General features: G+C 43.2%; 5 protein-coding genes and 1 long non-coding RNA gene across 20 annotated transcripts; 3 read left to right on the top strand and 3 right to left on the bottom strand.

Moving 5' to 3' along the window:
* The first annotated feature begins 27,405 nt into the window (after nt 1-27,405).
* On the top strand, nt 27,406-38,932 carry SPP1 (secreted phosphoprotein 1). The gene is made up of 7 exons (XM_035113201.3): nt 27,406-27,515; nt 31,420-31,493; nt 31,603-31,647; nt 32,383-32,508; nt 33,916-33,960; nt 35,156-35,422; nt 37,770-38,932. The coding sequence occupies exons 2-7, from the start codon at nt 31,437-31,439 to the stop codon at nt 38,304-38,306; spliced, it is 1,077 nt and encodes a 358-aa protein (XP_034969092.3). The 5' UTR covers nt 27,406-27,515; nt 31,420-31,436; the 3' UTR covers nt 38,307-38,932.
* LOC132592619 (uncharacterized) lies at nt 35,478-41,209 on the bottom strand. Its single transcript, XR_009558114.2, has 4 exons — nt 40,979-41,209; nt 40,320-40,400; nt 39,657-39,705; nt 35,478-35,632 (listed from the first exon to the last, which is right to left on the bottom strand). It is a non-coding gene; the product is annotated as an uncharacterized LOC132592619 (long non-coding RNA).
* A 2,360-nt stretch (nt 41,210-43,569) lies between these two features.
* On the top strand, nt 43,570-61,944 carry LOC132592677 (uncharacterized). 9 transcript variants are annotated; one of them, XM_088660535.1, is made up of 23 exons: nt 43,591-43,905; nt 44,717-44,797; nt 44,920-44,970; nt 46,403-46,447; nt 46,709-46,753; nt 48,672-48,716; nt 48,841-48,873; nt 48,984-49,034; nt 49,141-49,185; nt 50,647-50,712; nt 51,342-51,395; nt 52,698-52,742; nt 53,379-53,423; nt 54,390-54,440; nt 55,831-55,884; nt 56,372-56,410; nt 56,713-56,742; nt 57,487-57,543; nt 58,533-58,571; nt 59,125-59,181; nt 59,500-59,538; nt 60,746-60,820; nt 61,437-61,944. In XM_088660535.1, exons 1-23 carry the CDS (start codon nt 43,819-43,821, stop codon nt 61,506-61,508), a joined length of 1,206 nt encoding a protein of 401 aa, XP_088516661.1. In that variant the 5' UTR covers nt 43,591-43,818; the 3' UTR covers nt 61,509-61,944. The 9 variants fall into 9 exon arrangements, with proteins under 9 accessions (XP_088516664.1, XP_088516669.1, XP_088516661.1 ...); XM_088660534.1 differs by having other exon boundaries at nt 48,981-49,034; XM_088660538.1 differs by lacking the exon at nt 48,984-49,034 and having other exon boundaries at nt 43,570-43,905.
* Nucleotides 61,938-91,952, top strand: PKD2 (polycystin 2, transient receptor potential cation channel). Of its 6 annotated transcripts, none has more exons than XM_035112038.3 (16): nt 61,938-64,802; nt 67,142-67,252; nt 68,810-68,943; nt 69,591-69,841; nt 70,302-70,526; nt 72,286-72,514; nt 73,384-73,554; nt 74,475-74,656; nt 75,161-75,281; nt 76,848-76,946; nt 77,654-77,775; nt 78,356-78,473; nt 78,947-79,107; nt 80,873-81,020; nt 81,248-81,455; nt 91,828-91,952. In XM_035112038.3, exons 1-16 carry the CDS (start codon nt 64,262-64,264, stop codon nt 91,935-91,937), a joined length of 2,931 nt encoding a protein of 976 aa, XP_034967929.3. In that variant the 5' UTR covers nt 61,938-64,261; the 3' UTR covers nt 91,938-91,952. The 6 variants fall into 6 exon arrangements, with proteins under 6 accessions (XP_034967929.3, XP_060134419.2, XP_088516656.1 ...); XM_060278436.2 differs by having other exon boundaries at nt 78,944-79,107; XM_088660530.1 differs by lacking the exon at nt 91,828-91,952 and adding an exon at nt 88,001-88,071 and having other exon boundaries at nt 78,944-79,107.
* Nucleotides 83,838-108,491, bottom strand: LOC118083541 (broad substrate specificity ATP-binding cassette transporter ABCG2-like). Of its 2 annotated transcripts, XM_060278438.2 has the most exons (16): nt 108,227-108,491; nt 106,122-106,335; nt 104,967-105,026; nt 103,958-104,072; nt 102,739-102,891; nt 101,292-101,449; nt 100,626-100,777; nt 100,107-100,211; nt 99,087-99,334; nt 92,972-93,054; nt 92,205-92,294; nt 90,857-90,981; nt 89,428-89,582; nt 88,510-88,599; nt 86,663-86,757; nt 83,838-85,140 (listed from the first exon to the last, which is right to left on the bottom strand). In XM_060278438.2, the coding sequence occupies exons 1-16, from the start codon at nt 108,228-108,230 to the stop codon at nt 84,993-84,995; spliced, it is 1,995 nt and encodes a 664-aa protein (XP_060134421.1). In that variant the 5' UTR covers nt 108,231-108,491; the 3' UTR covers nt 83,838-84,992. The 2 variants fall into 2 exon arrangements, with proteins under 2 accessions (XP_060134421.1, XP_088516659.1); XM_088660533.1 differs by lacking the exon at nt 102,739-102,891 and having other exon boundaries at nt 108,227-108,489.
* A 2,306-nt stretch (nt 108,492-110,797) lies between these two features.
* ABCG2 (ATP binding cassette subfamily G member 2 (JR blood group)) lies at nt 110,798-134,260 on the bottom strand. Its single transcript, XM_060278439.2, has 15 exons — nt 133,955-134,260; nt 131,877-131,936; nt 130,136-130,250; nt 129,753-129,905; nt 128,936-129,093; nt 125,899-126,050; nt 125,480-125,584; nt 123,758-123,999; nt 119,667-119,749; nt 118,106-118,195; nt 117,065-117,189; nt 115,982-116,136; nt 114,905-114,994; nt 113,479-113,579; nt 110,798-112,225 (listed from the first exon to the last, which is right to left on the bottom strand). The coding sequence occupies exons 1-15, from the start codon at nt 134,134-134,136 to the stop codon at nt 112,078-112,080; spliced, it is 1,959 nt and encodes a 652-aa protein (XP_060134422.2). The 5' UTR covers nt 134,137-134,260; the 3' UTR covers nt 110,798-112,077.
* Between the last annotated feature and the right edge of the window lie 8,590 nt (nt 134,261-142,850).

The following is a 142,850-nucleotide window of genomic DNA, read 5'->3' as shown; positions in this document are numbered from 1 at the left end:
AGACACATAGTCCATTCAATCCTGCATTTAACATAATCAACGTGCCATTTGGGCATCAGTGAGGTGAAGGACTGCCCCAGAGTAAGCAGTGGCACCTTAAACAGTGGAGTGAAGCTGCCTTCTAAAATGGCATAATATTAGTGCCAGGTATATACCATATTTTTCCGCCTATAAGACGATCCCATGTATAAGACGACCGCTATTTGGGGGGACTCAAATTTAAGAAAATGGGGGGAGTTGTTGAGCTTTTTTTAGGGGGAATTACCCATGGTTGTTGAGCTTTTTTGGGGGGGTTGCCGAAATCATTCTCCCACACGCGTCGCTAAATCCACCTCACATCTGTCCCATCGCCTGCCCAACTGCCAGAGCGTCATCCAATCAACACCACCCATTGACGCAGCAACCAATAATGTGCACAATAGCCACTGACAGCCTCAGCAGCAACCAATCAAATGTCCACCCTATGTACTACCCATGTATAAGACGATCCCCACTTTTTAGCATGATTTTTAAAGGGAAAAAACCTCGTCTTATACACGGGAAAGTACAGTATATAAAAAAATTCTAAAGAGTCTCTGTGTGCAGTTAGTTGAGCATGTTATAACTATTAACAGGCCCTGGTGTTTCCTGAGCAGAACATCTTGCATGATGGACCTCTTTATTGATGTACTCTACTCTTAGCAATTTTAGACCCCAGACAGACTGTTTTTATTTTTCTTACTGCCCTGATGGGACATTAAAAACTATCACTGGAGGTGGAGGGAAGGGTGGAGGTTCTCCTTTACCGCACGGGCCCCATTCCAATAAAATATGATCTGTTGACTTGATTACTGGCAGAGGGTTCTGTACACATTTACCACTCCACTCCTCATCCAGCAGACAAGCTCACGTTGATTTGCCAACTTGTCTGTCCACGAAGTCGAGAGGCTGAGCTGTAAAGGACAAGCTGCATGTAGAGACACTTAGAAGAAGAAAAATCTGACCGTCCACATGTACAGGGAATGGACTGTTTACTTCTTATATGTTTATTCAGTAGTAAACCAATGTCATTCCAGTCCAGGCTGCAGCGGGTAGCAGGAGACTACTGGGATGGCAGTCATAACAGTCACTCCCTGCGTGGAGTCTTGACAGAAGTTCAAAGATGTTCCTTCAGTGTTGATCCCCCGACATAGGGCTCGATCCAGGTTTCAGAGGTCCCTCAAAATTATCTTCTGGTAGGTTCTGTCCTGTGTCAGGGACCCCTCGCCAATGTGGGCATGCCCAGGTACCCAGCAGAAGCAGACAGGAGGCTGAGTCCGAGAGCCGCCATTTTAATTCCCCACAATGGCCTGGAGCAACACTGCATCAGGGGCATCATGGGAAGTTCTAGAGCTATTCCCTCATGAGTAATCTTCTTTGGGTGGAAGGCAAGTGTCACATGCCAGAGGTGAATGGGGCCAGAAGAAATTTGGGAGAGCAAAAAGTTTTCTTTTTTACCTTTTGTACAGAAGTCTAAGGTCTACACACACACACACACACACACACACACACACACACACACACACACACACCTCTATCTCTCCATCTTTCATCAAGCAAGAGGTATTATCACAGCTCAAAGTACACATTTCACCCATGCAAAAGCACAATCTAGGTGGGGTGCAGGTTGGGGAGGGATGGGGCCTTGGGATGGGGCACAGCCTAGGGAGAATTCTGAGGGCCAGATAAAGGGGTGGAGGGCCACATTTGCGTTCAAGAGGACTTACTCGCAGGTAAAAGGAAACAGGATGACAGCCTTAACTGTGCCTTAAAATATTCTACATTACAGTGAAAGTAAGAACAAGGTAAATGGAATGAATCCAACCAGGCTTTTAGCCTGTAGTTTATTCTGTGAACCACCCTGAGATCTTATGATGCAGGGTGGTATATAAATCTAATAAATGAAACAATTATATCTGAGCTTTAACAAAACTGTCTTTTTTTTCTTTTCTTTTTTTAAGAGGCAACGTATCTTTAAGAACATCAACCAAGTCCTAGGAATTCATTGCAGGACAAAAACAATTTCATTTAACATCTCATTTAATCATTACAAAATCATCTTTAAAATTTGAATGGGAGTTTAATCAAGTGAAGGAATATATGTTGATTTGGGCCCAATATTTATTTAGTTGCTTATTAAATTTATATCCCACCCTTCCTTCCAAAGGGGCCCAAGGAAATTAAAATAGTGTATCTATAACATATGCTTGTATGGAAAGACCAAAAGAAAAATTGGAAATTGCTGTCCAATGTCCTAGGAGAAAATGGCAATGGAGTCCACAAAGAGGGTTGCAATGACGTCTCAAAAACTAACCAATTTATTATGGCACAGGCTTTCATGGACTACAAACTGCTTCATTAGATGCATGAAATGTTTGGTGCACACACACAGTGGGAATGGGAGGGTTTTAAACAGTAAGGGTAAATGCAAACTGGAATGAAGAATAGTACGCCATAGGCATCCTGGTTTAACAATGCCTGGATATCCGTGTTCTCAACACAATTGTATTTTATGAATAGTCGCTGGTATCAAAGTAATTAATGCAGTCTGTGCCCTCTTGAATTTAATTCCCTTTGGACTTTGCTGTTTATATAATTCCCCTATTCAACCATAACAGTATTAGTTATTTTTGGCATCGGGTGAAGAATTTTTTTTAGTTCGTTCAATGGCTGACTTAGCATTAGGGTCTCCTGTTGCAATGTTCTGTCGTTACTGTATTGACCTTTGTGGAAACTTTACCATTTCAGACATTTGTAAACCACTTTGGAAACTCCTATACCTCAAATCGCTTTGAGATAAATGACTGCAAAATATGTTTGAAAGTTATGGCTTCATATCATTACTATTGTTTAGGAGAAGATTTTTATCCTGCCTTTCCGTTATTAAAAAAATGCTCAAGGGAAATTATAATTGAACCAACATATTAATACCATAATAAACAATAAAACCTATCCATTCTTAAGGAAATCAGCCCTGAGTGCTCCCTGGAAGGACAGATCCTGAAGCTGAGGCTCCAATACTTTGGCCACCTCATGAGAAGAGAAGAATCCTTGGAAAAGACCCTGATGTTGGGAAAGATTGAGGGCACTAGGAGAAGGGGACGACAGAGGACGAGATGGTTGGACAGTGTTCTCGAAGCCACCAACATGAATTTGGAGGCAGTGGAAGACAGGAGTGCCTGGCGTGCTCTGGTCCATGGGGTCACGAAGAGTCGGACACGACTAAACAACAACAACAAACAATAAAACAAAGAAGAGACAGCAGAACGTTTAAAAATACATATGAATAGCCCTGTTGGAAGAGGCCAATGGACAATCTAGGCCAGCACTCTGTTCTCACCAAGGTAATCTAAATGTCACCTGCGAAGCTCACAAGCAGAACTTGTGTGCAAAAGCACTCTACCCACCTGCGATTCCCAATAACTGTTATTCAGAAGGATGTAGCCAGTGGAAGAAGAATATAGCCATTGTGACTAGTAGCCACTGACAGCCATTATCCTCTGTGAATAGGTCTAATCCCATTAATGCCATCCAAGTTGATACCCTTCGCTGCCTCCTATGGGAATGAATCCCACAGTTTAACTATATGGGCTGTGAAGAAGTACTTTATTTTAACTGTCCTGAGTCTTCATTCAGCTTCACCTGATGGCTATGAGTTCAAGCCTTATGAGACAGACACACACACACACACACACACAGAGAGAGAGAGAGAGAGATCCAGTTTCTTCACGACATGCATAATTCTAAATGCCTCTACCATACCCTCCAACATTTATCCAATGAAAACAGGGATGTCCTATGCTTTGGTTAAACCACAGAGCCTAGGGCTTGCTGATCAGAAGATTGTCGGTTCGAATCCCTGCAACAGGGTGAGCTCCCGTTGCTCAGTCCCAGCTCCTGCCAACCTAGCAGTTCGAAAGCACGTCAAAGTGCAAGTAGATAAATAGGTACCGCTACAGCGGGAAGGTAAACAGCATTTCCGTGTGCTGCTCTGGTTTGCCAGAAGCGGCTTTGTCATGCTGGCCACATGACCTGGAAGCTGTACGCCGACTCCCTTGGCCAATAACACGAGATGAGCGCCGCAACCCCAGAGTCGGTCACGACTGGATCTAATGGTCAGGGGTCCCTTTACCTATTCCATAATAATAATTTTTCTATTTATACCCCACACACACACACACACCTGACTGAGATGCTCCAGCCACTCTGGGTGGCTTCCAACATATATAAAAAGATATTAAAGTATTGAACTTTTTTAAAAACAAAACAAAAAACTTCCCTAGAGGGGGCTACATTTAGATGGCTCGTGGGTAAGATAACTCCATACTCTCCAATATTTCTCAGGTGAAAATAATGACATATTCAGGAAAAGTGGGACATTCCGGGATCAAATCAGAAACTGGGATGGCTTATGAAAATCTGGGACTGTCCTGGAAAATTGGGATACTTGGAAGGTCTGCTCCATCATGTTGGCTCTTGCTCACTTTTTGCCCCAAATGTTGTAATGTTTCTTCACAGGGGAATTGTTCCATCCCCTTGATCATTTGGTTGCCCTTTTCTGAAACTGATCTTAACACTGGCCAATTTCCAGTCCGTGGGTACGGAGGCCGATCTTAGAGAAAAGTTGTTAGAATATCAGCAGATCACATTTATCTTCTTTAATAACTTTTGGGAAGATGCCAACTGGACCTGGCCATTTGCCACTTTTTATTTTATCAATAAGGCCTAGAACTTCATCTCTTGTCACCACTATTCGCCTCAGCTCCTAAGGCTCCCTTCCTGCTAAAGTTAGTTTGGGCATAGGGATCGGCTAATGTCCGAGAGATTTTTTAGAAACTCAAGTTGTTGTGTCAAGCTTCAAGGGTTAAAGCTTGTTTGAAGTCTGCCTTTTTTTCCTGGTAACCTACCTTAAGAACATCAACCAGAGTTGATTTTAGAAAAGGAGCTCTATAAATCATTGTTCGGCTAATGCAATGTTATCTGAAATGCTCTATTCAAAAATGTAAGAGCTGTGCTGGATCAGACCAAAGACCTGCACAGCATCCTTTTCTCACAGTGGCCAACCAGATGCCCAGAGCAAGCCTGCCACTGAGTGCAACACCGCTTCCCTCACTTGTGATTCCCAGCAACTGGTACTGAATACCAGTGTGCTGCCTTCAACAGTGGAGGCAGATTATAGCCATCACCTCACCACCATCCCAGCCACAAAATACTCTGGTTTCTCTTCAGATCGTATAAATCTTTCGCCCTTTTACAAGAGTCCACAATGATTCCTTGCCTTCATCCATGACAATGGATATGGAATCACGGGTTGCAAATAGGCAATGTGGTCTGAGAGGAGACAGAGTAATGTTTAATGTCTGAGTAGCCACAATTTGTTCTCTTGGGGGGGGCTCTGTTTTTTAAAATACAATTTTAATACACTATTGATTATGGCAAGCTATGATTTGCCAGATGCAACTCAGCGGCTATCACTATGGAAAGCTTGCATAGTATCTTCAGTCACAAGACTTCTCTCAATCTCTCCTTTATTTCCATTAGCAATAAATTTACTTGTGACGTCCGCATAACGTCTAGCGTTTAACTGCAAGACTTTGGAACCTATGAGTCAAAGCCACTTACAAATTAAGCTAGTTACATGCTGCAGTTCACCAGCTGGAGTCTGGAAAAACACGATTTCTCTTATTAAGCTCTTTATTTGCTGCCTCCCAAAGTGAAACCATGCAAGAAACCACGAAACCCATGATTGCTCCAGTGCTTTCAGAGGAGCATAATAAAAAAGAGTCTTTAAAAAAAAATATCTCCAGGATTTCTGGAGAAAGAACATCATTGGTGTGGTGTACAGAGATGTTTTCTAGAAAATAATTTGCTGACAAACAAGTTGGATGTTTAGAAGGTTACAGTCTTCAAAGGTACATCGATTTACATACTTTAGGGCAAGGCAATATAATCTTCCCAATATGTGCAATTTATGGATACTCATTAAAAGTCACAGATCCAGGACAAAGAATTTCTGGACACCCTCAGATTCTCCAAGTTGTGGAAGACCTAAAAGCATTTATTTATTCATACCTGCCCTTCACAATAAGGTTCTAGTAGAATATCACGTGGTCGTTTTATCATGGAGTACTCCTGTGAATGAACATTAACTCTAAAATACAGTGGTACCTCTACTTACGAATTTAATGCGTTCCGAACACACATTCGTAAGTCGAAAAAAATTGTAAGTCGAATCCCATAGGAATGCATTGGGAGAAAAAATTCGTAAGTAGAAGCAACCCTATCTAAAAATTCGTAAGTAGAAAAAATCCTATCTAAACCGCATCCAAGATGGCGGACGGAGCTCTATTCATAAGTAGAAACATTCGTAAGTAGAGTTATTCGTAAGTAGAGGTACCACTGTATAGTAAAAGTTAATTGTAACTAGCAACTGCTTCAGGTATCCCATTAAACCATGGTTGTTAAGAAAGCTCTATTGGCTGAGGCTCAAATACCACACAAGACTAGATCCCAGGGACAGGCCATTTGGTCCTCAGTTCAAGCCCCAGCATCCAATTTGCATATCTTTTTGCACAATACTTTGATCCTCCATTCCCCCTTCCTGCAATTATGCAAGCTCGCTTTCATTCACCCAACTGCCTTGGTTTTGTCCTAGGGCTTTGTCAAAAAAGCTCAACAACTCTGACAAAAAAATAATAATCAACAAGCTTCACTTTTTAAAAATATGGCAACCCTATTTTCTCCCCGTTGCTTGAGCTGACCCAAATCCATAAGCAAAGCAGACTGGTGTGCAATGGTTTGAGGATAAAATGCTAGCAAGTTTTTGCTCTGCAGCAGATAGAAAAAAGATGGCAGGGTCTCCCCTTTCTCCTTAATCCAAGTCTTCTGCTTCCATTGTCTATTGAAGGAAAGTTTTGTGTTTTTCCTTTCAGTGAACCAGCCAGCACAGGGCTTGTGAAAATCTGCATGGCTCCACTGATATTGGCAGAATGAGGCTGCTTCATGCAAGAGGATGATCTCGCAGTCACTGGCATTTATGGGACTCAGAGATTGCTGAGATAAGGTTAATTAGAGCAAATTTGTTTAAGGTTCTGCTTGATCAGATTGGATTGTTCCAACCCAATTTGGGCTATATGTGGGAAGGACTATTTTTCCATTCTTCTTCCCCCTACACCTGGATCAATGAGAGATCTAAGAAAAGACAAACCAGCTGTATCCAGATCAAGTGAACAACTGATGCGCCAAAGGGGATCAGAGCTGAGAAAGAGGTATACTTTCTGCAAACTCAGATCAGAACACTGATACACGGCAATCCTGCAAAGATGTTAAATCCTTAACTTCTTAGATCAGTGAACAAAAAGTCTCCTTTGCAATCTAAAGCAAATAGGGTTCCCATTGTGAAGGTCTCTTTCGGTTTTGTTTTAAACAGATCCACATCGAGATTAGCTAGCAGAAAACATTTTAAATTCTGAAGAGCTAATCAGCCCCAACCACACTCTGTTTTCTCCATTCCTCTGGTCTCTGACCTTCCTCTCAGCTCTGCGGCATCTCTAGCTGTGTTTTGAATACAGGTGCAGTGAAGTAGGGCCCCAGGTGAGGGTGCAGGCCCTACTTTGCTGTTAGCCAGCTGTTAGTTGCCCACCATGGGTGCTGTCACTGATGGCACATTATGGCACCATCCGTCCCCCACAAAGGGTGTGGTCTAGGACAGTCACCCCTTTATGTAAAGGTAAAGGGACCCCTGACCATTAGGTCCAGTCATGACCGACTCTGGGGTTCCAGCGCTCATCTCACGTTATTGGCCGAGGGAGCCGGCATACAGCTTCCAGGTCATGTGGCCAGCATGACAAAGCCACTTCTGATGAACCAGAGCAGCACACGGAAATGCTGGAGCGGTACCTATTTATCTACTTGCACTTTGCCGTGCTTTCAAACTGCTAGGTTGGCAGGAGTTGGGACCGAGCAACAGGAGCTCACCCCATCGCGGGGATTCGAACCGCCAACCTTCTGATCGGCAAGCCCTTGTGAAAGGCTCTGTGGTTTAACCCACAGTGCCACCCGCGTCCTGTCACCCCCTTAGGAATACTTTAAATAGAGGGTATCTCCAAGTTTACATACCCTCCAAGTGTCCTGATTTTCCAGGGACAGTCCTGGAATTACAGAAGCCATCCTGGTTTCTGATTTGATCCTGGAATATCCCAGTTTTCCCTTTTCCTCCCTGCTGCATCTCAGAGAACAATTAAAAGTGATATGTGTATGTATATGTGCATTTGGCCAATGTGAGAACATGATGCCAGACTATATGAGCCTTTGACCTCATCCAGCAAAGCTCATAACTCCAAGCCTAGGAGTTAGAATTATTATTATTATTATTACCGTAATTCCACCAGTTATTTAACCCCTTGAGTTTTTAGGTGTTCGAACGCTTTTAGGTGCTCTTTCTGCATCCCATTTTAATTCTGCTTTAATCAGTTTTGCTGTTTTGTAGTATTTTCTGCATCTGACATAAGATGCAAGCTGTCTTGGGTGTCACTTTTGAGACAGAAATTATTGCATTGATATACTCAAGAAATAATATCGCATCCTTACAGTACCCATGCACCAGATAAATGTAGGCAAATAAATACAATAATGATAAACATCAAGGCCCTAACATGAGAATGTATATCCCAGATCTGGAAATCTGGAAAGACCCCAACCTCGCTCTAGTACAGGCATCCCCAAACTTCGGCCCTCCAGATGTTTTGGACTACAATTCCCATCTTCCCTGACCACTAGTCCTGTTAGCTAGGGATCATGGGAGTTGTAGGCCAAAGCATCTGGAGGGCCACAGTTTGGGGGTGCCTGCTCTAGTACTAAACACTTGAGAATCAGCTTGCATACACTGAATAAGCAAGGCTGGCAGATGTTATATAGGGTCATAGGGTTGTTAAGTAGGGTTGAATGAGGGGAGGCCATGTGTGCTGTCTTGTGCTCCTTGGAGGAAAACATGAGAAATCAATACAATAAATAAAAATTTAGCCATGTTTGGAGCAGCCTTCAAATAAAGAGGTCCAGTGTATGGTGGAATTGAGTTCATGATGATGGAGAAGGATTATGTTGACAGACCTCATCTTAAAGGTGCTTAAGTTGAAGGTGGTTTAGTAGTGGCGCATACAGAAAGACAAGCTGCAGACACAGGTGAGGAACATTTCACAATGTTGCACAGACGTCTGCTTGTTCTCTGTTTACATGTGGTTAGTCTGGGCCTTGAAAGCTTGGAGGTCATCCAGGTTGACCACCCAAGGCCTCTAGCCCATCCAGGGGTTCAGATTACAGCCCTGTCTGCTTCTCATCTCGCTTTCCACCCAGTTAATATGTTGCACCATCAGCTGGTCTCGAGTGTGGTTTAATAACCCACACCAGCATTGACTGAGACAGCAACTACCAGCTGAGACTTGTGGCACGCTTCCATTATAAGCTTGTGGACTTTATAAACCCTGATAGCACTTGCTAGTTTCTTGGCAGTCAATAAATCCACAAAGGAACCTCATGGCTTGCGAAGTACAGTGCTAAACCAGTTATTGACTCTGATGAAATTAATTAGTGTACAGTGGTACCTCGGTTTACAAACACAATTGGTTCCAGAAGTCTGTACTTAACCTGAAGCGTACTTTCCCATTGAAAGTAATGGAAAGTGGATTAATCAGTTCCAGACAGGTCCGCGGAGTACTTAAACTGAAAATACTCAAACCAAGGCGTACTTAAACCAAGGTATGATTGTAGTAAGGAAGAAAGAGAGATATAATAATAATAATAATAATAATAATAATAATAATAATAATACCTTTATTGTCACTACACCCCCTGTGTGCAGTGAAATTAAACAAGAGGCATTTTTAATTATGGGTGTGTTTAGGTCCTCAAAAGTGCTTTTGTGGTATAGATTAATTGCATTCTTCATTATCTCGCTGTTTTGCTATTTGTGGCCAATTGAAACAAGGTTGCATTCATTTTTTATTAGTTGCTGAGTGAAAATGTGCAACTTGTCCGCCAGCTACATTTTTGGCATTCACTGTTACACACAAAATATGCTACACAATTGCTATTAAATGTTACATTGGCTGTATCACCTTCTAGCTGCTGTGATGCCTTCAAGGCAGTCATTGTGACGGAATATACAGCAGCTGCCTAGCTGGCAAAATCTAGATCTTAACTATATGGAGTCAGGGAGGTGGGGAGAGAAATGTGATGGTGCCAAGAACTTGGGCTATATCAATCAAAACCTTGGCATTTGATTCAATAGCAGGGTATAGCAACTTGGAAGCCAGAATGCCTTGGACAATGGTTTTAGAAGAAATTATCACCATTGGATGCACTATCCTAGTGTTTTGATCCAAAAGGATGGCAAGGGACGTGTTTTCAAAAATGAAATCTGGGCTGTGGTTTGGGTGGAGGGTGGAGCTACCTCATTCCTCTTAGACCTAGAGGATTAAAAAACAACACAGACATTTGCGGTTTTTTATTAGACCAACTTGGAAGCATTCAAGTTACATGGAATCTTTTGATCTAATTCACACAATGGGTTTACATAAGAATCAGACCAAGCCCATCCAGCATCCTGTTTTCACAGTGGCCAACTTGATGCCCCTTGGGAAGTCTGCTAACACAACCCAAGGTCAACAGCCATCTCTTTCTGTTGTTCCCCAGCAACTCACATTCACAGAGGCACAGTATTCATAGAAGGTGAACTCTGTGGCAAATAGAAAATGTAGACCCACGCACTCCAGTTCCTGACCCCATGAATCCAGGAAGAGCCAATAATTAGGCTCGTTAGTTGTGTGGTTGTTGCATCGTTGGCCATTAAAACAAAGCTGTTTGGTCCACAAAGCTCTTTGCCACAAGATGTCAATTTGTCAGCGTGTTCACCTGTGATTCCTGCATTGCAGGAGGTTGCAATAGATGATCCTTGGAGTCCCTTCCAACTCCAGATTCTATTGTTCTAAGGCAGCTGCTGTATTTATTAGTCATTTGCATTAGATCATTGCTGGGCATTGCACACCTTCCTTTCTGTGCTGGACGAGGGCTCTGAGGCCTAAACACATATAGTCTAAGGTAGGTTTTAGTACATTAATCTGGAGCAGGGCCGTCTCAAGCACGTCGGGCGCCCTGGTGCTGTGGTGTGGAGATCGCCCCGCTCCATTTCTTGCCGTGGCTGGTGGGCGGGTGCAGCGTGCAGCATGGTTTCTGCGTGGCTCTGCCGTGCGGCGCCCCCCTACCAAGCCCTGGCGCCCCGCGACACCCAGACTACCCCTAGAGCCGGCCCTGATCTGGAGCCCAGCCTGAAAACTTACAACATTCCTGCCTCAAGAACCTGATACTGGGTATAGTCAGTGAATCCACATAAGTAGTCGGGACTTGCTTCCAGAATAATTACTCTTCTCTTCTCCTTTCCTTCAAAAACCCACCTTCTCTTAAAAGCCAACAGCTTAATTCCTCAAAACTCATCATGATCTGAAACAAATCTCAGGTACCTCTCACTTCATTGACTCACATTTGTGCCCTGGCTGTCCACACTATATTCAGACACAGTGAATTAACTGTGCATTTGCCCGCTTGCATACTCTCCCTTGCTATGGCATGGAGAAACTCTGTGGCAAGCCTGTGTTAAGAACTCTGTCAGGGCATGGTGTGCAACCCTGCTAACAAACCAGTTAAGTGTACTGTACTAACTGGCTTTTTGGTGACAAAAAGGGAGAGGGAAGGGAAGACAAAGGAGATGGGCAGCATTTGGACACAACGCTAAACCACTAAACGAGAATGAGCCTCAGCAAGTCTCAGTTGCATCCGTTCCCACCTTTGACAGTGGCACAGGCGAAAACCAAGCCTTTGGCTCATTATATCCAATACCCTTTGAAATGTGTTGTGGAGGGGGCGGGGTAATGGTTGGTTTTTGTTCTTGTTCTATTATGTATTTTGTGTTGTTGTTTTTTAATCTTGTATTTTTGTGTTGTGAACTGCCCTGAGATCTACAGATGGATACAAATTTAATAAATAAAATAATAATAGTAAACGGTGCTATTTTTCTGGAAAAAGAGGTGCTGGAACTCACCACAAACACCTCCCTTGTTCTCTTATATTGTGGTACCTTGGTTTTTGAACAGAATGCATCCCGGGAGTCCATTTGACTTCTGGAACCATTCGAAAACCAAAGCGCAGCTTCTGATTGGCTGCAGGATATCGTTTGAAAACTGGAACACTCACTTCCGGGTTTCAATCATTTGGGAGCTGATTTGTTTGGGAGCCAAGACATTCGGCTTCCAAGGTGCAACTGTAATGGCAATTGCACCCATCTGAGAGGTGCTGGAACTGAGTTCTGGTGAGTCCCAACTGAAAAAAAATCCTTGAATAATAATATTAAAGTGTTTCTGAATAAATGAAGTTATTGGTACAAGCATCACAAATTTTTTCATGATCATAATCTGAGTTGCCCAGTTCATGTCAAGCCAAAGATTGCAGCACAAAGTCTATGCATGTTGTGATGCCCTGTTTAATCTCCCTAAAATTACATTTATAGATTGTGGAAGAAACCAATTTCTTCCAGTGAACCAACTGTCATTAGAGGCTGTGGCACTCCTCCCCAGACCACGGACTTAAACAGGAAGTGAAAGAGACGTCTGCTGGGCTTTTCTGCACACCCCCTTCTTCATCTACTGCTACAAATCTAACTTTACAAATTATTTGAAATGCATAAACCATGGCTCAGAATAACCTCCTTTTTTTTTTTGCTTCCACTTACTCACAGAATTATAGCTCATAGCAGGAAGAAAGCGATGCTAATTACATTCCACCAAAGAGACATATTTCTTAACAACAATTTCCTAAGTCAGTTTACACAGAGAAAGAATAATCCCACAGTGTGCAAATGCAGTAACTTTGTTTTAGAAACCCGGCAGCATTCGATTTAGGGCACAACAGACATTTTCTGCATAATGGTAATGACCTGAGCACTCATTTGGGGAGGAGGAAAGGCACCCACAACAACATTGTGCACCTCCCAAATTTTCCCCTTTGTCAATGCACAGGTTCCCTTCCTGGAAAACAGCGTAAGAGGAGTCTGCTGAATCAGGGCATTGTTCCTCCTAGTTCAGCATCCAGTTCTCACAGTGGCCGACCAGATGCGGGTAAGAAACCCTTCAGCAGAACCTGAGCACAACAGCACTCTCCCCTCCTGTGGCTTCCAGAAACTGGTATTCAGAAACATTACCGCCTCGCCTACCATGGAGTTATAGCATAGCCATTGTGGGGCATGCCCTAGGTATCTCCCGCTTGGACTTCTGCCATGTGCTCTACATGGGGTTACCTTTCAAGGTGACCCAGAAACTACAACTAATCCACAATGTACCATAGCAGCTAGACTGCTGTCTGGGAGTGGCTGCCAAGACTACATAACACTGGTCCTGAAAGACCTTCATTAGCTCCCAGTATGTTTCCAAGTACAATTCAAAGTGTTGGTGCTGACCTTTAAAGCCCTAAACGGCCTTGGCCCAGTACAGTGGTACCTCGCTAGACGAATGCCTCACAAGACGAAAAACTCGCAAAACGAAAACGTTTTGTGATTTCAATGGAGACTTGCAAGACGAAGTTTCCTATGGCGCACTTTGCAAGACTAATTTTTTTCGTCTTGCGGGGCACTCTATGGGAAACCGCACTTCAATGCGTTCCTATGGGAGCCGCTTCGCAAAACGAATTTTTCGCTATACGAAGCGACTCACAGAACAAATTAAATTTGTCTAGCGAGGCACCACTGTATACCTGAAGGAGTGTCTCCACCCCCATCGTCCAGCCCAGACACTGAGGTCCAATTCCAAGGGCCTTCTGGCGGTTCCCTCGCTGCGAGAAGTGAGGTTACAGGGAACCAGGTAGAGGGCCTTCTCAGTAGTGGCTCCTGCCCTGTGGAACGCCCTCCCATCAGATGTCAAAGAAATAAACAACTATCTGACTTTTAGAAGACATCTGAAGGCAGCCCTGTTTAAGGAAGTTTTTAATGTTTGATGTCGTATTGTGTTTTAATTTGTTGGAAGCTGTTCAGAGTGGCTGGGGGAACTCAGTCAGATGGGGGGGGATGTAGATAATAAATTTTGAGGATGAGGCTAATGTGACTTTTCTTGGTTTCATAGCTCAGTGAGGGTTTGAACCTTGGTTTTCCCAATCCCAGTCCAACACTCAGAAATCTCCAGATTTTTATATATTCCAGTCCCATCAGCCTCATGATGGCCAATGACCAAGCAACATCTTGAGGGTAGCAGATTCCCCTTCCCTGCCTTAACTACTACACTGTAATCAATTGGAAAACAACCCTGATGTTTCCGTCATGATGATGAGTAGTCTATAAAGAAGAGGAGGAAGAGGAGGAGGAGGAGGAGGAGGAGGAGGAGGAGGAGGAGGAGGAGGAGGAGGAAGAGCCCACATCCAAAACTGTGTGAGGCTGCAACTGCTTCAAATGGCTCAATGTCTTGAGCCAACCCTCAAGTTTTATAACTTAAAAAGCCAAGTGTTTTGACTTCTGCCCGCTGATGATAGTTGAGAGCACAACCTTCCTAAGTGTGCACATGTGGGAAACCAAAGTCCAAGAACAATGAAGCCTTGTGTTACATCATACTTAGGTCTGGGGCTTCATTCTTCTTGTTTTTATTGCAACAATTTGCTGTCACAATGAGCACACACACACACACACCCTCCCCTCCCCAGAGCAAGAAGCCAACACAGACACATTGAATAAATAAAAAGAAGCTAACCATGTAATTGTATTCGAGACATGTAGGGTTTTCTAATTGCCATTGCTCTTACCGAAAGTCCTGCCTTTGAGGCAGGAGTGGGCAGGCAAGATTAGGGTGTGTTTACAAGGGCCTGCACGCAGACATACACACAGGAACCACAATTTGCATCTGGGAAGCGGTTCCATGCACTTTCTTATCATGGGGGCTAGGAAGCAGACGCTGAAAACAGAAACCGAGGCAAGCCATTGTCATGTGGCTCCTAATCAGTGCCTCGCCCACTGGTGGTTTCGCTTGTCTGCTCAGTTTGTGGGCCTCTTGGCTTGGCATAGGTAGAAATCGCTTAACCACAATTAGCAACAGGAAGAGACTGCAAGTTTGACTCTGAATTATCTGGTTTAAAAGGCTGCAGGTTTCAAAAGCAGAGTGTGTTCTGGAGAAAGGCATCCATTTCTATATTATTATTCTATATTGTTATTATTGTCGCTCTATGCTGCTGTGCACAGGCATCTTAAGTGAGACAGCCTATGAGCACACTTGTCTATGCACACTGTATAGGCTTTTACAGGAGCTGGAATCTTGGTTTTTAATCTGTGATATTTTAATGTATTTTGGTATTTGTTGGAAGCCGCCCAGAGTGGCGGGAGAAACCCAGCCAGATGGGTGGGGTATAAATAAATAAATAATAATAATGGGACCCAGGTGGCGCTGTGGTCTAAACCACAGGGCTTGCTGATCAGAAGGTTGGCGGTTCGAATCCCTGTGACGGGGTGAGCTCCCGTTGCTTGGTCCCAGCTCCTGCCAACCTAGCAGTTCGAAAGCATGTCAAAATGCAAGTAGATAAATAGGAACCGCTAGAGCGGGAAGGTAAACGGCGTTTCCATGTGCTGCTCTGGTTCGCCAGAAGCGGCTTTGTCATGCTGGCCACTTGACCTGGAAGCTGTACGCCAGCTCCCTCGGCCAATAATGCGAGATGAGCGCGCAACCCCAGAGTCGGTCACGACTGGACCTAATGGTCAGGGGTCCCTTTACCTTTAATAATAATAATAATTGGTTGTGCCGGTCAAGTCATGTTCGAGAGCTATGCCTGGGGCCCATCCCATACATCAGCTGGCATGGTGCAAAGTGAGGCATCACAGCTCCTTCCTCCTCAAGAAAATGCGTTACCAAAAAGAATAAAAATAAAATCAAAGCAAAGACATATTAGCAACTCTGGCAGAGCAAGGAAATTCTGGTGTGATGAAAGGTACAATCTGAGGTTGCTAGAGACAAGAAAAGCACCTCCTTCCAATATTGATAAATAATTACGAATGACCTCATAGCACAAGCATTGCTTGGAGAAATGTCTGTCACACGATGCAGCGTAAAGTGATACAGAACGAACATGCCAAGGGCACTTTCCAGACATAGCTGGGAGCATTTAGCCAAATGTTCCAGTGTAGCCCAGCCTCAGCCTAGGAAAAGACAACAAGCAAGGCTCACCTCAGTGTTGGAAAGCATGGACACCACCATGACGTGTTGTTGGGGTTTTATTTTCATTTTACTTTTTGAAGGGTGACAGAAGATTCTTTTTAAAAGTTTGTGAAAGTAATTGAGCAATGGGCAAAGCCTTGGGCATAAAATGGCAAGGGTGTCCGTAAAAAATACCTGCAGCAGATCCCATAAAAAGGAACCTGCAACTATAGCTAGAACTGGGCGCTGACACTGCTCGCAGGCCTGGCAACCAAAATGGCAACCCTGTACTTGGTCAAAAGGCCTGTAAATGGTCAAAAGGCCTGTAAATGGTCAAAGGCCTGGAAACGATGCCTTATGAGGAACGACTTAGGGAGCTGGGTATGTTTAGCCTGGAGAAGAGAAGGTTAAGGCAGGCATCCCCAAACTGCGGCCCTCCAGATGTTTTGGCCTACAACTCCCATGAACCCTAGCTAGCAGGACCAGGGGTCAGGGAAGATGGGAATTGTAGTCCAAAACATCTGGAGGGCCGAAGTTTGGGGATGCCTGGGTTAAGGGGTGATATGATAGCCATGTTCAAATATATGAAAGGATGTCATATGGAGGAGGGAGAAAGATTGTTTTCTGCTGCTCCAGAGAAGCGGACACGGAGCAATGGATTCAAACTTCAAGAAAGAAGATTCCATCTAAACATTAGGAAGAACTTCCTGACAGTAAGAGCTGTTCGACAGTGGAATTTGCTGCCAAGAAGTGTGGTGGAGTCTCCTTCTTTGGAGGTCTTTAAGCAGAGGCTTGACAGCCATATGTCAAGAATGATTTGATGGTGTTTCCTGCTTGGCAGGGGGTTGGACTGGATGGCCCTTGTGGTCTCTTCCAACTCTATGATTCTATGATTCTATGATTCTATGATTCTATGATTCTGCTTACGCTCTGCTCTTCCTGAGTGTGCACTTAAGGAAACCATGATGTGATGTCGCACCCTCCTCCCCAACAGCAACCAACAGTGTGGCAGAGAAATGCAGAACATGATGGCATTACTTTACATCTAATTCCAGCCTGCATCAATATCCAAAATATCACAAATACTAGTCTTTTATTTTGTTCCATTGTTATTTTTAAAAATATTTATAAACCAACGTTTTAATACATCCCAGCTGGGTGGCCAAAACAGTCTGCCGTGGTGTAAAAGCAGGTTCCTATATACAAACAGGAAAATGAAAGAGCCATTTTTGGTTGATGATTCATGACTGGTTAACAGCAGCAGCAAAAAGTCATGTGGCATTTTAGAGACTAATAGGGAAAAAATGTTGATTTGCTGCAACACAGCTTTCATGGACTAGAACCCATTCCCAGGAGAGCTACATTCTGTCTCCAGGCCCGAGATCTTCCACATGCTTTAAGGTGCTGTTTTTGTTGCAGCAGAGACCAACACAGCTTTCCGTTAGAAGGTTTCCTTCATTATGGTTTATTGAGAGATATGTAAGCATGGTTTTTGGGCTGCAATCCTAGACTTGCTTACCAAGGAGTAAGCTCCATTGAACTCGGTCAGGCTTGCTTTATAGGATTGCATTGAAAGTCCCCCAAAAATTAGCTGGGCCATGTCCAATGAATTGGATCAATGCATTATGAAAGCAGTCTCTTATTTGCTTGGACAATAAGAATTCCAGCTATGTAAAATAAATAAGGATGTCCTTTTTAAATTATTATTGTGAAATCTACTGAAATAATGTTTTCAATGCCCTGTAACCATAAGTTCCGGTGAATGTTTTAGACGCACTGTTTACCTTGTGGCCATGGGTCAGTAAGGCTGTCCCAATGAAATCATAGGTTTATTTCTGGGAGGTGTTCAGACTTCCTTTGTCTTGTGGTGAGATGCCACTGATGATGTTTCCACTCACAGATAAATTCCAAGAAGACACCCAGGAACGTATTTCCACTAGACTGCTGGAAAGACATCAGGAATGTTCTGTGTCTTCCTCCTCTTGCTGTGGTTATAATGGGTAGATGAAAACATGAAAAACAGTTGGGCAGGACAAGAAGCCTGAATTTCGCATGAGCCCCACAGCTCAGAAATATTTGCACAAGTGAATAAAATATTCTGACTTTGGGAGTCAACCTTAAATGGGCCAAGATTCACATGTCCTACTTTACAGTCCATTTGTACTTTTCCTGAGAGAGACCAAATGGGCAAATTCATCTATCCCTATAGGCAACACCGAGCCATGTGACAAGCATCTAGTTTTCTATGTGCAGAAAGGTGCTGTTTTTATTATACATATATGCACACTCATACCCACACTCTCCCACACATTCATGCATGCATGCATATATACATACATGTTGTTGTTGTTTAGTCGTTTAGTCGTGTCCGACTCTTTGTGACCCCATGGACCAGAGCATGCCAGGCCCTCCTGTCTTCCACTGCCTCCCGCAGTTTGGTCAAACTCATGTTCGTAGCTTCGAGAACACTGTCCAACCATCTTGTCCTCTGTCGTCCCCTTCTCCTTGTGCCCTCAATCTTTCCCAACATCAGGGTCTTTTCCAGGGAGTCTTCTCTTCTCATGAGGTGGCCAAAGTATTGGAGCCTCAGCTTCACGATCTGTCCTTCCAGTGAGCACTCAGGGCCGATTTCCTTAAGAATGGATAGGTTTGATCTTCTTGCAGTCCATGGGACTCTCAAGAGTCTCCTCCAGCACCATAATTAAAAAACATCTTATGGTCCAGCTCTCACTTCCATACATCACTACTGGGAAAACCATAGCTTTAACTATACGGACCTTTGTCGGCAAGGTGATGTCTCTGCTTTGTATGTATATCTCTACAAAAGCAGAGATATACATACATACATACATACATACATACATACAGGAGAGCTTTCAGTTCTGCAGCCTCCCACTTGAAGTCTTAATAAACAGAAGGAGTTTAACATGTCATGAACTATTTGTCAATACAGTTTTAAGCAGAGCCGGCCTAAGACATTTCGACACCTGAGGCAAGCCGCAAAATGGCACCCGCCTCCCTGCCAGGGTACAAGGGGTCAGGAAGACCTACATCAGGAACAAGTAGGGAGTAAATAGCTACATCTGGATCTGCTGCCCCTGTGGACCGGATGCCTGAGGCAGCTGCCTCACCTTGCCTTGCCTGTGGGCCGGCCCTGGCTTTAAGAACCAAGCAGTTTCTCAGTAGAGTGAAAGAACTGCCTGCCACAGACCCTTTCTTTCTCTAGAATGTAATTCTCACAACCTCCTATAGCTGCAATATGCCCCCGCCCCAGTTTGAGAAGCCTTTATCTTTAGAGATTGCACAACACATCATAAGATGTCCACCCGAAGGCCGTTTAAAACCACTTTCCACAATAACTGCTTCCATTGCGTATTGCTGTTGTTGCATTTTCCACGGAGAAATAAAGGTCACTTGTCTAAAATGGGCTAAACGGCACTCAGTCATCAGGCCGTACTAGGAACTTCCGTAATTCACAGACTTGTGTGTGCAATTATATATTGTGCTTTCCAGTGTACTCAGGACCTGAACACATCAGGGATGAGCCTATCTATCTCTATTGCTTCTCTATTCCTATCCACCAACTACCTCAAGCTGCCATATCAGGGTTTGGTTGGTGAGCGGAGGGGACAGCAAAGATATTTCGGGGGAGTGGGGCAGATTCACAGGCCCACCCACTGGATAGATCCAAGAATTAAATTGCTTTTAAAAAGTAATTTGTTTTTTAAGAAGAACTGGTTGTGATTTTTTCCCCCAGATACCTCACGACAACAATATCAACCTAGGTCTATCTATTTTGGTAGTCTCATGATTGTTGTCATCTTTCCTGCCTACTCCTGTCCTGATACCTGTTTTGCATGCAGAAAGTGTCAGGTTCAATCCCCAGCATCTCCAGGTAAGACTAGGATCATTCCCATAGCTGCCAAGTCTCCCGTGTTTCCCGGGAAATACCCATTTTCCCAGCTGTTCCTAGCTGAAAAAACGGATTTTTTTTTGTTTTTTCCCCGGTTTATTCTGGCGCGACGGCCATTTTGGAACTGGGCAGAGCATGCTCAGAAGCAACTTTTGATGCTGCTCTGCCCAGTTCCAAAATGGCTGCAGTGTGGCCATTTTGGAACTGGGCAAAGCAACATCAAAAGTCACTTCTGAGCATGCTCCGCCCAGTTCCAAAATGGCCACAGCGCTACTTCCGGTCTGCTATTTCCGGCCCGGTCCCTTATTTCTCTGACAGCAACTTGGCAGGTATGATCGTCCCCCATGTGAAAACCAGCTAGTCAATGTAAGCAACACTGAACTTGAAAAGTATTTTTTTCGGGCTCAAAAGCTGCTGCACCAGAGGGGCACTGGTGGAGGAGGGAATTAACCCTTTCTCCATGTGGTTTCCCTGAGTTAAATCTTCCACCCCCGCTACTAGAGCGGGGCGGAGGCACAAGTGGAAAGCCAAATTTTCCTTCTCCCAGTACCATGATGTCCCTGGCAGTGGCAAAGCTGCATACTCAAGCACCATGGGCAGAGAGCAGGTGTGGGTGTGGTTGACGTGCGTCCCAGGGGCATGGCACGCATCACGGGGGCATGGCACGTTGCCCGCAGGGGCATGGTGTGCATCCCAGGGGCGAGGCATTCCACCCACAGGGGCATGGTGTGTGTCCTGGGGGTGTGGCACCTGGCACAGTGGGGGGGGGGGTGCGCGGCACATGTCCAGGGCGGCTGTGGTGGTACCCTCCTCCCCGATGGTGCCAGGGGCAGTACGTTCCCCGCCCCCCGTTCCTCCGCCAGTGGGCCCTGGTTCAATCTGGGTTCCTTGCATCTGTTTTTCTTTTTTTTAAAAAAAATGATGTTGAGTGATCTCCCTCCGCACACAGGTGGGAAGGGGCATATCCGAACCTGAATTGGGGAGTTTCATCTGACTGCAAAATGAAAACAAGGGAATTCCAGAGAGCATCGGAACATAACATGACATATATCCTATTGTTGCCAATGCATCAACGTACTGCAGACGCCAAGTAGGTTGCGTACCACGCATTCAATGTAACCCTCAAAGGATTTTGCAGAGTTTTGTTTAGACTTCAAGAATCACTATTCCAAGCGCAGCTACTCCTCTAGAGAGTTGGACTGAGATAATAGGTGCTGTAGAGGAATAATCACATGCGGGAGAGAGCAGCCCCTGTTACCCTCCCTAAATGGCGCCCCAGACCTCTCCACGTCTCTTGGGTCTAGAAATCCAAAGCTTCCCTTTCCTCTCTGTAATGTGTGCCTTAAAGCTTAATTTCCTTCTCCGCATGTGGGGCCAGCCACAATTTGCCATTGCTCCTGCCAAACTTTCCGCCACGTGTTCAACCAATAATCTTCCTATATGTCTAACATCAAATTATATGCAGGATGTTCTTTCTCCATCTGTTGCCCATTATCGTCATAGTTAACATCTTGTAAACAACTTTTGCGCTGGTATTTTGAAGTTCAAGGAGTCCAGAAACACTCCTTTCTGGCAACATTGTCACTATCTATGCAGCGCCTGCTCTGTTTTTGGGGGACAGAGGGCGGCTGCAGGTGTGGAGGACTCCCTGGTCCTGAATGGGGTAACTCTGCCCCTGAAGGACCAGGTGTGCAGCCTGGGAGTCATTTTGGACTCACAGCTGTCCATGGAGGCGCAGGTCAATTCTGTGTCCAGAGCAGCTGTTTACCAGCTCCATCTGGTATGCAGGCTGAGACCCTACCTGCATGCGCACTGTCTCACCAGAGTGGTGCATGCTCTGGTTATCTCCCACTTGGGCTGCTGCAATGCGATCTACGTGGGGCATTCATTTGAGGAGGAGGAAAGACACCCACAACAACATTGTGTCCCACCTAGTCCAGCATCCAGTTCTCATAGTAGCCAACCAGATGCGGGTAAGAAACCCTTTGGCAAAACCTGAGCACAACATCACTCTCCCCTCCTGTGGCTTCCAGCAACTGTGTCAGGAGTCCAGGTTCCCAGCTTGATAACGCAGTAAGTGTAGGTAATTAAAAAGGAGGATTTATTGCAACAGCTAGCTCCGGATAGCTCTAATGCAGCTGTTGGCATTATCACTCAAGATGACCCTTCTGGAGACTCCTTCCGGGATCTAACAGAATATATTGAACCGTCTCCCCTTGAGTCTCTTGTTTTGCTTCCTATCTAGCAGCCCTCCCATTCGCCAACACTTCAGACTTATTGGATTAGCTCCAGCCTCTTCCTGCTCTGACAGACTGTCTCCGTGTCTGTTCATGCCTGTTTGAGCTTCCTGAGAGCTTTGGCTGTGTTCCAGCCCGCTCTCAGTTGTTCCCTTGGCAACTAGCATTCCAATCACCATTGACTGCTGTGTTCTATGCTCAGCATGTGTCAAATCTAAGTCTCTCTGATCTGCCGCAGGCTGCAAAGTTCCACTAGGAGCTGGCTCATTCCTGACAAATTGATATTCAGAAGCATTACCGCCTTGCCTACCATGGAGGTATAGCATAGCCATTGTGGTGTATGCTCTAGTTATCTCCCGCTTGGACTTCCGCAATGTGATCTACGTGGGGCTGCCTTTCAAGGTGACCCAGAAACTACAACTAATCCAGAATGTGGAAGCTAGACTGGTGACTGGGAGTGGCTGCCAAGACCTCATAACACTGGTCCTGAAAGACCTACACTGGCTCCCAGTACGTTTCCGGGCACAATTCAAAGTGTTGGTGCTGACCTTTAAAGCCCTAAACGGCCTCAGCCCAGTATACCTGAAGGAGCGTCTCCACCCCCATCCTTCAGCCTGGACACTGAGGTCCAGCTCAGAGGGTCTTCTGGCAGTTCCCTCACTGTGAGAAGTGAGGTTACAGGGAACCAGGCAGAGGGCTTTCTCAGTAGTGGCGCCTGCCCTGTGGAATGCCTTCCCATCAGATGTCAAGGAAATAAACAACTATCTGACTTTTAGAAGACATCTGAAGGCAACCCTGTTTAGGGAAGTTTTTAATGTTTGATATTTTATCACATTATTATTATTATTATTATTATTATTATTATTATTATTATTATTATTATGATGTTTGGAGCCACCCAGATAAGTTGTTGTTGTTGTTGTTGTTGTTGTTGTTGTTGTTGTTGTTGTTGTTGTTCTAGATTGTGGCACCATATTACAATTTCAATGAGGGTTATTTGGGGGGTGAATTAGAATTTCCATACAAAATTTTATGGGCTGGATCCAGATTTAGTCATGATTAAAGCCATGGTTTTGTTAATCCTATTTTGTAAAGTGGTTTGTTTGTTTGTTTTTTCTGCACTAGTATACCATAAATGTTTAAAGCTTTTTCCTGTGTTTTGTCTCTTTTGTCACACTATAGCATGACCAGAGCTGGCACACCCATGAGACAAGGTGAGTCAGCAACCTCAGGTGGCAGGATCCACAGGGGGCAGCAGATTGGGCATCCAAGAAATATATTACCTGCCACTGCTGCCGGGACCAATTATGTAGGTGACCAACTGAGGAACCAGGTTTGGGAGGGTTACGTACAACTATCATTTCAATTCTCCATTCAGTGGAGTTTATACACTTCTTCTTCACTTGTAAAGTTGACAGCATCAGCCTCCCTGATCAGCATTTTGTTGGTTGTTGTTATTTGCAGGAAATTTTACAATATTTTATAAAGCAGGGATGAATCATGCATTTGTAAATTGAGCATCATCATCATCAACTAGGCTGCATAGTACAAAAGCAATTTAAAAATGAGCCATCTAATCAAAAGTTGAACAAATGCAACTAAAGTCACTTCTCATTCAGATGCTAACAATGCATATTTAGCCCTTTTCCATTTTAAACCTTCACTAATACTCTAATACTAATTTTTCATTTCTATGTGAATTAGATCCGTTCTGCTTAACAGGCTTAGGGGTGGGGAGTGGCTTGGGAAGAGACCTGAGGGCCAGGGAGTAAGGCTTGGAGGGCCACATTTTGGCCCCCAAGCCTGAGGCTCCCCACCCTTGTCCACGGTGGACTGCATTATATGCCCCTGAAGAATTTCATCTTTAACATTTGCTGGTCGATAAAGAAATTTTAAACCTCATCTCAAGAAGGTAGTCAAAACCAAATGCTATAGCTGACAATTCTGACTCGGCAATTTGATAGACTGAGACTTGTTTCTGCAACAGGGATCCTTGGCTCTGCTTCTTTCCCAGCATGCCTTGCAGGCCTCGTTCTCTCTGTCCTGTTCTATGTGCAGTTACAGGAGACCAGAGAACGGTCTGTTCTCTTCTGTCCTCCTTAAAGTGAAAGTGAGAACATGTAATTCAATTGATAAACATGTTTCTTATTCCAGGCTTCTTATTATTATTATTATTATTATTATTATTATTATTATTAGATGGACCATTTGAGTGAGAGGATTTTAAAGGCTGCTTCTCTTTCTCATCCACCCACCCCCCTAAAAATAAAATCTCCATCACCTCCCCACTGCCAGCAAGATAGATTGCCAGCAATAGTGAAGATACATTTGGGTTCTTTTTTTGCTTTTCACGTAAACTTCTATTTACTCCACACAGCCTGCTTTGCTTTGGAAAGCTGTGACCACAGAGACCTTATTTACATGCTGGCTGCCAAGTGGCATTTGAAACCCAAGTTTTATTTTTCGTTTCGAACTGGACTTTGTTTTCGTTGCTTTCCTAGAAACTCAGTGACCACGTGTCTTTCGAATCCACCACCGACATCTTCTCACCCCTGATTTTGAAGAAACTGGTTCTTCTACCCAAACACATGTTCCCAAGCCCCGACCCCCCTTCTTATTTTATCTTGTTTATGTCTGCCTAAACAAGGTAACCTCAATAAGGGGGTGGGAGAACGGTTGCAAAAGCAGGGCTGTCAATAAGAGCCCTCTGGTGGCTAGCTAGTCACTCTGCAGCTTCAAAATAAGGTACCAGTGAAATAAATGTCAAGAGGTCATGAAGGATCTTCGGACTGCATGACACCTTAACCTAAAGCCTGTCGGTTGCATTGTAAATGGCACCGATGCACTTCAGTAGTTTGCCACCATTGTGCCTTATGCCATTACTTTTTCCTCACTCGTCACCAGAGGTGGGTGGACAAATTCAATTAAACGCAAAACAAAACGCAGTCACAGCATGAAATTCACACGTCTCTGAATTTTGCAATGCAGTTCGCCAGCCAAATAATGTGTACAGGAATGGAATAAACTGGGGTAAAGTGTATATAGGAATGCATTGATGCAAAAAAAAGCATGATATTCAAATATTTCGGTTTGCAAAAAAAAATGTGTTTATTGCAGAGGCTGCATGCAAAAATGTGTAAAATTCAATGTATTCACATTCTTCTTCTTCTTCTTCTTCTTCTTCTTCTTCTTCTTCTTCTTCTTCTTCTTCTTCTTCTTCTTCTTCTTCACATTTCATGTGTGTTGAGTGAAAATGGTCCCTAAAAATACTTGGGAGATTTTTTATATACAGTGGTACCTCTACTTACGAATTTAATGCGTTCCGAACGCACATTCGTAAGTTGAAAAAAATTGTAAGCCGAATCCCATAGGAATGCATTGGGAGAAAAAATTCGTAAGTCAAAACAACCCTATCTAAAAATTCCTAAGTAGAAAAAATCCTATCTAAACCGCATCCAAGATGGCGGACGGAGCTCCATTCGTAAGTAGAAGCATTCATAAGTAGAGTTATTCGTAAGTAGAGGTACCACTGTATATTTGGGAGTGGGGATTGGTTTTTGAGATCAAATAAGCCCACAATGTTATTGGTTACAGATGTGGAGTTTGGCCATAGGCGTTGTGGTAAGCAACAGCGCATGTCCGTCCCACCCATCCACTGGGAATGTTTCTAAGGGCGGAGACAGCAGGGGAGAGGGCACCCTATGACCTACGTCAAATTGGGACACCCCCAAAGCTGTGCGCGTTCGAGGAGTGGCATGGCCCTAGCCCCCGCCTGGGCATCAAATAGAAGCCACTCCTCCCAGAGCCTTTTAAGAGGATACCCTTACCTGTGGAAGAACAGGTGGAGGCTACAACCTCCCCTTCAACCTAGACTTACCCAATGCCTATCCGCCTTACAAAGTTGTGACAATTGCTATGAGGCAGGCAAAAACCTAAATGGTGGTACTAGTTAGCCAAGTGGGGGAAATTCCTGCCCTGCCCCTGAAAATTAGGCTATTGACATTGTCCATAGCAAGATTGTACCATCTGTGAAAAACCCTAATCTGAGGGAGGGGGGGTGGGAGAACCAGCACAGCGAGAGAAAGGCCGAAAGGCCCCCCCCAGGCCAAGCATTTAAACTTCTCCTGGATGTGGTGCCAAGGGCCGCAATTGGTCGGATGGTTCTGCGCCCAGTGGAAGTACTGTTGCCATTGGCCCATTTGGCAGTAGGAAGACAATCTGGCCTGTGATAGGCTGGTTTACCAGGGAAGCCCAGGGCCCTCCCACAAAGCTGCCCGTCTTATCTTGCCTTTTCCAAGCGATGGATCACTAGTAGTAACATAAAGTTATGGATCCCAAAGGAAGAACAGGAAGAATGAGGACCAGAAGGATCAAGAATTTGGTTCGGCCACCCTTATAAGCCAGTACTGGTGATAGAGGTCAGCCACATTGTAGGAGAGGGGGGCAAATACCTTATTGCAAAAGCTGGCGTTTTGCTTTCTTTCTTCCCCTTTCCAAGCTCCCTAAATATAAAATCTATAAGAATTTATTTCCGTACAGATTAATTCCGAGCTGCCTCGTCATTTATGTTTCAGAGATGCTATTTGCACCCCACTGTTCCCTGAGGTTTGTGTGCAGCTCATATTCCCCCCTACCCTCCGCTCTAATGATTTGTTATGAGATGAAGACGTTCCTTATCCATGAAAAGGGGAGGGGGAACCTACCTCCCGATTTTATTTCTCCTTCCGACAAGTGCCATGAAAAGTTCTTTGACCCTAAAGCCCTCTTGCTCAAGACTGAATGCTGGGCGTTGATCTGAAATGCCTGTTAATGGGATTGTACATAAGTAAGGCTTTAACCATAGAGTAGTTTCTTGTTTGCTTTGAAAGCCACAAACCCCAGAAGGAAATGTAGGAGCACGGTGGGAGGACAGTGACAAGAAACCTCATGACCTCATCCTTTCCGCCTCGTGGGGATTGGTCGGCTCGTGTCTGGAAGAAGAGTTTAAATTCCAGAGGTCTGCAGACGGAAAAGCAACAGAACAGGAGAAGGACGATCGCACACCACCCGAGTGAATGATCCGAGGATTGCCTTGAGCTTCTCCATACAAACCAGCAGACCTCTGCCTCAGACTACGCTTCGGATCCAGACAAACGCAAGGTACCTGAGCCTTTTCCCCTTTGCTTTCCCTATTTTATCCAGTCTTCTTATTTTTCCAGAAAGCTGAAAGCAGTCCAGCAGTACTAGATGGAGGCTTTGAATGTATAAACTCCTCCAGCTTCAGAGTATCGGGGCAGAGAAAGAAAGACTTTTAGTGCACAGCATTAAAAATAATTTCCAACGCCTCTTTTGCCTGCACTAGGGAGAATATTTAGGGATTCGGAGAGGAAGTGGTTTATGAGAGAGAGAGTACTGCCAAGCAGAACCTGCCACTTAAAAACATAGATTTGTCTTCCTCATTTGTACCGCTGCCAACCCCCAATGCCACACACTTTTGGCACAAGATGTAGTTTGCATTTCCAGCATCACTGATGCTAAATTTATAATATTTGAGGTCTAGGGGTTTACACGCAGATAGCCAGTGTGGGTCAAAGGTTAGAGTGCTGGACTAGGACTGTGCAGGATTCGAATCCTCACTCAACCATGAAGTTCAATGGGTGACTTAGGACCACTCACTGTTTGTTAGCCTAGCCTACCTCACAGGGTTGTGTTGCGAGAATAACATGGGGGAAGAGGAGGATGAAGATATAACAAATAAGCTTGTCAGAAATTCAAAATTCTGTGCTTTGGAAACTAGGGTTGCCAGCCAACTGCTTTATGTTGGGGTGGGGCGTTTTCTATGCCTTTAACAGCCACCTAATGCACAGAAATAGGAGCTGATTATTCAGCCTACCATGCAACTGTTAAAAAACAGAATAGCCCTGTCAAGGAAAAACAATTGGCAACCATAACTAACAATCTGTTTCCTTAGTCCCATAAATGCAAATGCAGGGAGTGATCACTTGGTAGTGGGGGAAATCACTCTGTACGTGCTCAGTTATTATTTCACATGTATTGGGATCAGAGGCCCGGTGGGTCTGGGCTTGACTTTAAACCTGTCCAAGGAGGTTCTTATAACTTCTTGTATCAAGTCACATGCAATTTCTAGTTAATTATCACTGTGCACCTAGCTAAAAGCCATTATATTACTCCTGCATTTAATCTCTGAAAAAGCACCCCTGCTTTGCTCTTCAAGGGTTTTGCTCAAATACATTTTGGTGCAATGTTCTCCCATCGATTTTTATCTCTTAGCAAAAGTGCTCATTAACCTTGTGAGAAGAAGGGTAATGTATAGTGAACTGTGCCAGCATTCCCATCAGCCTGGTTGCTAATACCTAGCCTTCCGTCGTGATTCATCAATTTCTGGTGTCCCCTGAGCCCTGATTCATCAGTTTTTTCCCCTGCAGTGCCACACTGAGCAATGCGATCCTTCCTGATTTGGAAATTTCAGCTTGTTCTTTCCAAATGCCTTTGAAGGAAGGATCAGTTACAAAACCAACTTATAATTAAAATTCTGCTTTAGGTTCCTATGCATATTAATGTGCAGCAAGGTCAGAGAAAGAGAGAAAATCTGTTGACTGATGAGTTGGGACATCCCATGGAAATTATCTCTTCTAGAATTTTCCTCTTATATTTTTATCCTCCAACAATACTCTGGCGCTCTGATGTTTGTGGAAATTCATAGAATTTGTGCATTAATCTGCATGGAGCGAAAATCAGTAAATTCAATTGGACTGTAATATTCTTGAGCAAGACAGAGGTTTTTTAAATAAAATAGTATATGTCCTTTTGCAGTCTGTAAGCTTTAAATCTCACAGAGTGCCTTGTGGGCTACTTTGGAATAAGTTAACTGAGAATTAGACTCGTAGACTCACACAACTGTAGAGTTGGAAGGGACCACAAGAATCATCTAGTCCAACCCCCTGCAATCTAGGAATATTTTGCCCAACATGGGGCTTGAACCCACAACTCTGAGATTAAGAGTCTCATACTCTACTGACTGAGCTATGCTGAGGATAGTAGATCCATAGAAGTGGAATTTACCAAGAGCCTACAGATTTAATCCCACATTTGACACCATCCAATAGCTTTATGCAATTCAAACTGCAGTGCTCCACAGTTGCAAGCGGTATTGAAAGGTTCTTGCAAAACGAACAGCTCTTGATGCCTCGGGCAAATGAGTCAAGCCACATGTAAAAGGCAGGGTAGCAGAAGATGTAGTAACAATGCAAATCTTTGTCAATATTGTGCTTGCTCTTGGTGCTTATTTCATTCATCGACTCCGACTGCAATACTAAGCACAGATACTAGGGAGTAAATTCCATTGAATTTGAGTTCTGAGTATATGAATATAGGACTGCCCTGTTGGTTATTATATTATTTGTGAGCACTGTCAGCTCCTTGGTAGAATCTCAAAGAGTTACCCTTTGGCAGGCAACTTGGCTAGATCTTGGAACCAGAAAGTGGGGGGTTTGTTCCATTTTCGCCAACAGTCAACTCTATGAAACATTCCAGCAGAATCTAGGAAGTAAATTTTGCAGTCTCCGGGGATATTCGGTTTTTGTTTTTTGTTTTGCAGGGAAGGCTTGGGAAAGATGGCCTTCCTAAGTAGTCCCTCTCCTCTGCATCACCGTTGCTGCTGCCCATTTGTTTAGTCCTTCCCCTTTGGACCCATTCCACATCACTGCCCAGAGGGACAGAGACAGGATGCTCCTTCACTTTGCTCTCATCTCACGGCTCTCACTTATAGACAGTATAAGTAAACTGGTAGCAACAGCACAAAGGAGTAGGACCAAGAGGCTCTATTGCACTCTTCTGCAACCTGGTGCCCTCCGGATGTTTTGGACTACAAATCCCATCATCCCAGGCCATTGGACATGCTGGCAGGGGCTGATGGGAAGTGTAGTCCAAAAGTTCTGGAGGTCCTCTGGTTAAGGAAAGGCTGCGCTGGGGGTTGCTGGAGGGGCCTCTGCTGGGACATGAGACTCAGAAGATGCCCAGTCATTTCAACTCCCAATGTTGACCTTGTTTGCAGCAATGGGCGTAGCCAGGATTTTTGTTAGGGGAGGCAGGACTTTTGGGGGGAGCGCAGAACCAACGTGATTGGTCCGTTAGTTAAGTATTTCTATTGTTTTACTTGATCTAGGGGGCTGGCCTTTCCCACGCCCATGTTTGCAGCACCACATATGCAGTAGATAGAGATTTTTCCCACTGCAGTCATGGCCTGGAATCAGACCATATCAAGGGCATCTTATCTGCAGAGGTCATATGTTCAGTTCTTTCATCTCTCAGCCCAAACAAAGTGCTGAATTGAGAAGTCAATCTAACTCCCTTTTATCTGATGTTATTAGACAGCCTAAGTTCTCTTCTGTTGCTCAGATTAGCTTTGTCAAGTGATAGCATAAATACAGGGAAACCAATGGGAACTGATTCTTATTTGATATGGTATTTTCCTGGAATAATATTTGGAGGGAAAATATTATATCAGGGTGCAAAACCTAGAAGAAACTTCTACAGACAGAATGCTAGCCTCTTTGCTTATGTGCAGTAGCTTTCTGTAGTACACACACTTTCCTGAGAAAAGGAAATGTGAAAAAGCTGAGTCACACATGCAAACTTACAGATGGGAGAGAAATTTAATTCAGTCCACATTTAAAAGTGGATCTACTTGATTCCCACTTTCCAAAACAATATGCAAAGTGAAACATGGAAATCCTCCAGATTTTGCAGTGCAGTTCTCTAGCCAAATAATATGTGTGCAAAAAATAATAATGCTTATAATTTCAATAAAGTTTGTAATATTTTTTTAAAAGATGCATATTAAAATAACATACAAATATATGAGTGGAAATAAAAATAACGGGGAAATGTGCTTTGTAAAAATGTGTATATTGGGCAGAATTGTATGTTAGGCAAACATTCTATCTCCCTCTTGAAGTCTGAGATGGTACTATCCAAGAGGACTACTATCTCTGTACATTTGGACTGGTCCTAAGAATGAAGTGTTTGTTTTGTTTTTGAACAGTCAACTGCAAATCCATCATGATGAAGATTGCTATGCTGTGCATGTGTCTCTTCGCCATCGCCTTGGCAGCTCCAGTAAGTACAATTCAAATACAACAACTACGCCATGAGTAGCACGTATTTCCATAATGCAGAATAAGTGAATCGATACTGACTCTCTATTCCCCCGCATTTCTTTTCAAAGTTTGGCAAACACCATGATGATTCAAAGAGTTTTGAAGATTATCATGTAAGTTCTCCCCCCCCCCTAATCCTTTTAGCAGTCCATTCATTTTACTTTTGGGTTTATTATATCACAGCTCGGGATTAATTCCACGATTCTGAGATCCACACACCTATTACATAAGGCTGGGCCAACATGGGGCTCTCTTTTTCATGAATTCATGTGCCCCCTTTGAGAAGACAAGCAAAAGCAATGACCTGCTTCCAAGTGGAGCGTCTTCCATCCCCTCAGTTGCAGTCCCACCCTCTCTTCCTGGGGAGTAAGCCCCACTGAACACAGCGAGAATTACTTCTGTTCTGAGTAAAGATGCAGAAGATTGAACAGTTAGTCACTTTTGTTGACTTTCCCGCATCTTCCTCAGGCTGTGTTCATACCATATATTTAAAGCGCCCCCAAAGGATCCTGGGAACTGTAGTTTGTTAAGGATGCTGAGCATTGTACCTTTGTGAGGGGAAACCACAGTTCGGGGAGAGGAAGTGCTTTCAATGTATGGTGGATACAAGAACTGCACACAGCCCTTGATATGGCCAATACTAATTTCAAGGTGGCACTAGCTGACTTATTTTCAACCATCCCTAACACTTCTGCAGTAGGATCTGAATTCTGCTAACTATTCCACCTTGTTCTCGCAGTTCTGGGGTGGGTATCCATTTACCAGGCCCTGGTTCCCCTTCTGCACTAGCCAAGCTCTGCAATGTTGCACGTTGAATGCCAACATTGGGTTTTTTTGTATTGTTGAAGGTTGCCAAGCATCATCATGAACACCACGGTCACGGGCATCACCACCATCACTCGCAGAGCCAGGAGCACAGCCCGGAGCATGTGAACAGCCACGAGTCTCAAGAGGATCGGGTGTCCTCCCAGCCGGTACGAAGCCTTTCTTCTCCATCAAGTTGAAGCTATCTCTAAAGAATCATAAAGAATCAAAATGTGGTTGTACCCAACTAAGTTGCACTCACATTGAAATCAATGGACCAAAATTTGGCCCGCCCATTAATTTCAATGGGTCCATTCTGAGTATGACCAACATTTGATACTGTACTGAGGGGGACGCGGGTGGCGCTGTGGTCTAAACCACAGAGCCTAGGGCTTGCCGATCAGAAGGTCGGCAGTTCTAATCCCCACGAAGGGTTGAGCTCCTGTTGTCCGGTCCCAGCTCCTGCCCACCTAGCAGTTCAAAAGCACGTCAAGTGCAAGTAGATAAATAGGTACCGCTCTGGCGGAAGATAAACGGGGTTTCCGTGCGCTGCTCTGGTTCTCTAGAAGCGGCTTAGTCGTGCTGGCCACATGACCCGGAAGCTGTCTGTGGACAAACACCGGCTCCCTCGGCTTATAGAGTGAGATGAGCGCACAACCCCAGAGTTGTCCGCAACTGGACCTAACGGTCAGGGGTACCTTTACCTTTATACTGTACCAAAATGCAAAGAGAGGATAGTGGGATTGAATCTAGAACCAGTACTCTTTTATCCATGTAGGTAGGCAACCGTTCAGATAATTTGCTCTTGTTCTTGGTCCAAGAAAATTTCAGCAGAGATAATTTTCCACATCTAGATAAAATCCCAATCTAGCTGCAATTCTGTGCATACTTACCTGGAAATAGGTTCAATTGAACTCAGTGGGACTTTATTCCAAGTAAAGATGCATAGGATCAATGTGGAAATCCCACTGGGCGTTAGTCACGACTAACTTTTAGCTTGCCTCGGACTCTGTATGGGTTCCTAGATTTAATTTTTGGTCACTTTTCTATTCATTTTGTGTTTCTGTCTTTTTTTTTTTACTTTCCAATTGAATCCAAACCCAAACACCTATCAATCACTTGACCAGATAAGGACATTCCTGCCGCCTCCATTCTCTTCTCAACAGAAGCCAACTAGATCGTTCTGGGAAGCCTCCAGGCACTGCTTAAAGGCAATAGCTCTCCCTCTGTGCTTGTCCCCTGGTATTCAGAGCATCACTGCCTCTAAATCCAGAGGTTCCAGTTAGCTGTCAAGGATAAGAGCCCTTTATAAACCTACCCTTTTGCATTTAACTAATCTTCTCCTAAAGCCGTCTGAGCCACTGGTCATCACTGCATTGTGTAGCAATTCCTATTAGTCAGTCATGCAGTGCGCAGAGACGTTTTGTCTGTCCTAAAACTACTCCTTTGACGTTTTCTGATTTTAAGACGTGACCTTTTCTGAAATGACTTTTTTTAAAAAAAATATCAGCGGGATCATGGTGTGTGTGGGTGTGGGTGTAAAACAAGCCTTCACAAAATAACTGTTTCATTTTCAGGCCTCTCCGTCTTCGGAAGAAAGCGATGAGATCACTGAGCAACAGGTAAGTTTCCCCCCAACCATGCACATCTTAAGTACGAAACCCCTGCGTCAGTGCTGCCACTAGAAGGATTGTACAACGGGGGTGGCGAACCTATGGTTCTCCCCAGCATTGTTGGTCTTCAACTCCCATCAAGCCCTAGCCAGCATGACCAATTATCCAACAAAAGTTTGGAAGGCTGCAGGCTCCCCAGCCCTGCCGTAGAATATTGTTTCATCCGTGTGCCTTTCACTTTCGACCGTAGAATATTTTTTCTTACATCCATGTGTCCTTCACTTCCATCCACCGGCTGATCACTGTTCCCCCACAATGCGGGAAGCATAGGAAGGGGTTTACATGGCCTGGGGCGGAAACCTGCATATTAGGAAACAGAGACTGAGTTTGCATTAGTGTTTTTGTTTTATTTTTAATTTTTCTTAAGGATTCTCTTGGTTTACAAAGGTAGTACAATAAAGGCATCTGCAGAGGACACTCAGCAGACAGGATGGGTGCCTAACTAATAGGGTGGGTCATAAAAAAAAAATTCAAAAATGTTTCCTCCCTTGATCTTATCTCAGGCGTATGGTATAAACATAGTCAAATTTCAAATTTGGGACAAATCGATTAATTATTTAGACCCTGCTCCTACAGATTGAAATTTTGCCTCACTACGAGTGATAAAAACATTGGGATTTGACTCATTTAATTCTCAGTATGTTAAATTGTGAACTAATAAACATAAATTTTAGGTTTTATATAGAGCAATAATAGTTGCATACTATTATTTTCTGCAATATTTATTCATTTAAGATAAAGCATGTTGATGATTTACATGAAAAACCATTGGTTTTGAAATAATTATTTGAAACAATTAAGCAAACGGTGTACTAAACAAGTGAACATAAACAATAAAACGCCACTCATATTATGTGTTGCGTCAAAACATCACATTATACTTAATTACTTGGTATAAATTGTACTAAATGCTTACATTTTGTGTAATTAATAAAATTATGCCTTATGCAATATATACATTGCACATGTAGTAACTAATTCTCCCCTCCACATACCACATACCTCCCAATATTTTCACCTCTTTCCCTCCCCCAAGGCTTGTGTTTGTGTTGTGCAGTCATCGGGCACACCCAGGCCTATAAACATGTTTTGAGTGTTACATCTCTGGATCCTGTAATACTGGGTTGCTTCTCTCTCCTTGCAGACCCTTCTGCAAGTGCCTCAAAGCGAGAGCAGGGAAGATGACGACGACCACCACAGTGATGTGGACCATGATGACCACGACGATTCTGATGAGTCAGATGAGTCGCACGAGAACGGCGTCACAGAGTACCCTACCGAGGCTCCTTTTTCCTTGCCTGTCACTCCTGAGGTCTTTACTGGCAGAGGAGATGTACCTTACGGAATGAAGGCAAAAGTTGACCTGTTACATTTTGAGGAATCCCTAAAGCCACACAAAAGACATGGAAAGGTAAATGCTACAGATGTACCTCCTTAGTTGACCTCTTTAGAAATATATAACCCACCTGCCGTTGTTACGGTTCACACATTTTTGCCAGCAGAATTCTTACTCTATAGCCGTTATGGTTTAATTCCCCTGGGGCAGCAATGCTATGGTACGTCTGTCTGGGTGTTCTTTTTTAGAACCCATAGCAACTCATTCTCCTTCCATTCATCTTCCCTAACCGCACAAGAGGAAGCAAATGTTCAGTTTTAAAAGTCCATCCGTCTCACAGAAGCTTCTGCAAGCCAGAGATATTCAAAACATTGCGTATTTGAAAAGCATCGCTTGTGGTTGCTGTGAAGGTGCCAGGTGAAACAGGAAGCAAGATGTTACAAAGAAGGCTTGGAAGGAAAAGTAGTAATGCTCTTTTAGGAAATTCCCTGCAATAAAATAAAAATCTGGTGGGTAGACTTCTCAAAACTCCTAGCAATCCCAGGAAAGAAAAGCAAAATCTCTGGGATTCCCAGTCTTAAAATTTAGTTAAACGAGACATGTTTTTTGTTTTTGGAAGCATGAAAACTCCAGAAGAAAAAGAAATTTTGCCAGGTTCCCCAATACAGAGTTCAATTAAAAATAAAACATAAGGTTGCTATAAAGTTTACTGACCTACCCAGCCCTGTTCTATGCTACTATAACTATCTGGGCATAATAAATTTAGGAGCTATAGTCTGGTGAAGGTAGTTTGGATTATTTATTGTGTTTGTTTGTTTGTTTGTTTGTTTGTTTATAAACACTGATTTTACTTTATAATGTAGTTTATTCTTTATTTGGAAGCCACCCTGGGTGCTCTGGGGTAGAAGTAACAAACTGAACTGCTAAGAATGTTCTGTTAGAGATTCCTCCTAGGGATGGGGAGCAATTCATTCAATCTGCTTTTCACAGCGGATTTTCTGGTGCAGTTTTGGCACACAAAATGTGTGCATACAATGTGTATTATAACCTAAAATCTACACACAGAAATGCATATATATTTCAAATGAGAGGACTGAAAAAACACATATTTTATCTTCTTAAAAGTGTGTGGGGAGGGTTATGCAAAAAGCGTGTACAAAAAGTGTGGACCTTTCATGCATTCTTTCAAAAAATGCAAACTGAACAGGACAGGCCTATGCCTGAGCACCAGAGGCATCAAATGTATACAGCCCCGTCCACAAAGAATCATGGAAACTTTAGTTTACCCCTCACAGAGCTACAGCTCCCAGCACCCTTAACAAACTGTAATTCCCAATATTATTTGCGACTCAGTCATGGAGGTGATCAAGATTTATGTTAGAGGACAAGGATCCAGAGATCACACTAAGGGTGGCCAAATTTTGCACGGCTGCCATAAAACTCAGGGAACAAGCTGTACAATTACAAAGACTAAGACCTCAGATGCAAACTCTAGATAATATTTTAGAGACGAAGACCTAAACCACATTTCCAATTGCTGCCATATTCGTATTGTTTATTGTTATATTTGATTGTTAATCCAAATTTAATTCTATCGTGTTTTATGCTCATTTGGTATGGCATGTAAAACTGGTCTGGGACCGTAATATATATAATTCTTTGCAGAGGGGTGGTTTAAAAGTGTGGTGAGTATGCATCCAGAAACAGGGTGAAATTAGGCTGCTCTGTCCATTTCTACAGCTTCCTGAAGAAAGAGGATGACTGCTAAACCTGTTTAAGGCTGCAATCCTATATATATATACACATACCTGAGAGTAAAGTCCCTGTGAATGCAATGGGGTTTACTTCCAAGTAGGCATAGCATGGGGACGTGGGTGGCGCTGTGGTCTAAACCACAGAGCCTAGGGCTTGCCAATCAGAAGGTTGGTGGTTTGAATCCCCGCGATGGGGTGAGCTCCCATTGCTCGGTCCCAACTCCTAGCAGTTCAAAAGCACGCCAAAGTGCAAGTAGATAAATAGGTACCACTCCGGTGGGAAGGTAAATGGCGTTTCCATGCGCTGCTCTGGTTCTCCAAAAGTGGCTTAGTCATGCTGGCCACATGACCCGGAAGCTGTCTGCGGACAAACACCGGCTCCCTCGGCCAGTAAAGTGAGATGAGCCCCGCAACCCCAGAGTTATCCGCGATTGGACCTAATGGTCAGGGGTACCTTTACCTTTACGGCATAGCATTGTAGCCAATGTTTGTCCTACTCAGGGTCGTCCCATTGAAATGAATAGACATAGCTAACTTGGGTTCTTTCAGTGGGTCTGCTATGAGAAAAACGTATTTGGAGATAACAATTGTTCTGTGAGTCAATAGTATAGCTCTCCCTCCTGTTTCTGGGTGGCCATTTATTGTCCTCCTTTTTGTGGATCTTACAGTTTGATTCTCACGATGTTTCGGGTGACGTGGACAGCACCCCAGACGTGGAGAGCCGTGAATCCCATTCCCCCAAGGGACATTCCCTCGAGAGCCACGACACAAGCCTTGAAAGTGATGACGCAAGTCACCTGAGAGACAGCCACGAGGTCCACGGTGAAAGCACGGAGAACGACAGCCGCCAGAAACTTGAGGGCGCCGAGGAACCCCATGACGACAGCTACCACGATGGCAGACACATATCCATGGAAAGCCATGACAGCAGAGAGTACAAGAAGGCCCACAGAGGGGCACTCCAACAGGTACATCATGACCATGATGCTGACAATGTCAGCAACCAAACTTTCGAAAGCGCTGAGGGTCACCACAGTGCTGAAAAACACCACAGTGCTGAGGACCACCACCACAGCACTCAGTATCACCACCACAGCGATGAAGATCACCACCACAGCGATGAAGATCACCACCTCAGTGCTGAAGATCGCCACCACAGCGCTGAAGATCGCCACAGCATTGAGGACAATGAGGTCACCCTCTAAGTGGATAAACAGGCAGGCTCCTGTCTCCACACCTTACCTAAGAGCACTCCCCAGATTTTTCGCATGTGCGGGTGCAGCTAGGATCGGAGCCCAAATTCATAACAGGTGGCTTTTCCTGGGATATATATTTTTCAAATTTGTTTTGCTGAGTGCGTGAAAGAGAGGAGTGTGAGAAAGGCAATGCAATTTCTACTTGAATGTTTGCTCCCAGTTCTATGCATATCACACGTTTGATTTCAGCAATCGTAGCAGTTATCGGCAGCAGTGTGTAAGCAGGCAAATGCAGAGCCTGATCCAGCACATGTTTACTTGGAAGTAAGCCCCACTGATTTTGGTGCATGCTTACTGCTAGGTAAACATGCTGAGGATGTCAACCTTAAATGTGCAGTACTAGCTGTCCTGTCCATTATAGAACTGTAAGCCCTTCTTGCTGCATATTTTCCTGCTCTGTCTCATAGGGGGTTGTGATGGAGGAGAGAGAGAGAGAGAAAGAGAGAGAGAGAGAGAAATCTAGCTTTACAATCGGAGTGAATGTTGCATCTCATGATACTGTAGTACCAAAGGATTTACTGTTGCAATGTATATTTTGTTGACAATTGTGAGTTAAATAAAAAGACAAAACCTTATATGAATAGGACTCAGCATGGTTCTTATCACAGGAATACCTTGGTTTTCGAACAGCTTAGTTCTCAGAAGTTTTGGCTCCCAAACGCCGCAAACCTGGAAGTGACTGTTCCGGTTTGCGGTTTGCAAACTATTTTTGGAAGCCGAACGTCCGACGGGGCTTCCGCAGCTTCTGATTGGCCGCGCTTTGGTTTCCAAACGTTTTGAAAGTCGGATGGACTTTCAACTTCCAAGGTACGACTGTATAGGAAGTTGCCTTCTGCCATTGGTTCATCTAGCTCAGTATTGTGTACAATGAGTGCAGAGGCTTTCCAGGATTTCAGACTGAGGTCTCTCCCAGCCCTACCAGGAGATGCCAAGGACTGAACTTGGGACCTTCTCCCAGCAAAGCTGAGGCTCTGTCACTGAGCTATATGCTAAGAGACCAGTGTGGTCTTCTCACCAGACCTCATGTGTTGGTTCCGTCTTTTAAAATTACTTGCAGAACTCTTCTGTGCTGCCAACATTAAGAATGCACAGAAACAAGGTATGATGGGAAAGTATGATGTGTAAATAGAAAGATGGCAAATGCATAAATTAAAGAGAAAAAACCTGTAACAGATCTTCAATCCCACACCGTAACATAAGCTGGGTCTACACTGACCTTTTTACCGTTATTAGAATGATATTAGATATATTGCTCTTAAACATCACAGGGCATACTGTTAAAATAAAAATGTTTCTTACCTGTTTCCACTGTAACAACACAGTTTCCCTGGTTGCTCTGCAGCGCCATCTGGTGTCACATTTTAATAACGTATTATTAACGAAACAGGCAAAACATACCAGTAGTATGTCCAAATACATTGTGATAACCCTTCCTTAACCCTTCCTTAATGTTATAAACCATGGATGTAGATCCACCCATAAGGTAAAGGTAAAGGGACCCCTGACCATTAGGTCCAGTCGTGACCGACTCTGGGGTTGTGCGCTCATCTCGCGTTATTGGCCGAGGGAGCCGGCGTATAGCTTCCAGTTCATGCGCCCAGCATGACAAAGCCGCTTCTGGCAAACCAGAGCAGCACATGGAAACGCCGTTTACCTTCCCGCTGTAGCGGTTCCTATTTATCTACTTGCATTTTGACGTGCTTTCAAACTGCTAGGTGGGCAGGAGCTGGGACTGAGAAACGGGAGCTCACCCCGTCACAGGGATTCGAACCACTGACCTTCTGATCAGCAAGCCCTAGGCTCAGTGGTTTAACCCACAGCGCCACCTGGGTCCCAGAGATCCACCCATAGTCTAGTTTTAAAGAAAACACATTTTGAAATCAACAATTAAATCTCCAAAGATGATTCACTACACTAATTTCTACTCTAATTGCCTCAGGCAAACAAACATTATTTCCATACTTTGGCTATGTCATTCATCCAAGGGGGCAAGGCGGCATACATGCATGGATTTCCATTCTGCCCATCTTCATAGCAACAACCCTGTAAGGAAGATAAGAATGAGCGGCAGACCTAAGTTCACCAAGTGAGCTTCTCAGCTGAGCTTGGAAATCAAGAGTCTAAAACAACAACAACGAGGGTCTAAAATGTTGTAGACGAATGGCTAACCTGGCTCAGATAGTTCATATTCAATTTATATACTTCTGATATGAACTAAGCATGGACTCTAGAATGCACATAGACACATGAAGCTCCTATAACTCTGTTGACCAACTCATTTGGGTATGAGGAAATTGGTTATGGATAAATCATTGGTTTAAAGTAGTGTTTGGCTGAAGTTCACACACATACTTTCACCAGGACATTCATGTACCAGTAGTTGTGAAAGGGAGGGGGGATTTGTCCAGTTTTCAAGTGGAAGGTGAATTCTTTTAACTTTTGAGATTGCGGACTTGCCATTATCACCACTGCATCAATACCCCGCCCTTTATCCAAAAAAGGCTTTCAGAGAAGCTTACAAAGATCAGTATTAAGACTGCCTTCAGGCTTGCATTCTAAAAAGGCACAAGGAAAAAGTTACAGTTCTAACAGCCAAGTTAAGAGCAGCAGCAGCAACTCACCAATGTCAGTGGTCATTCTGGGTGTCTTGCCCTGGATAAAGAGTGGTCCCCCACTTGAAACGTTCCACCCACCTCCAGAGCAGATCTCAGAACAGAAATCCACCTTCTCTCTCTCTCAAAATGTCTCTGCTGTTCAGCAGCCCTATGCCACCCCTGTAGCTCGTGAATTTACAAATTACAAAACAAAAATCGCTCAAATACTCCAGCTAACTGAACTAATTTCAAACCTGGGAATGCAGCAAGCCCCACCTAGTGGGGAAGGCCAGCAATGGGCTTGAAAGTTATATTCTGTGCTGTTGACTTCAAACTTGTATACAGGTGACGACTCCCCACTTACGCGGGGGTTATGTTCCGGGCATGAAATCGTGTAAAGGGGGGAGCAGCCTTTAAACACCCTCTCTGCTGCTTTCTCTTCAATCCATACCAAAAGTACTGCATCCAAAAATATCCACACCTATATATATATGGGGTGTGTTGCTCTGATTTTGTGGTAAAATACACCCTGGCCCGTTTTGCAAGTACAATCTGTACTCCTTAAGCTCAGCTGAGAGCTAAGCCGGTGGGAGAACAAGTCTGGCAAATCAGTCTCTATATTTAGATACATGTGAGGGAGAGACTTAATATAGATGTGAGAGCTTTTTAAAGATTCCTTTACTTCCCACTCCCTGCCACTGAGTTAAAAATTAAAGTGCATAAACCCAGATGTTCTTCTGATCAGTTTTGCACCTGCATCAGATGGGGAAATGAGAAGGGACTGTGGCTCAGTGGCCAACTTCAGATGGCTTTTCAGGGCTGCAGCAGTGGAGGAATTGTTTAAATTCACCCTCTCACCTCCTGTAGGCCTGATAATCATTACACACACTACCTGAACTGATGCTATATCTTTTTTATTTTTTTAAAACCCTGCATGTTAAGAACATTGGTCAGTGTAGTTCGGTATTGTCTATTCCGACTGGCAGAGAATATTCAGGATTTCAGATGAGGTCTGTCCCAGGTCCAGGACTACCTAAAGATGCTGGGGTTTGGACCTAGGACCTTCTGCATGCAAAGCAGATAATCTACGATGGAGCTATGGACCCTTGCCCTGAGCTAAATGGCCTTCCAAGTGTTAAAAACAAAGACACTTTTTGTTCCTTCAGCATCTCACCTAGTATGGCACTCAGTCATTATGCCTAAAGGTGACCCCTGACCATTAGGTCCAGTTGTGACCGACTCTGGGGTTGCGCACTCATCTCGCTCTATTGGCCGAGGGAGCTGGCGTACAGCTTCCAGGTCATGTGGCCAGCATGACAAAGCCGCTTCTGGCGAACCAGAGCAGCACACGGAAACGCCGTTTACCTTCCCGCTGTAACGGTACCTATTTATCAACTTGCACTTTGAGGTGCTTTCAAACTGCTAGGTTGGCAGGAGTTGGGACTGAGCAACGGGAGCTCACCCCGTCACGGGGATTCGAACCGCCAACCTTCTGATCGGCAAGCCCTAGGCTCTGTGGTTTAACCCACAGCGCCACCTGCATCTCATTCATTATGCCTAGATCTATATAATAACAGCAGGGGAGTGCCTGGCACTGTCCGGGAATTTGTAGAAACCAAAAAGCACCTTGTGACTTTTTACATGGATAGTGTAATATCTCAAGAGGCAGCCTCACCTATGCCAAAAAAATAGGCGAAGTCAGACCAAAGGCACATTTCAGTCTGCCATCTTGATTTAAAGTGGTGGTGGGTGTCCAAATATTTAAAACGACCACACACCCCAACTCAGGAACCCCCATGCTGAGTTTGGCCAGATGGGCAGATGGGCAGACGGACAAACCACTTTTCAAAATATATATTAGATGAGCCACTGTTCCATGTTATATGAGAGCTACAGAGACAACAGGATCAATTGAATCTTTCAGCCGTGGTGCTTACAAGCTGACCTTAAATCTATTGCCATCTCTCTGCCCCTCCTACCTTACAGGGTTGTTGTGAAGGTTTAAAAAATGAGGAAAGAGAAGAATATTGTATGCCACCATGAGATGCCCTGAAGAAGTGTGGGTTTTGTTTTGTTTTTTTTAAAAAATGTAATCAGTACACCATGAATACATTGCCCTGCAAGACGAATTTTTCGCATGACGAATGAGTCTTGCGATCTGAAGATGACTCGCAAGACAAATTCGTTTTGTGAAAAAATCATCTTGCGAATCACGGTTTCCCATAGGAAGGCATTGAAATTTAATTAATGCGTTCCTATGGGCAAAAAAAAAAATTTAAATGCATTTCTATGGGAAACCGCAATTCGCAAGATGAATTTTTCGCAAAACGAATTGACTCGCGGAACAAATTAAATTCGTCTTGCGAGGTACCACTGTACACTGTACAGCCCTCTTATTTCATCCTCCATACTGGATCCAAAATCCACCCTCCCTTTTCTGCACTGAAATCAAATACCAATGAATGATTACCTTGTCCTTTTAATGAACCACTCATGCACACAGAAAGAAGCACACTAAACATACCTTCATCCATGAGAAATCTAAGAGCAATTATCAGTTGATCTCTGAAGAGAGAACTGTTTTTCTTCTTCTACACAGTTTGCAAAAGACAACACGCCCCTCACAATCTCCTGCATGGGCTGAAGGAACCACTCTGTACCCCTTAAATCCTCCCACTTGAGACTAAAAAAGGAGCATTGAACAAAAACGTTTGATCATGATAAGGAACACTTCAACCAGTAGCTTTTGTCTGTTCTGAAAGTCAGTGAAAGGGGAGGGAGGAATGTGGTGATAAGAATGCTAATGGTCTCCCCCTTTCGACTTCATGGGTGCAAACTGGTGGGTTGGTTTCTTGGGAAGGGTTTAAATGCCAGGGGGCTGTAGGCATCCAGCAGAAGAAGAAGAAAGGAAGCGACTGACTAAGCCAAGATTGCTCCAAGCTCCACTCTCAGATGTAAGTAAATTTTGGAATGGCTGCTCTTAGACGAATCTGTCAATTTTGGTTTCTCTAAATTTCTCATTTCCCACATCCATTTATAGATATATATTTTCAAAAGTCCTCATGGGAATTCACCAGCATTTTAGAGTGAATGCCTTCTAATATACACATTTGTATGCCATTTCCCATACATTTTTGCACAGCAATTTTCTCTAACGCAATGCATTTTTGGAGGCCATTTTCACCAATATCTGCATTTTTTATATGCACACTTTGCCAGAGTATATGCATTTTTGTACACATTACTTGTTTGACGAACTGCATTACAAAATTCAGGAAAATGTGGATGAGTTTCAGCTCATGTATTGTTTTCGGAAATGCAAATGACGTAAGTTTTCCTTTAAATGCAAATTGAATTGAATTTCTCTGACATTCTTAGTCTACACATAGACAAGCATTTCTTTTGTCCTGCTGTTATTTCAGATCAATCAAGTTTTGTAGGTTGTTGAAGTGCTACATACCCACACATCACCTGCAGCAAAACTTATTTACCAGGGGCAATAAAGGAACAAATGTAAATGCTATAGTGGCCAATGCTGTCACACTAACATGCTTTCAAGGTACCACTCTTAGGATGCCACCTTGTGCCTCGTTGCTTCTGTCTATCCACTGTTCCCTTGCTGTTGATGATGGTTTGGCACTGATGAGCAGCGTGCAGTAGGAATATAGACCACAAAGTGAAAGAGTGTGATCTTGTTCTAGCAAGTTTGCAATCAGTTTTCAGCTTTTCTTCTTTTGTGCATGTAACTCGTCAACTGGCCATTAGAAAATCTTCTTCAGGGAAGCTTTCACAATGAAGACTGCTGTGATCTGCTGGTGCCTTTTCAGCATTGCCTTGGCTTTGCCAGTAAGTACATTTGCACGGGCAAAATAAAATAAAATAAGCCAATAATTGTAAATTTGTCTTGATGGCTTGGTAACAGGAGATCCGACCTCACCATCTCTTTTTCTACTTTCTCCCCTTCCAAGATTCACCATGAAAAACATGGCAAAGCTGAGAGGGACCAGGAGATAAAAACGGTACGCAACACATCCCCTCATTCAAACAGAAAACTTGCACAGGCCAGGTGTCTATATGATCACCCTAATCCAGTAGATCCAGTTTAGCAACACTAAGGCAATACGTCAATAACAATGTTAACATCTGATTAGCATTTTCAGAAGTTCAAACTGCTTCAAATACATTTCGTAGTTGTAATCCTTATAACAGCCCAATGGAGAAAAGCATTTTGTAGATGTGAGGGAACTGACGCTCACAGACAACAGCCTAAGGCAACATAGGGAGTAGTTGATGGAGATGTTGTTAAAACCAGGGACTTCCTGATTCCTACCTCGATCTCTTAGACACTATGATGCACCAGCACACTGTAGTTTTTACTGCTTCTAAAGGAGCCCCCTGGTTCTGGAACACCAGGAAGACTCACACCCCTCTGCTACTTCTTAGCAAACCTTTCGTTATGGCCTCCATCGTAAATAATCCACTGATCTACTGATCAGTCCATAAGAACTCAGTGGCATGTAGAGCCCATAAAGTGAAGAATACCACATGTGCAGAATGCTCAACAAATACTAGCCCCTGCCCCGTAAATCCATCCCTGTTGTGTGTCAGATGAATTGCACACATAGGCAAATAACAAACGGCACCCTGTGTAAAATTTAGCTTTGCCCCTTTGTTCTATGTGTGGAGACTGCGAAAAGCAGCCGTATTGCAGCTTAGGGAAAGGTGTTTCTTATTTCTTGTTGGGCACAAATTTCCACATTGTGTGAGTGGCAGTTCCTGTTCTGTTGGTTTTGTGAGCAGTTCCACAACCCAAGGAAAAGGTACTGGTAGAACAAAGTAATGCAGGCAGCACTCCCTCAATGGAAGCTGTCGTTTCTGTGAGGACATTGATCTATTCAAAAGGAACTCTGTAATTAAGAATATCCCATACCTGCTCCCGTTCCATGTTGAGAAGGTTTCATTTTTTATTACTGGTATTGATTTCATCACATAAAGATTATATTTTGGAAGTATTTTGGAGGTCAGTCTTCTCATTGAAAACCCAGAACTTCAGGTACTTAGGAAGCTGGTGCAAAACATGTCCTGTTGGACATGTTCGACTGATGGAAAACTGAACTCGTATGTATGTAAACTTCACCAAACAATCCACAGGTTTCAATTATGATCACTGATAACCTGAAGATTACTCACCTCAGGGTTAAAAACTATCTGACAGTCATGAGGCATATAGTAAGTGTCAAATGGAAGACTCATATTAGTACCTTTTCTGTGTTTTAAGGGTGTTGCGGTTAATTTTGATCACAAGGGGAAAGCAGCTGAAGCAAACAAAGTAAAAACTGAAAAGGCATGTAAAGCTTCCTTCGTGCTGAACAAATATGGGAACGACAACGTCATATTGTGAGATGTTTATTTATTTTTATTTGCACATTAATATTTGGTATTTGTTTTCAGGATCATCTGCCTCCAGCAGAAAGTGATACAACCAAGGAAGACAAGGTAAAAACCTAAAAGGACCCTGTTGCACACATTCCGGTCTCCTTAACAAAGGAGCTGCTTTAACGGGTTTTGTTCTACTAGATTCTAAACCTCACAAACACAGGATCACAGTTTTGGAAGGGATCCACAGGTATAATACAGACTGACACACACACACCATCCCCAAACACATTGAGTAGTTATGGGAAATACAATGTCATTTTGTGTGTGTGAGAGAGAGAGACAGACAGACAGACATTAATATTTGGTATTTGTTTTCAGGATCATCTGCCTCCAGCACAAAGCGATAAAACCAAGGAAGAAAAGGTAGGAAATCCTGTTGCACACACCCCAGTCTCCAAACAACAAGAGATTCCAGGGGAGGTTGCACATACTCAATGTTCAGTTTCCTTGGAGTGAAGGTCAATGCAGACTGTGGTGTCCTTAGGGTGTATGGTTTCATATTCACATATACACAACCTGAGTGTAAGATTCAGGGGTTCACAGCATTAACACCCCAACAGCTCTTCTTTCCCTGTTACGTTTTCGGAAAAGTCCCACGTCACCATTTTAGGTACAACACTTCTTCTTCTTCTTCTTCTTCTTCTTCTTCTTCTTCTTCTTCTTCTTCTTCTATCACTTGTTGCCGAGTAAGCTTGTCTTCCATAAAAATGGTTTTAAAAGTGAGTCCGTAAGTGTCTGTGGAGGCCAATTCTGGATCCACACGTCCTTCTACAGTGGGGGGGGGCATAGGTTTCTGGGTGGGAGCTGATCATAGTGAGGGTTTGCCAAGCGTGCCTTCCTCTTAGCATGTTTCTCCCTTTCGTCCTGAGTTTGAGCATCTTCAGAACCCATGACACCTTTGGGAAAGGCTGTTCTCCAACTGGAGCGCTCGCAGGCCAGTGTTTCCCAGGTCCAACACAGAGCAGACATGTCTCTGTCTCTCCAGCTTCCAGCATCAGCAAAAACTCTCTCACACAGCGCCACCCCTCCCCCCTGCCAGTGTATTGTTCTCCATCTTAAGATGGTGTGGCATCCAGTTAGGTGAAGTGTGAAAATGTCCACCCATTTATCTCTGTGGCAATGGAGCTCACTCTTTTAGATGCTGATGAGGGCACTTCACTGGCCTGCCAAAGCCAGTACCTTAACAAAGGAACTGCTTTAACAGGTTTTGTTCTACTAGATCAGTGATGGGCAACCTTTTGAGCTTGGTGTGTCAAAATTCGCCAAAAAACCAAGCATAATTCAGGTGGTGTGTCACTTCGAGAGAGAAAACCATAGTTTCACGATATTTATAGTTTTAATAACAAAAATGTATAATTGTAATATATAACTGTATTTCATAAACCAAAAACTAATTATTTAACCTAACCAAACCAAAAAACCCTTATTTATCACAAAGTGCCCAGAGTTGTTGAGCTTTTTTGGGGCGGGAGCTGCTGACCAAAGTTTTGCAGGTTTTTTTGGGGGGTGCAAAAGTTGCTTTGCTTTTTTGGGGGGGATGCCCCAAAGCTGCTGCGCTTTTGCGGGGGGAGAGAACAGAAATAAATGACGAACAATACATTCGCTGGAACTAACACAGAGCACCAACATAGACTGCCAAAGCATCAAAAAAAAAACCATCACAGAACGGGTTAAAAACGAACGCTGTTACACCCAATCATAGTCTGCCAAAGCGCCAGAAAAAAACAGCACAGAAAGGGTTAAAAAGCCAATCTCTGGCTGCCAGCAACAACAACAACAACAAAAAAAGGATCTGGGTTTTTACAGACAACAACAGCGCGAATGGGCCGATGGGACGCGTGCCAGCAGTGAGGGCTCTGCGTGTCAAGTCTGACACATGTGTCATAGGTTCGCCATCACTGTACTAGATTCTAAACCTCACAAACACAGGACCACAGTTTTAGAAGGGGCCTACAAGTATAAACGGCGTTTCCGTGTGCTGCTCTGGTTCACCAGAAGCGGCTTAGTCATGCTGGCCAGATGACCCGGAAGCTGTACGCTGGCTCCCTCGGCCAGTAAAGCGAGATGAGCATTGCAACCCGAGAGTCATCTGCGACTGGACCTAACGGCCAGGGGTCCCTTTACCTTTACAAGTATAATCCAAACTGCCACCCCCCCATCCCCAAACACATTGAGCAGTTATTGGAAATACAGTGCAGTGCCAGTCTCTCTCTCCCTCCCTCCTTCCCTCTCTCTCTTTCTCTCTCTCTCTGTCACATTAATATTTGGTATTTGTTTTCAGGACCATTTGCCTCCAGCAGAAAGCGATAAAAGCAAGGAAGTAAAGGTAGGAAATCCTTTTGCGCACACCCCAGTCTCCAAACACACTGAACAGTTATGGGAAAGATGACATCATAATTTGAGATTCAATTCCCGCCCCCACGCTACTTGTGTTTGGTATTTCTTTTCAGGAGCATTCTTCTGACAAAGCCAAGAACGAAAAGGTAAGCAACCAAAAAGAGTTATTATTTCACGACAGTTGGGAAGGAAGAAGTTAAAAAGAAGTTCACAATTGCAAAACTTGCCTTGGTCCCTTTCTCTGTGTTTTAAGCAGGCTGAGATTTTTAACGATTACTATGACATAAACACTCAAGCAGCAGAAGAGGTATGTAAAACTTCCTCCCCGCTGAACTGAGAAAGCGAAAGGCAGCATCATATAGAAAGGAAGAGTAATTGTTTTCCATGCACTAGCATTTGATATTTGTTTGCAGGGCGATATTTCTTCAGATGAAAGTGAAAACAGTGATAAACCAGAGGTAAAAAAAAAGACTTTGCACTACTGTAATCAGTTTGTAACTGTAATTTTTTTCCCCAAAAGGCTTTAGCTTGCCCAGTTATACTTCTCTGCCTCTGGATCCCTTGTTGCCAGGGCCGGCCCTACGGCCAGGCTGGGTGGCGCAGGGCACCACGGCACCGGCCCGCCAGGAGGGCGCCGCGAGCTGCGCCCGCCCGCTGGCCGGCCGGTCCACCGCTCCGCTGCGCAGCTGCGCCCACAGCAACCGTGCTGTGCCTGCCCGCCCACCGCGCAGCAGCGCCTGTGGCAGCCGCGCTGCGCCCACCCGCCCACCGCGCTGGGAAACGGGGCAGGGGGCGCCAGAGGGATCCGGCGCACTACGGCACCAGGGGCGCTTAAGACGGCCCTGCCTGTTGCGCAGGTGTGGGGAGAGGCTGAAGTTCGGAGACAGCAGCTTGCCTAAGGCCACAGTCATGGGGAGTCTATGGCAGAAGCAGGAACCAAAGCAGGGAATTCCTGATTTGTAACTAATGCGTCAACAGCTTTAGTTTCTATTGCAAATAAAGGAGCATCGTATCTTTGACACAACAGGAAGAGTAATTCAGTTCTATCCTACTTCTCTTGCAAATTGCTCTTTAAAAACACATGCCCTCAAGATCAGCCATCCATTGATTTATTATTGAATCATGCCTTAAGAACTCCCAGTACCAGTTCACAAAGGGGTGCTGGTGTGGCAATAGGGCTGAGATGTGCCTAGTTCAAGTGAAAAATGCTACCTATGATCTCAGTACACACATGCATATGCCCTGAATAAACACACACCCATCCTTGTTTTATGGCAGATGGGTTGTGCATACAGATAACACATGGCAGCTTACATAAAAATTTGTTCGTGCCCCACAACCTGTGGAGAGTCTATATATTCAAGCCTGTATAAAACAGCCCTCTGTGTAGTGACCTAAAGAAAGACCTCCCTTATTTCTTGGTGCTGATATTGCCACACTAGTTGTGCAAAAATTCCAGCTCTATTGATTTGGAGAGCAATTCTGCAATTCAATGATAAGTTCCTGATAGACTGGAGTGACACAAGTGGTATAAAACACAATATTCAATGGAGTCTGTCTTTCCCATGATGACATTAAATCACCCAAAAAGGAATTATGCGATGCAATTAATTACTTGCAATGCCTCCAAACCTCCTTCTGTTAACCGAGTCCCATCTTTGAACACTGGTGTTGAGTCAATCTCATAAGAATTCTGTCTTGCAAGGGTTTCGGAAGTCAGTCTTCCCACACAGAACTTTATGCACTAAGTAGGTTAGTACATAATGCATCCACTTCACCAAAAAACCTGGAGAAGTCAGCTATGATTATTGGCAATATTGAGGCTTCCAACTTCAGGGATAACTCCTATCTGAAAAGCATGATGCCTGCAGCAAGTGTCAACTGGAATACTCATGTTGGTACTTTTTCTGTGTTTTAAGGATACTGAAGTTAAGTCTGTTAAGCAGGACAAAGGAGCTGAAGAAGAAAAAGAAAAAAGTGAAAAGGTATGTAAATCTTCCTTCCCACTGAGCTGCTGCTATTATTATTATTATTATTATTATTATTATTATTATTATTATTATTATTGCTATTATTATATTTATTGAATTTATATACTGCCCTGCCCTATACACAGAAGTCTCAGGGTGGTTCACAGAACAAAATCAAAATATAAAACCACAAAATATATAATAGAAATTAAACACACACCCCAATCAAAATACACACACACACACACACACACACACACACACCTCAATATAAGGGAGGATAGCATCACATTGTGAGATATGATTTTTGTTTTCAGGATCAGCCTTGTCTAGCTACAAGCAATAGCACCAAGGTTAAAAAATGGTGGGTTGTTGTTGTTTTGGGAAAAAAAAGATTTTGGAGGTCAGCATGAAAATCGAGAACTTCAGGCAGTAAGGCGCTGGTGCAAAACACATCCAGTCCATTGATGGAAAACTGAACCGGTGTGTGTATGTAAACTGCACCATAAAATAAACAGGATTCAGTTATGATCATGGGTCATACGAAGACTTCTCACTTCAGAGAAGTTCCTATCTGACAGTCATGAGGCATGAAGTAAGTGCCAAACAAAATACTGATATTGATACTTTTTCTTTGCTTTAAGAATGCTGATCACGAGGAGAAAGAAGCTAAAGCAGAAAAAGAAAAAACTGAAAAGGTATGCAAAGCTTCCTTTCTGCTTAATTGATCTGGAAAAGACAACATCCTATTGAGAGATGTGATTTATTTACAGTGGTACCTTGGTTCTCAAACTTAATCTGTTCCGGAAGTCCGTTCCAAAACCAAAGCTTTCCAAAACCAAGGCACGCTTTCCCATAGCAAGTAATGCAAAACGGATTCATCCGTTCCAGACTTTTTCAAAGCAACAACCCAAAACAGCAATTTAACATGAATTTTCCTATCTAACAAGACCCTTGATCCATAAAATAAAAGCAAAACAATGTACTGCAGTCACACAATCAATCAGTAGCTGAACTGGGTTCCACAAAGTCACCCCCCCCCAAAAAAAAGAGCCACAGAAACGCAAAATAAATAGCAAAAAACAGACAGACCTCAGCGTAACACTCCAAACGGAGAACGTTCAACTTCTGAAAAAAGTTTGCAAACCAGAAGTTCAGAACACTTACTTCCAGGTTTGCAGTGTTTGGGTTCCAAGTTGTTTGAGAACCAAGGCGTTTGAGAACCAAGGTATGACTGTATTTTTTTACACATTAATATTTGGTATTTGTTTTCAAGACCATTTGTCTTCAGCTTTAAGTGCCAAAACTGAAGAAGAAAAGGTAAGAAACCTAAAAGGGACCCGTGGCACACACCCCAGTCTCCAAGCAGCAAGAGATTCCAAGGGAGCCTGTACCTACCCAAGGTTCCAATCCCTTGGAGTGAAGGTCAATGGAGACTGTGGTGTCCTTAGGGCATATGGTTTCATATACACATATATTATACAACCTGAGCATAAGATGGAAGGGCTCACAGCATTAACACCCCAACAGATCTTCCTTCCCCAGTTGGTTTGCAGGGAAGTCCCAAGCCACCATTTTAGGTCCAGCACAGATCAGCCATGTTTCTGTCTCTCCAGCTTCCGACATCAGCCAAAACTCTCACAATGGCTCCCCCCGCCCCCTCCAGTCTATTGTTCTCTATCCTAAAATGGTGTGACATCCAGAGGTTGAAGTGTGAAAATGTCCACCCATTTGTCTCCTGCTCCTTAGCTCCTGTAGAGTCTACAATGCTGAGACTGTGAAAAGCAGCCTCCTTTGTAGTAAGGAAAGGCATTTCCTGTTTCTTGGTACCAATAATTCAAAGCTTACATAATAGGATCACAGGTTTGGAAGGGAAGCGTGGGTGTAATGCAGACTGATCCCTCCCCCTCCCCAAACACAGCGAACAGTTATCTGAAAGACGACGTCATGTTGTGAGATGCATTTCCACACACACACTAGTGTTTGATTTTGATTTTCAGGAGCATTCTTCTAAAGCTGAAGGCGACAAACCCAAGGAAGAAAAGGTAAGGAACCAAAAGAGTTACTCTTTCACAAAGGAACTGCTTAAACAGGTTTCCAATAATAATAATAATAATAATAATAATAATAATAATAATAATAATAATAATAATAATAATTTATTATTTATACCCCGCCCATCTGGCCGGGTCTCCCCAGCCACTCTGGGCGGCTTCCAACAAAAGAATAAAACACAGTAATCTATTAAACATTAAAAGCCTCCCTGAACAGGGCTGCCTTCAGATGTCTTCTAAAAGTCTGGTAGTTGTTTTCCTTTTTGACATCTGTTGGGAGGGCGTTCCACAGGGTAGGTGCCACCACCGAGAAGGCCCTCTGCCTAGTTCCCTGCAACTTGGCTTCTCGCAACGAGGGAACCGGCAGAAGGCCCTCGGTGCTGGACCTCAGTGTCCGGGCAGAATGATGGAGGTGGAGACGCTCCTTCAGGTATACTGGACCGAGGCCTACTAGGTGCTAAACTCACAAATACAGAGTCACAGGTAAGGAACAGACCCACAGCTATCATTCTGACTGTCTCCCCCAAACCTATAACACACTGAACTAATATGGGAAAGAAAACATCATATTGTGTGATGTGATTTTTCACATACAGTACTGTACTAGTTTTTGATATTTGTTTTCAGGACCATCCTTCTCCTGTTGGGAGCGGGAAAACCAAGGAAGATAAGGCAAGAAAATGAAAAGGATTCTATTTCACGACAACAGGGACATTCCTCATCTAAGCTGTTTATAACTGCAATATTTCAGAATGGTTTCACTGGCTCAGTTACAGATCCCTCTTTCATTGTTAATGTTTTGATAGAGCCCATTTAATTGTTCAGCTTCAGGTTTTAAAGACGTGGATCAGATATAATGGCATACCATTGCTTGGTACTTCATACATGAGTCTTGAGTCGATGTGCCTCTGCCTCTCCCTCTCCCTGTACTCTGTCAAGCTCCAAGTTCTCGGCACTTCATAATTAGTCCAAAGCAGGCCAATAGCTACTGGAACCTATATTTTGCCCAGTTTCCATTTGCATTCAGGATCTCAGGCGCTAATGGGAGAGAAAGGCACAAGGCTTGGTCCCCAAGCAGCCAACTATGAGTTGGCGTTTGGTATGGGCTACCCCAGCCTTTGAAATTAGCAAACTGAACTGGCCTACAATCAATAAAACAGGCATTCCAGCCACCAAATTGTTTCTGTTTCCACCAAAAGCTTTTTACTGAAACACAGCAGTGTGTTGTGAACAGTGCCGGATTTACATACAGTATAAGCTAAGCAAGCTATAGCTTAGGGCCCCACTCTCTTGGCCCCCCACCCCCCCCAAAAAAATTTTTCACTATTAATATACTTCTTCTTAATTGTATTTCAGTTCAACAATTACTTTGATAAAATACATATCTTGTTATGTGCAAATGGCTTTAGATACCTATTAGGTCCACAAATTGCCATACAGCATATATTCAACACAAAAAACAGTGACAATTTGTTGTTGACAAAGGACAGCTGGACATATAAAGGGCCCCGTTACCTTCCGTAGCTTAGGGCCTCCTCAAAACTAAATCCGTCCCTGGTTGTGAATGAAATATAAGGGCATGGCAGTTTCATTTTGAAGTATTGCTGATATTTGTTCTTTTTTCCCCTGTGGTTGAAGGATTCTGAAAATAAGCCTGCTTCCAGGAGCATTCGGTCACTGAAAACACCGGTGTGTGAAACCTCCCCTCCCCTGAAACAGAGACATTTCCCCCTTTCCCTCTCATTCACACAAGTACTGGAAATGCAGGTGGTAGATTCAGGGTGGTCAAAAAACAAAGTTATGAATGAAGTGAGCTATATCAAGTGGGTCGCTGGCTTAGAACAGGGATGGAAAACCTGTGTCCAGCCACATGCTGTTGGGTGCTGAGTTCCCATGCGCCACAGCCAAAATGGCCAGAAGTCAGGCATGATGGGAGTTAAGTGCAACAAAATCTGGTAGGCCAGCGCCGAGGGCCTTCTGGCGGTTTCCTCACTGCAAGAAGCAAAGTTACAGGGAACCAGGCAGAGGGCCTTCTCGGTGGTGGCGCCCGCCCTGTGGAACGCCCTCCCATCAGATGTCAAGGAAATAAACAACTATTTGACTTTTAGAAGACATCTGAAGGCAGCCCTGTTTAGGGAAGTTTTTAATGACTGATGTTTTTATGTATTTTTAATATTTTGTTGGAAGCCGCCCAGCCAGATAGGCAGAGTATAAATAAATTATTGTTGTTGTTATTATTATTATTATTATTATTATTATTATGGCCACAGGTTCCCCACCACTGGCTTAGAAATTGTTAAATGAGAAATTGTTAAATGGCTGACATGGTGTGTCAGCCATGACAGCTAAATGGCAGCTCTATATTGTGCCAGTTGCTCATGGGTAAACAATCAAGGTGAGCTCTTGTCTTTGTGCCCTGCATGTTGGCTTCCTGGAAGCATCTAACTGGCCAATTTCAGGCTGGATCTACATTGATCTTCTAAACGTTATTAAATACAACGTTTTATACCGCTTGATGGCAGTTTTCCATCACCGAGGGCTTGCTGCTCTGCAGTGCCCTCTGGTGTCACATTTTAATAACACACTTTTAACATTATAAATGACAAGTGTAGAGCCGCCCTAAGATTCTTGATCTGACTCAGAAGGGCTCTTTATATTTAATACCATGGAATTCGTGGAATATAATATCCTGCCCCAAACTAAATGTTTGAAACAACTTAACTCCTTATCAGTTCTTCAAAAGCATATTTAACTATGTTTTAATTAGCCCAATTTTAGAGTCTTTCGACTCTATCTCTGTTTTCAGACCAAAGTAATTTGTTCAATGAACTGCTGAGATTTATCCCTATATTCAGCAGTATAATGCAGAACCTCAAAGCATGCTCTGTAAACTGGCGCAGAACGCTTCCTCCCTGGTGAACTACAGTGGGAAAGACAACCTTTTGCAGAAAATATAAATTATGACTGGGAGAGCCCTTTGTTTCTGTAAGGAAGTTACAGTCTTGTGGGGGGGAAGAGCTTTAGCAGCTGAAAAGTTTCATTTTTGAATACTGATTTTGGTTCTCTTTCTGTGGCTCAGGAATCGGATGCTGAAAATCAACCTGCTTTCAAGAATCTGAAAAACGCTGTTCTGGTATGTAGTGTCATGGTCATTAAACTGCCCAAAGAAATGTAGCAGGAAAATGTCATTATTGGTGGAATAATGAATTCTAACTTGAATACAAAACAAATATTATCACTTGACCAACAGTCTAAGGAATTATGGCTAGATTTTTCCTTGCTATGGATACGATTTTATTGTTGATGTGGGCCATATGTGATAGCCATATGTGATAGCCATATGTGATAACACTGCAACCCTGACCCCACTTACTTGAGAGTAAGCCCCGTTGAATTCAATAGGGCTTACTTCTGAGTGGACATGGTTCGGATTGTGCTGTTTGTTGCTACACAGCATACGGAACAAGAAGTGTGGAATCATCTGCCATCTTTCACCACCTAAGCAGTGGTGCAGAAAACTAAGATCAATCAGTCCAAACAGGGGTCCACAAATAATGTTCCAATGAGAATATTGTGCTTTCACCAGGAGATATATGACTTTCCACATTCTTGACTTTCAGACGTCACTCGCTTTGGACATGAGAGAAGATGACCAGGAGGTGAGATGGCAGAATAAAAGTCAAATGTTTGTCTTTTATTGTTTAATTATTAGCAGCTTCATTATGCTTTCATCGGTTTTAGGTCGGATACCCCTTTCAGTATTACCATTTATGTTTCTTCTAGTGTTTCATTTTCTTTGCATTTTTTGAAGTAAAATAGTTCCTACCTGAGTTGTAAACATGCCCCCCCCCCCAAATCATGACCCTCTGTTACTTTTATTAAGTTCCACTCTTATGTGGTGGAGAGAACATTACGAATGGAAAAGTTTCATTCTGAATACAATTTTGGGTTCTTTTTTTAGGCTCAGGATGCTCTAGCAGAAGATTCTCAGGTATGTAAAGTTTCTTTGCTGTTGAACTCTCTGGAGAAATATAGCAGGAAAGCATCTACAAGGTTCAGGGTCAGGAATTATGACTCCTAACATGATAACAAAAAATATAAAATAAAATCGAGGCAATAACTTGACCATTAATATGAGGAAATACAGCCAGATTTTTCCTTGCTATGCATAGGATTTAATTGCTGGTGTGGCCCATATGTGACAACTACGAAGGCTCCAATCCTGACACCATTAACCTGGGAGTAAGTCACACTGCATTCAGTAGAGCTTACTTCTGAGTGGGCAGTCTTACAAATTGTGCTGTTTGTTTCTGCACTACATTCTGAAATAGAAGTGTAGACCTACCCTGTTTCTCATATTTTAAGACGTAGTCATAAAATAAGCCACAGCAGGATTTTTAAGCATTCAAGGAATATAAGCCATACCCCGAAAATAAGACATAGTGATAGGTGCAGCAGCAATACCTGCCGCGGCAGGAGGAGGAGGAAAAATATAAGACATCCTCTGAAAATAAGCCATAGTGTGCTTTTTTGAGGAAAAATAAATATAAGACGGTGTCTTATTTTTGGAGAAACACGGTAAGCATTGATGCAGAAATCTAAAGGTAATCCAGTCCAAATGGAGCCCTTTTCACATAAATCATTTTCAATCAGACAATTGTGCCGTTGTCAGGAGAAATATGACTTTCCAGGCTACATGTTTTCTCTGTGTTTTTGGTTCTTTTTCTATGCTCAGGATGCCGAAAACCGTCCTGCTGTCAAACAACTGCAAGCTCCAGCAAAAGATTCTCAGGTATGCAAAGTTTCTTTGCTGTTGAACTCCCTGGAGAAATATAGCAAGGGAGTATCCACAAGGTTCAGGGTCGTCATTGGTAGAATTACGACTTCTAACAAGATAACCAGGGCCAGATTTAGATGAAGAGGGGGCCAAGGCTACTCCACTTGTGAGGCCCCTTCCAATCCCCCACCCCCACGACTAGAAGAAAATGGGAAAGTGTTATAAACAAAATTGATTGAAGCCAAGGATATGGCAGGTATTTAAAATGCTGCAATTCACAATTTCTCCTCCAAAGGACATAAGATACTATTGTTAAATACCATTGTGGTTTTTAAAAATGCATAAATGTTAAAATTAACACTGAAAAACTTTTACAATAGCTGAACTGTGTAAACCTTTCATGGAATAAGCATTATTATTATTTTGGAAAATGAAGTTGTAATGTTATTCTTAAAAAAAAACACATTGAGTTTACAAATTATATTGCCTGGGAAGTGTAAAAACCGTATTTTTCTGTGTATAACACGCCCCGGTGTATAAGACGACCCCTTATTTTAAACTTCAAAAATTTAGGAACAAATATAGTCTTATATTTATCGGCACTGACGATAACAAAACATAAATATATTGGGAGCAATAACATGAGCAGTGATATGAGGAAATATGGCAATACCTTTCTTTGCTATTGATAGGAGTTATTTGCTGATATGATAGCTACAATGGCTGCAATCCTGACCCCATTGACCTGGGAGTAAGCCATACTGTATTCAATAGGGCTTTGCTTCTGAGTGGACATGTTTAGGATTGTGCTGTTTGTTACTACACTACATTCTGAACTGCTGTAGAAGTGTAGACACACCTGCCCTCTCTCACCACCTAAGCATTGATTCAGAAAACTAAGAAGAATCTGCCCAAATGGGGGCATTTTCACATAAATCTTTTTTTAATTGGACAATTGTGCTGTTGTCAGGAGAAATGTGACTTGCCACACTCTTGATTTTCAGAATTTACCTCCTTTGGACTTGACAGAGGTTGACCAAGAGGTAAGATGGCAACCCTTAATAAAATTGGAACTTTCCCCTTTCTTAGTTAATTATAAGCAGCTTCCATTATGCTTTGATTGTTTTTAGGAAAGACCCTCTTCCAATAAAATCATTTATGTTTCTTCCGATGCTGTTTTTTAATAACATTTTTTAATTTTAAATGTTTGGTCACGAGTTGTCGGAATGTTTTCATCTACGGCAGGCATAAGAACCTGTTGGCCTCATGTTGTGGTTGGACCACAATTCCCATCATCCTTTACCATTGATGCAGATGCTGGGCCTGAAGGGGGTTAAAATCCAACAACATCTGGAGAGCCACAGGTTCCCTATTCCTTATCTAGAGTCCAGAATAGTTAATACACCAATCTTATGGGACAGTTCACACTTTGCATGAGGACAAGTACAGTATAAGATAAGACACATTATGAATGGGACAGCTCTCTGTTGCTTTTATGAAGTTGCCCAATTGTGTGGTGGAGAGAGCATTACAAATGGAAAACTTTCAGTTTTGAATACGGATTTTTGTTCCTTCCTCCCCCCCCCTACGATTCAGGGTGCTGAAAGTCAACCTGCTTTCAAACAACTGCATTCTCCTGCAGAAGCTTCTCAGGTATGTGAAGTTTCTTTGCCAGTGGACTATCTGGAGAAACACAGAAGTATCCACAAGGTCTTCAGGGTCATCACTGGTGGAGTTATGACTTCTGACATGATAACAAACAAACCAAAGAATATTTGAAGCAATAGCTATGGCAAGACCTTTCCTTGCTGTCATCTTATGACTTGCTGATGTGGGCCATATCTAGGCAGTGAAGCAGAAATCTAAGAGCAATCAGTCCAAATGGGAGCCCTTTTCAAATAAATCTTTTTTTAATCAGAAAATTGTGCACTTGTCAGGAGAAATAAGACTTTCCACACTCTTCATTTTCAGAACTCACCTGCTTCGGACTTGACAGAGGTTGACCAAGAGGTATGATGGCAGCATTTAATAAACTTGGAACTTTCCCCTTTCATTGTTAATTAGAAGCAGCTTCCATTATGCTTTAAATGTCTTTAGGTGACACACTACTTTCAGTATTTTCATTTACATTTCTTCCAGCACCTTATTAAAAAAAATTTTTTTTGCAGTAAAATAGTTGGAGCATCTAGAGCCAGGATGGTGAATCTGTGGCCTTCCTGCTGCTGTTGGACTACAATTCCCATCATCCTTGACCATTGACCTTGCTGTTGGGCCTGATGGGAATTGGAATCCAACAACTTCTGGAAGGCCACAGGTTCCCCCTTACTTATCAAGAATTTACAACATCTAATAGATCAGACTTACGGACAACTTGATACATTGCATGATGACAAATGAAGATTTTGGAGTAGAAAGAGGGAGCTTTTCCCGCCTGCAGAGCTCTTTAAATCGTTGGCCCCACCCCGACCGACCTCATTGGCTGGTCGGGGGGTGACGCAGACGGGAATCTACCATCGCGTAGGGGCTGAGCTCGCAGCCCCTACGCGATGGTTCAGTCGGGCAGCCCACAACCCCACCTCTGTCGCAGGCGCGGAAGTGGCTTTACTACAGTACACTACACACTGAACTAGATGTATGGACACATTTGTCATCTAAGCAGTGATGCAATCAATCAAAATAGGGGACCTTTCCACATAAATCATTTTTAATCAGAAAATTGTGCTTTTGCAAGGAGAAACTGACTTTCTGCACTCCCGATTCTCAGAATTCACCTGCTTCGGACAAAGTTGAAACTTTCCCTTTCCTTACATATTAGCAACTTTAATTATGCTTTCATCGGTTTTAGGTTGGATACTCCGTTAAATATTGCCATTTATGTTTCTTCTAATGATGTCTTTTATCACATTTTTTTTGAAGTAAAAAGGGTCCTACCCAAGTTGTAAGCAGGGGGGTTTTTTCAGCCGGAATTCACTGGCACCTCTCCGGTGGCCACCATTGCCCTTGTAAGATAACAGGGGAGGCATTCATGGTGAGTTCCGGCACCCCCTTTTTCTAGAAAAATAGCACTGGTTTTAAGAATGATTCCCCATAGAGCAGAGACAAGAACCTGTGCTCTTCCAGCTGTGGCTAGATAAACCATGACCCTCTGTTGCTTTTATTAAGTTCTGCTCTGATGTGGTGGAGAAAATGCAGATTTTGGTTCTTTTTCTATGCTCAGGATGCTGAAAACCGTCCTGCTGTTAAAGAACTGCAAGCTCCGGCAGAAGAAAACATTAACGTTGCTGAGCAACAGGTAAAAATTACAACATAGAAATGTAACTCTGCTTCAATTAGTTCATTATAAGCATCCCTTTGGCATTGGCTGTAAGGAATGTCCATAGTCAGTGTGGCTAAAGTTTAGCCCTCTGCTGGTTTTAGCTTTTTGAGATAAAAGTATTATTACCTACAGAAGCACAAATTTAAGTATCCTAAGATTTTAAATGACTGCTTTAAGCATACACACACACTGGGTATCTCAGTGATAACTGCTATAACAAATAAGGCAAATTTAGAAATTCTAGGAGCGAGATTTAAAATCTACTCCAGGTAGATTTTAGCCCGTCAGGCTTCAACTGGTGGGTCACGGCTTCTAAATCTTCACGCTCTTCGTGTTAACTAATTTATTAGCAGTAAATGCATTCCAGTCGTTCAACCATTGGTTTTAGGAGAGGTGCTCATTTCTTGCCTTGTGTGCCATCATAGCAGTTTCATTGATTGCATGATTGTATGTGTAAGTCAGTATCTGAGGATTTCATAGAATCCTATAAATTCTTTAACTTTTCACTGTCAGAATTTTTTTGGGGGGGGGGGTTGGGGGGAATGTGGCTTATATTGAGGCCAATACGGTAATTTTATTATATTTTTTACAGGTCTCTGATGAAAGTGAACCATCAGCAGATTTCCTAGGGGATTTCCAGGACAGTGTGGAAGCTGAAGTTTGAAGTGTAAAAGTCTAATATGAAACCTGTGCCTCTAAAATAACTACTATCATCAGAGGTCCTTGAAACTGCCTAGCATTGACAATGAAATTCCTTTCAAAGCAAGGAAGATTAACATTAAAATGTGGACACAAATCAGTAATATTCTTTTTCTCAGCTAGGCAGATGGGAAACTTGTTTTCATATCAACATTTATTTTCAAGTGTATACAAGAATGAGTTTGATTTCAGTTAGTAAAGATTCAAATACAACAAGCTTTGTTATATAAACAAATTGAAGGCTATTAGTTCTCATTTCCACTATAGCAATGCAAGCCTTTCTGGGCATAGTTCATTCTAATTTTCATCATAAAAAGTAAGAAGAAAAAGAAAAACACAGATATTCTTCTATGTGATTCACGTTTAATGATTTTAAGACTTGAAATAAAATGTTGTCTAAATGAGTGGTGTCGTCTATTTTCCAAAGTACACCAAAACACACTCAGCCATGTTGGTCTGTTTAAAAAAAAACCACAAAAAACCCACCAACCAGCAGGCCAAGAACCATCTATTGAAACTGAGGACTAAAGAATGTGGGACTTGGCATTAACGGAAAACATCGCACATAAGAAACATGAAAGGAAGTTAGTTAAATTGGACCCTTTTTTATTAACAGTCTCTTCCTTGGGAGCTTGTGGCCTCTCCTTTGGAGGATTCTAAGCAGAGGTTGGATAGCCATCTGCTATGGATGCTTTAGTTGAGATCCCCGCATAGCAGGGGGTTGGACTTGATATAGAAAAAATAGGGGTGGTTGGCTTTTGCTGCCCAACTCCCCAAGGGACTGAGTCCCCTAAGTCCATGATCGGTCAAAGATGAATAGATGGAGGCAGGATGCAGGGAAACAAGGCAGATATTTATTTTTCTGTTGCGACAGAATTTCCTCCCATCCTAGGAAGGAGGCAAGAGAGACCCAGAACCAAGAAGAAACATCTCTTTTAAGGGTTTGCATTTTGGCGTGGAGAAGGACACCCCCTGTACTGTACAGTCAGAAATTATATCACACATAAGGTGGGGTTACTGTGGCTCAGGCGGGGGCCAAGATGTGATATTCCTGAGGATTTAACAAGCTTTTCATAGTTCCAGACACTGTTTACACAAAACATTAGCATTTGATAAGATAATCAGGATGCCTATCAGACATCCCTCAATGCAGAGCATCTGGGCAAATAATGACAATTCATACAAAGGAGCTTCATAGATATAGGAGAATACCCTTCAAGAACTTCCCCTGATTACTATCTGCCTACCTGTTCTCAGGCAAGGGGGATTAAAGAAGCAGAGGAAATATTGAGAGTGTGGTTCCTAACATGGGGCACACACCCCACAGGGGGGAAATTCGATTGGGGGGGGGGCAATTCAAGAATGAATGATTAACAGTGAATGGCCTTTTTAGGCTTCCTCCACGTGAATAGTTCACTTTTTGAATAATAAGAATTATATGCCACAGAGGGGGACATCAGGATTTTAGAGATGCTTAGGTGGGGCATAGGCCAAGAAAGGTTGGGAACCACTGATTTAATGTATTTAGGGAGAGCCAAGATGGATTTTGAATTGCTCTCCTGTACTGTTTTAGATGGGGGCGCTGTGGGTTAAACAACAGTGCCTAGGGCTTGCCGATCAGGTCGGCGGTTCGAATCCCTGCGACGGGGTGAGCTCCCGTTGCTCGGTCCCAGCTCCTGCCAACCTAGCAGTTCTAAAGCACCTCAAAGTGCAAGTAGATAAATAGGGACCGCTCCAGCAGGAAGGTAAATGATGTTTCCGTGTGCTGCTCTGGTTCGCCAGAAGCAGCTTTGTCATGCTGGCCACATGACCTGGAAGCTGTACGCCGGCTCCCTCTGCCAATAACGCGAGATGAGCGCCGCAACCCCAGAGTCGGTCACGACTGGACCTAATGGTCAGGGGTCCCTTTACTGTTTTAGACATGTGGTTTATATACCTATGTGTGTGTGTGTGTGTATTCACCTTGTGCAATTATTAAAACTTAATTCTATATCTGAGACCTTAGAATTCCTCTAACAGACTAGAGCAGGGATGTCCAACAGGTCTATCACGATCTACTGGTTGATTGCGGGCCATCCCTGGTCGAATGCATGATCCTGGTCAGTCACCCCAAAAAACAAAACAAAAACTCAACCATTTTGGGTCTTCCTCCCCCCAAAATCCCAACAACTTCTGGCCTTTCTCTCCGCCCCCCCAAAAGCTCAACAACTCTGATCAATACTTCCCCCCCCCAAAAAAAAGCTCAACAACTTTGGTCAATACAATGGGTAGATCACTGCCAGTTTTTTTTAGTGGGAGTAGATCGCAGTCTCTAGGAAGTTGGAGATCCCTGGACTAGAGGACCTCCGGGGGATCCCTTTCCAAGTCTACCATCCTAATCGGAGGCAAGGACGGGGTTGTGTCAGCAGCAGCTGAAGCTGCAAAAAAGAGGGACAAAAACAAAACAAACCCCAGTTAGATTCGGAAGGAGCCGCAGGAGCTCTGGGCTGTCTGGGGAGCGCAGCTCTTCCCCTCCCCGCAGCTTCCCGGCCAAGAGGCACACGCAGCCCGGCCGTGTCCGCTTCCCCCTGCGAGGCGGCGCGCTATGGGCGGGGATGGGGGGCTGGAAGGCGGGCGGTGGAGAAGGCGAAGGCGCTCCCTTCCCGCGCCGTTACTCGGCCGGCCTGAGAGAAAATTTCTGAGGCGGAGGCGGAGGCCTTCGTCCAGGGTCGGAGGGCCATGGCGGGACTTTGCCCTCCCGGCGGCCTGGAGCATCTGGAGCTGGGGCGGCTGCGGGACCCGCCGGGCAGCAGCAGCGGCGTCGTTGTCGGCGCGTCGTCTTCTCCTTCTCCTCCTCCTCCTTCTTCTTGCTCGCCGTCGCCGCCGCTCTCGTCTTGCTCGAGGCAGGCCTGGAGCCGGGACAACCCGGGCTTCGAGCCCGAGGAGGAGGCCAGGGCGGCTGGCGGGAGCGCGGCGGCGGGGCCCGTGTTGCAGATGGGCGTGGTGGAGTGGGGCCGAGGAGGGGCGCCTTCGCCCTCGGAGCCCGACGCCCGACGCCCAGGAGGGCCCGCCGAGAGCGGGAGGCAGCGGAGGCGCAGGCGGCGCGGCGAAGAAGAGGAGGGCGGAGGGGAAGGCGAAGGCCAGCGGCCTTGTTCCTCCGGAGGCGCCCCAACGCCCACGCCGCGTTTCCCTCACGAGGAGGCGGGCGAGGAGGTCGCCGAGCAGCCGCCGCCGCCTCGCCGCCTCGCCTGGGCCAAAGGGATGGCGCACCGCCTGCGAGGTGAGTGGCCGCCCGGCCTGGCCCTTCCGTCGCCCTTCCCGGCTCGCATCTCTCCTGCCTCACCTTATGGCTTTTATGTTACTCGCGAGTCTTCTGCTGTGAAGACAGATGCAAATAATCCATTCAGCTCCTCTGCAATCTCCTTCCCCACCTTTAGCACACCTTTGATTCCCTTGTTGGCCACAGGCCCTCCTCCCACCTCATTGTCTCCTGCTACTACCGTAATGCTTTTTTTTATTAGTAGCCCAGGAAGCTGCTTTCAATCCAGTCAGACCTTTCCTTCATCCATCTAGCTAATCTGTCACAAAAAGTTGTAACGTTTTGGGCCAAACTGCGCTGTGGTTAAACCACTGAGCCTAGGGCTTGCTGATCAGAAGGTCGGCGGTTCGAATCCCTGTGACGGGGTGAGCTCCCGTTGCTTGGTCCCAGCTCCTGCCAACCTAGCAGTTCGAAAGCACGTCAAAATGCAAGTAGATAAATAGGAACCGCTACAGCGGGAAGGTAAACGGCGTTTTCATGTGCTGCTCTGGTTTGCCAGAAGCGGCGTTGTCATGCTGGCCACATGACCTGGAAGCTATACGCCGGCTCCCTCGGCCAATAATGCGAGATGAGCGTGCAACCCCAGTCGGTCACGACTGGACCTAATGGTCAGGGGTCCCTTTACCTTTACCTTTACTGTACTGTACTGTAGTTATAATGGGGAAAACCAAGCAAATCAGTTAACTTTTCTCTGCTCTGTTTGCATCTGATGTGGGATACATTGTGTGTATTGTTTTCGAACAAGTTTTTTTTTACAAGTTTTTTTTCTTCATGCAACCAGTAGGCATACCGGTATTTGACTAGAAAAGCACATGGGTTTGGGAAGAAAAAGATTTCTCGCCCTGTGCTGAAGACTTCTTGCAGGCTAGGCTACTTTAAAAGAAAATATTAAAGTTGTTCAAGTTCCTAAGAGAAAATCTAAAGCTACAGGAATGATGTTAGATCAGTGTTTCTCAACCTTTTTTGGGCCACTGCACACTTGTTCCGTGAAAAAAATCACGAGGCACACCACCATTTAAAAAGTTAAAAAAATTAACTCTGTGCCGCCCTATATTATAATTATGACTGTAAGAAACACTTGCCAAATATTGCTTTCCGGCGGGTTAGCACTGTGTATTGGCGACCACCAGGCTCGTTTGCACTGAGCTTTGGGAAAGAGGAGGAGAAATATTGCTTTCTGGCGGGGTAGTGTTATATATTGGCTGCCGCCAGGCACGTGACAATGCAAATCGCCCTTCTCGTTGCCGCACGTCGCGGCACACCAGCCAGCGTCTCGCGGCACACTAGTGTGCCGCGGAACAGCGGTTGAGAAACGCTGTGTTAGATGGCAGCCTCCTCAAAAAATGTAGACATTTTACTTTGGACTCCAAGCTGGCAAATGTACATGCAGAACTGCAGTGGCACAAACAGCATGATTTCCAAATCCTTAGGAATCAGTACCCCGTTAAAAACCACATGCAATATGGCTTATACAATATTGTAAAGTTGTTTATACAAGATTGTTAAGTTGTTTTTTTTGACAAGGAGACATTTTAAAAAAACAGCAGAAAAGCAATGTGTTTGATTTTTTTAAAAAAAAACAACAACCCGCACCCTGCCAAGTTTTGCGAACTGCAGCTTCGTCAGAGTACATTTCAAGCTTTCTGTTGCCTAGTCAACCAGTATTTGCTCGTTTGTTCCAGTTCAGGATAACCATCTAGCTACAAATTCCAGAAGGAGTGCCATCTTAGCCCATAGCACCAAAAAAAGCAAACAGTGCTGTGACATATATTTGCTGGTTTGTTGTGACATGAGCTTGCATAAGCAATTTGTTCCATGTTTCACTCCCCCCATTTTTGTTTGGATTAATGTATTCTTTATATAGTCCTCTGTGGGCTGGGCACTTTACAGACTATGAAAGGGGAAATGACCTTGTTCAAAGGCATAGCTGCCAAGCTATCCCTTTTTTAAAGGGATTTTCCCTTATGCTGAATAGGCTTCCTCGCGAAAACTTGGCAGCTATGCAAAGGAGCTTACATACTAAAATTTGACATTGAGCCACTGGAAAGTAGAGTCAGGTAAACAGGTAAACAAGACTTGGTTACAAGCTTAACTATAGCAGGTTATGGGACGCAGGTGGCACTGTGGTCTATGTTAAAGCAATATATGGTAGATCTGGTAGTTTGTGTAGGCGGGAAATGAATGCCAGAGTTTATATATCAAATTAAAATCAAATGCACACTTTGACCTGATTGTATAGGCACAGTTATACATGTCAGTATGTTACATTTCTTAAGGTTTTCTTATGCTTCTTTTTCAAGGTCTGTGGGGTACTACCCTAATGGAAGAAACCACAACCAGAGAGAGATATCTGAAAAGTGTTTTACGAGAACTGATCACGTACTTGATTTTTCTCCTGGTCTTGTCTTTCCGTAAGTAGACTCTTGCTATCACTTTAACATGATAACTAGTAATGACCACTCTGATGCTTAACAGGTAAATTCAACATAGTTCTAGTGGGTTGTTGTTTTTAAAGCATTCCTCTTTCGAGACCATGGAGTGGCATTGCTCCTAAAATTAGTTAATCAGCTGTAAGACTCTGCTCTACATGGTTAATAGTCCTAGAAAAGAAATAGCACATGTGCAACCTGTCTTGACAATTCATGAATGTTCATTCTTTTATGGAAAAAGAGAGCCTTAAATGGTGCTATCAAAATTCAATTGCAGGTGATATGATGATTTTGCAAAAGAAAGACTGCCACTAACAAAATTGAAGTTCTGTATTGGGTTCAGTTCCTTACTTGTGATAAGGTGTTTAAAAAAAAGGAATAAGGAATAATTTTGAGTGTCAAGAACAATATTTCATAAGCCATATCTTCATTAATACAACTTTAGAGTTGTTTTCCTCTCTTCACTAGTGGAAATCAACAAAACAGAGCATTATGTGTACAGTGAAGAAGATGCTACTGGCAAGTTATTAGTCTCTTCCCTTTCGGAGCATGTCTGGTGCAAGCTCATATATGCTTTGCTTCCTAAAGAAACACAAAATATTCTGAGAGCACTCTGTTGTTCTACAATGCAGGCTTTCTATGAAGTTTATTGCTGTTAGAGGCTATCAATATCAGCAGCTTAGGCAGCTGATTAACCAGATGTGAATTTGTATGAAATGCATAGCTGTCAAGTTTTCCCTTTTCTTGCGGGGAAGCCTATTCAGCATAAGGGAATTTCCTTTTAAAAAAGGGAGAACTTGACAGCTATGATGAAGTGCATTGCTGACCAAAGCAATTTCGTTGAAATTGTGAAGTTGCCATCCTTTTCCCTTTTAAAAAAGATATATAGGCAAGAAACATTTTTGGATCGTATGGACCGTTTTGTTTGAATTATTAGAGCAATTTTTAGATTTGCTTGTGGTTCAGATATTTGGAGGAATCAAATATGTATTCTTTCAGCCAGCAGTTAGGGGCTCGAAACAAGGTTGTGACAAGATCTAAAATGGGTTACATAAGCAGCAGCACCACCATTTTCTTCCTTTTGTTTAAATGTTTTAAAGGACAGGAGAAAGAGGAGAGTACTAGAAAGAGAAGGACAAAGATGGACTTGCGCAGAAAAATAGTCAAAAGGTAGATTCCATGATGAGGGTTGAGTTCAATGGTGGGTCAAAAAGGATGAAAGCTACAATACTCAAGGGCTTTCTGTAATGGGGCCACTGATGCTATAGCACATTTATTTGGGTGGAGCATGAAATCGGGCAGGTTCCAACAAGATTGTGGGCACTCCCCCCCCCCCCCCGTTCCTGAATCAGTATAGGATCAGACCCAGACCCCATTGGAGTCTGCTAGGTAAATCGTAGACTGTTTGAATTAAACTGTGTTCATAACACAGCCTAAAAAAATAATGTTTGATGGTTGTATGATGGGTTGCATGTTGTTGTTGTTGTTTTTTAAAAAAACCCATTTTGACTCCCCCCCCCTTCCAACTCGCGTTTACAGTGTCGTATGGGATGGTGAGTTTGAATATGTACTACTACACAAGGGTGATGTCACAGCTCTTTCTAGACACACCCGTGTCAAAATTGGAGAAGACCAATTTTAAAACTTTATCTACAATGGAAGACTTCTGGAAGGTACTGTGGAATTTGGTTTTTGAGCAGGAATATATTCAAATAATATGTACATGATGTGTTTTCAGAAAAATAAATAAAGGCAATAGTAGTCTATTGCAGTGTTGAAAGGTATGTGTGATTTAGCAGGATGATTTAATCCAGCCTTTCAAAGAAGCCAGTTATGAAACTACTACTACTTCACCTTCTTATTTCTTGTGGCACAATGATGACTTAGCTTGGATAAGATTCAGGTAGGTAGCCGTGTTGGTCCGACACAGTCGAAAAAAATTGTCCAGTAGCACCTTAGAGACCAACTAAGTTTGTTCATGGTATAAGCTTTCGTGTGCATGCACACTTCTTCAGATACACTGAAACAGAAGTCACCAGACCCTTATATATAGTGGGATGGTGGGGTGGGGTTAGTTGGGATAAAACAAAAGCTTCTCTTTGGATAGCCTGGGAACAGTTCTTGCCATCAACAGGAGTAGTTTTCTATAGTATGAACAGATATACACAGTAATGGTAACAATTACTGTAATGGTAACAATTGTTATACTATAATGTTATTCTAAAACATTATTCAGTGATAAAATTGTATCTTAAAAAAAAACAACAATCTGCAGAATCTTAGCAAGAGTTAATTTCCCTGAAACTGCATTCTGTCTCAGTTCACTGAGGGTCCTTTGCTAGATGGCCTGTACTGGGAGATGTGGTACAACAACAGAACCGTGGCAGAGAACAGGAGTTTTATCTACCATGAGAACCTGCTTTTGGGAGTGCCTCGCATTCGACAGCTGAAAGTGAGGAATGGCACGTGTTCAATACCTGAAGATTTAAAAGATGAAATTAAAGACTGTTTTGATGTTTACTCTGTGAGTAATGAGGACACTGCACCGTTCGGGCCTCGCAATGGAACCGCGTATGTATTTTTCTCACATAAATATAGCCAGCTCTAGCAATCTGCAGCAGATTTGGGGGGGGGGGGGAATGCAGGAGGCTGTAGGGTGAAGGGGGGAATCCATCTCACAAATGGGGTGTGTTCTTTTGGTGGAGGGACTTGGTTGGATTTCATTCAATCTGTGCTGTAGGCCCTATAAAAGCACTATTTTACCTGAGATCGCATAACCACTAATTTGTGTCTGCTAACGTATAAACAGCCTATGTAAATTTGGGGGGGGGGACTGCCTTCCTGAATAGTTCAGATGCATCCATGTCTGCCACAACAGTTTAATTTTGACGGAGAGAGAAAAGGCTGAGAGGGAATTTCCTCCCTCTGTGTCAATTTTTAATCCTAAGAGTTTACAGTTAGGTTTTCCTGCAAAGTAGTAGACATGCATGAAAAGAATTTCTTCAGTGTGTCTTTTCCGTTTGCATTTCAGTTGGATTTATACCAATGAAAAAGATCTGAATGGAAGCAGCCATTGGGGGTTGCTTGCAACTTACAGTGGAGCTGGCTATTATCAGGATCTGTCCAGAAGCAGAGAGGAGTCATCTGCATTAATTCTTGGCCTTAAGAACAGCTTGTGGCTTGATAGAGGCACACGGGCAACATTTATAGATTTTTCGGTGTACAATGCAAACATCAATCTCTTCTGCATTATCAGGTAAGTCTAGAATTGTTGGATGCTGGAACACAGCCTTTATAAATATGAAGCAGATGGTACTGTCTACTTTCACTGTGTAGTTTTAGAGCACCTGTGCATATTTATTCAGAAGTAATTACCATTGAAATCAATGAAAACTAGAGCCAAACTATATACAGTGGTGCCTCGACTTACAAATTTAATCCGTTCCGAAGGCACCTTCGTAGGTTGAAAAATTCATAAGTCGAAAAGCGCCATTGGAAACGCGATTTCCCATAGGAATGCATTGGAAATGGAAAAAATTGTAAGTCGAAGCAGCCCCATCTAAAAATTCGTAAGTCGAAAAAACCCTATCTAAAACTGCCAGGGTTTCCGTTTGGATGTCGAGAAATACGTAAGCGTGCGGCCATTTGCCCCATTCGTAAGTCGAAAAATTCGGTTGTCGAGTCATTCGTAAGTCGAGGTACCACTGTATGCAGTAGTGAATGGCATTTCTGACCTCTCAGCAGGTGAATTCACCGCTGCTCACTGGGGCGGGGAGAAGCCGAAAAGTGGCATGGTGCAAACACATTGGCAGGAACACTGAAGAGTTAATTGTGCCTTGAATTTTATTAAGGGGACATAAAATGAAATGTTATCAGTCATTTTTTTAAAAGAAGTTACTTTATGACATTTGAAGAACAGTTGAGTCCAGTGAGTTCAAATGCTTCCAGCTTTTTTCACATGCAAATTGAAGAGGTGCATTTGAGCAACCCTCCTTTATTAAAGTGAGGTCTGAGTTCACATCTTTCACCTCCCACACAGCTGTGTATGTTGTAATTTTATATACAGTAGATATACAGACCCATATACACGTGCATGAAGAGCATTCATGTAAAATGAGAGTCTAGACCTTCATTTTAAATTGCATTAAAGAGTCATTTACAGGGAGTTTTTAAAATGATTAAAACTCATGAAAACATTAGGACTTCTGTAGGAATTCTTATTGATAACATCCTTGTTAACTTTTAAATGGCGCTAACACTCCTTTTAGTTTGTTTAGTTTGTAAATAATTTCCTGTACAGCATACTCAAGGGCGGCGCAGAAAAATTCTTTTTAAAAAATATTAAAACAATAAAATGGATGATGTTACTCTGTTTTGCATTAAGTTATATTTAAATAAAAGGGTATTTTACTGTAGTGTTTTAATGTTTCTTGTTCTGGGATGGGTGAACACTGAAGAGTGGGTTGTAAATTTTAATAAATTAATGCATGATATGCAGGTGGCGCTGTGGTCTAAACCACTGAGCCTCTTGGGCTTGCCGATCAGAAGGTTGGTGGTTTGAATCCCTGCAACTGAGTGAGCTTCCATAGCTCTGTCCTAGCTCCTGCCAACCTAGCAGTTCGAAAGCATGCCAGTGTAAGTAGATGGTACTGCTATGATGGGAAGGTAAACAGTGTTTCCATGCACTTTGGTTTCCGACATGGTGTTCCGTTGCGACAGAAGGTGTTTACTCATGCTGGCCCCATTACCCTCAGCCTGAAAGCGAGATGAGCGCCACAACCCCATAGTCGCCTTTGACTGGACTCAACCATCCACGGGTCCTTTACCTTTATATAGCTTGCTTGCTTGCATTTTGGTTTGTTTCCAAGCCTTGTCTTTCAAACATTTATTTATTATAAAATTAATTTCCTTTCAGTATAAAAATACTTTCAGGTGGATTCCTGAGCAATAAAACAACAAATTGCTACTAATAACAAGGTGAATTAATTATACATGTATTTATTTTTAAAATGTAGGTTATTGGTGGAGTTCCCACCAACAGGAGGTCTCCTTACATCTTGGCAATTCCAGCCTGTAAAGTTGATCCACTACATTTCCACTTTTGACTTCTTCCTGGCTGCCTGCGAAATTGTCTTTTGTCTTTTTATTCTTTATTACATGGTGGAGGAAATCCTGGAAATTCACATGCACAGACTCTTTTATTTCAGGAGTCTTTGGAATTGTCTTGATGTTCTCATTATCGTGGTAAGTGAGATCTAAGGGCTACAAATCTTTCAATAGCCGCACTGCTGTCTTTTGGGAGAAGTGGTTGTGGATTGATGTGAAGAGTGGGCTGAATCACTAGTTCTAATGCGCACAGACCTTGGGTAATTTCTCTAGTGAGTCCCCTGTGCATGAGGAGGCAGTGTGCCTATCTGCTCTTCCAGTGCACTGCTTCTGTAGCTGCCCCCAGCTGCATCTTGCTGGGAAAGAAAACCTCTAAGGTGAGCTGTCATGATGGTTGAGTTCTAGTTATCCCATAGAAATGGGAGAGGGGGAGATATTGCAAGACTTGGCAGTTCTATGTCTCACAAGATTTCTGGACAAGAGTTACAGGCTCTTCTTATGCTCTTTTAAGATGCATTTTCCATATTTATGTGAGGGGAAAACAGTACAGAGAGCCCCCGCCCATCTTGAGGAGCAGTTCGTCCAATAGCAGCGGAGCTAGCGGGGGGGGGAGGAAGAGTCCAGTGGGGGAGGAGGAAGTAGGGGACAGGACTCTGGCAGGATAGCAGAGCCTCTGTTGCACGTGAGAGAGGAAGAGAGAGCGGGGGAAAGGGGGGAGAAGGAAAACATGGAAAGGAGACCCTTTTCCCCTCCGGTTCCGGAATTACGCAGGAGGAAACGCGGAAGGAGATTTGGGGTGCCCAGACTCTTATGTTGGAAGAAAACGCGGGAATCGCCATTCCAGGGTTCTGACCTAGACTGAGAACATGTATCCTGTACAGCCCTAGCACTGTAAATAGCCTGCACACAATAAAAGCATGAAAAGGCAACGGTTTGGAGAGTCATTACTCTAGAGTAGTCGCAGCGCCTCCTCTGTGACAATTTATGTACTCTTTTTCCGCACTCAGCTATCGGTGGCAGCTATAGGAATTAATATATATCGAACATCTGCTGTGGATAGGTTACTGAAGGAGCTGCTGGAAAATCAAAATAACTTCCCAAATTTTGAACCTTTAGCATACTGGCAAACACAGTTCAACAATATTGCAGCTGTCACCATGTTTTTCGTCTGGATTAAGGTAACTCATGCTTAACTGATATTCAGGTGAATGAAGGCATTTCATCCCATATATTAATATCTTTTTAAGGGAATTTGTATTTGTTATTTTGATAAATCAATTTACATCCACCCTACCCTGCCATAAGACTCATAGCAGGAAAGAGAGCATTCGAAACCAAGGGCAAAATCCATCAAATCCAAAGTTGCTTTTGAAACTTCATATTTTAAGAGCTAATGTTGATCCGAGAAAGCTGTTGCTAGAAAGGAAGAGAAAACTCAGTTGGTTAGACCACCTGCTTTTTACCTTGAAAGAATGATTAAAATATATGAAAATTAGATTTAAATATAAATCTCGTTTCCAAGTGACTTCTTACAACACTGTTTTCTGCTACTCGTGTCATCAAGACTTGTGTCTTGTGCTACCTAGCAGAGAGTTCCTTTGAACTTTGTTTTACAGTACTGTCATACCACACTCTGAAATAGTTCAGCTGTAAGGGTCAGATATCATTTTTCATAATTTTTGAACCAATACGCTCTAATCCACTGTGGTTTGTGAGTGTCTTACAAACCAGGACCTGAATCCATGATTTAAAGGTTCAGCAAACAAGGGCTTGGTATAGACTCTGCACCACTCCATGGTTTGCAAAGTTTGACTGGCTTCTATTGTTTAGAATAGAATCCAGGGAATCACAGAGAAGGAAGGAGAAGAAGAAAACCACAAAAAACATGGTTTGCGTGTTTTTGCCTGGAACACACATTGTGAATTGGAGTCCGTCTATGATTAGTACAAAGCGTGGCTTGGCAATATGTCTGAACAAGCCTACAGAATTGTTTAATATTCCTTCTTTTGTGGTTTACAGTATTTAGCAGCCTAATTCTTCTCCCTGTTTCCTACTCTCAATTACCCAGCTCATGAAATATTTTTCTGTTCTTTGACAGCTCTTTAAATTTATCAGCTTCAACCGAACAATGAGCCAGTTATCTACCACGATGTCGCGATGTGCCAAAGATGTTCTTGGGTTTACCATTATGTTTTTCATCATTTTCATAGCCTATGCTCAGCTAGCTTACCTTGTGTTTGGTGCACAAGTTGATGATTTCAGTACCTTCCAGGACAGTGTGTAAGTACAACAATAGAATCTTTAAAAGGCTGTCAGTGGTTTAGCAAATGTCCTTATCAGACACAGAAGATCGATTGCAACAAATTCATTGCTAAAATTCTGTCTTAGTGAAGATTTTCTTGTGGATTTTGAAAATTCTAGTATCAAATTTCTCCGACCTAATGCAAAAGTTAGAATTGTAGAGTTGGAAGGGATCCCTGGGGGTCATATAGTCCACCCCTGCAGTGCGGGAATATGCAGCTGTTCCATATAAGGATCAGACCTGCAATCTTGGCATTATCAGCACCACACTGTGACCAACTGAACTTTTAGAATCCATAAAATACTTTAATATTTGCAGATATATTTGCATTGTGGCTGGACTTGTTTAGGCAGTTGCTACCAGCCACCTGTGTCTGTGTTGAAAAGAATGTTGTAGACCACTGCCAGAATACAAAGGGGGTGGGAATCAGTTTTGTGAGACTTACTCAACTATTGGCTAAAACTGCATTGTTCTCTTTAAAGTTTTACTCAGTTCCGCATCCTCTTGGGAGATTTTGACTTTACAGAGATTGAAGAAGCTAACAGAGTTTTGGGACCAGTTTATTTCACTACATTTGTGTTCTTTATGTTCTTCATTCTTTTGGTATGTAACCATTTTATTCATAGACATTTTTGTTTTATTGTCGTCATCCTCTCAAGTTGAATTTTATTTGTTTTGTTTTATTATCTTTCCTGGACTTCAATACGACTAATACTCAAAGGGCCTTAACAGTGTGCAGTTTCTGAGTTGTGTATGTCCACATGATAATATATTCCACACTATCAAAAAGTAACAGTTGTACGGTTTGACAGTATGTGCATGGGGCCCTGGGGAAGTGCAGGCACAAGTATCCTGCCCCAATCTGTTACAAGCTTATTCAGTTTCTGGAATGTGAGACTGTGACTGCTTTGCATTATTATTATTATTATTATTATTATTATTATTATTATTATTATCATTTATTTATACCCCGCCCATCTGGCTGGGTTTCCCCCACCACTCTGGGCGGCTTCCAACAAATAGCAAAATACATTAAAATATCACAGATTAAAAACTTCCCTAAACAGGGCTGCCTTTAGGTGTTTTCTAAATGTCAAGTAGTTGTTTATCTCCTTGGGCGCCACTACCGAAAAGGCCCTCTGCCTGGTTCCCTGTAGCTTTGCTTCTTGCAGTGAGGGAACCGCCAGAAGGCCCTCGGCGCTGGATCTCAGTGTCCGGGCTAAACGAAGGGGGTGGAGATGCTCCTTCAGGTATACAGGACCGAGGCTGTTTTGGGCTTTAAAGGTCAACACCAACACTTTGAATTGTGCTCGGAAACATAGTGGGAGCCAATGTAGGTCTCTTAGGTGTTATGTGGTCTCGGCGGCCGCTCCCAGTCACCAGTCTAGCTGCCGCATTCTGGATTAATTGCAGTTTCCAGGTCACCTTCAACGGTAGCCCCACATAGAGCGCATTGCAGTAGTCCAAGCGGCATTCCATTATTGCATTGTGAAATACACTTTATAGAGATGACAGCCTCTCCCTATTGTCCATGTCCTTCTTGCACTTTTCAGCTGAGGTGGGTCAAGAGGCATTCATTCTTCCCAAGCTCAGTTTGAACTCAAAATAAACCCAAAACTAAAATCAGTTCAGGAGCTGTTATTTTGAGACAAAGCCTTGTGGAAATGAGCTATGGCTATGAATGCAACTGCCTGTTGTTGTTGTTGTCCATTGTTGTTGTTGTTGTTGTTGTTGTTGTTGTTGTTGTTATATCTACTATATTTATACACCATGCTTCATCCAAGGATCACGGGGCCATTTACAGTATACATCTACTGCTCTTGGTCAGTGTGGGTGATGTTGAAAGGGGGAGGGGGAGCAGCAAGCCTGGCCTAATTTTATTTTTCTTTTGCATTTGACCCCAGAGGGTTATATATTATATCCTAATAAGACATGTTCACTCTTTTTGAGAGGACAAGATAAGGAACAACTAGCTCTGATGGAGCTGTTGCAAATTACCCTCATTATTCCAGCTCCCCTTGCCTCTCACTTGGACAGAGTTTGTCTTTTTCCTTGAAAGTTACAAAACTTAATCTTAGCATACTCTCAGTAACTATATTTTAATGAAGTCAAAGGCTTTGGGTTTGTTTGTTCTTCAAGCTGCATTTTAAAATACTTTGTCTTAAACAGAACATGTTTTTGGCCATCATCAATGATACCTACTCTGAAGTCAAATCGGATATGGCACAGCAGAAATCTGAAATGGAACTGTCAGATCTTATAAGAAAGGTGAAGACATTTAACATATATTTTTGCTTCCTTGACCTTACAGCACAAGCAAGGAGCTCAGAGCCCCTTCAGAATGGTTAGAGAATTAATTTACCAAGTCCTGATTGGCAAATTAATTTACCAATTCCTTTTTTTAATCATATTTGAACATGGTACCCGAATCCAGCTCCTAGGACATGTCAGGGATAAGGAACTTGTAGCCATTCAGCAGTTGGACTCTCAACTCCCATCGACTCCAACCTGTATAGCCATCAAGGATGATGGAAGCTGTCCATCATCTAGAGGGTCCAAGGTTTCCATCTCTGGTAGGGAGAGCTGACAGTCTCTTCCCCATCCAGTGCATCACTCTCCTTTACAGTCCTCCACAGGTGGGAGGGCAAGTTTCTGAAGTGGGGAGGCCCTCCCTGCATGTTAGAACCCTGGGAAGTCATTATCTTCATGTGAGTAAGCAGAACAGCTGAAGAAGATTGTCATTGATCTCTTTAGCAGTAGACTAGAAAGCCGCAATGTACAGGTCGCAGGCCAGTTCGAAAGCATTTTGCCACACAAAACGTTCCCAAGTTGATCACCTGATGTGGAAGTAGGGGGCTCAGTGCATCAACCAAAGGTAATGTGAGAGGAAAGCATCCATAAAAAATACACAGTTCTAGCATATGCTGCTAAGTTTTAAAGCTTTGACTATATACGGACTGTATTTCCTATTTCAGGGTTACACTAAAGCCATGGTGAAATTAAAACTTAAAAAAACACCAGTTGATGACATTTCAGAGAGTCTGCGACAAAGCGGAGGCAAATTGAACTTTGATGAACTGCGGCAAGACCTGAAGGGGTAAGTTTGACTGTCCTCCTCTGTAATACAGTCGTACCTCTACTTACGTATCATTCGGCTTGCGAATGCGGCAAACCCAGAAGTATACTTCTGGGTTTCACCGCACAAGCATGTGCAGAAGCGCTCTATCGTGCTGCAAGTGTGCAGAAGTGGCGCCTCTGGATACGGACTTTTCAGGTTGCAGACGGAACCCCAGAACGAATTAAGTTCGTATCGGGAGGGTCCACTGTACTCTCCCAGCAAAAGGCTCTTGGTAACCATAGTTCAAGAACAATGGTGGTGAGTAGCCTTTTCAACATCCTGAACTTGCTTTCCACATAGAGCATTAAGAAGTAATTAATTTCACCAACCTTTTGTTGTGAGAAGGGTGGATTTTGATCTTTTTCCAATGGATATTTTTGTATGGAGTGCCAATTTTAGACGTACTAGCGATAGCAAATAACATCATGGATACAAGGAGCAGTTATATAACTGTATTTGCTGATTTGTGTCTGTTCATGCATAATGTTTAACTTCTCCTACCCTGCATCCTTTGGCAACCTTTTGTTGAAGCTTGTTTGTGTGTGTGCTTTATTTCCAGAAGGGGACACACTGATGCTGAGATTGAAGCCATCTTTACAAAGTATGACCAAGATGGAGATCAGGAATTGACTGAGCTGGAGCATCAGCAAATGAGAGATGATTTGGAAAAAGAGAGGGTGAGTTATGGTTTAAATACCACGGGACGACTTCTTGAAATGAACAAATACTGTTTTTATCTGTATTCGCTATTAGAAGTCTGGATTATATGAACCAAGCTACTGCTTTTGCTTTCAGTGAAGCAGTTTTATCTTATTTTTGCTTGCTCCATTTGTACTGTATTCTGCTTGTGGAGGTGTTAGACCCGTGCAAGGCAGAGTAGAACGATGCCTTACGTTTGGCCTTGCCAAGCCACAAATGCCATCGTTGGTTTCAGAATAAAGAAGGTAAAAATGGCAAGACACAAAGTACATGTGGAATAATGCTGCAGGAAGCTGTCTCAAATAATCACTTAGGCAGAATTTTGGATTTCAGTTTGTGGCAAGCATGGGTCCCTGGTTGTAACAAGCTCGGGAGGAAAGAGAGTTTTGTGTATTTCTGATATTGTGCCTGCCCTACGAACCTTATAGCCTTTGTTATTTCCACAAAGGAGGACTTGGAGTTAGACAGAAGCTCTCTGAATCGTCCGCTGAGTGGCCGTAGCTTCCCACGAAGCCTGGATGACTCTGAAGAGGACGACGATGACGACAGCGGACACAGCTCCCGGAGGAGAGGCAGCAGCTCGAGTGGGGTTTCGTATGAAGAATTTCAAGTGTTAGTATTAGGAGTTTTGGGGGTTTTAAAACAATGTCATTGTCCAACACAGTTCTGGGTATGCCTTTTGAAATGCATCCTAGGAAACAACCTCAACCTGAGCCAGGCCACTGGTCGTCCATTGGGTTCAGTCTTGTCTACACTGACTGGCAGCAGCCTCCAGGATTTCCAGCAGGGGATATTCCCAGCCCTACACGGAGATTCTGGGAACTGAATCCTGGGACCTTTGAATGCAAAACAGATGCTTTAACATTGAACTGTGGTCCTCCATCACATGTTGTCGGGTGGGTGTGGGTATGTGTGAGAGAGACTTGAATTTGTTACTTGGGGGTGGGCATTAGCATCAAAGGCAAGAGTTCCTATAATCAGGATCTTCATGGGTTTTGCTTTTGTTTGTTTTCAGCATTTATATATGTAAAAAAACAGCCTGCATTCAGACCAGCGGGGCATGAGGCTTCTGCTTGCAATGGAGTGCTGGATTTGTCTTGGGAGAAGGTGCGGGAAGAAGGCAGTTGTCAGAAATTGCTCAGAGTTCCATTGGTGGATCACTGTACCTTCTTCCCATCTCTGATTTATGAATTTTGGCTGGCTCTTTATTGCCTCTGGAAACTTCAGTCTCGGAACAAAATGTGAGGGAATCCAGCTGAAAAATATCTGAGGGAAAATGCTTCTGTTCCAGTGGAAAACAGAAGGGGAAATAACACTAAATACAGATGGGTAGTAACAATGAGCCGTCCTGTGACTAAGCCAGCAAAGGAATGTGGGAGTATTGTTTCTGGTAATTGTTTCTGGACAGCCATGCATTTATGCTGTCATCCTGCTAGAATAAGCTAAAACACTGAGTATCCTGACCCCTCTCTAATCTTGATGTCTTTCTGGTTGTGTGTTGCAAAGCCTTGCATAGGGTTGTAGCTATATGAGCAGCCAGCAAGCATAGGAGATGATTGCTGCTGATTTTGTTGCCTAGTCATTCTGAGCGAGGTGCTGAAAGGTTCTTGGGTTGCTGCTGTTAGTGTCCTTCCACAGCAGTACGTGTAAGACTGATTGATTTGTCTTCTGAGATGCCCAGATATAGGGGAATTCTACTTGATTATGAATGTTCAAAGAACATTGCATGGTGCCTTTCCTCCCTTTTAATCAAAGCTATTGTATATTCAGCAGTAGAACTATGGGATTGCCAGAGAGCATGAACTCCTGGCTGTTTTTCTCAATTTAAAAGTGGCATCTCTTGTGTGCTCCAGAGGACAGTTGTCATGCAAAGCCGCTGTGGCTCCCATTGCTATGGTCTGTGGAGTGTTGTGTGCAGCATTTGACACACACCGTAATCAAATAACCATGTATTTGTGGATTTATTAATCAAGGTACTTCACATGCATTAAACTGTTGAAATCCACATAACAGCCCTGCAAGGTTGGCCACTACATTACTAAAAATGGGAGGTTGAATGGGAGTGGCATTCCCAAGGCCACTTCATAGGTCCATGTCAAAGGCAAAATTCAAAGTGAGGCTTCCCTGATTCAGGTACTGCTTCAATACTGACCACCGCGGTTGACTGCGGCTCCTCGGGGTTTCTCCCTGTTCTTATACTTCTTTTTCATTGGGGATGCAAGAGACTGATCAATGCAGTAGACCACTAGGGCAGAGGGGCTTTTTCCTAACAAGTATTACATGATTTGCTTGATCATTAAATCTCTAGTCAAAATAAAATATGCATTGTTTAAATAAAAACCATATTTTATGGGGGGGGAAATATGTTTGGCTCTAGGTTGGTGCGGCGAGTGGATCGCATGGAGCATTCCATTGGCAGCATTGTTTCTAAGATTGACGCTGTCATCGTGAAGCTGGAAGCCATGGAGAGAGCAAAACTGAAAAGGAAAGAGGTGCTGGGGAGGCTGCTTGATGGGGTCACAGAGGTAACTCACATGTGCCGGAAAAAGGCAAACAGTTCTTGCAAATTTGCTGTTTCATACTATTCCTGTTTTCTTAAGACAAAGTATTGTTTCCGTTAGCTGTGTTAGTAATTTTTAACCATTTAAACCACAGAAGTGTTTCTTCCTAATTTAAGAATTCATACACTGCAGTGTATCATTTTGGGGCAATCTTTGTATGTATGACCGGACACTATGATATTTGTGCCTAGGACGACAGGCTGGGCCGTGATAATGAAGTCCACAGGGATCAGATGGAGAGACTTGTACGAGAAGAGCTGGAGCGATGGGAATCGGATGATACAGCATCCCAAGTGAGCCACAGACTGGGAACTCCAATGGGGCTCAACAGCCAGTCCCGGGCTAGGAGTTCCCGCCCTTCTTCCTCACAGTCCACTGAAGGCATTGATGCCGGAGGAGGTGGGAACAATGTCCACGTCTAGTAGACTTTTCCCTTTGCCTACAAAATTATGAGTATTGCCCACAGTTAGTGATTTGGCTAAGTCACAGGATGCTCTAAGATATGCAGAGGCAGATTCAGTAAGCAGAGAAACAGCTGAGCTGTTGATGCTTTTTAAAATATAAAATTGGGAGACTTAAGAAGTGATTTAAAAAGAAAAGTTAATTTGGGGTTGTCTCTAATGTAGCACTAAATTAAAATAACTTTGTGATATACTTTTGTTGGCAAAACGCTGTTTCACAGAGTAATGTAAAAGTAGGTTGCAGGTAACTTTGTCGCAAGATAGATTGTACAGTAGGTTGTGCACCAAGTTTCCACCAGCACAGCTGTTGTATTGGATTTCTCTGTTGTGAAATAGCAAAATTTTCACATCTGCTAGTGCAAGAACCCTTGCACTACCAGACACGAGAACTGATCCAGCCTTGGACTCAGTTCCAGCTACTTGAGATCTACAGGATCACAAATTTCTCTGCTTTCTATAGAAAATGAGCAAGCTCATATAGTGAATTGTCAGCTCAATAACTAAGGCTGCAATCCTATACAGTGATACCTCAGGTTAAGAACTTAATTCGTTCTGGAGGTCCGTTCTTAACCTGAAACTGTTCATAACCTGAAGTACCACTTTAGCTAACGGGGCCTCTCGATGCAGCCGCGCCGCAGCTGCACGATTTCTGTTCTCATCCTGAAGCAAAGTTCTTAACCCGAGGTACTATTTCTGGGTTAGCAGAGTCTGTAACCTGAAGCGTCTGTAACCTGAGGTGCTGCTGTACACACTTACCTGAAAGTCAGCACAATTGAACACATTAGTAAATATGCATAGGATTTCACTGTTAGTAGTTATTTTACATGTTTTCATACAAATGCATTGAGGCTTCCCCCCTGGACTCTGTTTCCTTCAAAAATGTAATTAGCCCTCGGGGGGGGGGGGGGGGCTAAACTATCAAGTTTCAATTTGCTATACAAAGTATAAAACACACCAATTTTTATTGCAAATCTTACCCGTATGTTCTTAAAAGATAGCAGGGTTCTGGAAATCCTGTACTTGTAATAGTATTTTAAGGAAACTGTCCAAATCAAAGGATAAATAGCTGTTGCCTGCTTTCAAGAGAAATAGGTATTACAGTAGTTTATCCTAACTACTTGCCAAAAAAGTAACCTCTGCATTTCATTCATCAGAGAGAAATGAAATCACACACTGTCCAGAATAATGTGGCTGGGATGGTATGCTCTTTTTTTTCTTTTTCTACATGGAATGGCACAGGAATTTCCTGTTGTTCAAGCAAGCAGTAGTTCTCAAATGGCAAGTGAAGGCAAAGTCCCCTCTGGTTCTTAAAATGCTGCTATTTTCACAGTGTGCCTCTAAACGTGGGTGATTTAATAGCAGCGCTTTTCTTCCAGAAAAAAGGTGTCAGTACTGCGTACCTTTGAGTACCCCCAGGAAAAAGTACTGTTTAATAACACCCTGTTTAATAGCTCTGCTTCAAGCTATAAGCTGTTTCCAGACCTCTGAAATTCAAAGGACATTCCTTTAGCCTGGTAGGCAGTGTCCCCAGCCCCAAATGTTGACAGGGTGAAGCAATTTCAATTAGAGCTGCAGCATGAGGGTAAAGGGGTTAGCTACACCCTCCCCCATCCCTGGGTTGCACCCCAGATCATAACTGTTCCCCCCATCTTGTTTCTACAGTTTTGGGATGGGGTAAGAAACTGATGTAAAGGCAATGAAATTAGGGAAGGGAAGGGCTAAAATGATAAAGTGTTGATTCCTAGAGAGGAGGGATAACCATAGAGAAGGAAATGGCTGGATAAATCCATGCAGGTCATAACTGGCAAAAATGGGGGGAATGAACAGCTAGATGGCAGGTCACCTACACCTGAGGAAATTGCCCCAAAGCTGAAGGAGGAATACTTGCGGGGGGAGGATGTTGCGCTCAGAACATCATGCAGAAAGTATGTCTATCCCACAGTAAATTCCACTGTGGAAGCAGCCTCTGTGAGGTGCCAGACTGTCAGCTCATGCCTTTCAATTGAACAGCAATGTGCCTTGCATTAATTGAAAATTAAAGGGACCACAAGAGGGACTCTGAGTTCTATTTTCACTGAATTTTTTGGTAGGAAATTTACAACATTCTATTCTTAGGCACTGATTGTGATTGGGTTGTTGCTTAAATTAGACACGAAATAAAATAAAATAATGCATGAAAGGTCATTTAGTGATGTAGCAAGAGCACAAAAGGGAGCAAGTCACGAGTCTTTTAGATTTCTGAAAGATTTTATTTGGTGCCTTTCCAAAACAACAACCTGTGTGAGAGTATGACTCATAGGGACACATTCAGTTGGCTTTGTTGCTGGGGGCTAGATGTCTTGAAGAGGGTGCTTCAGTTCACAGGGATTTCTCACAGTAGTGCTAATGGCATCCCCAATCTTTCGTGCCATGCTGTCGCAGATGCCAAGCCACAGAGTGGGAAGCTGCCATTGCAACACACCTTGGCGTGCTTGTTTCAAAAGTTGTGTCTTCCTGTTTGCATTTACGGCCATCACAATCATTATATCTTACATTTGCAGTGTTGCTATAAAAACCAAAATGTTTGCTTTCATAATCATATTTGTTTATATATATTGTTGTAACATGTTGTTACTTAATAACAAACTTCATTTTGAAGTGCAATAAGATTTCATGGGTTATCCATGCATACTGACAACGTACATACATTTAGTGTATGACAGCAAAGCTACCTGTTTTTGTATCCCTTTTGTTTCACACAATGGAAGTGTGAGTTACCCCCTGTTTTTAGGTTAATGTCTTAATAGCAAAGGTGTGTTGGAAAGTTATTAGTTGTCCAAGTCTTCCATAGTGATCAAAGATGTATTGGTTTAATAGTGACCACCACCCCACCTAATAAATACTTTATATGGTTTGCAGTACTTTGTGTGTGTTGTTAGGTGAGGGAAAAGAGGCTGGGTTTCAATTTAGTTCCATGGGCCTGTTGTAGGTTGTAGGAATAGGTGGTCTCTTGACCCAGTTCAACTCAATCCATGGATCTTGAACTAAAGCAAAATTCTCTTTGCATAAGGAGCAAATTAATATCCCACCATGCGAGCTCCCACCTCTGGTTTGATTTCGTATGGGTGTGACATTGACCACCTCAGCCACTGTTTGGAAGGACAAGGCCAATCTAAATGTGACATTGTAGATGATAAATACCTATAGTTTTATATGTAGATGGCACTGGTGGGGAAGGTCACAGGCCAGGTTAGGACCATGGGAGAGGATGCTTTGCCACACCCATGGTCCCATTCGGAGTCCCCGGCTATTTGCTAATTGCTAATGGGAGGAAAGTTCCAATTGGCACAATGGCCACTTCCCTTCCACTCTCTCTCTTGAAAGAAAGAAAGAAAAGAAAGAAAAGATTTATAAATCAGCTGTATACTTTACATATATTACATGTTTACCATAAAAGTACATGGTAGTGTTCAGTAGGCATGCGTGCCCTGCTCGATTAAGTATACTTCTTAATAAATTTCAATTTCAGATATGCGATCAAGAGGAAAATGATTGTCATGCACATAAGAGCCACGTAATTCATCATCATGCCCAAGAAAGTCATGTCAATGCCTTGCATCTTCAGATATTCTTCTCCAGTGCATCTAGCAAACAGGTTAAAGGCCAAAGTTTTGTTAGAAATGCATTGTCCCTAATCTTACCTAGTTTTCTTGATTTGCTCTCAATGCTGTTCCTTAATATAAGTCAAGAATGACAACATAAGATGGAATACAAAGAAGACACTGCTATTAGTTGATCGAGGATGACACAGACACTCCACACATACACATACACACCCTACTCTAAGACTTGTCCTAAGCAGAGGAGAGGACAATGTTCAGTGAAGCCTTCCTCTCCACTCCACTGCAGCCCACTTCTAGGATCTCTTCTCTTCCATAACTGTGGTCACATCACCTTTCACCTTTGGACTTTTATAGATGCTGGGTTATATCCAGCTGTGCCTCCTCTGTTCATGCAAGGCTCCATGGGTGGAAAGGGAGCAGGCAATTTTTGCAAATTTCCTCTTTCTCTTGCAGTTCTTTGCACAGGCTCTGCCATGCTGTTCCAAAGCATCCCTGCAGAGGAAAGTGGCAAAAATCTTCTGTTCACAAGCTTCCACTGGATTGAAGAGCCTTCCATGAGCAAAGGAACAGAGCTGTATGCAACCCAGTTTATAAACCCATCTCATCCTGGGCACTTTAGCGGCTGAGTTCCCAGCCCAATGTCAGTATTGTGCTCTCCAACTCCCTTGTATAAATGGAGGTGGGCTGAGGAAATAATACTATAGGAGATAGTTTTTTTATAAGGCATAGTATTGTGCACTCCACCAATGGAGAAAGGAGCAAGCAGTCTTCAAAGAATGATTTTATTTTTTTAAAAGGCTTGAGGTTGGAAGGTGAGGTAAGGGCAGAACAGCAGTTGCCTCTTGCTATTTGTCCCTTTTTGCAAAGGGGCAAATATGTACTTCCATTCAGGAATGGGGGTTGGGGAGGCTAAGCTTAGCCTCTTTAGTGGGTGTTTTCCACCTCCACTGTTGGAGGCAGTATGCTTCTGAATACCAGTTGCTGAGGACCAGAGGAGGGGAGATTTCTAGAAGAGCCATTGGCCTGATCCAGTGGGCTTTTCTTGGGTTAATTCTAGGTAAAAAGGTAAAGGACAGTTAAGTCCAGTCAAAGGCAACTATGAGGTTGTGGCGCTCATTTGCTTTCAGGCTGAGGGAGCTGGTGTTTGTCCACAGACAGCTTTCCAAATCATGTGGCCAGCATGACTAAACTGCTTCTGGTGCAACGGAACACCGTGACAGAAACCAGAGCACACGGAAACGCAGTTTACCTTCCCGCTACAGCGGTACCTATTTATCTACTTGCACTGGCATGCTTTCAAACTGCTAGGTTGGCGGGAGCTGGGACTGAGCGACAGGAGCTCACCCCGTCGCAGGGATTTGAACCGCCGACCTTCCAATCGGCAAGCCCAAGTGGCTCAGTGGTTTAGACCACAGCACCACCCGCGTCCCCAGTTAATTCTGATGTGCAAGAAATCAGCTCTGAATAACACTTAAATAAACTCTGGTATTTTTTTTTTAGCTTACTGTATAGCACAACTGTTTGCAACATGCCAAGTACTTACATGGTAAATGGACTAGGAGCGATGCAAGTTACGTTGACTCCTTGTTCAAATTCTGTGCAAAACTTAAGCCCGGTAAATTCATTTACTTGCAAAGCCTTTAAAGACAAACAAAACTGAATTACTTGCTTGTTTCTGCTGTTATTACCTGAGAAGGCTTCCATATTTTCACACCTAAGGGAAGAGGCAAAATGACAAGAATTTCAGTCTTGTTAAGGATATGAAAGCATTACACATTTTATTTACTTCTCAATGTCCAGGATTGGTGGAGATCCCAAAAGTAGCTGAGATTTCTCAGTTTGGCTGTCAATCGCTGTGCGCATTAAGAGGCATCCTGTCTGAACAGCCTCACTTGCTTTCAAACACTATTTTTTGCCACAAGTTACTATACCAAGGATCTATTGGTGCTTTTAAGAACATAACTGGGAAATGTTGCATAACAAATCCTGCAATTCACACACACTGAAAGCCCATCATCCCCTTTGTAGCAGAAAACCCTATTTCACCTGAAGTTTTATATGCATTTCATTTCATTTATTAGATTTATTGAAGTTCTCAAAGTGACTTTCCGGACACACACACACAGTGTATATATTGGGGAAAGTGGGGGGAATCATATAATATACTGTATTATTATGCTTATTGTATTGTATTGTGCTTATTAGTATTTTAATTCATTTGGAGTGTTTTAATTGAGTTGATACAGCAATCAAGTAATTTCATTGTTCCCGCAAGGGGACAATGACAATAAATATTATTCTATTCTATTCTATTAATATTTCATATAAAATCCTTTTTATAAAAAAGCCATACTCAAAGAATAAAGCAATACTCAGACCCACTAATTAACAAATGAACAAAATATCAATCTCCCCCAGTCCAAAAATCATTCACATCAAACTAACAATGTGGGCGGGGGAGAGGGATATTTGACTAATTAATGTACACCAATACATAGTGTAACAGGCAACACTCTGCAGTTCACAGCCCTATATCACTAGATGTCGCTGTGAGATCACTTTTCCACACTTGTTTGTCTTGTGATCTCAAGTCACAGGTCCAAAAGGGGTGGGGGTGGATGTTTTTTATTCCCACCGCTCATCATGTAGTGGCGTCCAATTCACATAATTCACTCTCTCATTTAAAAGGGTGGGGAAAGTGTGCTTGTGTCCAGTTCACACATTCAGTAACTAGTGTATGGCAATGGCTTAGTATGTGAAACCTTTTATGTAGACTTCCGGAACCAATTGTGTTCATAAACCGAGGTACCACTGTAAATTATAAAGGGGGCAGGCCTGCACTTCCACCATCAGAAACAGCCTTCCTCTGTTCCCAAACCAGGTATAACAGAGCCATCATCCAGGCAGTTGCTTGATGAAACGAGAAGGGACTCTTAATATTTCTCCAAGAGCAGAAATCACTGAAGGTACATCAGTCACATTGTTGTTTTTTTAAAAAACAAACCCACCTGCCACCCTAGGGTCCTAATCCTGATTGGTCCAACATAATGGCATTTTAATGCCTGCATTTAAAATTAGCGAAAGTAACATGCAGCGTTTAATAAAAATTGTTTGCTAAGCAGGCAAACATGTTTTTATTAAACACCTGAATATATGGTTCAGCCTTAAAGAGACCTTATCATACTGTATTTTATGTAAACTGCTTAGAGGTTTGGGTGTTTAATAAGTATTTAATATAAAATAAAAAAACAGATTCAATGTTGAGGGGAAAGACAACATTCTCTGGTCAGTTATATGAATTTGCAGCCGGGGTTATGGTACGGTAGCTGGTGGAAAGTTCTAAACTTCCAGAACCATTCTAAAGAAAAAAAGGAAAAGGCTAATACCTACATTCAGGCCATAGCGCGGGATACTAAAATACTTCAGCCACATCAACCAAGGTGAAATGGTTGTGATGTTCACCAGCACGCCGGAGAAAACCTACAAATGGTAATAATAATTTTAAAAGACAGGGAAAAGTCAAACTGAGAGAAAAGAATTTCACCCAGAGCTCTTGAAAGAATTTCAGCCATTTCCAGAATTCATCCTCAGCACCGTGAAATATACACAAGTAGATCTGTGGATTTCATGTTTACCGAGTAGTTATTCCTCTGGAGTGCCCATCATCAGTAAACATGTACTTTTTAAAGTTCGGCAAACTGAATATGCGTTTTTTATTCACCGCCCCCATTTCAGGGGTGCATCTTAAGTTCGTTTAATGGCAGTAAAACATTTTTCCTGAGGGAGTGAATGGCTATTTGTTTTCTATGGGATAAAGCGTCTTAGATAGGACACCATCTTTGCAACTCCCATTACAAAGATGTCTGCAAACATGGCATGAAGGCTGGGAACATCAACCCCTCCGTGTGGGAATCCCTTGCAGACAACCACAAAGCCTGGAGACAGACAAGACAGGTTGCACATCCATAGCAGTGGCCAGAACAGGAATGACTGCTGGGAGGATTGCAGATAATGAACCCCGTGGTGCATCTGCAGCAGCACAACTGGATGCCTTCATCTGCCCCAGCTGCAAAAAAACATGTCTCTCTCATACCCGTCTCAAAGAGGCACAGTCTCCCAAGACAGATGGAGGAGTCTTGCAGCCACTGAAGGCAAACTTGCTCTCCTATGAATCATCCCGTTCATGTGGTAGAACTTTGGATGATGGCTGAAATGTGGCCTTTTTTGCATAGTATCTGTCTAAACATTCCCACCCCCCACCCACCCAGCAAAGAAGAAGGGGAAAGAGAAGAATCAACCAAAACTCACAATCATAAAAACAAAGCAAATATTGATGATGAGGTTCGCAACCGACGTGACGTTTTGCCCAGTTGCTATTGCCAGAGACATGGAGCTGGCTGTGTAGGCGACTAATATAACAGTAAACATCATGGTAAAGAAGGCTACCACAGTTGGCTTGAAACCTGAAACAGATTAAAAATGTTAATACAGTGGTACCTTGGTGGTCGAACGGCTTGGCTCCCAAACAAATTGGCTCCCAAATACCGCAAACCTGGAAGTGAGTGTTCCGGTTTGCAAATGTTTTTCGGAAGCCGAATGTCTGATGTGGATTCCGCGGTTTCTGATTGAGTGAAGGAAACTCCTGCAAACAATCTGAAGCCACACCTTGGTTTTCGAACTTGTTTCGGGAGTCGAACGGACTCCCAGAACGGCTTAAATTTGAGAACCAAGATACCACTGTAGATGTACATACACAGTACAGTATCAAAATTTTGCAATGCAGGCTTCCCCATGAGCAAAACTGTACACATATGCAGTTTTGCATTAGCATGCCAGCCTTAATATCATAGCTGGTTTTATTTGTCAATAAAGAGCATTGTTGACTGTGATGCTTTTGGTCCTTACATGTAAACAGAACACAGAATGCAATGTTCTGTGATCTGTTACCTGAAAGGCCAAGAATTTGCCTTTTTTGCAGCAGCTGCACTTTGGGTCAACATTTTCATCCAGCTCTCCACCATGACCCCAAGATTGATATTCCCTGGTCAATCACTGTCCACTCAGATCACATCCGTGTATATGTGACATTTGTATTTGGGGTCCAGTGTGCACCACTTTCATAAATGCTTAAGAGCTGTGTTTAGCCTTTCAATACTCAGTCCCCCCAGCTCAGGAGAACTTTTTGGAGCTTTTTGCTATCCCTTTCTGCTTTAACCACCCAAATTCTGGGCTGAGTGGGTCTTAATGAAATCCACAAGCCCCATACACAGTGCTTGATGAGGCTGCCAAGATATGGGGGTCAGCAGGTCTCTCCTACCCCAGCTCAAGCATTGGGTATGTGTTTTATATTACTGCTAATTTAGAATTAACCTATTATATACTTTACATCCAAAGTGAGATTTGGTCGACAAAAGGAAAACAATAACTTTACTATTTGTTTCCAGAGGAACATACATGTTAGTCTCCTACAGCAAAACAACCAGTGCATTTGTGGCGCCTTAAAGACTAATCATTATTTTTAATGGCATAAACATTTCCAGTACCGTATCAAGTCCACTTCATTCCTCAGTCGCTGGTACGAGAGGGTGTGACTGAATACACGCATGGTTGTAAGTGGCAAAAAAAAAAAAGCATATTGTGCTTTCCAGCAACAGTGATATGCAACAAACAACCTGCCTGCCACCATCTAATATCTATATTAAGGGAAAAGGAAACATGACTTTTGTTGTATACTTGCCTATCAAGAAATAATTTAAGGAAGTGAGGATGATGCCAGGTAAAGTCCTCATGGGCACCATATCAGCTATTATCTTTGAGAAGAAATATGCAGACACTCTATAGTAGCCACTTATATATTCATGTCTGCAACACAAAATGCATACATTCAGGACTTGCACAACCAACAAATGGATTCATAAATGGCAGCAGTTTTCAATCTAGTTTTCAAACTAGTACCAGACATTCCTTAGGTGCTTATGTTATCTATTTAGAACACTGGTGTCCTGCTTTATAGATTTGTGAGGGTATCAAAAGTGACTTACGAAAGATTTCCACAATATAATCACATTCAGCTATAGTATGAAGAACAGAAATAGCATGGTGACCAGATGGTGCCAGGATTATTCAGGCAACATGTCCTGCCCTTAGTCCTCCCTGTGGCACAATGGGTCAGTGTGCCTGGCTGTTAACCAGAAGGTTGGTGGTTCAAGCCCACCAAAGGCAAGATTCTATCATTGCAGGGGACTGGACTAGATGATCCCCGGGATCCCTTCCAACTCTACAGCTCTATGATTATATGAGGTCACTACTCTGCAACATGCAAAGCACATATTCTGCAACTTAGCTAGGGCCCCTGAAGCTTTAATGAAAGTGTGCTTGCTCTACCCAGGTCCACAATGCATCCAGCATGCAACTGCTGAGCTACAATTCGCTGAAATGGAATATGGGCTCAACATTCACATATTCCTTAGGAGCCAAAACTGATGCTAAAGAGCAGGGTGTGGCCTTTTTCTGGCTCTTAGTAATTTTCTCCAGGTCACACAGCCTCTTCTTAGGCAATACCTGGTTCTTCCTGGCTGAAATGTGTCTTTGAATTGTGATAATGCCTCTTGCTTGTCTGGATGGAGGACAGAGAAAGATGTGCCGGGTGTGTAGAAACTAGTCTATGTTTACAACGGTCAAATTTTTGCTCCTCCCACTTTTGCCCAGGCCCTATTCACCATGGGCATGTGATCCTCGCATGGTTGCCCAGAAGAGAATGTGGTCCTTGGATTGGAAAAAGCTTCTTACCCATGTTTTGGAGAATTCTTTCTCCCTAAACCCTGAGCCCATACAGACAGCCAAACTACAGACTGAGGGCTCTCAGCCAGGACAGCTTGGCCATCTGTATCTCCTTACCAAGTGAAGAGGAGGCTTTTATCACAACCAGGGGCTGATAAGTGGTACAAAGTGTGGCAAAATGGTTGCAAGCATGTGCTCCATGGGTGGAACTGACTGATGAGTTACTCAACCAAAGAACAGGTAAGCAATTAAGGCTACTAGCAGAAGAGTAAGCTTGGTTTTCCATTACACACAGTTTTACCTACATAAATATTCTTTTTTCTGTGATAAAAAGTTCAACAGTCGTGATACTATTCAAACACTGATTGGTCGTCAAGAAGAACAAAGCGCCAACTCTACAAGGGAACCCAAAAGTTACAGAATTAGAGATACCAAGGCACAGATTAATTTCTGCATCAATCTACAATTTAAAAAAAATCTCTGGAAAAATCCTTAAGTATTTTTGTGTGGATTACTTCTAACATGCATTTCTGCAAGCAATTTCCTGATATAATTTAGTTTCGTACATTATTTCTTCTAATATATTTTTGTGCACACTGTTTAGTCAGAGCAAAACTGAATTGCAGCTTTAGAACTGCATTGCAAAATTTGGAGAAGTGCAAATTTTGAAAGATAGCCGTCCTTCAGTTGGCTTTCTGGTTTAGGTGCCGATTAGTTAGTTTCACAAGAAAATGCATAACAAACAAATTTCTCCCTCATCCTTAGATGGGAGAAACAGATGCTTTGAATTGGGTGGCTCAGCTTTGCTAGAGATGAGTGAACTCTAGGAAGCTCTTAAAAGATAGAATCAAAGAATCCCAGACTTTTTCTAAAAGGGAAAAAAGCCTTGGGTAAAGCTTGGGGAAATTACTTTCCCCTGTCCCGTGGTCAAAGAAATCTTTAAGCAAATACATTGGATATTGCAGCATAAAATACTTCATAAAGTAATTGGTTACCTAAACTTTTCTGCACATAAATACTAGCTCAAGATGATGCTACATTGCATTCTCTCTTTTTTGAAGCATTTACTCACCTATTTTGAATGCCAGTGGCATCATTTTTAACTCCAGCGAATACGGATCCTACTATTAGTCCCAGGAAAGTGGCAATACATATCTAGTGGGGAGGGGAGAGAAGAATATTTCATATTCAAAACATATTCTCTTGGGCAGGGAAGAGCGAGGAGCAGAAGGAAACTTTTGAAAAATAGCGAACTTTGTGAAAGTATAATAGCTGTTATCATTTATGCTACTCTACTGCTGTGATGATGAGCACTGCACTTTGTTAGGGAAGAATGTGTGTTGATATACCACCCTAGTCATGCCTGGCATGCTAGTCCTTGAACATAGGGTTGTATCCAACTAAGTGGATCACTGCCTTGTCGTGGCGAAGGGGCTTAAATAACTTAGAGAAGTTATGTTTTGACCAAACGTGATCCACCTGGAGAAGGAACTGGCAAGCCACTCCAGTATCCCTGCCAAGAAAACTCTATGGACAAAGACAACAGGCATATAAAAGTTATGACGCTGGAAGATGAGCCCCTCAGGTCGGAAGGCGTCCAACATGCTACTGAGGAAGAGCGGAGGACAAGTACAAGTAGATTCAGAGCTGATGAAGCGGTTGGGCCAAAGCCGAAAGGACGCTCAGTTGCGGATATGCCTGGAAGCGAAAGGAAAGTCCGATGCTGTAAAGAAAAATATTGCATAGGAACCTGGAATGTAAGAACCATGGATAGAGGTAAGCTGGATGTGGTCAAAAATGAGATGGCAAGAATAAATATTGACATCCTGGGCATCAGTGAACTAAAATGGAAGGGAATGGGCGAATTCAGTTCGGGTGACTATCATATCTACTACTGTGGGCAAGAATCCTGTAAAAGAAATGGAGTGGCCCTCATAGTCAACAAAAGAGTGGCAAAAGCTGTAATGGGATGCAATCTCAAAAATGACAGAATGATCTCGATACGAATCCAAGGCAGACCTTTTAACATCACAGTAATCCAAGTTTATGCACCAACTACCGGTGCTGAAGAAAGTGAAATTGACCAGTTCTATGAAGACTTACAACACCTTCTAGAAATGACACCAAAGAAGGATGTTCTTCTCATTACAGGGGATTGGAATGCTAAAGTAGGGGACCAAGAGATAAAAGGAACAACTGGCAAGTTTGGCCTTGGAGTTCAAAATGAAGCAGGGCAAAGGCTAATAGAGTTCTGTCAAGAGAACAAGCTGGTCATCACAAACACTCTTTTCCAACAACACAAGAGACGACTCTACACATGGATATCACCAAATGGGCAGCATCGAAATCAGATTGATTATATTCTCTGCAGCCAAAGATGGAGAAGCTCTATACGGTCAGCAAAAACAAGACCTGGAGCTGACTGTAACTCAGATCATCAGCTTCTTATAGCAAAATTCCAGCTTAAACTGAAGAAAGTAGGAAAAACCACTGGGCCAGTAAGATACAATCTAAATCAAATCCCTTATGAATACACAGTGGAAGTGAGGAACAGGTTTAAGGATTTAGATTTGGTGGACAGAATGCCGGAAGAACTATGGATGGAGGCTCGTAACATTATACAGGAGGCAGCAACGAAAACCATCCCAAGGAAAAGGAAATGCAAGAAAGCAAAATGGCTGTCCAACGAGGCCTTACAAATAGCGGAGGAGAGGAGGCAAGCAAAATGCAAGGGAGATAGGGAAAGATACAGGAAACTGAATGCAGATTTCCAAAAAATAGCAAGGAGAGACAAGAGGGTCTTCTTAAATGAGCAATGCAAAGAAATAGAGGAAAACAATAGAATGGGGAAAACCAGAGATCTGTTCAAGAAAATTGGAGATATGAAAGGAACATTTCGTACAAAGATTACCATAATAAAGGACAAAAGTGGTAAGGACCTAACAGAGGCAGAAGACATCAAGAAGAGGTGGCAAGAATACACAGAGGAATTATACCAGAAAGATATGGAGGTCTCGTACACCTCAGGTAGTGTGGTTGCTGACCTTGAGCCAGACATCTTGGAGAGTGAAGTCAAATGGGCCTTAGAAAGCACTGCTAATAACAAGGCCAGTGGAAGTGATGATATTCCAGCTGAACTGTTTAAAATTTTAAAAGATGATGCTGTTAAGGTGCTACACCCAATATGCCAGCAAGTTTGGAAAACTCAGCAATGGCCAGAGGATTGGAGAAGATCAGTCTACATCCCAATTCCAAAGAAGGGCAGTGCCAAAGAATGCTGCAACTACCGCACAATTGCGCTCATTTCACACGCTAGCAAGGTTATGCTCAAAATTCTACAAGGCAGGCTTAGGCAGTATGTGGACCGAGAACTCCCAGAAGTGCAAGCTGGATTTCGAAGGGGCAGAGGAACCAGAGACCAAATAGCAAACATGCGCTGGATTATGGAGAAAGCTAGAGAGTTCCAGAAAAACGTCTACTTCTGCTTCATTGACTATGCAAAAGCCTTTGACTGTGTCAACCACAGCAAACTATGGCAAGTTCTTAAAGAAATGGGAGTGCCTGATCACCTCATCTGTCTCCTGAGAAATCTCTATGTGGGACAAGAAGCTACAGTTAGAACTGGATATGGAACAACTGATTGGTTCAAAATTGGGAAAGGAGTACGACAAGGTTGTATATTGTCTCCCTGCTTATTTAACTTATATGCAGAATTCATCATGCGAAAGGCTGGACTAGATGAATCCCAAGCCGGAATTAAGATTGCCGGAAGAAATATCAACAACCTCAGATATGCAGATGACACAACCTTGATGGCAGAAAGTGAGGAGGAATTAAAGAACCTTTTAATGAGGGTGAAAGAGGAGAGCGCAAAATATGGTCTGAAGCTCAACATCAAAAAAACCAAGATCATGGCCACTGGTCCCATCACCTCCTGGCAAATAGAAGGGGAAGAAATGGAGGCAGTGAGAGATTTTACTTTCTTGGGCTCCTTGATCACTGCAGATGGTGACAGCAGTCACGAAATTAAAAGACGCCTGCTTCTTGGGAGAAAAGCAATGACAAACCTAGGCAGCATCTTAAAAAGCAGAGACATCACCTTGCCGACAAAGGTCCGTATAGTTAAAGCTATGGTTTTCCCAGTAGTGATGTATGGAAGTGAGAGCTGGACCATCAAGAAGGCTGATCGCCGAAGAATTGATGCTTTTGAATTATGGTGCTGGAGGAGACTCTTGAGAGTCCCATGGACTGCAAGAAGATCAAACCTATCCATTCTTAAGGAAATCAGCCCTGAGTGCTCACTGGAAGGACAGATCGTGAAGCTGAGGCTCCAATACTTTGGCCACCTCATGAGAAGAGAAGAATCCTTGGAAAAGACCTTGATGTTGGGAAAGATGGAGGGCACTAGGAGAAGAGGACGACAGAGGACGAGATGGTTGGACAGTGTTCTCGAAGCTACGAACATGAGTTTGACCAAACTGAGGGAGGCAGTGCAAGACAGGAGTGCCTGGCGTGCTATGGTCCATGGGGTCACGAAGAGTCGGACACGACTAAACGACTAAACAACAACACAACAACAAAATACCCAAGTGAGCAGACCCATAGAAATCATCAGACCCAAGTCAATAATTCCAATTCATTTCAATCAGTCTTCTGTGAGTAAATGGTGGATACAAACCATACTTTGGCACAGGAGAAACCACAGAAGAAGTAACCATATTACTGTAGGTAACTTATAAAAATGGGCTTTGGAACTTCACTATAACATAGAGCAGGGTTCCCAGGCTGTGGTCTGTAGACCACCAGTGGTCCACAAGCTTCATTCACATGGCCCACAGCATGTCTATGGATTTGGAATTGAAAACAGGAAAAAGCACATCCATTGCATGAAATATTAATGCTGGTTCTTTAATTGCATTTTTATTCTTTCTTTTATTTCTTGAATTCTATGCAACTCCCCCCCCTTTGCAAAATAATGTTTGCTTTAAAATGCTATTAGAAATAATAACAACTTGAACGACTCAACTTGAACTTGAAAAGAAAACATTCTACTAAATGTTTACAAGGTAAACTCCAACAGAGATATGTTTAAACTCTTCCAGATTTTGGAACAAACCAGGTATTGTTAAACACATTTATACAGAGCAATAAAATTTCCCAGCCAATTTACACACACACTTACACAAACACATGCGCACATATATTTCTCTCTATATATATGAAATACACAGAGAGAAGGAGGGAGAGGACAATGATCAAACTGATTAAAAACCATGCTTTGCTTTCTTAAGAACAAGCAAAAGTGATGAAAATCTCAGCCAATATGATGGTAACAGCCTGTTCAGTCGTGTTTAAGCAGGAGGGATTGCCTGAGCCTTAACACTAAAAGTGCTCGATACATGGTACCGTAGTGCTAAGGACTTGTTGAAAGGCCCAAATGTCAGGGATAATTCTACTGCTAAGCCAGTTGAAGTGGGAAACAAAGATCATATCAAGACCAATTTAAGAAGATTACAAAAAAAGGCTTAATGAAATGTGGAGTTTTTAAGAATGCATTCAAAATCCATCCCTAATGAGGTTAGGGAGATAGAAATGATTGTGAGAAAAAAGTCAGGCCCATTAACCCTGGAAGATTATAGGTTCTTAAAATCCTAATTCTTGTCACAAGGTCAAGCTTTTACAAAGCAATTAATAGGGATCCCCATAATATCAACATACACACACAAAGCTTTTAACTTCACGGCCTCTGAACAGATGATTAGCAATCACTGTGTATCTTTGAAAACCGCTGCACAATTCTTGATGAATTTGCAGCAGAAGTGGAGGTCATAGCAAAAGGAATGGACACATTGTCTGAGAGGAAAGCACAAGAAGCCCTTTGGATAGAATGCCTGCTGGAACAGCAATACATTGCTGTTTGCTGTTTTCTACAGCTCTCTTCAGGCATTATGACCCAGTGTTCAGAAAATCAATGAGAAGGACAGCAGGGCCGACAATGTTAGCTCTGCTAACATTGCCTGTCCCTCGTCGTTTCTGTCACGTTCAACTTGCGGATGTTTCTAGTATAGGCGTGTGCTCGAAATGTGCTTCCCGGGGGAAGAAGAGGACACAGTTCAGATGTCATAGAGCAGTTGGATGCAGAGGAGTGGCGGGAGGCACCAGCTGGGGAACCCCCAAGGGAAGAAGGCTCGGAGCCCGGGCATTGGTGGTGGGACAATGAGTGGTCAGAGAAAGAAAAGGGAGCTGACTGGGAGGAGGTAACAGGGTTTAGTGAGCAGGAAGGGGCTGTGGCAGAGAGCAGTCCAGAGGCAGAGGGTGGAGGCCAAGAGGCAGAGATGAGGCAGGCTGCTGAAGAAGCCAGGGAGTCTCCTCCTCCTGCTGTGTCCAGCTCCCTTCCCCACTGGTCTCCCAGAACCCAAAGAGGTATGAAGAGGGCAGAGCAAAGACAGCCAAGACAAAGCAGTCTCAGAGTGCTTGGGAAGGAGCCAGGGGAGAAGGAGACTTAATAGAGCCTTGGAAAGGTGGGGACATTCAGTCTTCACAACTGCCTCCTTGGGGAAAGATCAGCTGGGAAGTGTTGCTGTGCTCACTAAAGGTAAAGGGGCCCCTGACCATCAGGTCCAGTCGTGTCCGACTCTGGGGTTGCGGTGCTCATCTCGCTCTATAGGCCGAGGGAGCCAGCGTTTGTCCGCAGACAGCTTCCAGGTCATGTGGCCAGCATGACAAAGCTGCTTCTGGCGAACCAGAGCAGCACATGGAAACGCCGTTTACCTTCCCGCCGGAGTGGTCCCTATTTATCTACTTGCACTTTGATGTGCTTTCGAACTGCTAGGTGGGCAGGAGCTGGGACCGAGCAACGGGAGCTCACCCCATTGCAGGGATTCGAACCGCCGACCTTCTGATCAGCAAGCCCTAGACTCTGTGGTTTAACCCACAGCGCCACCTGGGTCCCCTGCTGTGCTCACTAGGCCTGAGCTATTTTGTTTCTTTGAATAGTTCACTTCACTGACACCATGTAAGTTATTGCTGTCCTGCTCCCAACATCCACCCTGACATCATTTCACAGTATATCAAACATAACTATTCCTATAGCTCTTTGTTATTTAAATTCAATTCATTTTTAAATAGCCCACATAGCTTCCTAGTAACATTGATCTCCCCCTCCAAAAACCATTAATTTGGGGTACCTGGGCAGTGGAATTTTGTGGATTTCCTAGCAGATTTTTGAATGTGCGTTTGGACACCCATTTGAGCTGATGAAGAAAGGGTGTGGTGTACGGAATTCCTTCATAAACTGTCGTCTTCTTTTTATCGTCCGAAGATAGTGCATCGAGGTCTGCTATCATTTGTTTGTAGTAAGCACTTCTGGTAAAGCGTGCGGCTAATCCTAAGGCAATGCTGTCAATGTCTTCCATTTCATTGTCTTCATCAATGGCTGTTTGGGGTGATAATGAAAACTGAGATTACTACTTTGCAAATGAGCAACAGGTGCAAATTAAATCACAGTTTGTGTACTCTGAACTATCTTAGGTTGTGTACAGGCTGACCATCTTGCAACAGATTCAAAGCTACTTCTGAGTGAACACTGAAATGCCGCGTTTCACAGCCTACGGCTAGCAAAAATACTGCTGGTGGTCGTTCTATGCCCACAGATCTTTCCATGGGCATAATTGTGTCCCCCAGTTCCCCTGTTGCTAGCGGAGCTGCTCTACACCTCTAGCACCTCTGCCTCAAACTGAAAGCACTCCAGCCAGAGGATCTGGACAGTTAGGACTACTCTCTAAGGCTGCACACATACCATATTTTTAAGGCACATTTAACATACATGAATTCCCCCAAAGAATCCTGGGAACTGCAGTTTGTTAAGGGAGATGAGAATCATACCTCTGTGAGAGGTAAACTGTACGACCCACAATTTGCTGGGGGAAGTGATGTGCTTAAAATGTAATATAAATGAACAGTGTGCATGCAGCCCAATATTGTCTTAGGGCTGTGATTGATTAGAACAGAAGCTACTTAAATCTGGTCTAGTAACTCCGCCAATTCTATGGGTGGGGATGGGTGGAATTTTGACAAAAAAGTAGAACCTCCTATCACATTTTAGGACCAAATGGATAAGTACTTTAAACAAAACACAGAGAGAAGTGGTTTGGTGCTGATACACACAAATTCATCTAGGTAACTCTGAAGACTTTCAGAATACATACGTATAGTAATGATGGTTAATTTACTCGTTCCAACAGCAGTTGAATCTTCATTAATAATGTCCAGAAAAAAATCAGCAGGGTTGTTATATGGTTCACACAAATAACCTGTGAATAAAAGATGGTTTATTTTTACACAGCCGGCAGCTGAGGCAGCTTTAATGAAAACACATCTACAGGTAGTGATGGAACGAACTGTCACTTTCGGTTCTCTCAGTTTCTCATGTTTTCAGTCTTAAATTCAGTTCTCCACATTCTGTGCTCTTCCATTGTCTCCCAAGACAGATGGATGCCAACAAAACTAATGACCCATACTTAGGGGCCACTGTGGTCCCACTCACCGGACATAATGAACTGCAACCGCTGCCCATCCCTGGACTGGATAAGCAGCCATTATGGCCCCTGCCTGGCTAATTCAACAATGGGATCCTCATTTGATTTTAACTCTTGCTGGATCCAGGAATTTGAAAGGACTCATGCTCAATTCTGGGTCTAAAGTTAACATACAACATGAAAACTCACCAAGACCTTTGAAGTATGGAAGAGCATTTTCACACGGGCCATGATAAAGAAGTCTTCCAGCAGCAAGTAGCGTCAGGCTGTCAAACAATTTGTAAATAGAGTACCGGGGCTGATGGATTGAGAAAATTATTGTTCTCCCTTGTACCGACATCCTGAATGCAACACAGAAAAGACCGTCAACTACTGCAATTACCTGTTGTTTTAATGTTCCAAACCATTCACAACACACATGGACATAACTTTAGATAACAACACTGGGCTCTTGCATTAAGCTGCACTGTAAGAAAAATTCTTACCAAAACTGATAGTCTTCTAACTCAACCCCTCTTAATTTACCCATATCCACCTAACATGTCACACACACTCACAACACTACTATAACACAAGTGCTGTCTTGTGGGATCGCACCAGAGTTGGAGGCATGGGGGAAACTATTGCGTAAGAAAGTGAATACAAAAGCTGTGACAAAAAACCAAAAAAGGAATGCTGTCTTTAAAAATAATTGCTTTGTTGAAAAACAAACCAAGCCAAGGAACATTAGACTGTCAATATTCCAGCCATGGTGCAGGTCCCCCCCCCCCGTCTGTCTGTCTCTTGCTTCAATCCAGAGAGTACAGTACATCATTAGCCATAAGGTGCAGCTTCCAAGAGTCTAGCACAATTTACCTTTTTAAGAGAAGCAGGACAGCATTGGCTGTGCTGGCATCCAATCCGGTTGTCGGCTCATCTAAGAACAATACTGTAGGGTGCGTAATGAGCTCTAGTCCAATGCAGGTTCTTTTCCTCTCTCCCCCGGAAACTCCACGGAAAAAATAGGTGCCAATCTAGGTACAGGAAATGAAGTTCCAATGTGAGGATCCTCAAAACTATGAAAATGTTTCAGTTAGCACACAGGAAAAATCTCTGGACCTCTTCCCCCCCCCCATAAGATGGCATCACCCCTATCTTTCAGGTACCTTTCTTACAACCAGCAGCGGTTTTAGGGCAGTTCCTCTCTCGGGGCTCGGAGCTGAGGGGGCACAAAATATGCCACAACCATAACATAGTGCGCTTGAGAGTATGCGCAGAACAGAAGGCAAGAGGGAGGTGGCGTGAAAATAAGAGATATTCAAGGGGGGTGTCAAATTTTGTGCTTACTCAGGGCACCATTTTACCAAAGTCCACCCCTGCTTATAACACCTCCATTTCCCAAGCCACAGGTCTCTCTGGAACTCAACCCATAACCTTCCTTCCTTCCCTCCTTTCTCTCTCTCTCTCTCTCTCCCCTCCCCGCAACTGCTGCTCAAACTCTGGTCAGAGGGAGGGTAGGGGAACTAGTTGCGGTTATAGACCAGCCAACCTTGGTATTAAGTGCTTGATTTCAATGTAACCCGCTCTGGGTCTTCTTTTATCTTTGTACTTTATGCTACCTTCCAGCAGAAGCCTAAGGTTTTCTACACACACTCATCCCCTCTATCTTCCATCCATCTAGGCAGGCAAGCCAGAGGCATGAGTATAGTTCAAAGACACATTCTAGCACTTGAGGAGGGCATGGTGCAGGACTGGTGAGAGTGTGGGGTCCAAAGAGGGGGCATGGCCTGGAAGAGCCCCAAAGACCAAACAGAGCGGTCTGCAGGCCTGCATTTGGTCACCAGGGCTGGGGCTTCCCATCTCCACACTACAGCACAGACCATTCCTATGATAGCAGCTCCAAACTATGCCATCATTGCTGTTCCCAGAAACCGTGACAATGCCAGAGTGGCGAGGCTTCTCTCCCCAGCCCAGGGCTCCTCAGCTTACTCCAGTAGCATAGAAGGGAGATGTGCTGCAGTAGCTCCCATGCCACCAGCACCCCTTAAGAAAGGGGCTGAGATAGTCTCACAATCAAGTGGGAATGGGTAGCAAACAATGGGCACTTAGAACCCCTGCAGAGGTAGGTAGGGACAATCATAGAATTGTAGAGTTGGGTCCCGAGAGTCATCTATCTAGTCCAGCCCCCTGCAATGCAGGAATCTCAACTAAAGGCCTCTGTGGCAGATGGCCAAAAGGGCTGCATAATCTGCCAGTATTTATAACACGAGTTCTGACATTAACAATTAATGTTTGGCAGTATTAAATGCCACTACAGAGATACCTTGGAGTCTGCAACTTTAGACAAATCCAGTTCCTTGATAACAGTTTCAACTCTCTCTCTCTTTTCCTTTTTGCTCATAGACAATGGTAGCCGAAGGGCCGCTGAGAACTCTAAATTTTCTCTGACTGTCAATGTTCCCATCACTACGTCATCCTTATTGATTAAAAAAAAGTTTTCAAATGAGCATTATACTAGCTTTTATCACTACTGCACAATTGTTAGTACAGTATGCATTACCATAGTAAAGAAAGTGCTACTGTGCTGTGTCAAGAGAAGAGGCTACTATTTTTTATGTATTGATTGATTGCTAAAGGGCACTGAAGGTCAGTTGATGTTACCAGAGCTGGCTGAAGTCGCCTGCTCAGGAGATTATTTAATGAGCACTGATGACAAGTGGCTAATAGCTATGGCCCACTCCATATGTTCAGGTACAAGCTAGAATGAAATCAGTTGGGAAACAGCAAGTGCAAGAGAAAACTCTAGCTTTTCAGCCTCCGCTATATGCCGGGGGCGGCTGAACCTGCCGCCTGGTGGCCCACCCCATGCCCACTCACAATTCTCCAATTGAGTGGGTGGATGGGATCCATTTCCCAGGCAACAAGCACAGCCCATAGGCTTTCTTTGTTGCCCAGGAAACTGTCCCTGGGGCTTCCCTGTTGGATCTCAGCAGGCGGGGGAGGGGGGGTGCTGGCGCACAATGGTGCCCACCAGAGAAGATGAGCAGATTTACATTATTAACAATAAAGGAAAAGGTAAGGGTACCCCTGACCGTTAGGTCCAGTCGCAGACGACTCTGGGGTTTCAGTGCTCATCTATAGGCCGAGGGAGCCGGCGTTTGTCTGCAGACAGCTTCCGGGTCATGTGGCCAGCATGACTAAGTCGCTTCTGGTGAACCAAAGCAGCGCACGGAAACGCTGTTTACCTTCCAGCTGGAGCGGTACCTATTTATCTACTTGCACTTTGACGTGTTTTCGAACTGCTAGGTGGGCAGGAGCTGGGACCGAGCAATGGGAGCTCACCCCGCCGCGGGGATTTGAACTGCCGACCTTCCAATCGGCAAGCCCTAGGCTCTGTGGTTTAGACCACAACAAGAAAGGAGACGCTGATAGCACTGGCATCCTGCTATTGCACTGGCAAACTATTAACACATGAAGTATCATAAAAATCCTTTGTTTGAATAGAATAATAGCTATCACACATGTACCGAGATATGTATTACCTGTACTACATATCCGGAAATACATTTAAAATTTGGAGGCAAAGGGAAGCCATTGATCAAAATGTCTCCTGACAGGCCTCTAGGATTTTTCCTTGTAGCTAAAATGTCCAGGAGCCTATAAGAAAAATCAAAAGGACTCAAGAAAAGTTACTTGTGCAAACACCTGAAGATCATACTGTTACGAACTTAAGAGCCCTGCTGGATCACCCCAAAAACCCGTCTAGCCAGGTACACTAATTCTAGAAGGCCAAGGTGTCTTCGGCCCCCTTAATACTTATTGGAAGGGAGTCAGGCCCCCTCAATGTTGAGGGGGCGGAGGAGGCTGACTGTGGAGCTGAGAGCAGCACAGCTTCAGTGGCCAGCTCCTCTAGAGTGCTCAGTGTCCTCCGGACACATGTGATGTCACACATGCGAGTTACGCATCAGGCCCCCTCAATCTTGGGGGCAATTTGGTGCCTCTGCATCTTGCCCAGCAGCCTCTTCTCATGCTAGCCGACCAGATGTGCTCAAGCAAGACATGAGCACAACCGCACTCCAAACTCATGTCCCTGCAGCTGGTATTCAAAGTCCTGCCATCTCCATTATCTTTTTATGAATTTGCTTAATTCCCCTTTTAAAGCTATCCAAGTTGGGTTACCATCAATACATCCTGTGGCTGAAAATTCCAGAGTTGAAGTATGTGCTGTGTGCAGCAGATCTTCCTTTTGTCTGCCCTGCATTTTCCAATATTCAGCTGTGTTGGATAACCCAAGTTACGGTATTATAAGACGAGGAAAAAACACTTATTTTTACCCATTTTCTGCACACCATGCTGAATCTTTTTACCTTGTACTTTTCTGGTTTTGATTGATGCCATTTTGAAAAATGTGCCTTGAGTTTTATTCTAATCAAATATGCATGTTCATTGCAGAACCTCACTTACTGGTTGTAAATGTAAAAAGAAAAACTATAGCAATGTTACGTTTAATATTATCAGAAAAGAGATCTTTACCCATATGTTAACACTTACGAAGACTTGCCACAGCCTGTAGGTCCTAAGATTGCGTTGAGACCAGGTTTCATGACACCACTGTAAATGTAAAGCAATTTGTCAGTAGTCAGTTGTTTAATGTGTAAATCCATTCCAATAAAATGACATCTTTGGTAAAATTATTCACTTTTGACAAAAATAAACTAGTTCTTTCTTCATAGTTTGAAAACTAGTACTTTCTTCATAATTTGAAAACTAAGCATCTTTTCACCCACCCCTTTAAATATCAGTGTGCAAGAGGCAGAACATGTTCTACAACAGGAAATACCCTGCAATTTTCATCAGCCTTAGCCAGCATGACCAACGGTCAGGGATGATGGAAGTTGTAATTTAGCAACAACTGGTAGGCTACAGGTTCCTTACTCCTTTTCTACAAGATTATGGGTTATATGCCGTAAATATTCACCTTATGTTTGGGTTTAGTTTTTCTATACGAGTTAGATCCAGGTGGTTCCTCTTCTTAATGGATGGGATCCTTTTGTTCATAGAGGGGCCTAAGAGGTTCCTAGCTAGGGATGATGGGAGTTGTAGTCCAAAAGCAGCTGCAGACCCATTTGGAAAACCCTCTAGGCAGTGCTTTTTTCTGGGGGTACCAGGGCTACGCATACCCCTAAACATTTTGTGAATCTAAGTTTGGCCTAATTGAGGGGCAGTATTTCAATTTGAGTAGGAAAATGAGAGTACCCCTAAACATTTTTTTAGAAAGGGGGGGAGCACTGCCTCTAGGTGAAACAAGCTTGGCCTCTGTAACACAGAGAGATGGGTTCAGAAGGGCATCTCTTGACCATGAGTATTCCACCTGCAGAGCAGAACACACGTAAAACAATACCAGGGGCAGCACCCATAGAATGCTGCCTCATACCACATGATACTGTGGATCCATTTGCTCAGTACTGTCTATGTCGACTGGTAGTAGAAGCTCACTAGGGTTACAGATGGGGAATCTTTCCCAACCCTACCTGGAGATGCCAGGGATTGAACCTCAAACCTTCTGCATGCAAAGCAGATGCTCTACCAATGAGCTGCAGGAACTTCCCCTCCAATGAAGCCACTCCACACCTTGCCTGCTCTCCGTACATGGAACAAGCAGTAATTGCACCCCCAAAATAGGTAAGCAATGGCAATTAAGCATACCTGACATCCGTCAAGACATCTTTTTTAACCACTTTTCGAAAGCCGTAGATGCCAGTCTTCACTTTCACTCTGTAGCTGATGTGATGAAAGGTCATTGTGCTTCCTTCAGCGAACTCAGATCCTAGAAAACTGATTTTCTTCTTCCGTAAACCTGCATCTTCATCACCACTTATGCTTACATGCTTTTCAATTTGTCTGAGTCTTGATGGAAATGCTGATGGTTGCATTAAACAAATGAATGATCGGAAAAGTCACTGTAGGCTTGTAACAAACAAGGAACCAGTAGCAACAGATAGCAAAAGTATATCATGTACCCAATTCTATCATAAGGTTACCAGACGTCCCCGTTTCCCAGGGACAGTCCCCAGATTTACAAATCAGTCCCCTGACAAAATCCTATCATTCCTATTGAAGTTGAAAAGTGTCCCCAGATTCATTTAAAAATCTAGTAACCTTATTCTGACACCACCGGCAATACAATTTTTACGAAGGCAATTTAAAGGAAACAGAATGAGGATCAGGGCATCCAAGTTTACTAAATTAATTTTCTGTTACACTCTCTCCATTTGCGTGGGCCGTGGGGATTTCCAAGGGCACCCGTTATCAGGGTTTGGCTTCCTTTGATAGAGAGGGCTTATGGTCTTTCTGTAATATTTGTTTAACTTAAGAAACACTGCCCCATCAGATCCCCAGAGAGGCATTCCATCATCTTATGCCTTTCAGCCTTCTGGTAAGCTGTCTGCCTCTCTATCTTGGCCTATGTTCACACCATACATTTAAAGCACATGACTTTCCCCAAATAATCCTGGCAACTGTAGTTTGTTAAGGATGCTGGGAACTGTAGCTATGTGAGGTGGTAAACTACAGCTCACATAATTACTGTATTTGGGGGCAGTCATGTGCTATAAATGTATGGTGTATATGCAGACTCTGTCTCAAAAATGAAGTTGTCTCTTATAGACAACTTAAGACCCAGACATGCTTGGGGAGTGGGTGGGAGTGTGTCCCTGAGTCCCTGAGCTCTGCTGAATTTCTCCATTCAGAATATTCTAGGGAATCTACCAGTTATTTATGAGTGTCCAACTGATGCACAACTGTGCACACAAGCATCATGCCGAACCTAGAAGCAAATTTAACAACTGCAAAAACGGCCCTAGAAAAGGCCAGAAAGGCGGGGGGAAAGGAGCGAAAACAGCGCCTATCGATCCCAGGAGCCTTTGTAAGAGCAATCCTTGCGCTGACTATTGAGGCCTGTGGAGTTTGAGAAGGTTTGTAGGGAGCAATTGTGGTGGAGTTTGGCATTGGGTAAGTGCTGCTGGCTTTTTAATGAGTTTTTAAAGGGTTTACAGAGGTTTCAAGGTGAGCATCTATGCACACTGCGTATGTGTTTTTAGGAAACATCTTATTGCACACTGCCACAATAGTTTTAATGCATCGGCAGTTTATTTTTATTTTATTTTTTTAAAGGTACAATGAGCAGAGAAGGGCCATGGTTAGAATTTATGTCCCCCCCCCCCATTTTTTTTCTTCAAACCTCAGAGCCCTTCTTCTGCCCACCCACCCACCCCAAATTCTGGATTCAGGGTGCCTGTAGCATACCAAAACATCTGAGTGTATTATTCAGTGTTTGTTTTTCTTAAAAAATGTTTAGGGAGTACTCTCATTTTCCTACTCATATTGAAATACTGCCCTTCAATGAGGCCAAACTGAAGATACACAAAATGTTTAGGGATATGTGTTCCCCCAGAAAAAAGCACTGGTTTTATTATGTTTTTCTATGTGTTAAGAGTGGCTGGGGCAAGCCAGAGAGATGGGCAGAGTATAATTATAATGATGATAATGATACTGATAATAAAGATAAATATTTAGGCCTAGAGGCATTTCAGAGCCACTGAACGATTTGGAAGTTCAACCCATTTTGAAGAGCGCCCTTTTGCTGCTTCCTGAGAGATTCCCCACCCCACCCCTCATGAACATTCACTTCCCCCCCCTCAAAACCACGGGATTACTAGAGAGTAGCCCCCCACCTTCCACATTTCCCCTGTTTTTTTAAACCATTCCAGCCACACCCTCCGTCCCTCTTCTCCTTCTCCTTCTTCTTTTACCCATTCATGAAGGCGCCGGGGCGGGCGAGGTGCCGCGCACGCGCTGAAAACAGTATCCCACTCCGACGAGCAGAAGGGGGCCCAGGTGAGCGCCTCGGCAGGTGAAGGCGGAAGAAAGAGAGAGAGAGAGCGCGCGCTGAGGTCCCGTCCCGCTCCGCCTTCTTCTCCCTTCCCCATCTCACCGCCAGCGAGGAAATAACGGCTCCGCCGGGGACGTTCCATCGTGGCCCGTTCGCCCACCCTCACTCTCCCGCGCGGCGTGTGTGGCCGGAGCGTGGGAGGCGGCAAAATATTGGGGGGGGGGCACAAAAAAATCGACGTCATGGACTGGGCTGAGCAGCATAGTGCTAGGATTTATGTTAGGTGTGGGGGGGGAGAGACTTCATGTTGGGGGTGGGGTGGGCCGAATCTCAGTTAATTAAGCTTTTTTTAATTGATTTACGTACAGTACTTGATTGGGAGGCAGCCCCTCCCCCCTGGCTACGACAATGGGAGGGGGGGCTCCTGTCTCTGGGTTATATGGGCTGCCCCCGCCCCCATGGGACACAAGGTGAGGCGACAGGATCCCATGGTCAGCAGGCTCTTTTATTTTCTGCATTTATATCCCCACCATTTTTCTCCATGCAGCTCCAAGGGGACGTGCCTAGTTCTCCTGCTCCTCGTTTAATCCGCAAACAACCCTGTGAGGCAGGTTAGGCTGAGAGGTAGTGGTTAGCCCTCAAGGTCAGCTTCACGGCCGAGTTGGGAATTGAACCTTCGTCTCCCAGGTCCTAGTCCAATGCTCTAACCACTGCACCACTACTGGCCCTCCTTTGTTTCTGGTTTAGATCTTCACTCACCCCTTCTTCTCCGGTGAGGTGGGAACCAGTGTGTGTGGGGGGGGGGGTATTTTGTGGTTTGCCTCAGGTGCCAAAATGGCTTGTGCCAGCTCTGCCCCACCCCCTCACACGTGCATTGCTTTCTTTTTCACAATTAACACAATTATTATTTATTGAGTTTATTTATTTTATCTGAAAGGAGGAAAGGTCAAAAGAATGTTATATCCAGTGTGGGTTAGGTATTCCTTCCAGTAGCACCTTAGAGACCAACTAAGTTTGTCATAGGTATGATCCTTTCGTGTGCATGCACACTTCTTCAGAAACACTGAAACAGAAGTCACCAGACCCTTATGTATAGTCAGAGGGTGGGGAGGGGTATTACTCAGAAGGGTGGTGGGAATGAGTGACTGGCTGATAGGAGTGGTAAACCTGTTGAGGACTGTTAACGACTGCAATTGGTCTTGCAGGAAAAAGCAAGGGGTGAGATGGCTAAAGAAAGCTTTATCATGGATAATGAGATAAGAAAGGGTCTGGTGACTTCTGTTTCAGTGTATCTCAAGAAGTGTGCATGCACACGAAAGCTCATACCTATGACAAACTTAGTTGGTCTCTAAGGTGCTACTGGAAGTAATTTTTTATTTATTTTTTGTTTCAACTACATCAGACCCAACACGGCTACTTACCTGTAACAAGTGGATTGCTGTATATTCCTGTGTATAAGACTACTTTTTAACCCAGGAAAATCTTCTCAAAAGTTGGGGGTCGTCTTATATGCCGGGTTGTATTTCTTATACGGCGAGTATATCCCAAACTCTATATTTTAACTGAAAAAGTTGGGGGTCGTCTTATACGCCCAGTCGTCTTATACGCCGGAATATACGGGTATGTTAGTTACTGCAGCGTTAATTAAAATGTGTTCCGTTTGCTCTCACGATACATAAAGAGAGAGTTGTCTCCTTATATATCTGTATCTTTATCTATCTATGTTAAACCAAAGACCAAAGCAGTCAGCACCTAGAAGTTAACACTACAACAAGACCTCCAATCAGACTTATATGGTGGTGACTGCTCTTTAAATGGTACTTCAAAATGTGGTAAACCCAACCTGGTGCTTTTTGGGAGTACTCTTGCTCATTTGAAGGGATGCAGGTGGCGCTGTGGTCTAAACCACAGAGCCTAGGGCTTGCCGATCTGAAGGACGGCGGTTCGAATCGAAAGCACGTCAAAGTGCAAGTAGATAAATAGGTACCACTCCGGCGGGAAGGTCAACGGCGTTTCCATGCGCTGCTCTGGTTTCGCCAGAAGCGGCTTAGTCATGCTGGCCACATGATCTGGAAGCTGTCTGCGGACAAACGCCGGCTCCCTTGGCCTATAGAGCAAGATGAGCGCACAACCAGAGTCGTCCGCGACTGGACCTAACAGTCAGGGGTACCTTTACCTTTACCTTACTCATTTTGATGAGTGGGAAGCCCTGAACTTCCACCCAAATGGCCAGAGCTTGCAGCTCCACTGTTTTAGGGAGCAGCAGTTTGCACTCATTCACTGGTCTTCAACTGGTGGGTCAGGGCCAGCTACTGGGTCATACATAGCCTGATCCAAGGTGGGTCTCAACAGGAGCACTACCACCACATATGGTTTAAGATTAAGAAATGGGTCCCCAAACGCATGTATGTGTAAAAGGTGGGGCCTGTGTCTGAAAAGGCTGAAACCAAAACACATTCACTGCATCTGATATTATTTGTTTGTTTATTTTCAGGGTTCCTACAGAAACAAAATGCTGTACAAGTGTAACATGACAGTCTGCCCTTGTTCCCTAAGGCCCACACTCTTCAGTAAGAATATCAGCACACAGCAGAGATGAAAGTAGATTGAGGGTGAGTTGGAAGTGATAAAGCTGTAAGCCATTCAGGCTCCAACTCAGCTCATGAGGTTCTGCCCCCTAACCTAAACTCAGATTGGGGCAAAGAGGCTACATAACAGAAAGGAAATATTTATCATTTTTATTTTTTTAAAAAAATCATTAACCATAATACTGTGTATCTGTAACTGATTGCACTTCAAGGAACACGATCCTTTTCATAAAGTGTATAATAAGAAGTTATTTTTCAACTATTTGGTTACAATTCATATGCAAATCTTTCCCATTCATAGGATGCCCTAAATAAAAGCATTTCTAAATTAAATTTGAGATATGCTGATTCCTTGACTAGCTCCTATTTGGGGCAGGGGGGAGAGAAAGAAGATATTTCACAAACTACATGCAATGAAATAATAGCTTGAATTCTGATTTAAATGAAAGTGGGTATGGGATAGGAAGCCGGGGGGGGGGGGTGCGTAACCTGCAGTGATGAAAACAAGGAGCATCCTTTCTCCCAGCTCCCTGTCCCACTTAATCTCTACACACATTCACCCTGTCTCCCCAAGCTGCTTTTCTTTTCTTTTTTTTAATAAAGCAAACCTTGTTGAGATCCTAGTATATGCTGCTTTGCATATCTGATACACTTAATGGGTTTTCACATGACACACTAGCACCACGTTCAATAAACGCATGAAGTCCTCCACCCCGATGTCAATGTTTTGTGCAGTGTCTGAAAAGGAAGTTGCCTGTGTCTGTGTGCAACAATATGCACGACAGCCTCTCCTTTCCAAACACCATGCCAAGTGTATGGACACCAAACTTAAACACTTCATATCCTATTGGTTTCTGTTGGAGAATTAAACACATGATGAACTCTCTCCGACTGAAATTTACAGAGCTTACAAGTGGTCAGTCTTGATTGGATCATGCATGCTGGTTGCAAATAACTGTTGAGGCATTTGCCTGATTGCATTTGGAAGTGCCACTAAATGAGTATAGCAATCTTGAAAGAGAATATTTTTGTGCACTACAAATGCAGACGTTTGCCAATGTTTTTCTCCATTATATGTTCTAAGAAAGAAATAAGGCTGTCAACAGAAGAGAATAGTCGTTCCTTTAGCTCTGCTACTTGGAGCAGAGCTGGATCATAAATCTGTTTTCCAAGCTGCTGCTTTTTAAGAGAACTTTTTCATGAAACACAGCTTCATGTATGAAATCGTAAGGAAAGTTATGGTCATGCAAGCAAGTGCAACATGGTTCTGCCACAAGCCCCATGCAGTTGGTTTGATCCCTTGGCTGTTGAGATACTGTTCTCCAGTGCATCTACAAAGAAATGCAAGTAGAGGCTTTGAGAATTAATCCTAGAATTGCAACGTATTATAAGTGTTCCCCTCCCCTCCAGAAGTAGCCAGCGACTGCAGCTTAGCACAGAAAGAACATGTAGCCCTTTCCCAATGGTAGAAGTCCCAATTTCAGTCCTGGGCATCTACTATAGTGGAGCAGGAAAAGATTCCCTATCTTAAACTGAAGAGCCACTGCCATCAGTGTAGACAGCACTGAGCTAGATGGACCACTGGTCTGATTCATTATAAAACAAGGATAGCTAAGCTTTTTGGCCTAAGGGTGCACCCATCCTTAGCCAACACTCTGGGGACCACATGGCAGCAGTAGGTTTGGCTAAGAATGAAGGTAGACACCACACAGAACACAACCTCCATCCTCATCTGGTCAGCTGAAGAGGAGGGATACTGACCCCTCTGCACTCCACAGATGATCAGTCTGATGACCAAGGAATGGGCAATTTGCCTTCCCATCAGGGTACTGGGTTTGGCAGATTTAAAAACTTCTCCACCTAACCCCAGTGCTGTATATAATTTTAACTTCTTCTTTTGACATTACTGCAAAATTAGTGGGATCATTTGGGGGAAGGGATGTGCTTGGGCAGTGGCGGTGAGACTACATCAGCCACCCCCACCCACCCCCGGTATAAATCAACTTCCTATGTTCCATCGGGCCATCCAGAATGACCAAGATTAAATTCTGCAAAATGCACAGCACAGAAAAGAAAAGCTTACAGACTGTGCGTGGATTTTCCATATGCATACAAGTGGGCAGTAAGCATGATCCTAGTTTCATGGTTATGAATTAATTTGCAATTAAGACAGCTGTTTTTTTGTATGTACTTAATGGAATAAGTTATATATATATAGTGAAATGTCCCCCTGACCTGATTTGGCTCAGGGGTTTCTAGAATTCCTCATTTAAAGGGATTAGGCTAAAACCATTCATAGTGCCACTGCTATAATAAAGAGTGTGGTGTCAAAACAGTAACATAGCAATTTCTTTCTAATGCCTTTCTTCCTCTGGGAGGCATCCAAAACAATGATCATTTTTGGAGGGGACAGGGAAGCAAATGAAACCCAAGGCTCACCTAGATCCATTCACATTGCATTAAACTATGGTTCAGTATGTCTGAACGCAGTCGTCGTATTAATGTGAACAGTACTCTCGGGCTTTGTAGGTGCCTCCCGCTAATTGGGTTAGATCTAGTTGGAATGAAAAAATATTTTACTTACATCTGTAATTTGCTAAGCTCTGTACAGCTAGAATTGCTCCAATTTTCATTCATGCTTATATTGCAGAAATTGAGACCAGCAAGTTCATTAACCTGCAGTGCCTTTGAAAGTAAGAAGAAAAAAATGATATAAAGGCATAGTAACAGCTAGAGAGTTGTTGCAGTGTAGTTTCATGTAAAAAATGTTGTAGTGTGCAGACTGTTCTTTTCTAGCTAGTATAGGATAGAAAATGAGCTGTGAGTTTGTTTTGCTGATTTAGTCCTCACTTCAGCTATGACATTTGTTGGGTGATATCAGACAAGCCATTACCATTCAACATTCCCTCTTCCGTTTGCAATATGGGAGTAATATCTTTTCTTAATTAAAGATTTTCTTGATTTACAAAAGTATGTGCAATGTCTCTCGTAACATTTTTACAGATCAGTTTCATTTGTTGCGACATTGGGAAGAAAAGGGAAAAAGAGGTAGATGGGGAAAGATGGGTGGGGATGGGGTCAGGTGACGATGTTTCTATTTTATTTAATGTATGTGGGGTTTTTTTTTGTCAGTGTCGCTTGTTGTGGTTCCCTGCTGTTTGCTTATGTTCCTTTGGTGGTGAGGGATGTTGGAGTTGGCCTAGGGTATGATTGCTCATTTGTTATTGGCTATGGTGGTCTTTGTTTCATGTGTGAGTGGGGGTGGGTGGGTGTTTTGGGTCAGGTTAAATATGGGAGTAATGTTGTTGTAAGGAACACAAAGGTTGTATGTGAAATGCTCTGAGCATTTGGGGAAAGTGCCATATACAGTATATTTGCATGTTTATTATTATTTACAGCCACATAATGGTAGGGTTTTATTTGAAATTGGTGGCTCCCAGACTGTAGACTTTTTTGTGGTGGTGAGTATAAAGGAAGCTATTCTTCAGCCCCAATTACTACAGCTGGGACTTCTCAATCAGTAGATCATGGGGCTCTTAATCTCGGGGTCGTGGGTTCAAGCCCCACATTGGGCAAAAGATTCTTGCATTGCAATGGGTTGGAATATAGATGACCCTTGTGGTCCCTTCCAACTCTTTCGATTCTATGATTCTAAATGACTTTGTAGTCAAATGCTCCAGCAGTCCATGAAGTGCTTCAGCCCAGGTCGACTTTAGGGGCAGCTGTTAACCTAGGCATTGCGGACAGCTTCAGGATTACGTTGAAAGTGATGTGTCCTTTTGCTTTCACTGGATCTTACAACACAATTCTATGCATGTTTACTCAGGAGTATGACCTACATTCAGTGGGCAGACTCTCTAGCAAGTATGTTTACGACTGTAACCTTAGATATGCCTGTAATTATGGGGCAGAATTTCCAAGGGCTTAAGATGATTAGTTTGTCTTTCACCAAGGCTCTGTTGTAGTTACTTTTGGGGGGGGGGGAGTGATTATTTGCATGAAGCACTTACTACCATCCCATATCGAGGTATACTGAAGTACTGGAGCCAGGCAAGCCAGGGCTGTATACTGGTGAGATTTACCAACAACCCAGAGAAAATCTGCAGACAAAACCATAATTAAAAATTTAATCCAATGATGCTTTGTAGTCAACTATCTGGATTTACATAATAAAGAATTAATGAGCCATTTTATAAGGAGTGAGATGCAACATAACCAGACAGTGGAAAGACCTTGTGCAATTGGTACAAAACTGTTTGGGAATCAGCCCTCCTTGAAAGATTTAACAAATAAAGTATGGTTGACACATGGACAGGTCAAGAAAGTTGGCTTTACTCCAGTGTGGTTTAATTCCATAACATATGCCAGTATTCCAGAAAACGAACAATCTCACCCCCCCATCAGCATTTGGCTGAATCTGACTGTTCTAAATTTAAACATAAAGTATTAGCTTCACTTTGGAAACCCCTCCCACGTCCATCAATTTACCAACACTTTATATTGTTTCATAGGTAACATAAGAGGAAAAATGACCATTACTCATACTTAATCTAAGCTCAACCACAAGGGCTCCTGATTAGGTGTTTAGTTATGTGATGTTGAATGTTATCTGTTAACTCTGATCTATCCTGTTTCCCCGTTGTTTTTGTTTAAACCAATTCAGGAACCAAGAACTTACACGTTGACCACTAATAATGAACCCTATGTTGTAGATCAGGCATCCCCAAACTTCGGCCCTCCAGATGTTTTGGACTACAATTCCCATCTTCCCCGACCACTGGTCCTGTTAGCTAGGGATCATGGGAGTTGTAGGCCAAAACATCTGGAGGGCCGCAGTTTGGGGATGCCTGTTGTAGATCATACTGCAAATTTATTATGCTAGTTTTGTGATAGACAAATGACATGAGAAAACCTGGTCTATTTATTAGTATTGTTCACTATTCCTATGGTCCTTGTTTATAAAACTCAATAAAAAGTGATTCCGGCAATAAAATTTTAGTTATTAAAAAAAGGGGGCACCCACCTGATTCAGTTTCCTAGCTGCTGCAATGCCAGCAACTTCCTATCAACCATTTAAGGATACTCACAATCATAAAAACAAAGGTGATGGTCATGAGTAGATTTGCTACAGCCACGACACTCTGTCCTGTGGCAATTGCTAGCCCCATAGAAGTCGCTGTGTAAGATACCATCATCAGAGTAAACATCATGATAAAGAAGGCCTCTGCTGTTGGCTTTAGACCTTAGAGATTGAAAAGAAAAGGCATGTTGTTGATGAAAAAGATACAGTCAAACATTGTACCATGTTACTAGTTTATTAGGCATCATAAACTTTGCATACACTTTATTTTCATGAAGTTGCATCCTTATATTTAATAACGTCTGCATGGGCGAAATGCTTTCTACTCCTTGTGCAGCTTTACAACGAATAATATGAGGTTGCTTATATTTTTCTAGTTTTAGGTGGAAAGCTGAAAGAGCGTGACTTGCCAATGGCCCATTCAGACATTACTTGGCCTTCGGGATAGGCCTGGGCGATATATCGCCCTGGACCGATATAAGGGGTGGACTGCGATGACAGCTTCACTCAGCAGTATATTGCGGGTGAAACAGCTGCCTCCAGAATCCCTCTGCAAACAGCACCTAGCGCACCAAGGAAGCAACAATCTGCAGCCAGGCACTGGAGGCAGAGTGGCTGCGGTTTCACCAGCAATAAACCTGCTGGCTGAAACCACCATCCCACTCTGCCCTTGTACATCTCAGGTTTGCAGAAATATGGAAAAAGTAGGGGAGTGGGAGAAACAAAAGGGATTAAATTCAAGACAAAGCTCCAAAACACTTCAATGAGGGCGAAGCATGGCAGCGGTCATGAAATGATGCCTACCTGATTTGGGTGCCAGAGAGTGCTATTTTTCTAGAAAAAGAGGAACCGGAACTCACCATGAACTCCTCCCTTGTTCTCTTATAATGGCAATAGCGCCCACCTGAGAGGTGCGAGTTCTGGCAAGTTCCAGCTGAAAAAAAAGCCCTGGTGACGGAGGGATGGAATATCCTAGTGTGTAGGGTTGATGGGCTGGAAAGCTGAACAGGAGCATTCGCACACGGCAAAATTTTGTTGCAGGACCCACATGGCAAGCTCTGTTGTATAGCTTCAAAGACAACAGACTTACCTAACATGAAATAAACAACGCTTGTGAAGATAATGCTTGGTAAAGACCTCATGGGTATTAAATCAGCAATTAGGTTTGCGAAGAAATATGCAGAAATTCTGTAGTATCCACTGATGTACTCATGTCTACAAATATAAACAGTACAATATTACCAGGTAAAGTTGTGAAGTACTCAAATAATTTCACACAATAAACAACCGAGATACATTGTATGGAGTTTGGCGAAACTTTGAGGTTGCCATTACAAGAATAAAACCAATAAAAAAATTACATCTGTTTAGTCTTATTTATCAGTCTTTCAAGAAAACATGCTAGGAATTAAATAGTTTTTTTAAAAAAATATCTGCCAGAAAAATATACATTGGGGTCATGCAGACCAGAGATGTAAAACAGTTACTTCCTCTTCTCAGGGAAGGCTAGAAATTGTAGTTTGGGTTAGACTATAAGACTGCCTCCTTCCCTTTAGAACTTCTTGGGTGTTAAGATCAGCATAGGGTAGAACTCCTGGTAGTTCACCACCCTCAGGCTTGGTTTTTTTTGGGGGGGAGTGGCCTGGAAGAAGGTGTGACCCTATGCTGTAATAATAATAATTTTATTATTTGTACCCCACCCATCTGGCTGGGTTGCCCCAGCCATTCTATGCAACTTCCAACAGATATAAAAACATAATAAAACACCAAACATTTAAATAAAACTCCCTATACTATAAAATTACCTCTCCACAGAGGTGTATCTGAGACCTTCATTATGTAGTTTCTGTCTCATTCTTTTCCTGGGCTTAAATATTAGGACCCACCCTATTCCTGTGACTCTTAATATGTTTTGAACTCGTTTTAATATTGCGTTTTAAAATTGCAACCTGCCCTGGGACCTTATGGTGAAGGGCGGGTAAGAAAGATCATTCTTGAAATAAATAAATAAACAAATAAATAAGGTAAATATAATGATGATGATAATAATAATAATAATAATAATAATAATAATAATAATAATAATAACAACAACAATACAGTGTTGCCTGTTCAGCAGTGTTCTACTTACATAAATATCTTCTTCTCCACAACAAAAAGTTCAATAGCGGAAATGCTGCTGAAACACTGGTTGGTGGTCATAAAGAACATAGCACCAATTCTATTGGGGGGAGGGAATAAGGATTGTCGAAAAAATATTTGATATTTGCAAAAAGGACCCTCTTTCCTCCCCAAAACCCACTTCTTTAGCAAGCTCATCCTTGGACGATCCCATGTTCTCATCACCACTGCCTCGCCAGAACCTCCATTTCTGGTAGAAAACAGGCCTTTACAGCTGCCAATTTATGTTAAAGATACTAGTCCATTGGGAGGTGAGTCAAGGCAGAATGGGAAGGGCAAGTACTTAATCTTGCAGGAATGGCAGCAAAGCTGGGAGGGGAGGGAGTCAGAAATTTAAAGGAGGAGCTGCCATCGCCTGGTTTTACAAGACAGAACAGTAAGATACTGACTGGTTAGCAGTCCTATCCAGTTTAAGAATACAGTAAAAGAGATGTATAAAGGCCAAGCAGAAAATAGTCTTTATTTTACAGTAGGCTTCCTCAAACTTGGCCCTCCAGATGTTTTGAGACTACAATTCCCTTCATCCCTGACCACTGGTCCTACTAGCTAGGGATCATGGGAGTTGTAGACCAAAAACATCTGGAGGGCGGCTGAGTTTGAGGAAGCCTGTTTTACAGGCTGTCTTTTTAAAGTGACAGAGCTAAATTGCAAACTTCAAAATGGGAAGCACCAATGTTTCTTAATGCTTCCAGTTCCAGGAAGCCACAGGAGGGGAGAGTGTGCTCTTGGGCTCAGATCCTGCTTGCTGGTTTCCCACAGGCAACTGTGAGAACAGGATGCTGGTATGAGGCATCTTTACAAACTATATGAAGAAGGTAAGGTAAAGGTAAAGGGACCCCTGACAGTTAAGTCCAATCAAAGGCGACTCTGGGGGTTGCGGCGCTCATCTCACTTTACAGGCCAAGGGAGCTGGCGTTTGTTTGCAGACAGCTTTCAGGTCATGTGGCATGGAAACACCGTTTACCTTCCCACCGAAGCGGTACCTATTTATCTACTTGCACTGCATGCTTTCGAACTGCTAGGTTGGCAGGAGCAGGGACTGAGCAACGGGAGCTCACCCCGTCGTGGGGATTCGAACCACCAACCCGATCGGCAAGCCCTAGGCTCTGTGGTTTAGACCACAGCGCCACCCTTCTGAAGAAGGTAGATTCCCCAAATTATGATTGGCTTAGTGTAGATTAAAAACTCCACAGGTAAGCAAATTGTCTCTCCGTAAAGTTTAAAATGATTACAGGCAACCAAAGATTATAGGAACTGTATAGTAGTGGAAGGAAGTCAACTGTTTTCTTTTTGGTATTTTTTTTCCTTTTTTTCTAATTTTTATTTTCGTAATTTTTGTATTTTTCTTTTTACTATTCATTTTTTCTGCATATGCTAGTTAAGGTAATATGTATTATTTGTACAATATACTGCTTTTTGTATGTATGTAACTTATATATAGCAAATAAAAATTATTGGGGGAATCAAAAACTGCAGCCACTTTCTCATCACACGGCCCCCGGATTGCTCACCTGTTCTGCAAACCAATATTATCGTTCGTTACCCCATAGAATATGGCACCTACGACTGATGCCAGGAAAACGGTAACACAGACCTGAAATATAAACATAATATAGAGCAGTGTTATATTGCATACAATCGAGTGCAAAAATCACTAGCTGTCAACTACAAAATTGAAGACAAATGCAAATCGAATTTCTTCTGAAAGCTGGAGTTGTCATTAGCAATGAAACACCCTCCAGCAGCTAAAAACCATCACATGCACCATATTAGTTATCATGGTTTCATATAGAACTTTGGAATTTAGCAGGTTAAACCGGCTGCAGCCTGAGAAACTGCATACCAGACACGTGCCTTTTTCCTTTTAAGGAGGCATTTGAAATCGGCTCAAGCTGTTTATATTGTTTAGGCAGTGGAAGACAGGAGTGCCTGGTGTGCTATGGTCCATGGGGTCACGAAGAGTCGGACACGACCAAACAACAACATTTTGCAACTGACTTTTATTTTTTGGATTATGGCTGTTTTACTGAGGTCTCATCTCCTGCTGCTATTTATTTTGTGGGTGCACGGTTGTATTTTTTTTATTTTTTATTTACACAGTGCAATAGAATTCTATTCAAATCTACTCGGAAGTAAGTTCCTGGAATGTAAAGGGGCTTCCTCCCGAGCCTGGGACATAGAATTGCAGCCCAAGCATTTTTTTATTACTCGGGTTTCTTAGCATGATCTACATTTGAAATAATAATATTTTTGATATCATTAATAAAATAATATTAATGATAAAGTAAGTCTCATAACTGGCAGTGGCCTGTGATGATGTATGCAGCAAACTTTGAAGAAGGGTGTGGATTCAAGGCAGCCCAAATAGGTTCAGAATAGGGTTTCCCAAACGAGTCTCCAGCCATTTTTTTTTTGGACTACAATTCCCTTCACCCTTGAGCACTGGCCCTGCTAGGTAGGGATGACTCAAAATGTATTGGGCTGGTACTGCCAGAATGGTTAAGAGACCGCATATCAAGAATTAAGTATGAATGATTAAAACTGCGGCCAATGTGATGGTATCAGGCAGTTTGGCAAGAACAGCCCTCAAACGCAACAGAGGGCCCTCCATACATGGTACCGTGATGCTAAGAACCTGCCGAAAGGACCAAATGTCAGGGATAATCCAAGCACTAAGCCAATTGTAGTAGAAAACAAGGATCATAGCAAGGCCCAATTGAGAAGATTAAAAAAAGAGGGCTAAACGAACTGTAGGGCATTTGGAGACCGCCTTTCAAATCCATTCCTAATGAGGTTAGGGAGATCAAAACGATTGGAGGGGCTGGGGAGTCAGGACCGTTAACCCTGGAAGATTAAAAAGCTCTAAAAGGGCATTATTCTTGTCACAAGGTCAAGCTTTTACAAAGCAATTAAGGGAGATCTCCATAATATCAACATACACATGGAATCAAAGGCCGTAATTCTAGGATTCTGAGGAGATTTTCGGCTTGTGGACAACAAAAGTATGAGGCGGAATCAAATGGATCTAATTAGATGTTTTATAGAGCCCCAACGTCTAAGGGCCGAATAGGTTTGCTGAACATCTAAAGGTGGGAGAAACTTAAACCTTCTCATGGCCTTCCTCTTCTCCCCTGCGCTCCCCTCACCAAGATAACCTTCCCCTTTCAGGACACCCAGATGCATATTTGTTGGGGCTCAGAATAAATGCAGCTGGGGGAAATACAGGCCTAAAGCTGATTTGGGATAAGCAACATTCCCTTGTTCACCACTTCAAATCATATCCCGCCTCTGCCACTTTTTTGACCAGGAGGAGCGTGGAACCTTTTAATTTTCTTCTTTTTTATGCATACCTTTATATAAACAATGAAGGGAAAAGGGAAATGGCAGTAAAGCATGTCAATTTCATAGTACCAGTTTAAAAGGCCTATGGGGTTAAAACCAAGTGGGGAACTTCCTTTTCAGCCTGAGGGACGCTCTCTCTTCTGAGCACCCTTCCAGGGTGGAGGGATGGGCGAGAGCTGCAGTCAGCTGAGTCAACTGCAGGTGCAGAGATCACATGCTCTTTGCTTCTCGGTGGTGGCACCCACCCTGTGGAATGCCCCCCCCCACTAGAGGTCAAAGAGAACAACAATGACCAGACCTTTAGAAGGCATCTCAAGGCAGCCCTGTTTAGGGAAGCTTTTAATGTTTGATGGATTTCTGTATTTTAGTGTTTTGTTGGAAACCGCCCAGAGTGGCTGGGGGAACCCGGCCAGATGGGCGGGGTATAAATAATAAATTACCGGTATTATTATTATTATTATTATTATTATTATTATTATTATTATTATTATTATTATTATTATTCCAGCCCCAACTTAGCCTGGCCAGGCACAGCTGTGAACATTTCCTCAGGCGTTCTCCACCTAGGTTCAGCTGGAACTCTCTCCCACATTCCCTCAGACATTCCCCACCTGTGTTTAGCTGTCATTCTCTCCAAGCTGCTATGTGCATGCAGCCAAACTCTTCTTCCCTCCTAACAGTAGTGGTGGGGAGAGGGGCGTTTGGGCTCCTTGCTTGCTTTGATCAATTCTTCCACCGGTCCCATATTCATTCCACCGAGTCCCTGCTGCTGCTCTCTGCAAGGTCTCTCCCCCCCCCCCCCGGCACTCTTCATCCTCCCTGTCACTTTCCCCCGACCAAGCCTCTTCCAGGTGATCCTCGCCCTCAGAGCCAGTCTCCTCTTCCCTTAAGGCAGGGGTAGGCAACCTAAGGCCCGTGGGCCGGATGCGGCCCAATCGCCTTCTCAATCCGGCCAGCGGAGGGTCCGGGAATCAGTGTGTTTTTACATGAGTAGAATATGTCCATTTATTTAAAATGCATCTCTGGGTTATTTGTGGGCCTGCCTGGTGTTTTTACATGAGTAGAATGTGTGCTTTTATTTAAAATGCATCTCTGGGTTATTTGTGGGGTATAGGAATGCGTTCATTATTTCTTCTCAAAATATAGTCCAGCCCACCACATGGTCTGAGGGACGGTGGACCGGCCCACGGCTGAAAAAGGCTGCTGACCCCTGCCTTAAGGCATCCTCCTATCTCCTGCTTTAGCCAACGCCCTCTTTCCCTGCCCTCTGTGTAGGGGCCAACCATGAGACACAGTACAGTATGTATTTTTGGCCTAATATGTAGGTCTCCTCAGCGAAATGGGTGCTGCTTCCTAATATGGAGCTGGAGACCAGGATAGCCACTATTAATTAATTAATTAATTAATTAATTAATTATTCTGAAGTCTATGAACAGAAAACCCTGTGGCAAGGGGGAAGGAGACAGAAAACAAGAAACTTAAAAGAGAGACTTCTGGTTATTCAAAACAAGTAAAACAAGATAGGGCCTTCTCTGTGTTGCCCCCCCCCCAGACTTTGGCATGCTCTTCCCACAGAGGTATGGATGACACCTACACAGGGCTTTTTTCCCACTGGAACTCAGTTCTGGCACCTCTCAGGTAGGCCCCATTGCCATTACAAGAGAACAAGGGAGGAGTTCATGCTGAGTTCTGCCGCCTCTTTTTCTAGAAAAATAGCACTGTGCCTACACTACAGTTGTTCCAGTGGCAACTCAAAACATACCCGTTTCCCTAGGAATTTTAGTTTTAGTGGCTTGTGTGAATGTCATGGAACCTCTTGTTTTTGCTGCTGGTTTTTACTGGTTTAGATGCTGCTTATTTTAACCGCTTCATTTTATTGGTTCTGTTTTTAATTCCCTTGCCGTATTTAATGGTTGCATCTTTTACGGAGAGAGGGAAACAAATCTCATAAATAAAGAAATGGTTTAGGTGAGCATCATCCAATATAGTCGGGCAACTACCATCCCCAAAACAAAATGTGGGTGGTCATCATGACACCTGGTGAAATATTCCAGCATCTATGGGAAAACACTGGTGCATTCTAGTATCCATTTGTTATTTCTGCCATTTTCTCCACCTGGAAGCCCCCAATAGCCCAAGCTTCTTTCTTGTGCAATCAACATGCGCACAGCAGTAACTCACCAGCTGCACAAGTCGGTGCAAGTATTGTATCACTGGGGTGTAGATTAATGAAGAAAGCACTTTAAATGACTAGTATTACCTGTGCTATGGAGGCTTGCGGGTTGCCTAGCAGATTTTTGAACGTGCGTTTAGAGACCCACTTGAGCTGGTGAAAGAAGGGAGTGGAGTAGGTGATTTGTCGGAAAGAGGTCTGCCTCTGGATCACCGAAGTCAGCCTCTCTAATTCTGCTTTGGTTTCTTGGTAGAAAGTGGAACTGGAATACTTCTCTGCCAATTTCTCTGGCAGTGACTTATCATGACTGATGTGTTCGTCAATGTTATCTTTGGAGAGATGGGGAAATACATTTAACATGGTCTTCTGGATCTATAGGAGTTGAGCTAGAGCACAAAATACAAAACATAAAAGCCTGGTATTGTACTTTATACGACATAAGCTTTTGTGGACTAGGGTTCATACCATCCAAAGAGGCTCTTCGCTTTCAGTTTTGTCCGCTGTTTGAATGAAATGGACACAGGAAGAACCTCAATTGCCCACCTAGTCGAACATCCTGTTCTCAGCAGATACCCGTGGGAAACCCACAAGTAGGACTCAAGCACAAGGACCCTCTTCCCTCCTGCAGTTTCCAGCAACTGGCATTCAGAAGCATTACTGTCTCTGACCGTGGAAGCAGAGCATGGCCATCATGCCTAGTAGCTGTTGATAAGTAGATCTTCCATGAATTTGTCTGCTAATGCAGCCTAAGACTGGAATAGCTTCTTCTTCATTTTGCAGCCATGTTGCATTGGTGGTCCAACTAAGACACCTAGATGCTTTTCACATGTACTTGATCTCTCAGGTGACATTCCAAAGTTAAGACATGGTGACAGAGAAGAAGACCCTGTCCCATGTTCAGCCTGGCCCAACGACCCTAAGGAATGACCAGAGTTGTATGATAGGAGGCAATCTTCCAGGTATCCTGGTCCTAGACCATTAGACTGCAATCCCAACCCTCTTTGTGCCAGGATGAAGTGGTTTTGGATTGACTGGAGGCCTTCAGTGTCTTCCAGCCACAGAGTAATGCCGGAGTCACTCTACAAGGGCAGTTTCCCATTCCAAGCATGTGAGTGGACAGAAGAACTATTAGCAGGTCCACACAAGCAGTAAAGTACCAAAATGAGGCAGGGAGGGGCTAAGCAGGCCCAGGATGTGCTAGCTCCACAGCCAACCCAACTGCCATCACTCGACAGCATCAGGTCCAATTGCTGCACCAACTCCAGGCTCGCACAGGGATTTATGCCTACTTATGCCCCTGCTAGCATGAGTGACGGGGGTCTGGATGCAATGGTGGCTCAGCAGCAGTTCACTGCTGCCTGGGCAGGATTTGAGCTTCCTTGTCAGGCTGGTTTGAAACCAGCCCTTTGTTGCTCTGATCCAACAGTTACTTATAGAATCATAGGACTGTAGAGCTGGAAGGGGCCACGAGGGTGTAGTCCAACCCCGTGTGATGCAGGAATCTTTTGCCCACAACCCTGAGATTCAGGGTCTTATGCTTTGTCGACTTGTGGGTGCTGAGACTTCACCATGTATCAGTACCAGTGGGAGGTAGGCGTGAATGCTGACTGAATGCCATCATCTGCACAACACATGGGTATGATCTTTGTATAGATTGTTGTGCTGGCACCAGCACTATGCAAACCAATGGTCTCTGAATGGTATCGTACAGGAGCGATTTCTCTATGGCAAAGCTAATCAGTGCAGAATGCATCTCTTCATATAGCACACCACGCAGTGACTCTAAGAAAGAAACTGTGTTTTGCATACCTATTTCAATTTCACCGGTCTTGTTTGAAGCCACAGCTGTCGAGTCTCCATTAATGACATCCAGAAAGAAGTCAGCAGGGTTGTTGTACGGTTCGCACTCGTAACCTACAAAGAAATAAAATGCTTGCAGGTCTTTCAATGAGCAGGTGGTGAAAATGTATTGCAAAGTACTTGGGATTGTGTATTCAAAATATTCAGATCTGTCCCCCACCCCACCCCAAAAGGTCTCCAGGTTATCAAACAGCCTGCAGCCACCCATGCTCTGGTAACTTCAAGACTGGGCTATTGTGATAAATATATCAACCCACTCCCCTGTGGCAAAGCCAAATTGAGCTGACTTTAACAAAACAACAATGGGGAGATATGCTCACATATAGCAGCCCCCACTATGTTCAGTAGAGAGTCTTCTGAAACCTTACCACTGGATTTGAAAAATTCTAGGGCGTTCTGAGCTGGTCCATGATATAGCATCCTTCCTGCTGCCAGTAAGGTCAATTTATCAAACAGTCGGAATATGGAGTAGCGAGGTTGGTGGATGGAAAAGATTATTGTTTTCCCTTGCTTGGCCATCCTGAACAGAGTAGGCAGTAAGAAAGGTGTCAACCGGCTTAAGGTTTTGTAAAACATAGTATTACTCATTCAAAATCTGCAAGCTAAAAAAACCCCTGCAATTCATCATAGATCGAAATTCTCAACATACAGCTGCGCAAAGTGAAGAGACCACCTCTCTCTGTGTTGCCCCACCTCTTCTCTATAGCCCAGTAGCTATGACTACTTCCATAATGGGCACTGAATATTGATGTTCGGTGTTCTAGCTGACAAGCTGATTTCACCCCCCCATTTGGCCCAACAGATACAGTAGCTTCTGCCTTTTTTCAGTTCTGCTCCATGTTCGAAACTCCCATTGTTCTAGGGCACATTTTGTGGCGGGGAATTTCATTAGCACGAGTGGTTTCTGAGCTCTGGGTGCAGTACTGCGCCTAAGATTTCAGATTAAACCTGCAGAATGGAAGGAAAGGAGGCCCTTTTCCTGCCTCCCCACTTCTAGCTACTCTCTGAAGGCTAGAGCAGAGACCCTCTTAAGAATATTAGGGGGGTGGACAGGGGAAGGACTAGACCATGTGAAAAACGGACATAATATTTTAGCTGCCGTTCCTTCATTTTCAGCTTTGTATTCTTGTTATTAAAAAAAGCGTGCCTAGACATTTCGTTGCGCTCATAACCTAGGTTTAAGGTGTCATTTAGCTCCTAGCTTTCATATCTCAGTTTCTAACACTGGCTTTGCTGTATGGCAAGCTAAACCTGGGAGTAGGCTGTCAGAAACGGCTTGGGAGTGGGGTTAAGGGTTTTTTTTAATATATTGTTAGGTTACTAGTACTTCTTGAAGTGTGCCTGGTTGTGCACTTCCATAATACCTGCTCAACTGCATACCTGTGAAGGAAGAGATTATGAATGCATTGCACACCTCCAGGAAAATGAGGCTTGTTAAAGGCTGGCTACAATCCCCCAATGTCCGGTGAGCCGCAGGACAAAAAGGAACCTAGTCCACAAGGCCTAATCCACTCTTTCAGCAGCATTTATTATCACCGTACTCTCCCCACAGGTCAATTCTGTGTCCAGGGCAGCTGTCTATCAGCTCCATCTGGTACGCAGGCTGAGATTCTACCTGCCTGCAGATTGTCTCGCCAGAGTGGTGCATGCTCTAGTTATCTCTCGCTTGGACTACTGCAATGCGCTCTACGTGGGGCTACCTTTGAAGGTGACCCGGAAACTACAACTAATCCAGAATGCGGCAGCTAGAGTGGTGACTGGGAGCGGCCGCCGAGACAACATAACACCAGTCTTGAAAGATCTACATTGGCTCCCAGTACGTTTCCGAGCACAGTTCAAAGTGTTGGTGCTGACCTTTAAAGCCCTAAACGGCCTCGGTCCAGTATACCTAAAGGAGCGTCTCCACCCCCATCGTTCTGCCCAGACACTGAAGTCCAGCTCCGAGGGCCTTCTGGCGGTTCCCTCATTGCAAGAAGCCAAGTTGCAGGGAACTAGGCAGAGGGCCTTCTCGGTGGTGGCGCCTGCCCTGTGGAATGCCCTCCCGTCAGATGTCAAAAGGAAAACAGCTACCAGATTTTTAGAAGACATCTGAAGGCAGCCCTGTATAGGGAGGCTTTTAATGTTTAAGAAATTAGTGCATTTTAATGTTTCTGTTGGAAGCCGCCCAGAGTGGCTGGGGAAACCCAGCCAGATGGGCAGGGTATAAATAATAAATTATTATTATATTATAAATTATTATTGTCTTGTTATGAGGCTGCGAGTATTGTAAGTCCCATCAAAGAACTCTAACATTCCCCCCCAAAAAAATCAAGTGCTGTTACTGTATCCAAGATTGATTCTCTGAAAAACACTAAACCTATTTAACAAAGCCTCATTTATTTATTGTACAGTATATGACTCTTTCTCAAAGTACCTGGGGAAAGCACAGGTGGGTTCCCCTAGCTCAACAAAAACCTGTGAGATGGGGCAGGCTCAGAGGGAGAGACTGACCCAAATTCACCCTGTAAGTCTAACCAGTTTGGGTCTTAATTATCTAGGGGGAATGTCGCCTTCCATACAAAACTTCCTGGCACTTAAGATCTTCCGATGATGCCCTGCTCAGGATTCCATCTCATGGGGAAGCTAGGTTGGCCCTCTTTTTTGCAATCGTACCTACCAATAGAAGTTCATACCACTTTTCTGCACAAAACAATTTGTCCCATCTGACCTTTTAAAGCTGACTACCACATCCTATGTTTTCTGGCTGTTTTGCTATATTGTTTTTACTTTTTTTGGACTGGTTTTAGAGAAGTAATTGGTTTACTGTTGTGTTTTAACATTTGGAAATCACTGCAATACATTGTATGTACATCGGCACATAAATAATTTTAAGTAAATAAATTGTGGTGCCTGGTATATAGTGCAGTGAAGTGCAGAATTTAATAGTCAAGTAAAACTGATGGCTGGTTGAAAGACGAAAGCAAGGTTTATTACTTATGGCAAAAACAAAGCCACATGTCAGCTCAAGCTTACATGTGGCCAACATGGAATCAAGTTAACAATAACTGATTTGGAGAAGCAGGAAAGAAGTAAAGCATGAGAAGCAATCAATATATCAACAAGCAGTTCATTAAGAAGGAATCAGGAAGGGAATAATAGGTTGCCTTTCTCCACCCCTCCCACTGGTTCAGGTAACTTATTGCAAGCATTGTTGTTTCCTAGCATAAATAACATGGCTAAGTACGGTAGAACTTTGAACGCAGGTGTTCTCTCCAGCCCAATTCCAACCCTATCCACTAAATCCCAGTGGCTCACACAAGAACCATACTTTGGGCATCACATTTCCTTGCATCGATGCTGAAGAAAGTGCTATTATTTTTATCCCATGCACAGCCAAAGACATGCAGTACCTTTCCTAGCAATTACCTTTTCATGAGTAGCAGGACAGCATTGGCTGTGCTGGCATCCAATCCAGTGGTTGGCTCATCTAAGAACAAGATTCCAGGATCAGTGATAAGCTCCATGCCAATATTGGTCCGTTTCCTCTCTCCCCCCGATATGCCACGAATGAACTGGGTTCCAACCTAATGCAAAACAAGAACTTGAACAATATTGTGTTCATCGATGATGCCATATAAATAATGTTTAAAATATTAAAGATTAAAATAATTTCATTTATAATGATAGAGAAGGGAAAAAAGAAAGTGAGTATGGAAAAAAAACATATACCATACATTAATATACAAATGTGTATATTCTTATTATCCTAATACACATATAATTGTCAATAACCTAATATATTCTGTGTAAACTCATTTCAAATATTGTTGTATTCAAAGATAGTCTGTGTCTATAAGCTATCCATATTTTGCAAATGTTGTCATGTTGTCAAGCCATTGATTAAGAGGAATCGTATGTCTCTATTCTTCCAATCCATCAGTATCAATCTCTTGGCCACTATTAGGGCACATAGAATCCATTTTCACTGTCCTGTTGTCAATTTCAATGCAACGGGTATATTGTTCAAAAGAACATTCACCTCTGAAAATCTTAATTTTTTCTGTAGTGCCTTGTTGATATAGTTTTTCTCCCAGAATGTAGTAAATGTTGGACGTACCGGTAGTTTCGGAGAAGCAATGATGATACTGTCTGACTGTTTTGAAAGTGCTTAAAAAAGAGCCTGCTGGATCAGGCCAATAGCCCATCTAGCCCAGCACCCTGTTCACAGACACTGAACTGTTACCTTTGAATCTGCCACTTTCGTCAAGCCCAGCTCATTGAGGATCTGGTTGATCCTATCCTCCTTTTCCTGCTCCCTGACAGTCTTCGGTAATCGGAGGGCAGCTGAGAACTGGAAGTTCTCCCTCACGGTCAAAGTCCCCATGACCACATCATCCTGGACAAATCCAAAGGAAACAGATAGACACGCAACTCAAATCGGGAGCTCCAGTTCACATACCAAAGCCACAAATCACGCACGCAGCTCCAGGCAAACCTTCTCTATTCCATGCTCTGCAACATTTGCATAAAGCAAACTGGGCTATGCATTGCACTGGGCAATGCTGATTTAATACTGGATTTTGTAAAGGGTGAAACAAACAGAGTCAGAGACTTTCGGTGGCTTACCTGCACGACATACCCAGAGATGCATTTAAAATTGGCAGGTTGAGGGGCTCCATTGATTAGAACGTCTCCACTCAAGCCATGGGGATCTTTCCTTGCGGCTAAAATATCCAGTAGTCTAGAAGAAAAAAGCAGAAGAAAAAGACACCCACCCACCCAACTTTTTTTTGTTAAAGCACACTGGGACATAGCTGTCAAGTTTTCCCTTTTCTCGCGAGGAAGCCTATTCAGCATAAGGGAATTTCCCTTTAAAAAAAGGGAGAACTGTGACAGCTATGCACTGGGAGTCAAACTGGATTTGATTGTGCACAATTTTAATGGAAATAACTCATCCCAACCCTTTCCAAAAGCAACTATATGGACAAGAGGAAAGCTGCTTTCCAGTGCAAAAGTATAGCTGGGGAGGATTTTCATCAGGCCCAAGGTATGGAGGGAAAGGAGTAACGTCACCCCCCACAATGGTTCTGATCTGATTCTGCTTTTCCCAGGTGTGGCTGCTATTTAAGATTTTTATTTTAAAAAGCACAGACCACCAAATTCATGGAACTATAGACTTAGAAGGGACCATGAGAGTCATCTAGTCCAGCCCCCTGCAACGCAAGAATCTTTTGCCCAACATGGGGCTCGAACCCACAAACCTGAGATTAAGAGCCTCATGCTGTACTGATGGTGTTGGCTCCTGAAGCCTATCATTTTACGTACCTAGAAAAAAACTAATTTCTATTAATTTAACCAAAATGTCTTTTGAATTCCCAAGCCACATTACAACCTTTTCCCCTCGTTTGGGGAAATTGAAAGTTGAAAATTTCAACACACCCTATTACACCCTATCACACGATGGGATGATATCCCCTCTTCTCCCCTCCCCTCCAGTGCTGTTCTGGGCGGTCTCCCAGTCCTCCATAATAGATTGTGTGTGTGTGTGCGTATGTGTGTGTGTGCGTGCAGGAGGCGTACGGGGAAGAAAGGAATCCCCATGATTTTAGCCGGAGGCCTTCTGCCGGCTTCTGCTAGCAGAACAGGGTAGATGAATCCAGCCCTGTGTGTTGGACATAACTTGCAGTTTGTTCACACAGATGTCTTGACACAGGTTATAGACTGCTCTGCTCCTCTGTCTGGCTCTGTCAAGACCATAATAGTACATTCAGCATCGTTTAGCTCAGGGTCCCCAAACTACGGCCCCCGGGCCGGATGCGGCCCAATCGGCCTTCCAATCCGGCCCGCGACGACCCCCGCCGCCCGCTGCCGCCGCCCGCTCTCGCAGCGCACAGCGCAGCGACGATCTAAAAGATCGGCAAAAAATCGCCGAAAATCCTTTGTGCGCATGCGTATGGGCCTCTCCCGACCCGGAAGAGGTCATTTCTGGTGCACTTCCGGGTCGGGGGAGGCCCATACGCATGCGCACAAGTGATTTTCGGCGATTTTTTTCCCGCCCGTGTGCGTGTGCGCATGCGCACGGGCACGCACTCCCCCGCCCTCCGGCCCGCCGCGCGGTAAGTCTGGGGACCCCTGGTTTAGCTAGTCCCACTGAGAAACATAACTGAGGACATGCTCACAACATTATACCAGAATTGCAGGAACAGGCTGATCCTCCAGCAAAATTATTTAAGACCAGACTATGAACCCTTCTGGGCTTCAATATATGAAGCCATGTTTTCTGCCTGGAGGGCTTTCTTTTAGTCAAGGGTATGAATTAGGGCCAAGTTAACATGTAGCCGCTTTTGCTCACTGCCACGAGACTTACGAAGACTTGCCACAGCCAGTTGGCCCCAGGATTGCGTTCAGTCCAGGCCGCATTATGCCACTGCAACACACAAAACCAGCACATTTCTTGTGAGTTGTTTTGCCTTCGGTACATTGCATCTATTAGTCAAACTTAAGCCCCAGATTGATTTGTGAAGCCTGGGTTTGAAAAGGTTGGAGGCCTTTAAAAATGCTGCCGTACAATATTCTCAACATGCCCCTGCGAGTGAACATTACAGCGGCAATGCTAGACAAGCTCCCCTTCAGGATGGCATACATACATACATTATTATTATTATTATTATTATTATTATTATTATTATTATTATTATTATTATTATATAAAATAAACTTTATTATATATCGCAACAATTACAATTGATCACAATAAAAACAAATTACAGCCATAAAAGTGTTACAGTTGTCCTATTTCCTTCCCTCGACAACCCCCTCCCTCCCTCCCTCCCTCCCTCCCTCCCTCCCTCCCTCCCTCCCTCCCCTTCCCTGCGACTTCTCAACCTGGTCTGAACTAATCCCTTTTTTCTGCTTTTTTTCTTTTTTAATCTACATACCTTACTTTAACATTTACAATAATTTCATATTATTCTTCATATCCATCAACTTCCCTAATTCGATCTTTTCTTACCCTATTACAATTAACACTTTACATTTTCAAAATAGAACCTTTAAATGTTAGAGTTGAGATTTAAATTCTCTACTTTAATTTGCAGATAATCTGTAAATGCTTTCCAATTATTTTTTTATTCATCCTCTTTTATTCCTTTAATTTTTTTTCGTGTTTTATAGCCAAATTATAATAATTAAATAATTTCTCTTGCCATTCTTCTTTTGTCGGAACATTAGCGGCCTTCCAATTTTTTGCAATTAACACTATTGCGGCAGTTACAGCATAACTTACACAACATCTATCTTTGGGTTTATTACAGTTTATTACAGTTGTATTGCACCTTTACTTCAATGAGCGCAATGTGGTATAATTAAGTTCTCTCCCTCCAGCTGTGCCTCCGGTTTTTTCGAGGCTTCCTCTGCCCGCACTGAAGTAATCTTCAGGTTCCAGGGAGGGTCTGGTCGGAAGCCACAAGGACTCTTCCAGCACTCTTGCTGCCAATTCCAAGTCTGAATCGATTTATTTATTCCCAGCACTGCATGTGTATGTGGTCATGCGTGAGTCGATCACACGTTGCGGGAGGGATGCCTAGAGTTAATGCAGCACTGATCGCGGATCCACAGGGACGCCTGAAACTTACAAATCAACCCTATGGGTCCCTAGGGATAATAGCGACTGCTTTCATAGCACATTATTTCACTTTATCTAAGGGCAAGCTACCAAATATTCCTTAGGGTGTGGCCCCCTGTTACCTTTCACACAGGGAGCAATGTAATTTGGTTAATTATAGTCATATTACTGCCTGTTCTCATGTAGCATTGAACTTCATAGTCAATTACGCACCGTTTGCAACCACAGCAAACCGCAGTCGTGTTTGCTTGATCAGTTTCTCTTCCCGACGTAGGTCGATAAGCGAACACGGGCAGATTTCCACAGCGGTGGCTGCCATTTCAGATCCAGCAATTCCCACAGAAAGTTCCCCATGCCATCTTAGGCAGAAGATCTGTTAGCTGCCAGAGGGCCACCTTTCCTCCACCTGTGCTTTTTAAGGCAAAAATTGTCCACTGAAAGGGCTTTGGATAGTGCAATGAACTCTGAAACCAGCCTTTTCAACCGTTGCAGTCTCCTCTTCCTAACCTATATCACCCAAGTTTCCAGTGGATTTCGCAGGATCTGGTCTCTACCGACAGCTAAGACAGCAGGTAAGGAACTTGGTTGTGGCTGGTTTATCAGAATATTTGACACTCATCCTTCAAAACTCACTCAGTAACACTGCCTTAGGCACTGCCCTTGATCTGTAATATGGAGATAATAATACTGGCCTACATAACAGGGCTGTTGTAAGGATTACAGTACTAAGAAAATGTAGGAGAAACACAGGGGACACTCTCAAAGTATACACACACATACACATAGAAAGTGAGTGCACATTCTGGCTGAGAAATACATACCTGATGTCTCTCAAAATGTCTTTCTCAACTGTTTTACGGCAACCTATGAAGCCAGACTTTGTCTTCACTCTGTACCAGATGTTGTGAAAACTGACTGTGCTGGGTTTCATCTGCTTCTTGCCTGGGATGCCGTTTGTACTGGTCTCGGACATGGTGATGCCAACTTGTGGGTTCTGAGCCATCTTTCCGGAGGAGCTTTATCCCTGTAAACAACAATATGAACACAGACAATATAAGCAACAAAATTCAGGTGGCTCCAAGCTGCCCCTCATTAACAGATATTTAAATTCTTTATTCAGGAGAATGTTTTTCTGCTTCTGTTGTTTTACTGGAAATAATGGATCCTAAACAGAAGCTATATTTTGCTGCATGGTAGCAGAATACAGAAAACATGAGTTTGACCAAACTGCGGGAGGCAGTGCAAGACAGGAGTGCCTGGCGTACTCTGGTCCATGGGGTCACAAAGAGTCGGACACGACTAAATGACTAAACAACAACAACAACAAAGCAGAATACAGCAGGATTCCTCAACCTTGACCCTCCTCAACCTCGGCCCTCCGGATGTTTTGAGACTACAATTCCCATCATGCCTGACCACTGGTCCCGCTAGCTAGGGATCATGGGAGTTGTAGGCCAAAAACACCTGGAGGGCCGAGGTTGAGGAAGCCTGGAATACAGTATTAGGCACCCCCACTCCTCTTTCTACTTTTTTAAGGAATAATTTTTTTGCTGCTATTCTATGTGGGTTCTTTGACTATATAAAGTTCAATAAGAGCTTTTGCTATTTATCTAAAATTAATAAAAGAAAATGATAACGGGATTATTTATTCACTTTTATCTATTTTTATCTGCAAATTTTAGAAAATAAAAGGGGAAAATATAGGTTTTGCTTATACATATTCCTTGAATAGAGGAATATTTATGGGCAAAAACAGGGTTTAGATGCATATTCATTTTAATGACTGATATCCTATCAAACCAAGATATACAGAGAGATTTCCAACATTCCAAATATTTCTCAGATTTTTTTTAATATAATAGCTCTTGGTTGATTTTGAGGATTTCTATTGAATCATGTGTGCCATATACCTATCCATTTCACAGATTTAGTTCCCCTGTCTTTGATATTTGTGTTAGTTTGCGTGTATGTGTGTGCTATCCTAGAGGTTTATCCCATCCATTCTGATTTGTTATAGCTTTTGTATCCAGAGAGTTTGTCATATTGATGCAGTGAATGTTATTTCTTCATGGGAATTCCAGCAAAGAAATAGAACAGTTTGCGGGGAGGTTATATGGCAGCGAGCATTAATCCCAATTTGTTTGCACAAAGCTCATATGAGTTTTTGCAAATCAGTGCATATCCCACACTTCTTAGTGTATTTCCCCATCACTCTCCTCGCAAAAAGGTTGTTTTTAAAACATGGATTTGTTGCATCAGGGCACTTAAATCCGTTTTAGTTGCACAAGCATAGATTTCCAGTATGAACGCAATCGAATCCCACAAAATAGTGATAATCAGTCCCATTAAGCTCATTGAGAGAAGTTAGTCATCAATCCTATCCTGCTGCTTTCATTGACTAATGTTTGCTGGATAGTGCCAATACTGAGAAAATAGGCTGTACCCTAGTATTATTCATTTATTGTAGTGAAGGCACTGAAGTGCTTTATGTAAGATATGAAATATAGACACTGCCTGCAAGTTTGCTGCTTAAAGGAGACTGAAATTAGGGCGAATGAAATAAGGGAGTAAGGAAATGGGAATGGCGGATCAGTGAGAAAATGCCCAGTTATTTCAACACACTCTATGAAGGGCTACTCACGAAGATGCCAAGCAAAACACAGCTATCCAACCAAAACAAATTTTTGAAATTTGCACTTGTCCAAATTTTGCTACCCAGCGCTCCAACCAAACATTTTTTTAGGGGGAAATGAGTATTATGAGGAGAAAGGGTGCATAAAAATGATGAAATGTGTACATTAGTGAAAACTGCTGTTAAAGGCGAAATTTGCACTAAAATGCAGGTGAATTTCCATAAGGATTTTTCCAATCGTAAACTGCTGCTAAATGTGGAGAACTGGATTTAATAACTGGACAAAAATACAGAACTAAGAGAACCAAGACTGACAGCCCCTTCTATCTCTAAGTCATCAGCAGCTGCCCATTTGTTTTTGTTTCTGGTCTGAATTCAAGGCTTAGTCAATGACATATAAAGCCCTGAAAACCTTGGGAAATGATGGTTCCACAGAAAAGACCTTCACAGTCACCACTATGAGTCAACAGCAGAACTTCAACAGAGGATATCAGAGACCAGAATATTGGAGAAGGCACTGCTTTGGTTGCCCTGGGACAAAACCGTAAAAGACTTCAGCCTGCATAACTAAGGACCACATACTTTGTTGCATTAATCGTAATGCAAGTACAGTGGTACTTCAGGTTAAGAACTTAATTCATTCTGGAGGTCCGTTCTTAACCTGAAACTGTTCTTAACCTGAGGTACCACTTTAGCTAATGGGGCCTCCCACTGCCGCCGTGCAATTTCTGTTCTCATCCTGAAGCTAAGTTCTTAACCCGAGGTATTATTTCTGGGTTAGCGGAGTCTGTAACCTGAAGCGTCTGTAACCTGAAGCATCTGTAACCTGAGGTACCACTGTATCCAGAAGAATGATGTGCGCATATAGCACATCAGATTTCAATAGCATATTATAGCACCTCTCCCTTTAAAAATACTGTATACAGAAGCAGCAGGCAGGAGAGGACAGGCCCTGCTCTCAGGTATTTTAAATGGCCTATTAAAGACTGCTGCATCTGCCCAATGACAAACCTAGACAGCATCTTAAAAAGCAGAGACATCACCTTGCTGACGAAGGTCCATATAGTTAAACCTATGGTTTTCCCAGTAGTGATGTATGGAAGTGAGAGCTGGACCATAAAGAAGGCTGATCGCTGAAGAATTGATGCTTTTGAATTATGGTGCTGGAGGAGACTCTTGAGAGTCCCACGGACTGCAAGAAGATCAAACCTATCCATTCTGAAGGAAATCAGCCCTGAGTGCTCACTGGAAGGACAGATCCTGAAGCTGAGGTTCCAATACTTTGGCCACCTCGTGAGAAGAGAAGACTCCCTGGAAAAGACCCTGATGTTGGGAAAGATTGAGGCCACAAGGAGAAGGGGACGACAGAGGATGAGATGGTTGGACAGTGTTCTTGAAGCCACGAACATGAGTTTGACCAAACTGTGGGAGGCAGTGGAAGACAGGAGTGCCTGGTGTGCTATGGTCAATGGGGTCACGAAGAGTCTGAAACGACTAAACAACAACAAACATCTGCCCAAACTACAGATATATTTTGGATGTCATATTTTTTTGGGGGGGAGCAATGCTAGTTTTCTCAAGTACCGGTAATACTAAGAATGCTTTTCAGGCTGAAATCTTGTGCACACTTTCCTGGGAGAAAGCCCCCATTGAAAACAATGTGGCAGGAGTGTATGGCAAGTGTGGCAGGAAGATTCAAGGACAAACAAAGAAACATTTAAACATTTCAGTGTAGCACAGTACAAAAATAATCGTTTTATGCTTTCTGGGTGCCCCACGATCATATTACAAAGTAGTTGTGCTCTATGTTATGAATCAAGAACTACTAAGAGCTGGTTTTTTTTTCGTTTTCCTTTCTTATCAATAAAAAAATTCAGTGGGTGAGCAAATTTTTATTCTGAAAGTGTGGCAAAGAGGAAAAAGTTCAAGAACCACTGGATCAGCCCAAAGGCCCATCCAATCTATCATTGTCTTCTCACAGCGGCCAAACAGTTTCCTTTACGAAGCCTACAAGCAGTTCATGAGCATTGCTGTTAGTTTTGTGTGTGTTACTTTTGAATGTTGATTACGGGGAATTGGAAACAGGTGGGCCATTTTCACATTCAATATACATTTAAAGTCCCAGAAATGTTTATGTTTGAATTACCAACTTTTTAAAAATGGCAAAATCTCATTTAAATGACACTCCTGTTAGCTAGTTAAATCTACACTTTAGTGTCCACATTATTTAAGCAACAATATATATATATATAAATATTGAGAAAGCAGCCCTGCATTTCCAAGAAAATTCAAGTTGTTTCCCTCGCAATATACCAGATATAATTTAGCCAAAAAATTCTTAAACTAATTCAGGGGAACAGGGGGAATCATATCTCTTATGCTGCTTAGCTGCCCTCCCATTGATTTTATTTTTAAGATACATTAGATAAGCGCTGGTCGTCTCCCAGGGAAGTTGCTTAATTCTTTCTGACTTTAAAGAAATTGGAATCAGTCCATTAAAAAGAAAACGACTAATGATTCCTATGCTTAAGAGGATAGGTAAATCGTGTCGATTTCTGTTTCTCTGATTTCCCCACTCTTTGACATATTTCTCATGTGAAAAGTCCTCACCAAAAAATAATCAGCGTTTTATTGCGCATTTCTCTGAAAGTACAAATTTTAAAGCAATTTTGCCTACTGTGGACATTTTGCAAGGAATTTACAGCAATATAATACATTTCTCTTTGTCGTTGCCAGCAGCATATGCATCTCTATGCACATTTTACCCTGCATGTTATATGTTCTTGGTTGGTTGGTTGAACAAGTGCACCATAAAATTCACAGTACTGCAGATTTTGAAGGATGGCTGTTGTTTGGCTCACATATTTTTTGAAGAACTGAATCAACAATTCAAGAGTTACTGTTACGATTCTATTTGTTAGTCCCCTAACACAGGGGCATTTGCATTCAAGATTTTAAAAATTCAAAATCCATCTAATGCTCATATTAGTTCTGAATAGGTTTATGTTACTGCCCCTTTCTGTCCCAATTATACTCATTTGCACCCATTATATATTCCTGTCATTCTGAGTAACACAGTGGATCCCTCCTGTATTAGCCACTTTCCGCCTTACAAGGCTGGTTTTTAAGTCTCAGATTCCTTTTAACCTCAATCTGTGAATCCTGTTCTCATATTAAAAGCTACCTTTCCGTCGGAATAATTGGCATAGGCAATAGGCAACAGGTCCAAATCGCCCCAATTTCTGCCTTGCTATCAGCTTGGAGCAGCTGTGAAACACGCCGGTTCTGTTTCGGTCGTGTAACTATAGCGCATAGTTAGCATTCTCCCTTCTTCACCCATGGTGTGCTTGAGGAAAAAAAGCCCCACATTAAAAATAAAGGCAAGAAAGCTGGAGAAAAGTTCTCAGAAGTCAACTTTGGATTTACCTTTTGTGCGTAAGAGGCAGCAGCAGTTAGGGATATTAAAAGCTGGCTCAGGTCGAAGAAACGCTGTCCGGTGAAGCTTCAATTCTAGTCTTTTGAACAGCTTGCAAGAAGGCAAAGTCTTCCCCCTGACTGGGGCACCCAAGGGACCACTTTCTGTGGCATAAAGCGCTAATCCACAGAGCCAGCTAGGTTCTCCTACTTCCCCCCTCTCTCCCAGGCAAGTCCTATTGCAGGGCCTTGTAAAGGAGGCAGCGCTCACCCCTCCCCTTTCCAGCTGCAATTAAGGGAAGGGTGAAAGGTCTGCTTTAGGGGAAGGCGAGCCCAGAGGCACACTCTCTCTTGTCTGAGAGCTGACAGTGCCGCAGGAGTAGCCCAGGATGCGTGGAAGAGCTTATTGGTTATTCAATAACACACCCGATTCCATCCTGTTGCTAAGCCAGGAGGACCCAAGGAAGACACGGTCCGAAGGCCCTCAGGCTGGGAGGGAGCAACTGTGAAGGGGGAATTAAGGCTAAATGTATGACCATCCTCCTTAAGGATGCTTATGCAGACTTCTTTCCCTGCATCTCTGTGCCCAGATCCCGTGTGATTGGGCTAGAGCCCAACGGAAGCAGATGAGAATAAGCAATGCCTTGAACCGTGAGCTGGTGTTCCCCAAATGCTACAACGGAGCTTCTAGAAGATAGAGTTTGTGGTTTGAGAGAGGGAAGAGTGACATGCTCTCTCAAAAACAACAGATCCCAGCGTTCCTCCATCCACGTGCATAAGCAGGAGGACCACCTAGCAGGGTGTCCCAGAGCAGGTAGGAGGACCAGGACCATATGAATAAGGAATTTTGAAATCCCAAGGAGTCTGTGCCGATTATAGGATTTACATATGGGAGTAAATGAACTAGGCCTCTGGCCTCTAGAATGCGCAAGAAGAGGAAGAGAAGAGTTTGGATTTGATATCCTGCTTTATCACTACCCGAAGGAGTCTCAAAGCAGCTAACATTCTCCTTTCCCTTCCTCCCCCACAACAAACACTCTGTGAGGTGAGTGGGGCTGAGATGTGGAGGAGCGGAGACGCGAACCCAGTTCCCCAGATTACGAGTCTACCGCTCTTAACCACTACACCACACTGGCTCCTCCAACCTGGGCTCCTCCAAATGTTTTGGACTACAACTCTCAGCCAGCATGGATGATGGGAATTGCAGTCCCACATCAGAGGCAATTTTCTCCTAACGTCACAAATTTGTGCAAGCAATTTCTCCTGACATCATGCTTTTTTGCATGTTAGCTTCACTTTCATCATTTTAATGCACATTTACCCCTGACGTATGCCGTTCTGCAAACATTGGTTGGAGAACTAGATTGCAAAATTCAGAGTAGTGTGAATTTTGAAGAATGAATGTGTTTTGGCTCTCATATTGTTTTGAACATAATCAAATCCCCTCCTCAGTTATGAGTACTTCATGGAATTAGTAATACAGTGGTACCTCTGGTTAAGAACTTAATTCGTTCCGGAGGTCCGTTCTTAACCTGAAACTGTTCTTAACCTGAAGCACCAGTTTAGCTAATGGCGGCTCCTGCTGCCTCCGCGCTGCCAAAGCACGATATCTGTTCACACCCTGAAGCAAAGTTCTTAACCTGAGGTACTATTTCTGGGTTAGCGGAGTCTGTAACCTGAAGCGTTTGTAACCTGAAACGTTTGTAACCCGAAGTACCACTGTATACACGCAGAAGCTCAGGCTGGAAGTTTTTCTCACCACTGATGTGACAGCTGTCAGAAACAGTATCCAGGTGAAAATCACGAAAATGCCCCAATAGGCTACCTTCATCATTCACACCATGAGCTCTAGTGGGGACCAGCCACCAAGGACCACCATGTCTATGAGAGGGATACCTACAGCAGATGCAGCTACAACATGGTGAGTTGCGGGAGGTGAGAGGGGAGATTTGCAGTAAGCTATGAGGCGTAAAACTACAGTGCCCAGAATGCTTTAATAATGTGCTTTAAATGTGCTTCAGAGATATTGTGTGGACAAGGCCTAAGTACCTTTTGGGCACATAACGACCCATTAGTTTCCAAGGTATAGTGGCTGGTATTCAGCTGAGTTTTACTGAGCAGACACACATAAATTAGGTGTTACAGGAATTCTAAGATCTCATATATAAAAATCATATGTTCATAAATCTACAAGGCAAACACATACATAAGTCTATGAACCGCGTGTCTGAATTAGTACAGACCAAACCCTGAAACCATTTTGACTCTACCATACTGACTTCAAATATTTCTCTGCAAGGAGGAAGGAAATGGGAAAGACTCTCCATTGTCTTTTGCTTACCTGTCTTAAGGGTGTATGAATAGGGTGAGCTATTTAGCATCTCAGGAGGAATGACCAGGCTGACCAGGTGGAGCAATCAAGTGACCATTATCAGTATCCTGCCAGACAGGATTTGTATTGTAGGCGGCCCCTTGTGATGTATTTCTGCTGTAGCCCACCTCCTTCTGTGATGTATGTGTGATGGTTTTTTTGGGGAGGGAGGTGTCTCTGGCTAAAGGGTGGGCAACATAGCTGCCAAGTTATCCCTTTTTTACAGGGATTTTCCCTTATGCTGAATAGGCTTCCTCGCGAGAAAAGGGAAAACTTGGCAGCTATGGTGGGCAACTTCAAAAGTTTATATTAGGGTTTGTGCACCATTGTTCTGGGTCCCTCCTACCTCCTGTGTGTGGCTGTGAGCTCCCTATTGCAACAGTTAAGAAAGATCAGGCTTAGTAGCTGCTTTGCTTCTCAATATTTTCTGGTTGGCTTCTGTTATTTTCTCCTACCGATAGAGAACCTACTTAAGGATTCTACAGGCTCTTAGATACCCCATAAGGGAAAGGGAGCAGTATTTTTCTTATAACATATGTTTTTGGGAATTATAGGGAAAGAACTATCTAAATTGTATAGAAATTTAGCTATGTATGTTACTACAGCAGCAAGAATGCTACTCGCCCCAAAATTGGAAGGAAGCAGAAATTTGCAGAAATGGCAAAACTCACCGGAAGAACGAGAAATCAAGATAACAAAACTTTTTATAAAAGAATGGAAATGGTTAAATGAATATTTACAGATAAATTGCAAACAGATAAAAAAACAACATTGGCAGGATTAACCTGCAGTTTCATAAGAGTTTGTATTTAAAGTAGATAATTAAATGAGCAAATTAATTGAATTTGCATATGCAGAAGATATTAAACAAATAAATGTAAGGAACCGCAGAAAGAGAGGGAAGGAAGTCAAGCTTTGAAATGTTAAAATGATTGTAAAATTAATGAAATGTATAAATTTGAAAAAAATATAAAAACTTTTTAAAATTAATGTGCATGGCTAAGTTAGGCCCTTTCATTTCATTGGTTGGTCTACTCTGAGTAACACTGAGTTGAATACCACCTAGTGCAGGGGTCCCCAAACTAAGGCCTGGGGGCCAGATGTGGCCCAATCGCCTTCTAAATCCGGCCCGCGGACGGTCCAGGAATCAGCATGATTTTACATGAGTAGAATGTGTCCTTTTATTTAAAATGCATCTCTGGGTTATTTGTGGGGCATAGGAATTCATTCATATATTTTTTTCAAAATATAGACCAGCAAGGTCTGAGGGACAGTGGACCGTCCCCCTGCTGAAAAAGTT

This window comes from Zootoca vivipara, chromosome Z1 (genome assembly GCF_965207765.1).
Source record: "Zootoca vivipara chromosome Z1, rZooViv2.hap1.1, whole genome shotgun sequence".
NCBI classification, from domain to species: Eukaryota; Metazoa; Chordata; class Lepidosauria; order Squamata; family Lacertidae; genus Zootoca; species Zootoca vivipara.
This window is presented reverse-complemented; position numbering and strand designations above follow the sequence as displayed.

Coding starts and splice junctions, on each gene's coding strand:
- SPP1 (XM_035113201.3), top strand. CDS start 31,437: ATGATGAAGATTGCTATGCTGTGCATGTGTCTCTTCGCCATCGCCTTG. Junction 33,961..35,155: donor ATGAGATCACTGAGCAACAG/GTAAGTTTCCCC, acceptor CTCTCCTTGCAG/ACCCTTCTGCAAGTGCCTCA. Junction 35,423..37,769: donor CACACAAAAGACATGGAAAG/GTAAATGCTACA, acceptor TGGATCTTACAG/TTTGATTCTCACGATGTTTC.
- LOC132592677 (XM_088660534.1), top strand. CDS start 43,819: ATGCCAGGGGGCTGTAGGCATCCAGCAGAAGAAGAAGAAAGGAAGCGA. Junction 51,396..52,697: donor AAAAAGAAAAAACTGAAAAG/GTATGCAAAGCT, acceptor TTTGATTTTCAG/GAGCATTCTTCTAAAGCTGA. Junction 59,539..60,745: donor TGACAGAGGTTGACCAAGAG/GTATGATGGCAG, acceptor TTCTATGCTCAG/GATGCTGAAAACCGTCCTGC.
- PKD2 (XM_060278436.2), top strand. CDS start 64,262: ATGGCGGGACTTTGCCCTCCCGGCGGCCTGGAGCATCTGGAGCTGGGG. Junction 72,515..73,383: donor TTGATGTTCTCATTATCGTG/GTAAGTGAGATC, acceptor TTCCGCACTCAG/CTATCGGTGGCAGCTATAGG. Junction 78,474..78,943: donor ATGATTTGGAAAAAGAGAGG/GTGAGTTATGGT, acceptor ATTTCCACAAAG/GAGGACTTGGAGTTAGACAG.
- LOC118083541 (XM_060278438.2), bottom strand. Junction 105,027..106,121: donor GATGTCTTGACGGATGTCAG/GTATGCTTAATT, acceptor TTACATTTACAG/TGGTGTCATGAAACCTGGTC. Junction 90,982..92,204: donor ACAGAAAAAAGAATATTTAT/GTAGGTAAAACT, acceptor TTTGTGTTGCAG/ACATGAATATATAAGTGGCT.
- ABCG2 (XM_060278439.2), bottom strand. CDS start 134,136: ATGGCTCAGAACCCACAAGTTGGCATCACCATGTCCGAGACCAGTACA. Junction 118,196..119,666: donor AATATTGGTTTGCAGAACAG/GTGAGCAATCCG, acceptor TCCCCCCAATAG/AATTGGTGCTATGTTCTTTA. Junction 114,995..115,981: donor TCACCTTTGTTTTTATGATT/GTGAGTATCCTT, acceptor TTTTGTCTGCAG/ATTTTCTCTGGGTTGTTGGT.